Source organism: Diabrotica virgifera, chromosome 3 (assembly GCF_917563875.1).
Source record: "Diabrotica virgifera virgifera chromosome 3, PGI_DIABVI_V3a".
NCBI classification, from domain to species: domain Eukaryota; kingdom Metazoa; phylum Arthropoda; class Insecta; order Coleoptera; family Chrysomelidae; genus Diabrotica; species Diabrotica virgifera.
The window spans coordinates 146,347,383-146,475,064 of record NC_065445.1 but is presented as its reverse complement, the minus strand read 5'-3'; the positions used below and the strand labels follow the sequence as shown (position 1 = coordinate 146,475,064).

Sequence of the window (127,682 nt, the reverse complement as noted above, 5' to 3'; positions counted from 1 at the left end):
ATTTATGAAAATAAAAATTTACTCTTATGGAGAACAACGTAATTTTTGTTGAAACGGTTAACTTTAGGAAAAAATGTTACAACACCTTTTTGTTCTAAATTGTGTATTATATCCACACCTTAAAGGAACGCACTATTTTCGGAGACACCCTGTATAAACAATACATTTATCTAAAGTAACGTGTGAAGCGGTAACAATTAATTTTCATGACTTTCTTTTGCCAAAAAAAAGGGAACGATTTTATTTTCAGCGTAACTTGCTTACTTTTCACGCTAGAAACTGTTTTAAAAACACCAAAAAAAATTTTTTTTAAACACTTTAAAAGAGTTATGATGAGTGTTTCCCGAAAAGTGCTTTATTTTTTTGGTTATTTTACGTTGAAATATTCGATTTGGTATTTGACGAATAAGAACCTATTTTTCATTAGCTGCAACCCTGCTTCTACTGGGTCTACAGACCTTATACTGACACCTCTTTTTCATAAGCTATATTATTGCTAGGAATATTTTCTTCGATAAAATATGTACATACTTACTTTTTGAGTTATTTGCGAAAATCCGTCCAAAACGTGTTTTTCTATGAAAAATAAACATATTCACTCGCACATACCTCGAAAAGTATTGACCTAAAACTTTTATAGAACAAAATTTGCTTAGAATTAGAATTAGTCAGTTTATCCACTTCCGGACTTATTTTGCACGTATGTTTTTTCACCTCCAAGAAGGGGTGAAAGTCACATCCAGGACAAGAGAACATATCGGCATAATCTCACTTTTTTCTTTGGCATCTTAGCTACGTGTGTGCCAAATTTTATGTCAATCCAAGCGGTTCTTTAAAATCTGGAGGTTTTGCGATATTTTATCGTGAGTGAATGGAATAATAATTATTACAACGGCAATTATTGCCGTTGTCACTTTTAGATAAGAAGTCATTATCACAATGATATAGTCAGGTTAACTGAATTGTATAATTATTGTTTTTATCATTAAATGTGAAAACCTAGAATTATCCATGTCTGTCCGTCAATAAACACAACTCGTCTATTAGTAGGACAGAAAGAATGACAAATAAGGTGTCAAATGAAAGCCTATAACCAAAATATGATATTACATGTGAGAAGTTTGACCTCGGACTGCCTGTTCCAGAGTTGCAACCGAAAGTACTGTTTTAAATTCGTCGAAATAGTACAAACTATTGGTCAACACGACTAAGAAAGACCAGAACAAATACATACTTCCGGTTTCATGCCTGTCTGTTCGTCCATATCTGTAGGTGAACAAAATTCATCCGTCATATCAGCTGACAAAAAGTTACACGAAGGGTTCAAATATCGACTGCCGGTTCAACTTCCGGTCACTTTTTGTGAAAAATTAGAACTTACGATGTCCAATTGCTTGTTACAATTTTTTTTATAAGTGTTCTACTCTATCTATTCTGACTTTTCATTAACTTACTTAGATCACATATAATTTAATACAGTTTTGATGTCAGGGTCTTCAAAATTTATGTGGTGAGTTCCGGTATGTGATGAATGAAAAACGACTCCATAAGCAGAAGAAAAAAGTGTTCTCAAGACCTAAGACAATACATCGACTCACAAGAGCGTTGTGACAGTAGCAAAAATTCGAGTTGGGGTTCTAATTACTTTCTCATGCGGCTTACTCTCCTGACTTGGCCCCCTCCGATTATTAAGTGTTCCCAAATCTGAAGAAATGATGGGCGAGTCACAAAGTTTCACAAAAAAGCGAATATTTCGCGAAATGAACGTCAGATCGAAAAACTAAAAAATGCGTGTTCAATATTTTTCAAAAGTCTATCGAATGATACCAAAAACGAACCCCCACGGAAAGGGGTGAGGAGTAAATTAAAATTTTAAATACGAACCCTGCGATATTTCGCGAAATGAACATCAGAGTGCCAGTGTGTGCTTTTTTTCTGGGGATGAGTACCACCCCCTTCTCGAGTGTGAAAAAATATAGGTCCAAATAAGTCCGTAAGTGGATAAACTATAAATTCCTTGTAACTTTTGTTTTTAGATGGTTTTTCGCAAATAAATCAAAAAGTAAGTATTTGATCGAAAAACTATTCCTAGCAAATATAAAGCTTATAAAACAGTAAAAAAAATGATGTATGTATGAAGTCTGGACACACAATAAAAACAGAGTTGGAGCTAATCAAAAGTTGGTTCTTATTCGTCAAATTCCAAATCGACTAGTTCAACGTAAAATGTCCAAAAAATAACGCACTTTTCGGGGAAAACCCGCCACAAATTTTTTAAAGAGTTTAAAAAAAGTTTTATTTTTGTTATATAAAAAGTATCTATTCTATCACCATCAGCATCAAAAGTAGACCGGGCAGTATCGTCGCCCCCGCTAGCGAAATTATTCCGATTCGATTTTTTTGCACAAACTTACTCAAAAAGAGGTCCTTATAACATATCCAAAGGGTGCCGGGCGGTGCATTGGTCGAAAAATTGTTTAAAAAATTTTTTTGAAACAAATTCACAAAAACAATTTTTTCATTTCGAACAATTTTTTTTAGATAACTTGTGTCATTCTGGGCAAAAAAGGTGTCTTGCCATTTTTGTTTAAAATTGATTGTTGTCGAGTTATATGCGATTAAAAATTTGAAAAATGCGAAAATGGCCATTTTTAAGTCTTAATAACTCGATTAAAAGTTATTATTATGAAATTAAAAAGTGAGCAGATCAAGTTTCAAACCCTTGCTTCAAGGTCCTTAAGAGATTTTTGTCATTATTTTATTACAAAGCTGTTATTTTTAATTATTAATAATTAGCGCTATAGTCCCGGATTTATCGTCGCCCCTGTTAGTGAAATTATTCCGATTCGATTTTTTTGCACAAACTTACTCAAAAAGAGGTCCTTATAACATATTCACAAGGTGCCGTGGTCGAAAAATTGTTTAAACAATTTTTTAAACAAATCCACAAAAATAATTTTTTCACTTTGAACAATTTTTTTTTAGATAATTTTGGACATTCTGAACAAAAAAGGTCTCTTGTCAATTTTCTCTAAAATTGATTGTTGTCGAGTTATACGCGATTTAAAACCTGAAAAATGCGAAAATGGCCATATAACTCGACAAAAATCAATTTTAGAGAAAAATCTCAAGATACCTTTTTTGCTCAGAATAACCCAACTTATCTAAAAAATCGTTCGTAATGAAAAAATTATTTTTGTGAATTTGTTTAAAAAATTGTTTAAGGTGATACAGTAGCGATCAACAGGTAGCCAAAACGCGTTCCAAGATTGCGGCTGTAATTTTGAATATTTTTTCAAAATATTTGGCACACGTATCCGTAATATAATAAAGAATGGCGGTACAGAGCCCAATTTGAAAAATATATTAGGTAATATTTGAAAATTATTCTGTAATTAAATACAATATTAAAAAAACGAGCCTGTACCGCCATTAAGAAGAACAAAAAAATACACTTTCTTCAAATAAACTTTTTTATCCGATGCCTAGATTTTGTGTCATTTTGGAACTACTAAAATGTTTTATTTCATTAGTCCAAAACAAAATTTAAATTTTTTAATTCGACAAAATATTTCCACGCACAGGCTGTGGTCTGTATTAATTCGAGAACCAAGAGAGACAGCTCATTAACCGCCTTTCATTTTTTCTTAGAAAATAAACGATCTCTACACAAAGTACTTATAGGATAATACGCCGCCGTTATCAAATGATTGTAGGATGTTAAAATGACGAAGGATGTTTTACCCGGAAATCCGAATTTTATATACTTTTGTTATATTTAATACCCTAATAGCACACGACGTCCTTTGGACGTCCAAAATAGGTCAATTTTTGGTCCTAACGTCCATGGACCATAAACGGACGTCCTTTGGACGTCCGACGCTGGACGTACTTCGGGTGTACTAAATATGTACGTCCTTTGGACGTCCGGCGTTGGACGTCCTTCAGGTGGACTAAATATGTACGTCCTTTGGACGTCCGGCGTTGGACGTCCTTCGGGTGGACTAAATATGTACGTCCTTCGGACGTCCGGTGTTGGACGTCCTTCGGGTGGAATAAATATGAACGTCCTTTGGACGTTAAACATAATCCAATTTGTTATATTTCATCAAATTCTTAAGTTTCTTGTTCAAATCTTCATTTTGTATGTCAAATTAGGCCTTGAATAACTTGTCAATTTCTTGTTCAATTTAATTGTTGATGTTAGAGTGGAACATAAGTATAATTTACCGATAAGATTTTCACACTTTAATAAAAAGTAAGCTACATGTTTTTGTTTTTATGTAAAGTGTGAAAATCTGATCGGTAAATTATTCGTTATGTCCACTCTACATCAACAATAAATTGAACAAGAAATTGACTAAGTTATTCAAGGCCAAATTTGACGAGTACAAAATGTATGATTTGTAAAAGAAAATGAAGGAATTTGATGAAATAGAACAATTGGATATGTTTTATTTTGTCAAATTTCTTTATTTTCTGTTTATTCACGGCAAAATTGGAAGTAGAATTGTGTTTTGTATAAGCCAAATTTGACCTTGAATAACTTGTCGTCAATTTCTTGTTCAATTATTGTTGATGTAAAGTGGACTTTATAATGTTTTATTATTCCCGTTACCAAGATGATAGAAGTTTGGTGGTTAATTCTAATAAGCAAAAATATAATTTTTATCAATGTATCCTTACTACAGATGAATATTGAGAGCATCTTTTTGAAGTTGAGCGTACGTGTGCCCAAAATAGGTCCAGTTTTAGTCCTAATGCGGATGGACTATAAATGAACGTCCTTTGGACGTCCGACGTTGGACGTACTTACGTGTTGAATAAATATGAACGTCCTTTGGACGTCCATTGGACGTCCGTGCTCGGACGTCCGTTGGACATTGACATCGATCCGTGAGCGTCATCTGCAAAGAATAAAATCGCAAGCCAGGACAACCAATCCAAATAGTGAGTGTTTCAAACTTTTGTGTTGTGTTGTCAAAAGTGTATTTAATTATTTATGTTTTTCCTTACATACTTACATATTTTTTCAAGCTTTTTGGTATATTTTTCATATTTTTTACTATATTTCGATAAAAAAATTCTTCGCAGTTTTATCCTAATCAACATCATCATCATTCTATCCAAAAAGGCAAATCGCCAAAATCGCAATTTTATCATAATATGATATGTATATTTGCATTTTACCACATTTTTTCGATGTTTTGAAACATTTTTGTATATCTTTTGTGTATCTATCTATATTTTGTATATCACCCCTCCTCGGGGTGAAACTCACCCCCCAAATTCACATACTAATTTGTAAGTACACATACTTTGTAAGTATGGAATAAAGGTTGCTTAATATTAATCAGTTTATCGAAGTCCGGACTTATTTTGAACGTTTTTCACCCCAGAGAAAGAGTGAAACTCACCCCAGGGCAATAGCACACATTGGCACAATATCACTTTTTTTCTTTGGCATGTTAGCTATGCGTATGCCAAATTTCATGTCAATCCTTTAAAATTTACAGCAAAAACCATCAAAGAATGTAGTAATACTTGTTTTCATGAAGTCGGTGATAGAGTTTGACAAATCTTTATGGTTGTTAAATATCTTTTAATTTGTGTATTCGATTTTTAAAGGTAGGTACTATATACGTCCATTTGGCACAATAAAAAATAACCTTCGACCGGTACATATTGCTTGTATCGATGCTCGGTGCATTGTTCAGTCATAAATTTTACCTGTCCCTATAGCGTCGGCCGTCGGCGTCGGGTCCTATTGTAAATTATTATAATAATAGTCCGTCTCGGTATTTTATTATTTCTGTCATAAGTATCTCTGTGGAAATGCAAATGCTGCTTGTAACATCCCAAAAACCAGCTCTACTATTAATTGTACTCGTATAAATAAGTGTATAATATGTACCTACCTACTTATTTATTGTATTCATTTATAGACCTGGATCCCGCGTAATAAAAAAAGTTGATTAACAGCAAGCTGAAAATTTGTTAATAGCTTCACGGTGTCTAGTCGGACAAACTTTGATGTACGGGAATACTGGAACCGGGGAAGTTTTAATTGTGGAACAGGTTAAAAACTTGGAACATCAGACTACCGAAAACGTTCCATGTATTTTGTCGGACAGAACTTCCAATTGATTTGTTACCATTTCATTAAACTCTTATGCAAAAATCAGACTGCGTACCAGTCTACTTTTATTCTCTTAATATTTTTACTTAAAAAAAGTGTACTACAATCATCTCGCTAAACTTAATATAACTGTTTTCGAGATAAACCCATTTTAAATTTGCGATATAACATAATTTTTTGCATAATATTGTAGTTAAATCCGAAAAATCAACTTAAAACCATAATAATAATTGTGCCAATTCTCATTTATGTCATTTATATTTTTGGAGATTTTTATGGTTTATAAGTTATTTTTCGAGTTTAGCGAGACGAATGTAGTATATATTTTTTAAGTAATAATATTAAGAGAATAAAAGTTTTGATTCGAAAAGTATATGTAATGTAGAGTTCCCTCAGCGATGTGATATAATATTATTACAGTATAGCTCCCCGTGCATGACAAGCTTATGGAGGTAGCCCATATAGCCTAGGCTATAATATTATTAAAAAAATCACTTAGATGGGACAATGGCTTTAGGAAATTCGAGACATCAAAAATGGCCCATTTTTAAGGTGGTGCGTTAATTTCTTGGAGAAATGTAATTATAATTTAATGTAAATAATCTAATATCCAATAATTGTAAATTAATATAAGATGTAATATAAGTTCCTTAAAAAATATATTTTTTATTTCCCACAATACATTCTCCACAGGTATAAATATCGTCTCTAGACGTCCACCGAACGTCCTCCCAGGACGTTAGATGGATGATCGGCAGCAATACATTGGACCAAACTGGGACGTCCTATGAAGGCCCAATTGACGTCCACCGAACGTCCCTTCGGACGTTAGGTGGACCTCCATTGGGCGTTTGGCAACGTGGAATTTGGACCAAAATTGGACGTCCTGTTAAGGTCCAATTCACGTCCCCTAAGACGTCCGATTAAGATCCAATTTACTCCGACTAAGGTCCAATTTACGTCCAATTAAGGTCCCATTTACGTCCGATTAAGGTCCAATTTACGTCCGATTAAGGTTCAATTTACGTCCGATTAAGGTCCAATTTACGTCCGATTAAGGTTCAATTTACGTCCGATTAAGGTCCAATTTACGTCCGATTAGGGTCCAATTTACGTCCCCTAGGACGTCCGATTAAGGTCCAATTTACGTCCGATTAAGATCCAATATATGTCCCCTCGGACATTAGATGGACGTCCAATGGACGTTCGGTAGCGCGACATTTGGACCAAAATAGGACGTATAAAGGACGTTCCTCGGACGAAAACGGACGTCCAATGGACGTCCCTAAAGTCCGTGAAGGACGTCCATTGGACGTCCTTGTGCTATTAGGGTAGGTACCTACCTATAATTCTGGTGATTTTTTAAATCCTCTATTGTTAAGAGAATTTACACCTTTAGCCAAAGTTTTACGATTTTCTAACGGAAATTAACAAGTTATTTTAAATACGCACCAATTATCGATGTTGAAAGGAGTTTTTCAAGTTATAAAAATATTTTGTCTGATCAAAGAATATGTTTCCTCGTAAAGAATTTGGAAAAACACATTGTAGTGAATTATAATCGAAGATATATTTATAGTGATATTGTTGTTTTATTTTAAATAGGTAACTATTGGTAGCAGTTTTTGTAAAAACTGTGAATAAATTGCATATATAAAAAATGATTTTATTTGAAAAATAATAAATAAGATTACTAAATAAGACAGAAAATTTGTGGTTTCCCGAAATGCGCATTTTTTGAATTTTTGTGCATATCTTGCGCATATTTCGTAATTTTTTACCGCATATATATGCGAATATTTCATCAAAATTGATCGCATATAAATCCGCTCCCTAGTCATTGTATTCTGTTGGCTGATTCCAATGATTTGAGCCTATCAAGAGGTTTACTCAAACTTCTTTTCTGTACTTATACCTACCACTCGGTATAAGTACAAAAAAGAAGTTTGTGTAAACCTTTGCACAACTGTGTAAATACTAAAGAAAAATCTAAAATATTAAAAAAAAATAGTGGAATCCGTTAATCTGTTCTCGAAAAAATTAGCTATGAAAATGAGCATAATTTTCTATATCCCTAACTTTTGACGAGCAGTTTAGCTTAAATGGGGAAAAGCGGTAAGCTTAGACCAAACACCAGTAGGAGGCATTCAATTAATTGAGGAAAAAAAATAAATGGATAACAATATTCATTTCAGTTATAGAAAAGGCATTGCCCCGCTAGAATGGTTGAAATCACAAGTAACAATTAATAGTCCTACAAAAAAGACAGGCGCTTGAAAGTGATAAGCCCATTGAACAATAAGCCTGCGAACTGCCTTTTAAACACATTCTTAAAAATAATCCATAACACAATTAAAAAAAGGTTTGTTAAGAAATTCTTTTATAGACTTCAGAAATTCAACAACTTCTCCTGATTATGTTTAAAAAACGTACGGAATGCACTAAATGAAAAAAAGAAGAAAAAGATTTATCATACCGTTATACTCTAATATATTCTTACGTTGAATATTTGATGCTTCCCTGTAGAGTATAAAACGGACAGTTGTGTTTTTCCCGTGAGCTGCCTTGTTTAGTCTTATTTGTCGTTCTATTCGTTAAATCCTATCCTCTCAAGTCACAGCGTCAGAAAGCGGTGGGTATATGCAGTGAACGGGAGGCCTATGTCGAGCAGTGAACGTTGGGGCCCTTTCGCGTTTATCATATGTAGAGAAGTCGCTTGTCAAAAACTGGACGTATGTAATCGTATTCTATTTGTTAAATACTCTCACCTAATATGTCATACCATGTGTGTTAATCCATTTTATTTCTACAATTTTAAAGTGTTATTACATGCCGTCATTTTCATTTGTCTACACCATCTTATTCTGCCAGTTAAATCCCATCATTTCAGACGCTGTACGTCACGATTGAACCAATAGAACCGTAGATACAAGACTAAGGCCCTTTTGACATGATGCTGTAATTGATTTTCATACGTCATTGTATTATATTAGTCAAATCCAGTTATTTTAGGTGCTGTACGCCACGATTGGACCAATAGGAGCGAAGATACGTAAATAAGGCCCTTTTGACATATTGCTGTATTTGATTTTTCTGTGTCATTGTATTCTGTTCATTAAACCCTACCATTTGAGCTGCTGTACGTCACAATTGGACCAATAGGACTAGATATACATAACTAGGGCCCTTTTGACTTGTTGCTGTATTTGATTTTTCTGTGTCATTGTATTTTATTTGTCAAGTCCTATTATTTGAGATGCCGTACGTCACGATTGGTCTTATAGGACCGAAGATACGCGACTAAGGCCCTTTTGACATGAGGTTGTATTTGATTTTTCTCTCATTGTATTCTGTTTGTCAAATCCTATCATTTGAAGTGCTATACATCACGATTGGACCAACAGGACCGAAGATACATAACTAAGGCCCTTTTGACATATTGCTTGTTTGATTTTTCTGTGTCATTGTCTTCTATGATGTCTAAGGCATATCTCTGATATGCCCTATTTTTAAATTGGACTTCGTAAGTCCTAGGTTTTCACCCACAAGCTTTTATTTGACACCTCATTTGTCATTCTACCCGGTATAATGGCGGAGGAGTTATATTGGCGGTCGTACGGACCGACAGAAAGAGTACCCAGCTCAAATATCTCACCTTTAGTACCATCCTTGGATTATAAGCTTTCATTTGACACCTCATTTATTATTATAGCTGGTATAATGATAGAGGAGTTACATTTGCGGTCGGACGGACCCACCGACAGACCGCCTAGGTCAAATATCTCACCTTTAGTACCATCCTTGTATTACCAGCTTACATTTGACACCTTATTTGTCGTTCTACCTGGTATAATGACGGAGAAGTTATATTCGCGGTCGTACGGACCGACAGAAAGATTGTCTAGGCCAAATATCTCATTTTAGTACCATCCTTGGATTATAAGCTTTCATTTGACACCTTATTTATCATTCTACTTGGTATAAAGACGCAGAAGTTATAGTCGCGGTCGTACGGACCGGCGGAAAGACAGCTTAAGTCAAATCGCTCACCTGTAGTACCATCATTGGATTATCAGCTTTCATTTGACACCTCATTTGTCATTCTACTTGGTATAAAGACGCAGAAGTTATAGTCGCGGTCGTACTGACCGGCGGAAAGACAGCCTAGGTCAAATCGCTCACCTGTAGTACTATCATTGGATTATCAGCTTTCATTTGACACCTCATTTGTCATTCTACCTGGTATAACGACGGAGGGGTTATATGCGCGGTCGTACGGACCGACGGAAAGACAGCCTGGGTCAAATATCTCACCTTTAGTACCATCCTTGGAATATAAGCTTTCATTTGACACCTCATTTGTCATTCTACCTGGTATAATGACGGAGAAGTTATATTCGCGGTCGTACGGACCGACAGAAAGATTGCCTAGGCCAAATATCTCACCTTTAGTACCATCCTTGGATTATAAGCTTTCATTTGACACCTCATTTATCATTCTACCTGGTATAATGATTGAGGAGTTATACTCGCGGTCGGACGGACCGACGGACAGACCATGTAGGTCAAATATCTCACCTTTAGTACCATCCTTGGAATATCAGCCTTCATTTGACACCTCATTTCTCATTCTACATGGTATAATGACGGAGGAGTTATATTCCCGGTCGTACGGACCGTCGGAAAGACAGCCTAGGTCAAATATCTCACCTTTATTACCATCCTTGGAATATAAGCTTTCATTTGACACCTCATTTGTCATTCTACCTGGTATAATGATGGAGGAGTTATATTGGCGGTCGGAGGGACCGGCGCACAGATCGCCTAAGTTAAATATCTCACCTTTAGTACCATCCTTGTATTATAAGCTTTCTTTTGACACCTCATTTGTCATTCTACCTGGTATAATGACGGAGGAGTTATATTCGCGGTCGGAGGGACCGACGGAAAGACAGCCTAGGTCAAATATCTCACCTTTAGTACCATCCTAGGATTATCAGCTTTCATTTGACACCTCATTTGTCATTCTACCTGGTATAATGACGGATAAGTTATATTCGCGGTCGGAGGGACCGAGTCACAGACCGCCTAAGTCAAATATCTCACCTTTAGTACCATCCTTGTATTATAAGCTTTCTTTTGACACCTCATTTGTCATTCTACCTGGTATAATGACGGAGGAGTTATATTTGCGGTCGGAGGGACCGACGGAAAGACAGCCTAGGTCAAATATCTCACCGTTAGTACCATCCTTGGATTATATGCTTTCATTTGACACCTCATTTGTCATTCTACCTGGTATAATGATGGAGGAGTTATATTCGCGGTCGTAAAGACCGACGGACAGACCGCCAAGGTCAAATATCTCACTTTTAGTACCATCCTTGGATTATCAGCTTTCATTTGATACCTCATTTGTCATTCTAGCTGGTATATTGACGGAGGAGTTGTGGTTACAGACAGACGGACAGACGGACGTGGATAATACAAAGTTTTCACATTTTTTCAAAATTGGGTGAAAACAATAAAACATGATGCCAGACTGATTTCTTTATGAAAATAATATATACATTCTCAAATTGTCTATTTTTCGTTGTGAATAATATTGTATTCAACAGTGATGCCAAATTTCTGATGCCAAAATGATTGATAATGAAAGTGGGATATACGTTTTCATGTATATAACGGCAGCGACAAAACGGTAAAACACTGAACTAAATGTATATAATATTTTCACTGTACGATCATTTTGGACTCAAACATTTTATGGAATAAACTTATATAACTTAGTAAGAGGTAAACAAGGAAAGCTGATATATTAAAGTAACATCAAGGAATCAAATCTCTAACTACCGAGCTGATTAGACTTCTGGTAGCAAGTACAGGAATAAAGTTATTAAGGTAGTGTAAAGTGGCATCGATATACAGATGCCACTTTGCAAGACGATGCCAAATCGATGGTAAATGCATAATGTATCGATGCCAAATTGATAGTAGGATGTATATATATATATATATATATATATATATATATATATATATATATATATATATATATATAAAAATATGTAGAAAAGCCTCCAGAGGGGAAACATGTTGTGATTTAAAAATTATTGTCAATAAAACACAAAAAACATCTGAACAACAAAAAACTGTAACAATACACATTTGAATAAATTAATTAAAACCAATAAAAATTTTTTTGAATATTAAAATCTAAACATTGGAAAACAGACATTGATATATATATATATATATATATATATATATATGTTCGGAAAGGTTTCCGCGGTTAATACAATGAAACTTAAAGCTAAAATCAATATCAACAAAAGAATTAATATTAAAATTAAACTCACCAGGCTTCCGGGTTGAACCGCGTCGTTGGTTTCTAGGCCGAGCTTTCGACGTCCTCTCTGACGTCATCTTCAGGGCTTCCGGGGTCTCAGTCTCCTGAGGCTCCAGACACTACACTCACTACTCACTACTTCACTACTCACTGCAATACTGTTGTTGCTGACGCTGGGGCGGTCATTTATACCGTGGACTGATGTGACTGACGTGGCTGTCGATGACGTGGCGGAGTGGGAATTAGCGCGAAGACTATTTGGAGTGGCGCGAAGATTTTTGACGGCTGGAATTGTATTTGTAGATGGAGCGGACGATGTTTTCTTTAGGAGGGGTCTCCAAGTCGAAGGTAAACGGATGCCGTCATCTCTTTTATTGAGACAACTTGGCCGTTTTTTCGATTTCTATGGCTTCTCGGATAATCCTTTGTTTATAGAAGCGGATGGGGGCTATGGTTCTGGAGTTTTCAAAGTCAATTTTGTGACCTGTATGAAGATGGTGTTGGCCTAGGGCTGAAACTGAATCGGAATTGCGAACAGATATGGAATGTTCATAAATCCTATTTTGGATTCTACGATTGGTTTGTCCTATGTAAGATCGGGGGCAGTCTGCACAAGGAATTTCATAAACTCCGTGTTGTTCATTTGGAATATTGTCTTTGACGGATCGGACAAGAGATGAAAGTTTTCCCCCAAGTTACCCCCCAACAAAAACTTTCATCTCTTGTCCGATCCGTCAAAGACAATATTCCAAATGAACAACACGGAGTTTATGAAATTCCTTGTGCAGACTGCCCCCGATCTTACATAGGACAAACCAATCGTAGAATCCAAAATAGGATTTATGAACATTCCATATCTGTTCGCAATTCCGATTCAGTTTCAGCCCTAGGCCAACACCATCTTCATACAGGTCACAAAATTGACTTTGAAAACTCCAGAACCATAGCCCCCATCCGCTTCTATAAACAAAGGATTATCCGAGAAGCCATAGAAATCGAAAAACGGCCAAGTTGTCTCAATAAAAGAGATGACGGCATCCGTTTACCTTCGACTTGGAGACCCCTCCTAAAGAAAACATCGTCCGCTCCATCTACAAATACAATTCCAGCCGTCAAAAATCTTCGCGCCACTCCAAATAGTCTTCGCGCTAATTCCCACTCCGCCACGTCATCGACAGCCACGTCAGTCACATCAGTCCACGGTATAAATGACCGCCCCAGCGTCAGCAACAACAGTATTGCAGTGAGTAGTGAAGTAGTGAGTAGTGAGTGTAGTGTCTGGAGCCTCAGGAGACTGAGACCCCGGAAGCCCTGAAGATGACGTCAGAGAGGACGTCGAAAGCTCGGCCTAGAAACCAACGACGCGGTTCAACCCGGAAGCCTGGTGAGTTTAATTTTAATATTAATTCTTTTGTTGATATTGATTTTAGCTTTAAGTTTCATATATATATATATATATATATATATATATATATATATATATATATATATATATATATATATATATATAATAGTGTCGCATGTAGGGGTGTTGTGCGCCACGGCAGAGAACTGCCGTTCTCTGGTAATTTTCAAAGTTAGATGTGCGTTGGAAAGGTAATGATCAGTACTATCAGAAGCTGCAAAGGTCGAACTTATATTTTTGAAATTTTTGGTAGTTTTGAGAACGAGAAAGAAACACAGACCCTAAATAGGAATAGACGTAAAATCCACACCCTATGACTAAAATGAAATGTTCACATATGGATGGGCGAGTCTTTTCCTAAACTTTAATTTTTTAATTCAGTCAGATTTAGAAAATCGAAAATTTCGTGTATATATAGTGTCGCATGTAGAGGGGTTGTGCGCCACTAGCGAGAATTGTCGTTTTCTGGGGTCGCCTTGCTCGCATTCTCTCCCGTTCATATCCCAGCCATCCTAATAATTACGTAATTATGGCCGGCAAATGAACTCGGATTGCCCAATCAAACTTAGCATCGTAACCACTACAAGTACATAAACCATGATTGATTAATAACATTAATTTTTTCAATATAAACTAAGTTTCGATAACCAATAAATCGAAAACTATTAATTTTATCAAAAAAATATAAAACATTTTTTGCTTTCAATTAATGTTTTTACCAACATTTGCGGTCAAAATATAATAAAAAATTTCCACCCTCGAGATGGGGTGGCAACCACCCCATGGTGAAAGCGTCTTTCGGCATCATATAGATTTTGATCCTTGGACCATCCACTACTTATTGTCAAATTTTCAAGCAAATCGATCCATTCTGTAAAAATTGCGAAGTGAAAAGTTTCAGTTCCTGGACTAATTATACTTTTGGAGCTCTATAACTTCTGAACGGCTGAACTGATGTTGATCACTAAACATGAGTTTAAAACGTATTGACAAGTAGTATCTGATGCATCCAAGATCAATTATGATAACTGAACGTATTACAGGAATTATTGAGCTTGAAAAACGGTTTTTCCCATAAGAAATAGATTTGATCATACTTATGAAGCCTATAATTAAAAAATTCGAATTTTCCCAGATATGATATATACACCGCTAGACACGTTCTGAGTCCTCCTACAAACGCTCAGTTATTGGCGCAATTCGTAGGTTGAAATTTTGAGTAATTGTAGAAAAACCAAAATTTTCAAAGTTTAATTTTTCAGTTTTTCGGCTATGGTGAGCAGTGTGTATGTCTCAGGTTGATCGCTTAAGCACCATTTAATGAAAGCTTAACTCAACCCTATTATTTGGTGTATTTGCGGTTTTCTTGTCTCTCCTTGGACCTAAGATATATACGCCCAAAAAATATGCTATTTTGTATCTACCTAGTCCTCTAGCTGGTTTACGGGTAATCAGAAGTCAAAAATTAGACCGGTTCTGAATCGGCCCTCACACCCTCTTGAAACACAGAAAAAAAATTCAGATCGGTGTAACTTTTATACACACATACATACATACATACATACATACAAACATTTTCCCTTTTTTAAATAAAAATCGAGTCATACTTCTGAGCTCGATAACTTTTGAATGGTATAACCGATTTTCAAAATTAAACATGCGTTGGAAAGATAATGATCTATGCTATCAGAAGCCGTAAAGGTCGGGCTTAAGTTTTTGAAATTTTTGGGAGTTTTGGGGACGAGAACGAAAAACGGACTCTAAATGGGAAGGGCCGTAAAACTCACACCCTTGGACCAAAATGGAGATGTAACATATGGATGGACGAGTCTTTTCCTATACTTTAAGATGGGATTTGGCCCAATTTTCAATTCAGTCAGGTTTAGAAAATCGAAAATTTTGTGTATATATAGTGTCGCTTGTAGGGGTGTTGTGCGCCACTGGTGAGAACTGCCGTTCTCTGTGGATACACCGTTAGATTCGTCTAGAGTCTTTATACAAACGCTCAGTTATTGGCATAATTCGTTGGTTGAAATTTTGAGTAATTGTCAAAAAACCAAAATTTTCAAAGTTTAGTTTTTTAGTTTTTCAGCTATACTGAGCCGTATGTAGGTCTGATCCTGACAGCTTAGACACAATTTGAAAGCTTAACTCAACGATATTGATTTGGTGTATTTATTGTTCTCCTGTCTCTTCTTGATCCGAAGATATATACCGCCAAAAAATATGCCGTTTTGTACCTACCAAGTCCTATAGCTGGCTTATGGGTAGTCAAAACTCACAAACTACACCGGTTTTGAATCGGCCCTCACCCCCTCTTCAAACACAGAAAAAAAATTCAGACCGGTTTAACTTTTCCACACACATACATACATACATACATACATACATACATACATACATACATACATACATACATACATACATACATACACATCCACAAACATTTTCCCTTTTTTAAATAAAAATTGACTCATATTTCTGAGCTCGGTAACTTTTGAACGGTATAACCGATTTTCAAAATTAGACATGTGTTGGAAAGGTAATGATCGCTTCTATTAGAAGCCACAAAGGTCGGAGTTACATTTTCGAGATTAACTCGACGCTGTTAATTTGGTGTATTTGCAGTTTTTCTGTCTCTCCTTGAACCTAAGATATATACCCCCAAAGAATATGCCATTTTGTACACACCCAGTCCTATAGCTGGCTTATGGGTGGTCGAAAGTCTCAAACTACACCGGTTCTGAATCGGTCCTGACCCCTTCTTGAAACACAGAAAAGAAATTCAGATCGGTGTAACTTTTCCACACACATACATACATACATACTTACCTACATACAAACATATTCCCCTTTTTAAATAGAAATTGAGTCATATTTCTGAGCTCGGTAACTTTTGAACGGTATAACCGATTTCCAAAATTAAACATGCGTTGGAAAGGTAATGATCACTTAAATCAGAAGCCGCAAAGGTCGGATAAATTTTCGAAATTTTTCAGAGTTTTGGGGACGAGAACGAAAAACAGACCCTAAATAGGAAGGGCCGTAAAATCCACACCCTTGGACCAAAATGGATGGTTGACATATGAATAGGTGAGTCATTTCCTGAACTTTAAGATGGGAGTTGACCCAATTTTCAATTCAGTCAGATTTAGAGAATCGAAAATTTCGTGTATATACAGGGTGTCCCAGACTAATTTACCCACGCTATATCTCTTAAACCAATAGAGATTTTCGAATGGGACAAAAAGTGATATATTCTACTTGTAATACACTCTAATTTGGCGTACAAACAAATCATCCTCTAAATATTCATCCCTTAGTTACAACCCCTAACTTTAATTTTTTTAATAGCACACTGTATATTTCTTTATAGTTTTGGATGTGGTCTTTTATCGTCTATTCAACACATTTTTTGAAAATAAAATCGGTTCGTAAATAACGAAGAAAATATCAGTTTAGTTTTGTTAATTATGTGTCCCAGACTAATTTATCCAGGCTATATTTCTTGAACGAATAGGCATTTTCGAATGGGACAAAAACTGATCTATTACATTTGTAATGCACATTAATATTGCGTAGAAAAAAATTATCCCCTAAATATTCATCCCTTAGTTACAATCCCTAACTTTATTTTTTTTAAATAGCACCCTGTAAGTTAGAGATGAATATTTAGGGGATAAATTTTTTCTAAGCGATATGAAAGTGTATTACAAATGGAATAGATCAGTTTTTGTCCCATTCGAAAATCTCTATTCGTTTAAGAAATATAGCCTGGATAAATTAGTCTGGGACACACAATTAACAAAAATAAACTGTTAGTTTCTGGGTTATTTACGAACCGATTTTATTTTTAAAAAATGTGTTGAATATACGATAAAAGACCACATCCAAAACTATAAAAAATATACAGAGTGCTATTAAAAAATTTAAAGTTAGGGGTTGTAACTAAGGGATGAATATTTAGGGGATGATTTTTTTGTACACCATATTAAAGTGTATTACAAGTAGAATATATAACTTTTTGACCCATTCGAAAATCTCTATTGGTTTAAGAGATATAGCGTGGGTAAATTAGTCTGGGACACCCTGTATAGTGTCGCGTGTAGGGGGTGTAGGTGTGCGCCACTGGCGAGAACTGCCGTTCTCTGGTAACGAACTTTTAATAAAAATAATTATTTTCTAAAAATACGTTTATTACTATTAAAATTTTACATGTACATACCTAAAATATTAAAAACTAATTTTTATGTTAATTTTTTTAAAATTTTTAAATTTAAATTACAGTTTGTCTGTAAAGGCCGCGTCTCACCATCAAATAATTTGATCAAACAGTTTGATCAAACTTCGGAAGTACGTCAAAGTGACGTCACAATTGCAGTTTTTTTGACATTCTAAAAATCTGTGCTCTCACTATCAGTCTAGTTTGATCAAATTTTTTGTATTGAGTTGTCTAACTTGTTTGTAATTTATTTAAAATTAAAATTTCTCATTATTATCCACAATGAACACTCAGGATGTGACGTCACTAACTGTCACTTTCAGTTTGCTCAAACCAGTTTGATCAAATTATTTGATGGTGGGACGCGGCCTTAAGGGGTTTTCGTCACTTTCCAGGTTTCACATCCGTAGAGTAGAACAGGCATGACGTTTGACTGGAATATTCCGATCTTTGTCCTTGTAGAATACTCGCCAGATCTCCAAACAGGGTTGAGCATGCTGAATGCTTGCTGAGCTTTTCGTATCCTCATACGAATATCGTCTTCTGTTCCTCCGTTTTCTGTTATGACACTTCCAAGATACGTAAAGTTTTCCACATTTTCAAGCTGCATGTTGTCGATAGTAAATAACGTTTCGTTCCTTGCATTTATTCTCATGGACTTGGTTTTACTAATATTAATTTTTAAACCTATTTTATTGGCTTCAGTGGAAAGTGTTTCCAATTGATCAGCCACATCTTGGAACCTTTGTCCTATTATGCAGATATCGTCGGCGTATTCTAGATCGCTTAGGCGTGACGTTGACGTCCATTGTATCCCTCTTGTGTCGGAATCTTGTTTGGAGAGAACATAGTCTATAGCTATGTTAAAAAGAAACGGAGAAAGCATGCATCCCTGCCTGACTCCAGTAAGTACGTCAAATTCGTCACTGTTGATCCCATTGTGTGTCACGCTGCATTTCGCCTCAGTGTACAGTGACCTTATAATGGAAATTATTTTATGCGGGATGTTTCTTAGCTCTAAGATTTTCCATATAGCAGCATGAGATAAGCGGTCAAAGGCACGTTCGAAATCAACAAAAACCATGTATAGAGGTGTGTTCCATTCAAACGATTGTTCCATTATTACCCTCACAGTATTAGTGTGGTCTACGCAGGAGGATTCTGGTCTAAAACCTGCTTGATTTGCACGAAATTCAACCTTGTTTGTTAATCTTTTAAGTATTAGCAAGATTATTCCTCTCCAATTTTTGCACAGTGTGAGGTTGCCCTTTTTAGGAAGCTTAATTAATGTTACCTTTTTCCAGCCCGCTGGAATGCGGTTTGTTTCCCACACCTCTCGGATTATGGGAAGCAATAAATTTCAGCAGTCAGATGCGGATCAGTTTTAAGTATTTCGGCAGCGATTTTATCGATTCCCGGGGACCTGTTATTTCTCAGAGATTTGATAGCTGTTATTATCTCCGGTTTGGAAGGGGCCTCGCAAGATATATGCAAGTCTAGATTCTGCGTGTTTTCAACAATTTCATCTACGTTGTCCCTGTGCGTGCCTAGCATCTCCTGAAAATGCTCTTTCCATCTCTCTACTTGGTCATCTGTTGTAGTAAGTAATTCGTCTGTCTTGGATCTTACAATTTTTGAACAGTTGGGTCCATTTTTTGTTAGTCGTCTAGTAATTTGGTATAGCTCTCTAGTTCTGTTGTGGTGTGCAGCTGTTTCTGCTTGTTTTGCCAGTTCTTCAGCCCACTTTCTTTTGTCTCTTCTTGTATTTCTTTTAACTGCTTTATTTAGTGTTTCGTATTCTTGTTGTCGGGCCGCTCTTCCTTCTACAGTTCTTGCTTGAAAGATATCTTTTTTTCGTTGCTTAAGGTAGGTTGATAGGTAGGTACTTTTTAATCATCGATTGATGAAATCCCGAAGAGTTTTTTTACAATGCAATTTCGAAAACCCCTTTGTTTTTTAATTGCTAATCAAGCGGGAGCTACAGTATTTTCAACCGTTGCATGTAGGTATATAAATATCGGGTGTCAATTTAAAAAGTTGCCACCCCTATAATTTGGTCCCTATAGAAAATCTAAAAATATACAAAAACACGTCAAATTTATTTGTGAGGGGGACATTTTATAGACCAGTTTTCAACTAAATTACACTAACACTCTAGCGGGGGCGGACACAACCCCCAAAATCTTTAATGGAAAGGGGGGTTGAGTGATACCTCATTTTAAAGGTCGTTCGATTACCTTTTCAAAAATACCACATACATTATATTCCTTTTCAGTAATTTTATTTTTTTTATAATTAATTTTAATAATTAAATATGTATCGAGTTCAGAACTCCAAAAATTTTTTGGGGTATTGAACTCCAAATTGAATTTTTTTTGGGTGTTGAAGTATTTAGAGTATTTTTTGGAAGTATTTTTGGAAAAATCAAGTAAAACCGTAAAGATATAAAGTATAGAGTTCAGAACTCCAAAATTTTTTAGAGTATTGAGTCCAAGATTTTTCCAAAAGTACTAAAAAGAAATATAGGGACCAAATTATAGGGGGTGGCAACTTTTTAAATTGACACACTGTATATATGTTACAGTTCAAGTTGATTATCCAGTTGGAGTTGACTCCAACTAGTTGGAGTCAACTCTAACGGCTGGTTTCAGTAAAAGTTGATTATAAATATAAAATGAAGATTTATATTCAACATTTACTAGTAAAAGTAGACTCCAACTAGGAAAAGTATACTCTTCCCAATGCCATTTAGTAAAAGTTGATTCTGATTCACACAAACAGCCGATTCTAGAAATTAAATGTTACTGATATGTTCAAATTAGTCTAGGTTGTATCGTCGCCCCCGTTAGGTAAATTATTACAGTTCGATTTTTTTGTGGTCGAAAAATTGTTTAAACAATTTTTTTAAACAAACTCACAAAAAAATTCATTTAGGACAATTTTCTTTACATCATTTGGGTTATTCGGAGCAAAAGAGGTCTTTTGTGATTTTTCTGTAAAATTTATTGTTCTCGAGTTATACGCGATTTAAAATTTGCAAAATACGAAAATGACCATTTTCAAGGCTTAATAACTCAGTTAAAAATTATTATTATGAAAGTCCGAAAGTCACCAAATAAAATTTTAACGACCCCCCTACAAGATACTGAAGAAATTTTTGTTATTATTTTATTACTAAGCGGTTATTTTTAACTATTAACAATGAGCGCTAGGAGCTTATTGACGCAGCTATCAATGTGAGTGCGAGTGAATGCACTATTGCACCATTTTGACATTTAAAAATTCAAACTACTGTCAAACCACAAAACTGACAAAACTTTTTTTTGTAATTTATTGCTCACATGTCATCACCATGACAAGGCGAAAGTTCTTCTTCTTGTGGTGCTTTCTCCTTTAGTGGAGGTTAGCGACTACACTTGCAAATCTGTCTCTGTCCAATGCGGCTCTAAACAAAGACGTTGAATCAAGGCCGGTCCAGTCTCTGATATTTCTAAGCCATGAAATCTGGCGCCTACCGGGACCCCGTTTTCCTTCAATCTTACCCTGGATGATCAGTTGCGTGAGGCGGTACTTTTCGTTTCTCATTATGTGTCCCAGGTAGCTAACTTTTCTGACTTTAATGATTTTTAGCAGTTCCCTATCTGTACCTATTCTCCTCAGAACATATTCGTTGGTGGTGTGGGTTGTCCAAGGTATTTTCAAGTCTCTTCTATAAAGCCAGAGTTGAAAGGCGTCCAACTTGTTCATCAGTGTTGTGTTGTGTCCAGGCCTCCGTTCCATACAAAAGTATTGACCACTCATAGCAATGCAGAAAACGACATCTAAGGCTGATATTAATGCTACTGTTACAAAATAAGCTTTTCATTTTGATAAACCCCTGTCGGGCTACCTCTATTCTGGCTCTTGACTTCTTGTTTTTAATCAAGTTGATTGTTGAACCAGCAACCAAGATATTTGTACTGGCTTACGTATTCAAGCTGGTGTTTCACATATTTATTGGAAGAGGTAAATTTTTGTTCCTTGATATTCTTATAACTTTGGTTTTCGCAGTATTGATCTTCATCCCCATTTTTTCACAACTCTCAGTAACCCTATCCAACAGTATCTGCAGACTATGGTCCGACTCGGTCATTAATACTGTGTCATCTGCATAGCGGATGTTATTTACTCTCTGACCGTTTATCCTGATTCCTTCTGAAGGGTGCGATAAAGAGTTCGCAAATATTACCTCAGAGTAGACGTTAAGAGTATGGGTGATAGCACACAACCCTGTCTAACACCTCGTTGTATTTCAATTGGCCTTGACGTATTACCATTGGTCTTTATGATTGCTGTCTGATTCCAATAAATAGCCTCTATAATTTTAGAATCTCTTTTGTCGACTCCGATGTCGTTCAATCTTTCTATCAAGGTCTTGTGCTTCACCCTATCGAACGCTTTCTTAAAATCTATGAAAGAGATAAAAAGGTCTGCTTGCTGATCTTTGTATCTTTGTGCCAGAGTTTGAAGACAGAATATTGCTTCTCGTGTCCCCATACCTTTCCTGAAGCCAAATTGTTCTTGACCGGTGACCTCATCACATTTTTTATAAAATATTCTGTTCTGTATGATACGCAAGAAAAGCTTCAGAATGTTATTTAATAGACTTATAAGGCGGAAGCCCTGGCATAATTTGGCGTTCTTCTTTTCAGTCAGTGGTATGAAGACTGATTCAAGCCATATTTTAGGGATAGTCCCTGTATTGTAAACATTATTATGCAGTTTGATCGAGACGCCTTATTCAAGGCGCCAAAATCAAGAAAGGTCAGAAATTATTTCAATGGGCCGGCCTTTACCAAATTTAACGATTTTATCCACAGATAAGACAAAAGACAATCGACCATTTTCGAGATCGTTTAAAACAATATGGTATGAAAATCATAAATGGCTAAGCGGAATGTTGCTCTCAAATTTGAAGCAAAATGTTTGGGTGAGTCAGGGATATTCAGATTTGAAAAATCTATCAGCTAGTGTAAAAAAACATGAATCTTCGAAAGAACATTTAAACAATTGCTTAGGTTTAAAACGGTTAGAAAAAAATAAACAAACTATTGACAGTGCTTTAGCTGGACAAATTTCTCTATCTAATAAGATATATAATGAAGAAGTTGAAAAAGATTGAAGAAGTTGAAGAAATTGATGTTACAATTCTGTTAGTAAAACAAGAACCTGCATTTCGCGGTCGTGATGAGAGCCATAATTCTTCAAACATGGGTAATTTTAAAGAAATTTTTAATTTAGTAGTTAAACGCGATCAGGAAATCCAGGATCATGTTAAAAAATAGAAGGGGTGTTCACGGGTTTGTCAAAAACAATACAAAATGATTTAATAGATTGCCTTGCCGATTACGTAAAAAATGAAATTTCAACAGAAATTAATGAAAGTCAATTTTATAGTACTAGCGGACGATACTACTGATATATCCGAAAAATCACAGTGTACTTTAACAATCCGTTTTGTTAAAAAAGTTGGTCAGGTAACAGAAAGATTTTTAGGGTTTTTTGATGTTAGCGAGAATAGATCTGCAGACGCTCTATATAGTTTAATTTCAAACGTGCTTGAGCCATATGATTACAAAAATAAATAAATTGCTCAATTTTACGATGGAACAAGTGTAATGGCTGGCTCTTTAAACGGATTACAATCAAAAATTAAAGTAGATGCTCCAAAAGCAATTTTTACACATTGTTGCGCTCATAGATTACATTTAGTATTGCAAGACGGCTCAAAATGTATTACAAATTGTAGGATATTTTTGTCGCCTACCCGAAGTATATGTGTAGCCTACCCGGTTACTGAGGTCGCGAGCCGCCACTGTTATTAAATAGTCCAAGAAGAAGGTCTAAGTTTTCCTCGTTGATTAACTTCAATAGCTCAGCTGGTATTTCATCTTTTCCTACAGATTTGTTGTTTTTTAGTTGACGTAGAGCATATTCCAGTTCGGACTTCAGTATTGGAAGACCTTCGTCGTTTTCGATATTTAATGTAGGAGGTTCTCTGATGTCATAGAAGAGTTCCTTTATATAGTCTTCCCACATGTGTATTTGTTCTTCAGGGCTTGAAATCAGTTTGCCTTCTGCGTTGATTAGATTATTTGGTCCTTGTGAGTATGTCGTGCCTGTGAATTCCTTGAGTTTCATATACAGATGGAAGTCATCATGTTTTTTATACCTATAAGTTTTCGATTTCTTCACATTGTTCTGTTATCCATTTTTCTTTTGCAATTTTTATTTTTTGTTTAATGGTTCTATTCAATGCTCTGTACATTGCTTTGTGCTGTTTGCATTTTCTTCTTTCATCCATTAAATCCAATATTTCCTCTGTCATCCATCTTTGCTTCCGTGGTCGCTGTTTTGTGAGCATTTCAGTTGCCGTTGCAAGGGCGTGTCTGATTTCCTCCCGAAGGCGAAAGTTAAGGATGTTTAATTATATGAAATTGTGCTAAAAAACAGTGCGAAAAAGTAAAACCCATTTAAAATACATTGTTACTTCAGACACACTTTAAACTCTTCATGTACTGCTATCTATATTTACAATTTTCACACAATAAAACCTTTTACATAATATGAGATAGATGAGTAGATAAAAATTATTTTTGTGAATTTGGTTACCAAAAATTGGTTAAACAATTTTTCGACCGCGGTACCGCGTGACACCCTGTGTATTTGTTATAAGGATTGTTATACGGATGTATTTCTTTGAGTAAGTTTGTGCAAAAAATCGAATCAGAATAATTTACCTAACGGGGGCGACGTTACAGACTATACTAATAAGTAGTTGAAACGGTCAAAACAAAGAAACGCACACTCATCAAAAATGCACTTGAGATTCTCGTATAATCAACATTTACTGAATCGATCCAGGAAGAGTCAACTCCAACTAGTCAAAGTTGATTTAAATTTTTAAAATCAACTTTTACTGCTCGTTTCAGTTGGAGTTGACTCCAACTACTTGGAGTCAACTCTAACTGAGAATCAACTTGAACTGTAACATATACATTGTATGTAATATGCGTAAATATATGCGCGGAAAAATATTTTAATTCAATTTCTTTTCACCATCTTGCTTGAAAAGGTTCCTTATTAACAAAATTGTATGTTGGGAGTGTCAAAACATTTTTTTAAAGAATTTTTTTTAAGCTTAAAATATTTTCTGAAATAGTGTCGCGCCCGCTTGATTAGCAATTAAAAACAAAGGATTTTCGATATTGTATTGGAAAAAGCTCTTTGGAATTTCTTCAATTGATGTTCATAGAATATCTACGTACCTTGGTAACATTGAAATTTTCGGTTTTTCCCATAGTTTTGAGGGTTGAAAATGGCCGATTTCGCAATTTTCAAATTTACAATCGCTTAGTATATCTCGAAAACTATCACATTTAGACAAAAGTCACTTTAAATATTTTCTATTTGGAATGATCCAAAAAACCTTTAAAAAATTTGTCCGATACAAAAAAATTAATTTTAGGAAAAACCAAAAAAAACTTAAAAAATTTTTTGACTGCTTTTTGATCCTGGCAACATGCAATAAATTTGTTAAAAGGGCACCTTTTCAAGCAAGATGGTGAAAAAAATTGAAACAGAATATTTTTCCGCACATATACTTACGCATATTACATTATACATGCAACAGTTGAAAATAGTGTACCGTGAAATGGGGTGAGATTGATCAAATTTAACTTTATTTGATTTATATTTTAAACGTTTTTGTGTATGTTCTATATTTAAACACTTCACGTGTTATATTAATATCTAAAGAGTAGTGATTTAACACTAGTTTTGTTTTAATTATTAAGAAAATGCACTTATCTCATAAAAAAAGGGTGATCAATCTTAGACCCGTGACTGGGGTGAGATTGATCAAGATGATTTTATAGCATGAAACAGTAGTGCTTTTAAATAGAATATGATCAATCTTAACCCCGACTAATTCGGTCAGATAGTTTTTCGAATTTTTACAAAGGGGTGAGATTGATCATGCGGGGTGAGAGTGATCACACTATTTTTATTGTACTATTCTTTATTTATACAAAAAAAACATATTTTAATAACTAAAAATGTAATTCAGAACAATTTATAGAAAAAAAAAATTTGATTTAACATTCTTTTACATTAATTTCTCCGCGAAAATGATATTTTTGTATCCTATCAGAAATCGTCTCAAGTGTCGGATCTGGTAGTAAAGCAATTACTTCCTTGAAGGGAACAGTGGATATGTCATTTTCAATTATTTTGAAAATCTTCCTCCATCCTGCTGATTTAAGGCCTTGAACTTCGATTTCTTCTCCTTCTAAAACTCCTTTTATCTGACAGACATAGCGAATTCCGTCATTTTCCGAGAACCAGACAAAAATCTTACTAACAGGAATTTTCCTTTCGTGATGTTTTCTAATGAAGAACAGAAATATTTAACCTCCTCTTCATCTTGGCTAATATCAACATCAATGTTGCTGTCATCTAATTCCAGGTTTTCATTTGAATCATCGTCACTGGACTCCTCTGATGGTTTAGGTGCTGTAACACTTTGACCAGGTTCAGGTGCTAACAGTTTTCCTTTACGTCTAGGTTTTTCAGAGCCGAAATTGTACCTCAAGTCTTTCAAAAAGTTAGTAAGAGAGCATCTAAGCTCGACTTGATCAATAGTGTCTTGTGGTAGCTTTTCCAAAACTCGATTGGGGTTGAATGGTGCAATACCACATGCTTCAAAACTAGAAAGTAAGTTCCTTTTTACAGCACTTTTCTCTCCGTCTGGATTTTTAGGTGGTACTTTATTCATGATTTCAAGTGTTTGCTTTAACAGCTTAGGAAATTAATTTTTCGGAATGCCAGAGGTTTTGGAATTTTGCATTTTCCATGATGTTAAAGTTTTCCTCCAGCTTTCTTGGAAGGGCCTGAAGAATGCGATATCCAACGGCTGGCAAATATTAGTAAAGTTGGCTGGTAAGCATGTAAATATTATATTATTTTCTTAAAATTTTAAATTAATTTCTGCAACGTACGTAAGGTGGGGTGAGATTGATAACTTGATCAATGTCACCCCATTCAATATTATCCGCCATCTTAAAAAAGCTGGCGTTAGCTAAAATGCTAGATACTTAAAATTATTATTACAGAACCATAAAAAATAATTTTATAACACTAGAACTAGCGAACTTACCTCCGTTCTTTCTCTACCATCAAAAGTACACAAACTATAAAAATAGGCCAAAACTATGGTTAATTTCAAAGCAACAGAACTTCTTCCCAATGCCAATTGCAAACTAACAACGACGTGAACTGATCATAGTCAAGATCCAAGAAATGAACAGTGCCACGTACAGAAACAATTTTACATTGTTACCGGTTGTATCTACATATATGTGATATAATGACAAATGATCAATGTCACCCCGGGAGATCAATCTCACCCCATTCTACGGTAGCGCCCGCTTGATTAGCAATTAAAGAATAAAGGTGTTTTAGATATTGTATTGCAAAAAACTCTTTGTGATTTCATCAATCGATTTTTAAGGAATATCTGTCTACTTTGGCAACATTGAAATTTTCAGTTTTTCACATAGTTTTTGAGGGTTAAAAATGGCCGATTTCGCAATTTTTAAATTTTTAATCGCTTATAATATGTCAAAAACTATCAATTTTAGAGAAAAGTTACCAAAGAGCTTTTCTGTTTGGAATGATCCAAAAAACCTAAAAAAAACTTTGTTCAATACAAAAAAATTATTTTAGGAAAAAAAATCGTTTAAAAATTTTTTTACCTACTTTTGGACCTGGCAACATGCAACATTTATATACAGTCGGAAAAATGAAAGAATACCCATGAACGAACATATAAAACACGCTGTATTTTCCTGTCACCGTGTCACAAAGAAAATTGCCCAGCGCAAGTACATGTAATAATAATTATTACATATACTTGCGCTGGACAATTTTTTATGTGACACGGTGACAGAAAAATACAGCGTGTTTTATATGTTCGTTCATGGGTATTCTTTCATTTTTCCTACTGTAATTTAAGGTATTATCAAAATATAAAGTAAACTAGTTAATTACTACAAATTTGAATCATATTTCATCACCATTTTGATATTTAGTTGTAATAGTTATTTCAGCAGTGGTAATAAAAGCTTTAAGCAGGGCCGGCGATAACGAGCCTGCAAGGGATGCACTGCAGGCGGGCGCCCCTGTTTGGGGGGCGCCAAATTGGGCTTTTTTCTGCTGGCGCTGTACAAAATACTAATTTAAAAGAAACCGAAGGGCGCCTATGCTAGTTTTGCAGGCGGGCGCCTTATATCCTAGCGCCGGTACTGGCTTTAAGAGCAGTATTGAAAACCTTAAGAAAGATCAATCAATTTATAAAAATATTTCAAATTAAAATATAATATAGTTATTTGATCATCATATTATAATGAATTTAAAGAAGGGAATATGGAAAATCCAGACCCTTTGAAAAGAGGATTCCCTTCCAATTACAGTCTAAATAAGAGAACTGGTCAAGTACCTAAGAGGTGGAGGCCATGAATATGAAACTATAAGAAGAAGAAGAAGAAGAAAACACATACCTAACCTTATTTATTCTTCTATGTATGTTGATAAATATTATTATTTATTAGAAATTATTAAGAAAAATTAACCATGAACGACAAAAGTGATGGTACAGTTAAAGAAGAAACGGATAACAAAAAGAAAAAATCTAGAGAATTCGATGAGGATAATGGATTTAAAGAGTGGGTAAGAGCCCAATCTTTATTTATATCTTGTGTTCTGAAGGTTTCTGATAACATTTGTATTCTGCATGTTACACCGTTCATAATTATTAACTTTACTCTGATACTTTATATTTTTCACTCTACATCCCTTCCTCTGCCCTGGCATGGTTTCCTATTAATCTTTAAATCATCATCATCAATGGCTTCACAACTTTTCGTGAGTCTTTGATGGTCTTTGAGCGTTTACTATTGACTTCCATGTTTGTCAGTCCTGTGAAACTATTTCCCATCGTCTCATTCTCATTTTCTCCAGATCTTCTCTGACTGCATTTTTCCACCTTTTTTTAGGCCATCATACATACCTTCTCCCGTCTGGCCTTTCCCAAAACACATTATTTATAAGACAATTTGTTATTACTGCGTAGCACATGCCCTGCCCATCTGAGTCTGTTGGCCTTTATATATTTGATTAGATTCTCCTTTCCAAAGGGAGACTCTAACTCGTTATTGTATCTGCGCCTCCATTTGTTTGTCACGCTGTCTCTGCAAGGGCCACATGTAATTCAAAGGATTTTATGTTCCCCCACCAGCAATTTGTTTATTTCCCTTGTTAGAGTCCATGTTTCACTTCCATATGTAACTGCTGGTCGTATAATGGTCTTATATATCTGGATTTTTTCATTGCAAAGAAATGCAAAATACAAAAAGATGTTGCATTGCAAAGAAATATTTGTTTCCTGATATTATTCGTGTGTCAACTTCTCGATCTATTTTGTTATAATAAATATCCCACTTGTCTCTCGTCTATCACATATATCTTTTTTTGCTACACATTATGTCTATTCAGCTATCTCTGAACTAGTAAAATATCAACAAATGGTCAAAACCTTTTGCTTCTCTTATGCTCCTAACATCCACATTTTTAACGTTTAATGTTATAACATTTTCAATATCAACATAACATGAATCTTGTTATTAACATTTTTCAAGATTAATATGCATTTAGGGTGGTTATATGGCAGCTAAAAGGGCCAAACTGCTAAACCAGTTTGAGGAATCCAACATTACAAAACTATCCAATATATTTGAAGGAGTATCTATCCATGTGAATGGTTTAACAAGACCTCCAATTGATGAATTAAAGAACTTAATGGCAGCACATGGTGGAGTTTTCCACATGTACCAAGTTTCCAGCACCACCCATATTATAGCTTCTAATTTACCAAATGTCAAAGTAGGTAGAGTATTTAGCAAGACTCTTAAATATATTTTTGTTTGTGTATATCTTACATTTTTTTCATATGTGACCCACTTATACAGTAAGTGCCACACCAGTAGCCACACGGGAACCTAATTGCTAGGGTTGGGTTAATCCGGCCCGTTCTCACCAGTGACTTTCACGTCTGTCGTCATCTGACTCTCATAAAACTATTCAAAATAATTGTTTTTCCATAGTCAAACCCCAAAGTTCCGGCAGTCAGTGGTTTGACTAGTCATTCCTCAGGTTTGACTAATGGTCTTAGTCAAACCCTGAAATAAATTCCATATTTGGCCTTTGAGTAGTCAAACCTAGTAGTGACTAATTTGGTCAGGCAAACGTTGAAACTTAATTTCAGGCAATCGGGCTTTGGCCAGTCAAACTCCGATCAGGTATTAAAATATCACAATTTGTTAGATTGGGTTTAATAAAACATAATTTTTTAATTTTAATGTTTACTGTATTTATATTGTCGTAATTAAATTAAAAAATTAGTCTGTATTCTCACATGGTGAAACAAGATAACATTTAGCATGGCACAATATGTTGCACAATACTTTTTATATATACATAATTTTGAAGAACATTTTTTCACTGATTTCCCTTAGAGACAGCTGAACGTCAGGCACATCTTCGAAATTAAAAAATTCTTTTTGTATTCTTTTATTTGATTCATCAAAAAAGCTTGTTTATTGTTCCATGTTTCGTCCCTATGCTTTATTTCGTCCCTATACCTTATACAATAAGTGTTAGATCTTCAACTGTTTTATCTTGATAGTTGAAAGACTGATAAGTTTGTACACACTTAAATGAATAAAGAAAAAGAAAATGTAGTATGTCAAAGTGCGTAAATAATTTATTTCTTTAGCTGAGCGCTTTCGACATAAACGTCATCATCGGAGCTAATGGTCAAATAGTAAAAAAGTACCACCACTTGAGGTGTAATCATGTGCATTTTATGAATATAAATAATAATTTTGATTGCAAATGCTAACTGCTTTGTCCTCTAAACACCAAACACATGTAACACCAAACAGTAAAAAACAGAAAAAACAGCCACATACACGTTGCACAAACACATAAAAACTTTTTCATGGTATGGGTGTAGGTATCACCCATCCATTCGTGGCCTAGTAAAGGCTAGTCAGTCAGCTGTCTCTACTAGGCCAAGAATGGATGAGTGATACCTACCCCATACCATGAAAAAAGTTTTTATGTGTTTGTGCAACGTGTATGTGGCTGTTTTTTCTGTTTTTTACTGTTTGGTGTTGTACGGAGGACAAAGCAGTTAGCATTTGCAATCAAAATTCATATTTATATTCATAAGATGCACATGATTACACCTCAATGTGGCGGTACTTTTTTACTATTTGACCATTATTAGCTCTGATGATGACGTTTATGTCGAAAGCGCTCAGCTAAAGAAATAAATTATTTACACACTTTGACATACTACATTTTCTTTTCCTTTATGTTTTATCTTGTATCATACTCAAAACATTTCGAGTATCTCTTATAGATGTATCAAAGCTGTGAATAGGTATGGTTACTGTTTTTCCAATGGTAATTGGCCGAAAATTTTTATTCAGTTAATTGTTTTATAACAGTCTAACCATGAAGACTTTTAATCGCTTGTAATTTATTTATTTTTATATATTTTGTCTGCATAATGCATGTATGTAATTTTATTTTCAAAGCCTTCATAGTATGCACTAAGGGTGAGGTAAGCGTACACAATAATGTACAACCTGATTACAAACTTTGAACATACATACAGGGTGTGATTGATTAGTGGGGTAAAGCTCAATAGATCCGCTATAGTAATAGATAGCAATAAAAGTTAATAACAAAAATTGTAGACAACTTTGAGATTCATATTAAAAAATTAGTTAGAATGTTACAGGGTGTTCGATAACCTAGTGACAGACCAAACTTATGTTTTTTTAAATGGAACACCCTGTATTTTATTTTATATTCGAAATCTCCTTAACTGCCCCATCACAAAAATATAAAGGTTTGTTATGTTATACAGGGTATGTACCAAGTTATAACCAATTTTATATAAAAATCGTAACAAGTTCAACATCCTGTATAAATAAAAATAAGCACAACAGAAATGGTTTGTTGGTGCCATATTTTTTTATTGATTGTCAAAATTTTCAAAAATGATTGATGCTGCTATTTTTCTTTACATCAAATACAAGGTGAGTCAAAACGCAAGTACATCATTTTCTCAGTAATTTTAAATGGAACACCCTGTATTGTATATCACTATTGAAAAGTACCATTACCGTACTTTAAATTTTATATAATATTCCCTATGTCTAAATTTATTACTTTTCGAGAAATTTTGTTTCAATCTGTTGATTGATTTTTCTCTTCTCTGATTCTCTTTTCAAAATCTTCCTGAATTAATTCTTGGTGCATTTGAATGCGGTAAGGGTGCATTCTGTTTTTTGCAAGATTTTTTTGCACAGAGTAGTAAGTTTGTTTTTTTTCTTTGGAAATATTTCGAATACTTGTATGTAGAACTTTAGTAACTGCCAGCAACACATCTATTTCGTCTTCCTCTGTTACAGTACTTTTTGTTCGTTCGTGTTTTTCATACCTAACTGAACCAGTGCGGAAAGTATGGTAATGGTACATTTCAGTAGTGATATAAAATACAGGGTGTTCCATTTAAAATTACTGAGAAAATAATGTACTTGCGTTCTGACTCACCCTGTATTCGGTATAAAGAAAATTAGCAATATTAATCAGTTTCGAAGAATTTGACAATCAACAAAAAATATGGCACCAATAAACCATTTCTGTTGTGTTTATTTTTATTTATACAGGATGTTGAACTTGTTACGATTTTCATATAAAATTGGTTATAACTTTGTACATACCCTGTATAACATAACAAACCTTTATGGGTGTTCCATTTAAAAAAAACATAAGTTTGGTCTGCCACTCGGTTATCGAACACCCTGTAACATTTATACTAATTTTGTAATATGAATCCCAAAGTTGTCTATAATTTTTGTTATTAACTTTTATTGCTATCTATTATAGCCGATCTATTGAGCTTTACCCCACTAATCAATCACCCTGTATGTATAATATACATATGGCTGAGATTTCTTTTTGTCAAACACAACAAACCACATCTGAAGAAATAATCTCAGTTATTAAGCAATTTTCTTCTCTCTTAGTAATGACTGTTCAGAGAATTTTTCAGTATGATGATCCTCAGATTTTTCTCTTATTGAAGTATAATATGATTTTACAGTTGATGAGATTCCCATTGTATATGTTTGAGCTAAAATAAACTATTTATTTTAAGTTGAAAAGTTTTTTTATAAACTTTTTTAAGATTCTAGGCAAAGCAAGAGAAAGGCACATACACGGTGTAGTGCACTGTATAGTAAAACCGTGTAAAACAATTGATTTAGTCTGCAAGTTATCAAAGAAATATTATTGAACTGAATAGTTAGTAATACTATCATCAGTATTGTTTTGTTTCTTACCAGACGAATTAATAGCGTTTTTTAACTCTTCTTCTATCTGAAGAATCTTTTTTTATCAAGTCTGACAGTGTACAGTACAGAATATTTTTCATTCGATGTTTAAGTGAAAAGTTAGGCACTCCTAGGTTTGACTAAAAACACTTCAGACAAAGGCCGAAACTAGAATTTATTTTGGGGTTTGACTAAAACCATTAGTAGGACCTGAGGATTGACTAGTCAAACATGGGAGCGCCAGAACTTCGTGTTTTGACTATAGTTTATAGACTATACAGATACAAAAAATACATTACATAATTAATAGTATTGTTACTCTGCTTTAAAATAACTTTATTCAAACACCAACAATATTACAATACTTTATAATTTTTACAACTTAAACACAATGACAACTATAAACTTCAAATGCAACTGTTCTATAAGCTGTCAACTTTCTATGCTTATATTCAGTTTCCATACGTTTTCTGTATAGACGTCACTAGACACAAAAGTAAACAGTGCAATAGATGAAGGGTCCAGAACTGTACTAGCTGAATGTACCCGTGTGTCTAGTAGCATGGCGGTTACTGTATATGTTTTATTGTAGATTAAACATCTTGGTACTACTCCCATAGTGAAACCAGCATGGATAACAGATAGTATAGACTTTGGAAAATTGTTAGATTACCGTAGATATCTTTTGTATAACAATCAAAGCAAATCACAGCCGAAAATAGGTTTTCCTGTCATAGAAAAAGTGTCAGCATCTGCATCAATATCTGAAAACAATTCTGCAAATGTTGAAAGTGGTACAGTAGTTGCAGAAACTTCTGAATTAATACAGAATTCAATAGCTCAGATTAAATCTGACAAATTATCTTCAACCAATCAGATTAATAGATTCCCAACAAAAACAGCATCAGATCCTAACTTTCTTGAGGAGTTTTATAACAATTCCAGGCTACATTTGATATCAACTTTAGGTGCAGAATTCAAACATTTGGTTGGTCAAATGAGGGAATTGTCAGATGGAAAGTTTCCTGGTTTAGAAAAACTAATCTCATGTAAAGGTATTTTTCCCTTTTTTTCATAGAAATGTTATACTTATTTGTATGTAAGAAACAGCCATACTGCAGATGCCTGTTGAATTGAAAGTAAAGATGATTCAGATTTGATTACAGAACAGGGCCTCCACTATGTGCCTATACATATTTTGGCTTTAACTTAGCCTAATCGGAGCGCTTGTCTTTAGTTCCTGCCTCTTTTGACTACCTGTTGAGTTGGTTTATATTTACATATTCCTATCGCAAGTTGAAAAATCAATTCTCTCTTTAGTGTTTCAGGATTTTATACGGGGTGTTTCATTGGCAAGTCTTGAATGATAAATGAAGGTCACTGAGGTGGTTCTAGATGTACTACATTTATTGCCCCACCGATTTTTATAACTGAGTTACATAGTGTTTTATCGATTTTGCCCATTTTTTTCTGAACTCATAACTTTTAGAGCCACCTTATATATTTTTTGATATTTGGTACACATATTGTCACAACTCATTGTGACCTTGAAACAACACCTTATATACGTATTAAAATGTTTAACAGCCTAAGAGCTAGTGAACCCTCCGACTAACGGTCTTCCTGTAAGGCTAGAAATTTGTATAAGTAGTGATAATAAGATAAAACCATGACCTGGCAGGCATCAGCCCTGCACGTGTATCTACCAGGTGAATCGAAAAGTGCATAGTTTAGGGGAAAAATGAACTTTCTCCTGTAAAGTTTAAATTTAAGTATGTGTTTGAGTAAGTCATTTAGAAGAAATGTGTATAATGACAGGCGATTCTGAAGAGCATAAGACCTTGCCAGGCGAGGGGAAAGATTAGGGGTTTTTCCTAAAATTATTTTTTTTTGCATCGAACAAATTTTTTTTTAGATTTTTTGAATCATTCCAAACAGAAAAGGTCTTTAGTGATTTTTCTCTTTGGTTAATAGTTTTTGTTATATAAGCGATTAAAAATTTTGAAAATTGCGAAATCGGCCATTTTTAACCCTAAATCGGACATTTAACTAAAAATTTCAATATTACCAAGGTAGGTAGATATTCTTTAAACATTGATTGATGACATCCAAAGAGTTTTTTGCAATACAATATCGGAAACCCCTTTGTTTTTTAATTTCTAATCAAGCGGGCGCGACACTGTAGTATAAGTGAGGACGTTTGAGTTGGCATAAATTCATTATCTCGAGAATGGGCTAATTTGAAGAGAAATTCTCAGACAGGTCGATTTTTATTTTTAAATTAGGACATTTTGGCATATATATAATATTAGTGACGTCATCCATCCGGGCGTGATGACGTAATCGATGATTTTTTTTAAATGAGAGTAGGGGTTGTGTGATAGCTCATTTGAAAGGTTATTTAATTCTCTATTCAGTAATATTAACATTAATATAATTATTTATACAGGGTGTACAAAAAAATTTTTTTATTAAATTAGCCTTGATTAAATTTGACAAATAGAAGAAACATTTTTCTTGTACACCTTGTATAAATAATGATGTTATTGTTTATATTACTGAATAGAGAATTAAATAACCTTTCAAACGAGCTATCACATAACCCCTACTCTTATTTAAAAAAATCATCGATTACGTCATCACGCCCAGATGGATGACGTCACTAGTATTATATATATGCCAAAAAGTCCTAATTCAAAAATAAAAATCGACCTTTCTGAGGATTTCTCTTGAAATTTGCCCATTCTCGAGATAATGAATTTATGCAAACTCAAACGTCCTCACTTATACTACAGTGTCGCGCCCGCTTGATTAGCAATTAAAAAAACAAATGGGTTTTCGATATTTTATTGCAAAAATCTCTTCGGGATTTCATCAATGTTTAAAGAATATCTACGTACCTTGGCAACTTTGAAATTTTTAGATAAATGTCCGATTTAGGGTTAAAAATGGCCGATTTCGCAATTTTCAAAATTTTTAATCGCTTATATAACAAAAACTGTTAACCTAAGAGAAAAACCACGAAAGACCTTTTCTGTTTGGAATGAATGATTCAAAAAACCTAAAAAAAAATTTGTTCGATGCAAAAAAAATAATTTTAGGAAAACCCCCTAATCTTTCCCCTCGCCTGGCAAGGTCTTATGCTCTTCAGAATCGCCTGTCATTGTACACATTTCTACTAAATGACTTACTTAAACACATAGTTAAATTTAAACCTTACAAGAGAAAGTTTATTTTACCCCTAAACTATGCACTTTTCGATTCACCTGGTAGATACACGTGCAGGGCTGATGCCTGCCAGGTCATGGGTTTTAGCCTTGGTGTGCCATGAATTATCACTATACTTTCCAGCTTTACAGGATGACCGTTAGTCGGAGGATTCACTAGCTCTTAGGCTATAAGACCTCAGATTAAAAAGCAGGTAATTTAACTTTATATTAACGTCCGTAAGTCGCTATACTTTCTACTATGTTCTGGTTACTATGTTTGTTCCTTGTCTAATTTGTGTGTTCAAAAGCATGTTATTTAGTTGTTTTGTTGTTTACCTTGGTTAATTCGTTTCTTAATTTCGTTTTCACTGCTCACGAATTGTTTTAGTAATTTATTCAATCAATATAATTATTTCATATATTATAGAACTCTTCGATTTCTTGATCTGAAATAAAATTATTTAACAAAATATAATGTTTACAGTTCCAGAGGGCGCAATATTAGTTCCCTCCACAGTAATAATGCATATTGACATGGATTGTTTCTTCGTTTCTGTGTCACTTCGCAACCACCCAGAATTAAAAGGAAAACCCGTAGCTATCACCCATGCTCGAAATGGTCAGCTATCCAACGTGAGGCCAGATCAAAGATCTGCTCGAGAACAAGAATTTTCGTTGTACTCAGAAAGACTGCCAGTAGGTGTCACTTCACGGGTGGACCAAATAGATATCCAATCCAGTATGTCAGAGATAGCTAGTTGCAGTTATGAGGCCAGAAAGTTTGGCATTAAGAATGGTACGTTTTTGGGACAGGCTATTAAAATGTGTCCTGAATTAAAGACGTTGCCGTATGATTTTGAGGTAAGTGATATTTGTTATTACCAAAAGTAGATACAATACAATTTTCGACCAAGTATAGGTGACTAAATAAAGTGCTAAAATCGGCAACATTGCTTAGTCCAGGATTTAATCGCCGAATGACGACCAAGGACGGAGCGATGGAGTTAGAATCGGCGAGATTCAGGTGCATTAGCGTGGGAAGTAGGGACTATCTGCTACTCGACGGTGCGCTGTGTTGCCATTTATTGGCCGTATATCTAATTTATAACTAAAAATGCTGTATATTAATTTATTTATATTATAGCTAATTTATCCCTCTCTTGATCACGACATTCAGTTGTTTAAAATCACATATTTTTTATCACTAGAGGCAACAGTTGTACTTAAAAATAGCTTATAAATGAGAGGACAAAGGAAAACCCAAGAGTGCTGGCAAAATAGTGTAGGAGAATGGCAGTGGAAAGCAAATGGAAGATAGTAATGATGAGAGTGAATGGACGACCAATATCAGTAGAAGAAAAAAAAAGGAAATGAAGTGGATATAATGACATAGGAGAACGTCTACTTGATCGGAGAATTATCAGAAGAGCGATAAGATAAAGGTGGAAAATAAAAGGAGGTTACAGATCAACAAAAAGGCAAATAAGCGTGAAAGAAAACGTGTGTTAAAAGTGCTGCAAACAAATGTGGGAACGGCTAGGTTATCTCACGACATCACTGAGGTGGGCATTAGAAAATAGTTCATGGGTACATCGAGCGTCGTAGGAGTGCGAATACTGAACAGAAGACTAAGGAATGGTATTAATACGCATGAGGGATTTGGGGCTACGAGGACAGTGCTGATGGTGGCGCGGGACATGGAGGACCTTATCTTCGGTGCTCAACGTAAATGCTACTAAGTCGAGGAATGGATAAGAATGTATGGAATCGATCTGGCTGCATGAAAGACCAAGGCCATAGTTCTCAATGGACCAAGAAAAAGGAACGGAATGGCCTTGGAATGTGGAGGAAAGAGAGTGGTTCCAAAGAAATGCGTAAGATATTTAGCTATAACTCTGTCAGAATAGAAGTTGAGGGGAAGACGTGAAAGCGGCGACTACAGAGCTGCGGTGATATCCCCCGAGCGGGGGATCATGCCCAACATCGGAGAGCCCAAATCTGAGAGGGGAAGATTCTGTTATGCCATTGATCATCCTTTACGCGGTGCCTGTTTGGCGCAGGGGCGTCATTTGAAATTTTGATTGGGGGGGGGGGCAAGCATTATATATAAAATACATTATACAATACTATTTGCGGTGTGCAAGTACTTGGAGGGGATACGAGAAACGATCGTGCGCGAACAGCGGAGAAATATTGCAACTTTCTTAAATAATTCATATTGTCAATTGAAATTGTCAAATTGACGTATATTTCATACCTACTGTCATTGAAGAAGAAAAATTATATATTGCTCCACAATATTGATATGATATGCAATTATTATATAAAGGTAAATTTAATTAATTGTATTTTGCTTGCAGTACTGCATTTTAATAACTAATTTTATTTACTACATACAATTGTTTACGTTTTAATAACATAACCTGAATCTTATTTTTTCTTATTATTATTTTTTTACACTATGGCCTTGACAATTATCCAGTAACCAGGACTAATATAATTGGCCAATATAATAATTAAAAGTGCGAAAAATGTTGCTGAGCGTAGAAACCAGGTGTCGCTTTGCCAAACTTGCACGGTCCCAATAGTAATAAAATTGATGTAGTTTTTGTAAATTTCAATAATTTTAATGGTCAGGGGGGGGGGCAAATGCCCTCTGACCCTGTCAAATGACGCCTGGTTTGGCGCCGTGTCTGATGGGAGGATATATGTATAGGACGTCTTATGTAGACAGATTGATTTATTTAAACAATTTTTTATACTACTTTTTACTCACTCTTTACATATCGTGATGTTTTATAACCTTAAATGTTTTGCACTTGGTTTTTAATTTCTGATTTCTACTAAAGCTGCTTTTGGTGTTGTGTAACATCCTGATCATAACAAGACCAGGGCATTAAGCAACACCACACTGTTGGGAGAAACGATGGGAGGAATTCCTCGAACATCCCTTAGGATATTCAAAAGAAAAACGTCCACCGTTCCATCCATCAGAACGGTGCTCTGCCCGACTGCTCAGCCCTGGGTTCGTTCCCTGTTCATTCTTCCTTCACACCCATCCCAGAAAAGGTACAGGAAATAAAAAGTCTACCTAATCATTTTTAAATACGCTATTTATTGAAATATAAAAAAAACTTAACAAAAATCATTTTTATTGTATACTGATGACCAAGTTAATTTTCTAAGCCCGTGACCGAGACCCCGCTGGTAATCGGTACAAAAGTTATAAAGGTAAAAATTTACTCAGCTTTAAGTCCTTCCGTTACAGTTCCTAAAGGAGGTCCCCAATCCCTGTAGAATTTGTCGTGGCCGGTAGTTAAAGGAAGTCTAGGGCTACGTTGTTGGGCTGTCTTGTCTCTGTAGGGCTGTCTTGTTTAATTTATTCTACTGCATCAGGATACGGTCGTAAGCTAATTCGCTCTCCAAGGTAGCGGTAGAAGGTTTTCTTTTCCAGGTGCTTGATTAAAATCTTCTTCCCGAGGTAGGGGCCATTGTTTAACGGCCTACACACAAACACGATAATGTATGCCAATATTACGTGCCTGATTTACGTGGCAATGGCAAAAGGGCGCTAGTACAAATTTTTATCGCATTAAATAGCTTCGAAGAGATGTACTAATTGACTTGACGGTAGTAGGGTCGCTTCTAGAAATATATAGTCCGAGGGACAAATACCAAGCGGAGCTTGGTGTAGCGTTCAATTGGCTGATTGAAACGTTACACACCCCCCAAGGTACCGGAAAATTTTTTCACAGGGACTTGAAAAAATTTTTTTTCATAAAAGAAGAAGAATAGTTGTAAAAAAAAATGTGAATAAGAAGAAGGATGACAAGTAAGAATGGCAGAAAAGAAAAAAAATGTTGATAAAAACTCGAGACATGAAAAGAAGAAGAAGCAGAAGAAGAATGAATAAGTAGGGTAATTATATTTAAGATAATATTAAAAAGAAAACAAGAAGAAATAGTTTATTTGAAAGAGAGAAAGAGAGAGAGTCAATATTTAGCACAAATCAAGTTATTAAAGTTAAATATAAATATTTGGACCAGCAATAAAAAATTGTTGCTAATAGCTGTACTATAAAATTCAACTGTAAAAAGAAATGACGCTAACCAGCTAGTTAAGCCTTGTTCTCTGAACTTTTGCTGCAGATACCTTCATTCGAAGAAAAAGAATAAAGCATTGTATTAATAACTAAAAATAAGCTGAATTAATATTTAACAAATTCTGTAGGTATACCTAATTAATACTAAAAGCTAAAATTTAAACTTACAATTATAAATAAAATAAATAGTAAGGGATGCGCCTTTGGAGTAAAGTAAAGCACCCCTAGGTCAAAGCAAAAGTTAGGCAGTAAGCACAACATATTATTCAGCCTATCAATAAAAATGGAGGTACGGTAATATGAGATAAACAAAATTTTATTGATAGTAAAATAAAGATGTACTAGATAAACTGCCAGAAAAGTTTAGACAAGTCAAGGTTATAATCATAGATAAAAAATGAAACAATGAACTTAGAAAAGATAAAGAAGAATGATAACGAATGAACATAATTTAAAAGTCTGATATTAAGAGCCAATAACAAACAATGTCAATAAAACAAAAGAAGACTCTTGAAATATTTAAAGTATTCACAATATATAAAAAAATAAATCTCAGATGTTTTGGTGGGTGTTGAGATGAAAGTAGTTGAAGCTCAAATTCTAATGAGATATTTCAAGAGTGCCAGGGCGCCATGCAAGCAAAAAATCGAAGGTTCATAAAAAAGAAAATTGGTAAAAGGTGTCATAAAATTTTCCTATTGAAGCAGAAGACATGATTACGCAGAAGTTGAAAAAAAAAACTATATGTGCATAATGCACGCTTAACTTCAGGAAGTATTTACGACCTGAGGATAATAGTTTTCTAAAAACTATTAAAATTATTTCAAAACGCCATGGAATTACACAAAAGGTGTCACCTGGGACGGCTGCATAATAACATTTGTGTTTCGAAAAGAGAGTAGTAATAATTAATATACGCCAAGATAGTTCCAAACACGGAAAGGATAGAATCTGGTGGTGGCCCAAACTCAAGATAACGCGTATTCAGGAATCACAATCGTGAAAAATGCACGATAAAAAGATACAAATTATGAACCTCGAAAAATTGATTACAAAAAAAAATTGACAGAAATGTTGTTAAAATAAAGATGTGGAAAACGTCTCTTAAATATAAGAAAAGACAAAATCAATTATTATCGATGTCTGTATCGTTATCAACGTCAACATCATCAATGTCGTCACAATCTGTTTCATCAGGTTTTAAATCTCTGACGTGGAAATTCCCTAAGTCAACACCATTAAGATCCTTGACAGCATAAACAGTGGAAGAAATAACTTTGTCAATAATGCAAGGAACAAATTTCGGAGCAAGTTTTGAGGTAAAATTATCAACAGCTTTAGACAAGACAAAATTTCTTTTCCAGACTTTCATTCCAGGAGAATAAGTCGGAGAGGGCCTTCTACGTAAGTTATAACGATCCCTGTTGGTAGTGTAGGAATGACGAATTCGTTTTTGGACTTCATCGAAGATAGGGGTCAAGTTTTCGGGCGGCAAGGGAGAGAAAATACTGTTGTTAATATTTACCGAATTATTTGCCCTATCCTCAATGCTTCCGTAAAAGGAACCGTCAGTTGGAATATTCCTGGCAAAAGTTAGGAAAGAGGGAGAAAATTTGGTAACATCATGTTTTGCGAGCCTGATTGCCTGGGCTATCTTAAATATGTCTTTATCCCAGTCTTTATGGTTGTCTTGAATAAAAGAACGAATAGCTGTTACGATAGTTTTGTTTACCCTCTCAGTTGGATTAATCTGGGGAAAATATCTGGCATTGTACCAGATTTTCTGTACATTGTATCGTTTCATAAGGTCCTTAAATTCCTTAGAAATGAACTGAGGGCCATTGTCAGCAGCAAAAATCTGCGGGACACCGAAGATTAGGAAGCCCTGATTTTCAATAAATTTCACGATGCCAGCAGACGTCGCTGAGGACATGGGGTGTACTAAGATAAACTTGGTGAACCAATCTACAACGACCAAAAGATATCGATTACCCTTCTTAGATCGAGTATAAGGACCTAGAAGGTCAGCTGAGAGGAACTGAAAGGGGTAGTTGATGTCCCTGTATTTACCCATTCGGCCTGCTGGGGGTAAATTTGATGATTTACACGAAGCGCAAACTTTGCATTTAGAGACATATTTTGAAACATATTGCCTCATTTAAGGCCAATAGTACAATTCGGAAATTCTGCCAAGGGTTTTGGATACACCTAAATGACCTGCTGTAGGTTCGTTGTGGTACATATGGAGGATAGATTTTCTGTGTGGGGAGGGAACAAAAATTTTCCAATCCGGAGAGGAATCGCAGAATTTGGAACGAGAGAAGACATGCTTGTATAAGATATTATTTTCAACTTTAAGAGAAGGATACTTATGTGAGTCATTGGTAACCTTCTTTATTAAGGTGTTATACCAATTGTCTCTAGTGAGATTAGACAGATTGAGAACTGAAACTTCTGTGGCATTTTCTGGAATTCTGGAAAGGGAATCAGCAACGACATTAAGAGAACCGCTACGATGCACTATGTCAAACTTATAAGAAGATAACTTCATTATCCATCTAGCTAGACGAGGAGAAGGGTTTTTCATAGTGAAAAGCCACTGAAGTGAAGCGTGGTCAGAAATTACGCAAAAAACTGTGCCTTCGATATAACCTCTAAATTTTTCGACTGACAGGAGGATGGCCAAAAGTTCTTTCTCGGTCGTGCTGTACTTGCGTTGGCATTTGTTGAGAGTTTTGCTAAAATAAGCGATGGGGTGCTCAAAACCATCCTCTTTTTGAAACAGGACTGACCCAATTCCAGAGTCACATGCATCGCAGGCAATATAAAATTTCTTTGAGAAATCAGGACTAGCAAGAACAGGAGCACGAGTGAGAAGGTTTCTTATCTCATGAAAAGCTGAATCAGCCTCTTTAGTCCATGATATGGGCTGTCCTTTCTTTTTTCCTTTTAACAAATCCGAAATTGGAGAACAAACAGAGCTAAAGTTAGGGAGAAATTTACGGTAATACCCGATCAAACCGATAAGGCGTCTGATCTGTGTGGTATTCTGAGGTAAAGGGTATTCTAAAATAGAATCGATCTTCTCAGGATCTGTTCTAAGACCTTTTTCATCGACAATGAATCCTAGGAACTTAAGAGATGGTCTACAAAATTTACATTTATCAAAATTGATGGTCAAATTGGCAAGTTTCAGTTGTCTAAACAGCGAGGAGAGTACTTTAAGGTGAGTCTCAAAATCTGGAGTCACCACAATAATGTCATCAACGTAGTAAAAGACATAGGGGTCAAGTTTGGGACCGATTACCATGTCGATTAATCTGCACATTGCTTGTGCGGAATTATTTAGACCAAAGGGAAGAACATTAAAGCAAAATACTCCACGATTTGGAATAGAAAAAGCGGTTTTGATCTTAGACTCCTCGTCGAGAGGAATTTGATAGAAAGCATGTCGTAAATCAATGGATGTTATATACCTAGCATCACGAACTTTAGAGATAATAGAGTCGATAAGGGGCATTGGGTAACTGTCCGGAAGAGTTATAGAATTCAGATTCCTACCATCAAAACAGACGCGATGTGTGCCGTTCTTCTTTTTAACGAGCCATAGAGGACTCATCCAAGGAGTTGGAGTGTGTAAGGGTTGAATAACCTTTAGTTTCAGCATTTCGTCAACACCTTCATTGAGGATTTTCTGCATTGCAGGCGATAGAGGGTATTGCCTTTGTTTTACTGGCTTTGCATTTCCGGTGTCGATGTGGTGAGTATAAAGGGTTGTTCGACCAATAGAGTCCTCTGGAGCTATTTCTTTGAATAGAGAAATGATCGAATCTAATTGAGCGAGTTGAGAAGGAGATAATGTGCATCTATCAGAAATCGTATTAATAACGCAAGTGGAAAAATTATTGGAGCTATACGAAAAATCAGAAAAATTAAAAGATAAACCAAAAAGACGAATAAAATCCATACCTAAGATGATTTTATGTGATATGGAGGGAACAACTAAAAATTTTAAGGAATGTGTGGTGTTCTGTAAAGTAACGGGAACGTGAACAAAGCCAATGGCATCTTGTAGGCTACCGTCAGCTGTCGTTAAGTGTATTGCAACGTCATAACTAATCTGCAATTTAAATTTTTTTAATAGATAAAGGGCTTTAGAACCAAAAATTGACACGTTAGAACCAGAGTCAATAAGAGCAGAAATAGAGTCGTCTAAAATACTGACTGAAAGATAAGGACGGTTGTCATGTTCACGAACATTTAAAAGAGGATTTGTAGACAAAGTTCGACTGATTTGAGACGTATGTGCTAAAGATACTGGAGTAACGGTAGAGACAGGTGGATTGACAATGAGGGAAGAGGGAACAAGATATGGTGAAGATATGTTTGAATTTAAGTTATTTGGGTAAAAAGTTAGGTCGTCAGAGATAACAGGTGAAGAGAGAGTTGTAAGTGAAGGTAGAGATTCATCGGTTAATGACGGGGTGCGCTGAGTTGGTCCGCGGGTCTTCCTTGTTGTGGGGTGGAAGATAGTGCTGGCGGGTTGATGGTGACGCCAGTATGGTCGTTTTTTTGAACGTTATAACATTTCGGACACCTCGCCTTTGTAACACGCTGTCTTCCACAGCCGTAACAGAAAATAGTAGCTTCGGATTGGCAATCCTGATAGACGTGTCCTTTAGTTCGGAAATTCCAGCAAATTACGTTCAAAAAACATGTTTCTCTGAATCTTTGAGGTAAGGAAGTGGACTGCTTAGAACGGGAAGAACAAATTGCACGAGAAGATTCTATGCACTTACACGCATTAATGAGATCAGCAACAGTGGGGGTTTTGACCATAGCAAGACCCATAACAAAATCAGGAAGAAGGCCTAACCTAATTTCTTCCACTCGCTCCGCTTCTGAAACATTTTTTTCAAGACGATTGAAAAGTGCCTCACAATCGGCTATAAAAGATAAAAAAGGCTCATCAGGACCTTGCTGTTTAGTACGAATGTGTTCCCATAAGGCTCTATCGTAGTTGTCAGGTAGATAGGTTTGTTTCAAAGCTGAAACTAACTCATCCCAAGAAGCAAATGACTTTTTTAAATAGTGGTTATGCCACCAAGTGAAGGCAGAGCCTTCGAAAAGATCTCCGGCGGAGAGAAAAAGGTCAGAATCCTTGCATCCTCTAGACTGTTTTAAGACATTAAGTTGTTCAAGAAAAGGGATGAGGTTTGTACCCCCAGAAAATTTTCTTATTCCCCATTTGTGCACGGGAATAGGTTTTGACGCACTAAGAAAGGAAGGAGAGGCAATAGGTGTAGAAGAGAAGTGTTGATGCTCCTCTTCATCTTGAGGATTTCCCAGTTTTTCCTCCAACTCGCCAAAAAGGATGGAGACGTCCATTTTAAATTTTTGCTTGGTCTCCTCTTCCTTTTCATCTGAAGCGGCCATGCGACGTGCTCTTCCGGATAGATGGTGAAAACGATCGGAAATAGTCCGATAGCTAGGAGTTGCACTAGTACCAGTAAAACCCTCGACCAAAGTTTTTAACTCCTGGTACGTTTTCTTAGCGTCTTTGACATCCTGCGTAAAAGCCGGAGTCAACTTATATTCTGGGGCCGTCTTCTTTTCTTCAGTAAGCAACCCTCTCAGTGATTTCCTACGCTCCGCAACATTTTCGGGCCTCGAACCTCTAATGGTGAGTTCGTAGGCCAATTCCTCCGTTTTTAGGTGGTTGGGATTGAAAGGGAGAGGCATGATTAACAACGAGAAGATAGTTGAAAAATCTGAGAGGATAGTTGTAAAAGAAAAAAGACAGAAATTCACAGCGGGCGAAGAATAAAGAATACAACGATAGTAACTACAATTCAAAATTAATTAAAGAGAGTAAAATTTAAAAATAGTAAAGATAGTTTTAAAGATAGTTAAATAAAATTAATTCAGCATAAGAAAATGTAAGTCCTGAAAATTTAGTATTTTTGGGACAAACGGTATATATTATAATACATTACCACATTAAAAATGTATCGCAATAATAAATATTAGCGACAAAATATTTTATAGATATCATTAAATATAGATTGCTAATACCGGCAAAAGGCAATTAAGCAAAACGAACATTTATCAAAGAAAAATAAAATGTAAAAACTAGTATTTTAAGCTAAGCCATTAATGTTGAAAATAGACAAAAACAGCAGAGTGAATATTAATATCTACTAACGATTTAAAGTGGAATTGTAAAATTAAGATATTTTTAAATTTATAGCGATAAAATTCTGCAATATAGTTTAAAAGTAAATTTCTATTTCCTGCATCCTGACTAGGATAAGCGCGAGAAAGAATAAACAGGTTTTATTACTTAATTAATTAGGTGAAAAATAATTCTAGGGCATCAAAGAAGTATCTCATACTTTGTACAGAACCGTAGCTTCTTATACTTTGGACATAGAAGCAGTAAGTTGCGACGAAATGTACGTGGATGTAACTAAAATTCTAAGGAAAACAGGACTGACAGTTGACGAATGGGCATCGCACATCAGAAATGAAATTAGAACTATTACAGGCTGCCCTTGTTCAACAGGTAAAGTAATGTATAAGTCTTATAGTGTTGATTGAGGGCTGATTTTTCCAGTTTGCAAAAATGGAATTTAATTTATGACTTGCTATAGACCTCTTCTAATATTCTCTCTTGAGATAATATTGTCACTTTTAAATCATATTGTATCTCATATGTCCCTTGACAAGATTCTCGTTTTCTACTTCGTTTTTGTTAATAAAAAATATTTGTAATTTTTTATGAACAGCAGCACGTACTTCCAACATATGTGACGTGGACGTCATAAAATAGAAAGTTTAAACAGAGAATATGAACACTATTAGCCGTGTGCAAGTACTTGGAGGGGATACGAGAAACGATCGTGCGCGAATAGCGGAGAAAACTTTCTCAATTCATTGTCAATTGAAATTGTCAAATTGACGTATACAGTGGAACCCCGTTAACTCGGATTAATCGGGACCCCGGCCGATCCGGGTTAGCCGGAGAAATAGTAAAAATTAATAAAATATGGTATGCTTACAGATAAACTCCGTTATAATTGGCACACAGACACTGGTAAACCACGTTCGCGCTTCGCACAAAACCACACATACAAAGCGTCGCGTCGTCGAGAGTCTAATTTTTAGCTTTATTAGCTTTGCACCGATTGTCCAAACTGTCTTTTGATATCATTTTGAAACAAAAATAACATTTTTACGTTTTATTGCCATTACGTAGACAAAATCTGAATATATTTACGAACGATTACAGAACGGAAGCGAACAATGCGACTTTACTACACACAATACGGTCTCAATCGCAACGATGTTATGTTATTTAATAACAGTGAAGACTAAGACCATTTTTTAAAAAAGAATTTCTAAAATAGTCTTTTAGTCTTTTTTAAACAATGCTAAGACATTTTCAAATAAATAAAGGATACTTACAAGTGCCTGTTGTTTTGGATAACACGACAATGAACGTTGTGTGCCATGAGTCATTTTTACTATTACATTATTACTATATCAAATTACACAAATACGTATTATCTCTCAAATATTATATTACATACATTTTAATTGTTGGCATGTTTGTCTGAAAATTTTTTGCTCAATTAGAAATCCAATGAAATCAATTAATTTGTGGTCATCTGATTGAATACAACCAATAAAACCAACATTATACTGAAAACAGATCCCATTGGCTGTTTTCACTCAATCATGTAGCTATGGATACCTACATTTCGTTTCATTTCGATTTTGACATTTCAAATATTCAATATTTCAAAATGTCACGATTTTGTTGTAATACTGATGAGAATATTAATGAAATTATCGAATCAAATATACCAAAGAATACTGTTTACAGTAAAAAATTTGTATGGAAAGCGTTTATGGACTTTTGCAATGATAGAAAATATGAATTAGATGGAAATCGGACGGTGGAAGAATTGTTAATTGCACATTTAAATAAATTGTTTCTGCTCTGTATTTTTTTTCATAACCAGCAAAAAATTTTCTATCCGAATAACCCTCGAACATTGATAAATGCTCAAAAATTTTTTAACAACTTTCTCAAGCTTGTTGCTTACAGGCAACAGACCTCCGCCTACGGCGTCGGTCTGTTTCCAAGCAACAAGCTTTCGAAATCTGTTATAAAATTTTTTCGAACAATTATCAATGTCCTTGGGTTATTACTACTGATAATTAACTATGTATTTTGATGGGAAATAAGCCACAATTAAATTGAAAAATAATTTTATTAACATTTCGACGCCCAGATCGGCTGTCGTTGTCAAAATACAAAATATGTACTGAAAATCAAAATGTTTATCTGATGAAAATCGGTCCGCGTTAGCCGGAGTTCCGGGTTATCGGGGGCCGACTTATCGGGGTTCCACTGTATTTCAAATCTACTGTCAATGAAGAAGAAAAATTATATGTTGCTCCACAATATTGATATGATATGCAATTATTATATAAAAGTAAATTTAATTAATTTTATTTTGCTTGTAGTAGTGCATTTTAATAATTAATTTTATTTACAACATACAATTGTTTATAATAACATAACCTTAATATTACTTTTTCTTCTTATAATTTTTTTGGGCTATGGCCTTGACAATTGTCCAGTAACCAGGACCAATATGATTGGTCAATATAATTAAAAGTGCGAAAAATGTTGCCGAGCTATGAAACCAGGTGTCGCTTTTCAGGACTTGCACGGTCCCAATAGTTCTACAACAGTTTCTACAAAAGTGTACAAACACCAAAAGAAAGTTTTTAAGTCACTATTAAACCAGGTTAAGACACATAATGCAGCTTATTTGAACGATAGAGCAGCAGTACTAAAAAGGTGACAAGAACTTTTAGTACAGTGTACTTTTAGTACACTACTTAATGAGAAAATAGATGTAAAGATACAAAACCATACATACACTTGAGTCCATGATTCGTTACGCGTGCGTCATCATCTGAAAAATTAAAGCATGCCTAAGAAATAAGTCGGAAATCTATTCCACGCAACGGCAAGTGACAGAAAGTGACTATTACTCCGATCACGTATTATATTATAAAATTTGGCGTTATAAAATAAATATAATTTAAAATTTTGGTGCCGAATTACAGCTACATTTGAAGTAGCTTAATAAATTATTTTAATATCATTAGTGATATTAAATATTTGTTATAATATAAATATTTAAAAATAAAATATTTTCTTTTTGTTATTTATTTCACTTTTACGGAAATTTAAACAAAACCCTCCCTTAACAACGTGAATGAGGTTAACTTTGTAAATTAATATCAAAATAAAATACACTCATCATAAAATTTCAAACTCTAGTATAAAATTAGTTGTGCAATCAACTGTTGGTTTAATATAAATGACTTTTAAATGCAAAAACAGGACAAAAAACAGCAAAAAATCCAACAAACTGACAGTGACTAGTAAACAAACCAGAAACGACACAAATTGTACTTAATGTCCGAAAACGTCAACAAGCGTCTTTTTTGTACCTATCTCTTTTCGATGTACTGACTCTAGAGCGTTTATAAAAATAACATGTGTCTTTACTTAATAACAGGCGGTATCTGGTTTGTCTTTAGTTTCATGCGTGGAAGACAATGATGCTAGATAAAAACTATGTGTTTTATCTCGCCAGGTATTAATGACCCACGGGTAAAGAACCCTGGACTCAAGTGTATTTCTAAAGAGAGTAAACTGAACTTCTAACGATGGAACGAATAAATAAAGCAATCTACTCTATACTCAGAAACAAATTAGGTACATGGATCATAGAGGTAAATATTAACATAGAGTGAGTCTACCCTCCGCGCTTCCTGACGACAATATCTCTTGGACTGGTTTGCGGTACCTCTTTCTAGCACATTGTATCGAGAAATTAAAATGACATTAACTGTGAGTATAGGCACGTAAGGGGAGGACTACTGTCGCAGCTTTACTATGCGTAAGAGTGAAACAGCACTAAGCCAAATAAAAAAGATGGTGTCGTCACTTCGCTCTGAATGACACTCTGTCTATGATAATATATAAGTCTATGACATGGATCAGATAACCTAACATTCCTGTCCCGAGCCATAATCCTGTTTCTATAAGCTGTATGATAAAGTATTTTTAATGGGAAATAAGCCACAATTTTACCAAAAAAATGAATTTATTAACGTTTCGAAGCCCAAATCGGGTTTCGTTGTCAAAATACAAAATACACAAGGAAATAGCTTCAGAATAACAATAAGCTGTATGGTTTTAAAGTCTATCAGTAGGGTGCTAACTTGGCTGTAGACCAGGTAGCATTTGACAGAGTAAGATTCAAAGATGTAATCCATTTTCCGTATACGTAATAAAAACTATTGAAAACATCTACAGTAGGAAAAAAGAATGTGTGTGTACTATGTACGCACGTAAGAAGATATTCTTCTATTATATAATAGGTAATTTAAACAAAGTAAATATACTGAAAAGGTTATTTGTATTTTATTTAAAAATCAAACTAACTTTCTTATCTACCACTTTAAAAAATTTTTATTAAAACAACCAAAAATAAAAAAAAAATATGAATCGCCCGGGAATTGAACCCGCAACCTTCCAATCTCAGTGCTAACGCATTTCTAACTACTCCATCGAGGCACTAGAAATAGATATGTGAGTTTCGGATATAATTACACAACACGGCGACATATAGTATAAAAATGTTATGCTTACATAAATTTTATTAATCCAAAAACACAAGAATTATAATAAATAATACATTTCCTAAAACCACTGATATATTCTTTTAATGACTTATTTGCACGGTTACAGATACATACATACCTATCTTGAAAGATTAGCAATGAACTACAATACTGTCAGTGTGCGCAGGCGCGCGGTAAATGTACAATTTTACCCTCAATCGATTCGCCGCTAAAGAAGAATATCTTCAAAAATGAAAGAGTACCCATGCGTCATCGATGATATGCATACGAATCAGATCAAAAATTTCTAGTCAAAACAACGTCTAAACTAAGTTAATACTGTAAAAAAACGGATGTGACTACTACCCCACCGTACGATTTTTCACTACGTAAATGTGTCGAACATTTTTTGTGATGTTATTCTTTTTCTGATTATACCTATATATTTATTGGTAATAAATATTACTTTTACTACCGTAATTAATTATTTGATATAGATTAATAATACAAAAATAATGAGTAAGCAAATATATAGTTTTATGAATTTCTCTATGTTAAAGTTGCCGGACGTAAATAGTAACAGGAATTCAAAAATGTCGTTTATGTCGGCTGCATTAAGTGACTTAAATGAAAGTAAACTTAATGAATTCAGATCATTTTGGTATCCAGATCATTTTCCAGGCATTATCTGCAAATAAATGTACATTCGTAAAAATATACTAATCTGTAATTTTATACACTATGATTGAAAAGTCAGAGTAATATGTACACGTTTGGCAAACTCATAGACAGAAGTTAACCATATTGACAGATGATTACTTAGAAATTTTATTGATAAAAAAGGGTTCAAGGCAGGTTTTGTTTATATTCGATTCAGAGTTGGGCTACCATCTCCATATAGTAACTATTTCAGCATCCTTATGCATCATCAGTGAAGATTATGCAGTCACAACTCTGAAGGGAATACAAACATTCTGCCTCTTTTAAAGCAAACCATCGCGATGCGATGAACCCGCCTTTTGAGACGCAATACAGCGACATCTCTCGTATTACGAGGAAAACGAAAAGCCCTAGATACAAAGTTTACTACTTTTTAAACAATTAGAATAATTGAAATAAAAATATAATAAACAATATTTTAAATCCAAGACTTTTCGTTAATAAACTGCTTTCTGGCTGCATCCCATATCTCCGGATTTTACAATATATAATCACATAGAGACGACGAAATAGGAGAAAGCAAATAGAGGACACTTAGGCCACGCATTTACCTTCTCTTCGTCTAGGAAAAGGACCGAAAGACAGTTTCTAAATACTCACAAATTGAGTAAAAATGAAAAAGATAAAAAAGGGTTCAAGGCAGGTTTTGTTTATATTCGATTCAGAGTTGGACTACCATCTCCATATAGTAACTATTTCAGCATCCTTATGCATCATCAGTGAAGATTATGCAGTCACAACTCTGAAGGGAATACAAACATTCTGCCTCTTTTAAAGCAAACCATCGCGATGCGATGAACCCGCCTTTTGAGACGCAATACAGCGACATCTCTCGTATTACGAGGAAAACGAAAAGCCCTAGATACAAAGTTTACTACTTTTTAAACAATTAGAATAATTGAAATAAAAATATAATAAACAATATTTTAAATCCAAGACTTTTCGTTAATAAACTGCTTTCTGGCTGCATCCCATATCTCCGGATTTTACAATATATAATCACATAGAGACGACGAAATAGGAGAAAGCAAATAGAGGACACTTAGGCCACGCATTTACCTTCTCTTCGTCTAGGAAAAGGACCGAAAGACAGTTTCTAAATACTCACAAATTGAGTAAAAATGAAAAAGATAAAAAAGGGTTCAAGGCAGGTTTTGTTTATATTCGATTCAGAGTTGGACTACCATCTCCATATAGTAACTATTTCAGCATCCTTATGCATCATCAGTGAAGATTATGCAGTCACAACTCTGAAGGGAATACAAACATTCTGCCTCTTTTAAAGCAAACCATCGCGATGCGATGAACCCGCCTTTTGAGACGCAATACAGCGACATCTCTCGTATTACGAGGAAAACGAAAAGCCCTAGATACAAAGTTTACTACTTTTTAAACAATTAGAATAATTGAAATAAAAATATAATAAACAATATTTTAAATCCAAGACTTTTCGTTAATAAACTGCTTTCTGGCTGCATCCCATATCTCCGGATTTTACAATATATAATCACATAGAGACGACGAAATAGGAGAAAGCAAATAGAGGACACTTAGGCCACGCATTTACCTTCTCTTCGTCTAGGAAAAGGACCGAAAGACAGTTTCTAAATACTCACAAATTGAGTAAAAATGAAAAAGATAAAAAAGGGTTCAAGGCAGGTTTTGTTTATATTCGATTCAGAGTTGGACTACCATCTCCATATAGTAACTATTTCAGCATCCTTATGCATCATCAGTGAAGATTATGCAGTCACAACTCTGAAGGGAATACAAACATTCTGCCTCTTTTAAAGCAAACCATCGCGATGCGATGAACCCGCCTTTTGAGACGCAATACAGCGACATCTCTCGTATTACGAGGAAAACGAAAAGCCCTAGATACAAAGTTTACTACTTTTTAAACAATTAGAATAATTGAAATAAAAATATAATAAACAATATTTTAAATCCAAGACTTTTCGTTCTATTCGAAACTGTCTTTCGGTCCTTTTCCTAGACGAAGAGAAGGTAAATTCGTGGCCTAAGTGTCCTCTATTTGCTTTCTCCTATTTCGTCGTCTCTATGTGATTATATATTGTAAAATCCGGAGATATGGGATGCAGCCAGAAAGCAGTTTATTAACGAAAAGTCTTGGATTTAAAATATTGTTTATTATATTTTTATTTCAATTATTCTAATTGTTTAAAAAGTAGTAAACTTTGTATCTAGGGCTTTTCGTTTTCCTCGTAATACGAGAGATGTCGCTGTATTGCGTCTCAAAAGGCGGGTTCATCGCATCGCGATGGTTTGCTTTAAAAGAGGCAGAATGTTTGTATTCCCTTCAGAGTTGTGACTGCATAATCATAATCTTCACTGATGATGCATAAGGATGCTGAAATAGTTACTATATGGAGATGGTAGTCCAACTCTGAATCGAATATAAACAAAACCTGCCTTGAACCCTTTTTTATCTTTTTCATTTTTACTCAATTTGTGAGTATTTAGAAACTGTCTTTCGGTCCTTTTCCTAGACGAAGAGAAGGTAAATGCGTGGCCTAAGTGTCCTCTATTTGCTTTCTCCTATTTCGTCGTCTCTATGTGATTATATATTGTAAAATCCGGAGATATGGGATGCAGCCAGAAAGCAGTTTATTAACGAAAAGTCTTGGATTTAAAATATTGTTTATTATATTTTTATTTCAATTATTCTAATTGTTTAAAAAGTAGTAAACTTTGTATCTAGGGCTTTTCGTTTTCCTCGTAAATTTTATTGACTTATTTTAATTAAATAAATACTTACCAAACCAAAAATACAATATAATATCAAAATAGCTTTTAAAAGAACTGAGTTTATTTAAGTAAATACGACTGATTATTAAAATTTATAAACTCTACCGAACCTAACCCAGTTTCACTGTCAAAGTGACAGAAATTGAATCTGTCAGATTATAGTTGACCAGCACGATTACTCGAATAGTAGTTTATACAATTATTATTTCTACTGATGTTGAATGTTTTTCTAAGAATGACATTAGAAGTACAGAAATAGTCAAGTGTGAGTTTAAATTTTCTACTAAATTAATATACAGTCGGAAAAATGAAAGAATACCCATGAATGATCACATAAATCACTTATTTCGTATTTGCTGTCTTTTTCTATAAATAATAAACGTTTGTTTGTTCAACTACGTTGAACAATTGTATCGCCGTCTCACTCTATCGATTATAAATATGTAACTGCGTATGTCTTGGATAACGTTTTTGCTTAGTAGGCAACACTTAATAATCTATCTCTCTCGTTTGTTATTTATAGAAAAAGGCAGTAAATCCAAAATATGTGCTTGATATGATCGTTCATGGGTATTCTTTTATTTTTCCGACTGTACCAAAATAACAAAACGGAAGCCAGAATAGATGAACACCTTATACATAGAACACAGAATATATAATATGTAACACAGAACCTATATACATAGGCAGCGGAATAAGAAAAGGAGACTCATTGAGTCCTATGCTCTTCAATTTAATCATGGATGACATCATCAAAAGCGTCAACAAAGAAGAGAATACAGAATGGGAAACAAAGAAGTAAAAATACTCTGCAACGCAGACGACGCAATATTGACAGCCGAAGATGAAGATAGTCTGCAAATATAAGTCCACAGATTTAACATACGAGCAAAGAATTAGGTAAGTATGCCAATTTCATCTCAGAAAACTAAAACAATAGTAATCAGTCAAGAACCAATCAGTATCGAACAAGTAATGGAAATAAAATACCTTGGAATTACAGTGTCAAGCTACGGAGACCTGGACAAAGAAGTGAGAAATCAAGTATAAAAAGCAAATAGATTGGCAGTATTTCTTAATAACACTGTATGGCGAAACCGACATATTAACACTGAGATGAAGTCAAGAATTTATAAAGCCAGTGCTAGACCAATAGTGACATATGCATCAGAAACAAGATCCTATGCAGCCACAACACAAAGACGATTGGAAACTTCAGAGATGAAGATACTGAGAAGAATTACAGCGATTGAGAGATCGAAAGAGGAGTGAAGACATTAGAAAACAATGTAACGTACAATGTATAAACGAATGGACACTAAATAGAAAAAAGCATGAAATAACTATATAAGCAGAACGCTGGAGACACGTGTGGTCAAAATAGCAAAGGATAACTAATCACCAATCGGTAGAAGAAGTATCGGCCGACGGATCAAAAGACAACCTTCCATAGAGGTACCAATCCGCCAATCAACAAGCATAATTGTTTTTAAAGAGGAGGAGGAGGAAGAAGATAACCTACCAGAAGAAATATTTAAATTCTATTATCAAACATTTGTAGCCCCCTTTCATAAACAACTTGCACATGTAGTATGGCAAAAACGTAATTTACCTAAAGAGTGGCATGCAAAAATTATATGTCCTATATTATACAGTGATGAGCGCGCTAATAACCGGCAAAATAACGCAAGAGATGGAAAACATAATACATTGCGAAACAAAAAGAGATGAAACTAGTGGAGATGGAAATGATCGTTATAAACGTATAAATTAACATTACATTACTAGTGTTGGAAAATTCTCGAGAATGAAACATCAGAGAATATTCTCGGGAATATTCTCGATATGGAGAATTTTCTGAGAATGAACTCTATGACGCACTTAGGGATATTGTTGAAGATGAAATAGGGTATTAAAAATCATGAAATTATATACAAAATTATGAGACTAAACAACAGTGTTCTTTATACAGGGTGAGTCATAACTATAGGGACATAGACTAAGGACAGATTATTTGGACCAAAATATGGCTATTGGGCCAAATATGCCTTAACAAAATGTTGCTGAGAAAAAAGATACAGGGTGTTAAAGTTAATTTTTGTTTTTCGTTTTTTGCTAATAGTTTCCCTGTATATTTATAAATTGCTATCAAAATTGGCACAGAGGCATAATCTTAGACAAGAAATAGTATTTTATCTACAATTTTACGTTTTGTCATAGAGGGCGCCACGTGGATCATTCCTGATGATCAAATTGAGTCTAAACTTTTTCTGATGAAACTTTTTAGTAATTTTTATTAGAAAATATGACGTAAACGTCATTTTTACGTAAAATTGGTACTCTTGTTTAAACATGATAATTTCAACCGTTTTCGATAAAAACGCAATTGAAGATTTCAGGAACTCAGAAGGGGATATCAAATACCAAACTAATAAACAAAGTTGCAACTGAAATGATTGTGACGAGGCATTTCAATCAAAAAAGTAATGATTACTTTTAAAAAATGCAACACTACACTACACTGTCACATCAAAAATAATTTACTCTGAACAAATGACATTTACCAACAACAATTATCTGACAGTCCAAAGCATACTTTTCATAAATGAAATAATAATTGAAATCCTTTTTTAAGACTCTAAGCAGTTCGACTGCGTTTTTATCGAAAACGGTTGAAATTATCATGTTTAAACAAGAGTGCCAATTTTACGTAAAAATGATGTTTACATCATATTTTCTAATAAAAATTACTAAAAAGTTTCATCAGAAAAAGCTTAGACTCAATTTGATCATCAGAAATGATCCACGTGGCGCCCTCTATGACAAAACGTAAAATTGTAGATAAAATACTATTTCTTGTCTAAGATTATGCCTCTGTGCCAATTTTGATAGCAATTTATAAATATACAGGTAAACTATTAGCAAAAAACGAAAAACAAAAATTAACTTTAACACCCTGTATCTTTTTTCTCGGCAACATTTTATTAAGGCATATTTGGCCCAATAGCCATATTTTGGTCCAAATAACCTGTCCTTAGTCTATGTCCGTATAGTTATGACTCACCCTGTATATAAACAAAATACAAAAACAACAGAGAACACAAAATTTATTTGATAAAAAAATGAAAGTTTCCTCTTAACAACAAGTAATGCAAGTAATGGATGTGGTGATTTAATCAGAAAAACATGAGGCCTCAGGTTCAGAATCTATTTCTATCATTAGCTTATCCTGGTCATCTACATTCTGCATTTCAATGTACTGATGAGAAGTTGTGGGATTTTATTTTTCACGAGTCGCCAGCTCAGTCATGGATTGGTCTACGTCTAAAGGGGCATTTAGACGGGCTAGTTTTTGAAGCAATATGTTGCCGAAAATATATATTTGGTATGTTTCTGGCAACATTACAGCCATCAGCCATCTAATGAAAATATCTCCGTTTGGCTGAGCCATGTGGCCGAAATCTTACTGGTATTTGAACACTATTGCAGTGCCTGATGCGTTGCCGATAAAGTCGAACTGCTGTGGAAAATTTTGCATGTTGCTCTGTATTTCTTCTTTATTTCCTGTACTCTGTTGAAATTTAAATTGGTTTTGTCAAAACATACAAAGAAAAGATGAACACGTGGTCAAATGAAATCACAATAAGGTTTATTAATGCAGTACATCCATAGTTGTGGAACTTGGCATACTTCTGGAACTATGAGACAAATGGAAGAGTAGTGCACCCTGAATAAATACATTAAACTAAAACTTTTAGAATATATAAATAACAATTGCTAATCTTGTTGAGATTGGTATTGCGTTTCTCATGTTTGATCTTTCTTCTGCAACTGGTGCAGGAAACTAAAGGTGGGAAACTATGTAATGTAATGTTAATTTATACGTTTATATCGATCATTTCCACCTCCACTAGTTTCATCTCTTTTTGTTTCGCAATGTATTATGTTTTCCGTCTTTTGCGCTATTTTGCCGGTTATTAGCGCGCTCATCACTGTATATACAAGATAAAAACAGAACCACCATTATATACTCAAGAGTTTCTAAAAATGGAGTACACGTTTAATAAAATAAAATTGCGGAGGTAAAAGAATTCTATGTATTCTATATTCTATATTATATATTCTATGTATTCTATACCTGTACGCTTAATAACTTTAAAATATGAAGCTATACTATCCAGTAAGCGTCACGCTAGTAGACACACGGGTGCAATTGCTAGGCTTGGGCTAATCCGGCCCGTTCTCACTGTGACTTTCATACTTTCATGTCTGTCATGTTATCTGTCATGTCATTATGTGACTCTCATGAAAGTATTCAAAATAATTGTTTTTCCATACAAAAAATCCATTAATTAATAATATTGTTACTCTACTTTAAAATAACTTTATTCAAACACCAACAATATTGCAATACTTTATAACTTTTACAACTTTAACACAATGACAACTATAAACTTCAAATACAACTGGTCTATAAACTGTCAACTTTCTATGTTTATACTCGGTTTCTATACATTTTATGAGGTTCTAGACGTCACTAGGCAAAAAAGTAAACAGTGAAACAAGTGAAGGCTCCAGGAATGTATTAGCTCAATGTACGCTTTGTCTATTTAGTAGTAAACTTATCACTTATCACTGATTTTTCTATATAACTTAATTATTTAATTCTAAATAATTTCCGTATCTCCTATAAGTTTCAAAAATATAATGCCTTATTTAAAGGATTCGGAGCAAATCGACTGCAAGCTAGACTAGCGACTAGGAAAGCCAAACCTGAGGGACAGTTTTATTTGAAACCAGAAGAGGTAGAAAACCATATGGTCGAGTTGACCTTGTCCGATCTACCGGGAGTAGGTAGAGCTACACTAGCGAAGCTACAAAAACTAGGACTATTTACATGTGGCGATGTGCAGGTACGTACGAAGAACGTTTTGCTTATATTACTTTGTTTAGTCTCGTATTGCATGCCACTTATAGTTCTTGCGATGAAACATTCTAAAGATTAATACACAAAGAGAGCAAGGCAAGCATGCTTGCTTTAAATATTATTTTAAACGACGGAGGTCATTATCACAAGAGTTTACTATCCTCTAGTCTAGTACTCTAGTCTCTAATACATTCTTGTAGACGGCTAGTCTCAAAATTTTAGCTGAATGGGACTGCAGTTTTGATTTGACTGCGTGTAGAAGCGTGTGTGTCAGCGGATTTTAGAAAAATGGAAAAATAATATCAGACGATAATTCGATTCTGGTTTTTGGAAGGGAAATTGCGCAGTGAAGTAAAAGAACGGGGTACTGCATACGGTAACTTTTCCTTCGATGGCAACCGTCAAAAATGGGTTTAACGAGTTTTAACGTGGTCGCACGTTTTGATGAGCCACGACCTGATGCCTCGAAAATGATTACCACGGAGGATAACGTGACAAAAGTTCACTATCTCGTATTGACAGACTATCGACTGAAGATGCGTGAGATATTTGAGAGAATAGGCATCTCAAAAGTCCGCGTGGGTCATATTCTGCATGAAATTTTGGACATGCAAAAGCTCCGTTTTGCACGGAGGAGACTTTTGGACACGCATTTGCTCACTCCGGATAACAAGCGCAACCATGAGACCACTTCAGAGTTCAGTTTAAGCGTAATCCGAAGAAGTTTCTACGTTGTTTTGTAATATTTGATGCAACATATATCCACTGGTACACACCAGAGATCAAGAAACAGTCGAAACAGTGGACTTGACCCGGCGAAGTGCTCCGAAGAAGGCGAAACTGTCATATCGACCGGAAAGGTGATGACCACCGGCTTCTGGGATTCGTAAGGTGTAATCTACATCGACTACCCGAATAAGGTCAAAACTGTCACACGGTTCTATTATGCGTAGTGTGACCAACTAGTCCGAAAAATCCGGGACATGGCCCGAATTACGAAGTCGTGTCCCGGCGTCCCGGACAAGGCTTCCGGGCCATCCGAATTTTCAACGTTTTAGTTAAATTCTGTTTTGACATTTTGAATACGTTATTCTTCTAAGAATTCACATCAAATTGAATTAGTGGGACGAAAAAAAGTCGACAATTTCTAGAGTGTAATACTAATTCATCGCAAGACAGATATGATTTTAAGAATCAAGCAATGTAACCAATGAATATATTTTGTTGAGATCAATTTAAATTATGAATGGATGGCTTTTTAAAGGTGTTCTTCTCACTTTTAAACAAATTTAATTGTTCGACAAATATGATAGTAAGAAGTAATCAACAAAAATGATCTGAAGCAATTTTCTGGTGGCATGTTAGACAATTATATCTTTGATGGGATTAAGCCACAATTGGTTGTAATGATAATTACATGTTTATATGGTTATATTTAACTTAAGGTTATATTTACATGAAAATCCAACATCAATTGATTTTTATATTTTTCCTTTTTTGAGAATGATTTCCGGATTAGAAACGACCAACATTAAAACCAATTATGGCTTAATTCTATCAAAAATATCACTTTCGACATAAAAATGTTATATAATCAATAAAATGATATTAAATTTCTATATTTAAAAAAAATGGCCCGATTTTCATTGAAAAGTCCCGGATTTCAGGTATTTTTTTTCAGCATTGTCCCGAATTCGACTGTATTGGAGTTGGTCACACTATGCGGGATTATTGGGCCGATTCGACGCTTAATTGCAGAAAATAACGGCCCCATTTGGCAAAGAAAAGTGCTCTACCACCGGCTCAAACCTCCGGTAAAGTTGCTCAAATTTTGCTACGAACCGCTGTCTCATCCTCGACATTCTCCAGATTTGGCACCGTGCGACTTTTCGTGTCCAAACTTCCAAAGGCATTCGCCGCCCGGGCAGACATTTGTCTAATGGAGAGTTATAAGCCCAGAAACCTTACAAAAACATTACAATATACACTCCTTCCACAATATACACTCCTGCCACCCTGAAATGGAACTGGGTCGGACACGTCGCCCGAATCAGTGATGGGAGGTGGACGAAGAGATTACTTGAGTGGAGGCCGAGATTAGACAAAAGAAGTAGAGGAAGACCACCTTGAAATTGGATGCAAAGTGCTCAAAATAGAGCACAATGGACAAAAATGAGGGAGGCCTATGTCCAGCAGTGGACGCAAAGGGCTGGATGATGATAATGATACATTCCTTCATGAAGATTGAAAGTCTACACTTCTTCATAAAACCATAGTAAGGCTAGAAAATTGATTATAGCGATAATTGTTTGGTCTTACATTGATTTTTATTGTATTTATTTTTTTATTCGAAGCGAGTGTGAAGTTTCATGACATGTGCATGCGTACTAAAAAATCTACGTCGCTACATTTAAACATTTAAATATTTGAGGAAGACGAAAAGCACTAGATACAAAGTTTGCTACTTTTATACAATTAGAATAATTGAAATAAAAATAATATTTAAATATTATATTAAAATAATAAATATTAAAAATTCAAATCCACGACTTTTCGTTCAGAAACTGCTTTCTGGCTGCATCCTGTATCTCCGGCTTTTACAATATATAAGCACAAGAGACGACGAATATAGAAGAAAGCAAATAAAGGACATTTTGGCCACGTATTTACCTTCTTTTCGTCTAGGAAAGGGACCGAAAGACAGTTTCAGGTACTCAAATCTGAGTAAAGATGAAACAGATAAAGGCAGTTTTTGTTTTTATTTGATTCAGAGTTGGACCACCATCTCCATACAGCTATTTCAGCATCTATGCATCCTCAGTGAAGCTATGCAGTCACAACTCTGAAACAAATATCAACAATCCTGTCTATTTAAGGGAAAACATCGCGATGCAATGTTTCCACCTTTTGAGATGCAAAACAGCGACATCTCTCGTAATACGAGGAAGACGAAAAGCCCTAGATACAGAGTTTGCTACTTTTATACAATTAGAATAATTGAAATAAAAATAATAAACAATATTTTAAATCCAACACATTTCATTAAGAAACTGCTTTCTGGCTGCATCCTGTATCTCCGGCTTTTACAATATACAGGGTGTCCAGAAACTCTACCGACAAACGAAGACAGGAGATTCCTCAGATAATTTTAAGATATTTTAACCCAATTCACCTAGTCCGAAAATGCTTCCTAAGGGAGCTAGAGCTCTTTGAAGATGGCGTCTTGGAACTAGTTTTTCTTAAATACCTCCACAACGCTTTAATTTAAAAAAACGAAAATCGGTACTTATATTTATCTTCCAGAGATAAATCGATTCCATCTATTGCCAATTTCTAGTACCGATCATAGGCATCCGTTTTGGGTAGGGCAACGGCTATTTTATCACATAACTTTTTTGTCTTTAACTTTTAAGCATTTTTTACACTGGATTATTAAATTGTGAGGTATTCTAGTACTAAAATGTACTCTTGGTTTAAGTCGTTAGGACACACGGTTTTCTAGAAAAATCGATTTGAAAATTTTTCGTTTTTTGAATTTGAATAAAAATTGAAACAGAATTTCAAAAAAAAAGGCTGTATTTTACCAATTTAAAGCAAGAGTAACTTTTAGTACAAGAATACCTCATAACTTAATAATCTCGAGTCAAAAATGCTTAAAAATTAAAGACAAAAATGTTATGCGATAAAATAACCGTTAACCTACCCAAAACGGACGTATGTGACCCGTACTAGAAATTCGCAATTAATGAAATCGATTCATCTATGAAATATAAATAAACGTACCAGTTTTCGGATTTCTAAATAGTTTTTTTTTAATTTTTTTTTGGAAATTAAAAAAAGGAAAAATTTTCAAATCGATTTTTCTATAAAACGGTGTATCCTATCGACCTAAAACAAGAGTACCATTTAGTTGGAGAATACCTCACAATTTAATAATCCAAAAACAAAAATGCTTAAAAATTAAAGATAAAAAAGTTATGCGACAAAATAACTGTTAGAATAGAATAGAAATATGCTTTATTGTCACTGAAAATACAAATTTTATGGACAAAGCTTAATTAAAATCAGAAAAAATAAATAAATAATATCTAACAATAACAATAACAAATACAATTTTCTGAAATTTGATAAATCGTCAATATAAAAAAAAATATACATAAATACAAAATATAAGTTAATAAAGTAAAGAAAAAAAAAACAAAATCGATATATTTGCAAAAATTTATAGAAATTGCAAAGTGAATATACAACAAAGTAAACTATTTATAGACATAGGAACTAATAAGTTTAAGCTGCTGCATGTGACACCCAAATATAGATAAGTTTGGTTACTTGTACATTACTGTAATTTCTTAGTTAGTCATTAAGAAACTCTTCTACTGAATAATATGGTCTTTTAGATAGATGAGCTTTTGTCATTTTACGGAACTTGGGGAAAGATGTTGCAGATTTGAGTTGTAAAGGAAGATGGTTGTATAGTTTTTTTGCGGAATATAATATAGATTTCTTTACTAACTCAGAGGACGGGATCGGTAAATAGACATCAAAATTTGAATTTCTGGTGGAGTAGTCATGACGAGGCCTTGCTGGAAAGACATGCATGTGTTTACGAATTAAGCAAACAGTTTCTAAAATATATAAAGATGTAAGGGTTAAAATGCCGTGATCTTTGAAGTAACTTCTGCAATGTGTTGTTCTTCTGAGGCCAAACAGATACCTTATTGATCTTTTTTGTAATTTAAAAATAACATCTAACTGGGCAGCTGTACTAGAACCCCAAAAAGGAAGACCATATCGAAGATGAGACTCGAACAAAGAAAAATATGTTAGCTTAGAAGATGCTAAATTGAGTTCTTTCGAAACAGATCTTATAGCATAGCAGGCTGAGGCGAGTTTCTTACTTAACACATCGATATGAAGGGACCATTTGAGGTTGCTGTCTAAAAAAACACCAAGAAATTTTACAGAATCAACGGTAGAGATCTGGCTGTTATTAACAAGCAGGGGTTGAAGAGCACTTTTATAGGATAATGCTACCGTCTTATCCACGTTAAAAGAGAGTAAATTAGAGTCAGACCAGGTTTTTATCGTAAGCAAATCAGAAGTTATAGTTGCATGAAGAGATGCAATAGTTGAGTTGCTCCAAGTGATACTGGTATCATCAGCAAAAAGAAAAATTTTTCCATCGATTTTTAAGTTAGTGATGTCATTTATAAAGATAAGGAACAGTAGAGGACCCAATACTGAACCTTGTGGTACTCCACATACAATGTTTTTGAGACTAGAGTCAGTATCATTTGCTCTAACTATTTGTTTCCTATTATTCAAGTAAGATTGGAACCAATTCAAAGAAATACCTCGAATCCCATAGAAATTTAGTTTTTTAATCAAAATGTCGTGATTTACACGATCAAAAGCTTTGGCATAGTCACAGAAAACAGTGGCAGTATAAAGATTATTGTTTAGTGCTTGGTAAACCTCATGAAACACAGAAAACAAGGCATCAGTGGTACATTTATTAGTTAAAAAGCCGAACTGATTTTGGGATAAGATGTTGTTATCAATGAGAAAGGACATGAGACGGGTTTTTATGAGTCTCTCAATAATTTTTGAAAGTACCGGTAGTAAGGCAATAGGTCTATAGTTGCAAGCATTAGATTTTTCACCACCCTTATGAAGGGGAATAATAATGGCTATCTTTAGGCACTCTGGGAATTTGCCTCTTTCAAAGGAATCATTAATTAGTGAGACGAGGTTTTCCAACACATTTTCTGTGAGATTTGAGAAGATTTTTATGGATAGTCCATCAGTACTACAGGATGATTTGCTTTTGATACTATTGATAGTTTGGATCAGTTCAGTTATATCGATTGGTCTTAAAAAGAATGAATTCGAGAACACTCCTGAATTGGGGAGATAGGAAATGGGATCTTTTTGTGGCAAAATAGTAGAAGTTATATTTTTACTCACATTAACGAAATATTCGTTTAGATTTTCCGGGTCTGGAAGGGCAAATGTTTGAACTGCGTGAGTTCTATTTCGAAGATCGTTTATTATGAACCAAGTTTCTTTTGCAACACTTTTAGAGCTTTCCATACGATTTTGATAGTAGGCTTTTTTAGCTGATTTGATGAGTTTTAGATAGGTTACCCTGTACTTGGTGATATATTGAGTGACAGAGACGTTGGTAGCAAATTTCTTGATATACAGTAGTGAGCGCATATTTTTGGCTGATATGCGAATACCTTTTGTAGCCCAGGGTTTGTGATGTTTTGGCTTAATTGAAATTAAAGGAAATGCCTTATTGAAGATAGAGACAAGCTTTTCTATAAAATCGTTGAAATTATAGTCCACGTCCGCAGAAGGAAAATGCCACTCAGAAGTTAAGCATAAATTTTGAAATTTATGAAAATTCCCAGCGGAAAAAAATCCTACCTAAACGTCGGGTTTTCGAGGAGGGTTTGCTGAAGATGTTAAACTTCGTAAATACTGCTTCATGATCTGATAATCCCGCATTAATAATTGTAGAGCAGACATCAAGGGGTGAGAAATCTGAGACAATATAGTCAATTATGGTAGATGAAGTTTTTGTAATCCTTGTAGGAGAATTAACGTGCATTGAGAGACCATATGATTCAAATATGTTGACCAAGGACATTTGGGTAGCACAAGCAGCATCATAATTAATGTTGAAGTCCCCGCATAGAATTTTTCTGCTTCTATGAGGCAAGTCATCTAACAAATTTAGCAGGTTCTGAAAAAATAGTTCCACAGGGGAGTCAGGTGATCTATAGATGCAAATAATGTAAAGATTAAGATTTTTATTATAAACTAGGGAAAACTCAAAGAAGGCTTCATTTAACAGAAAGTCATATTTTGTAATCAGAGAAAAATCATTATTTCTAGAAAGAATTAGGGTGCCTCCATGAGCTGAACTTGGACGATCATACCTAGCAATTGTGGTATATTTTTCTACAACAAAAGGCTCGTTGACTTCAAGCCAGTGCTCTGTAACCGCAACTATCGGGGGAAATCCTAATTCTTCCAGAAACAAAAATAATTCGTCAGTTTTATTTCTTATAGAACGAATATTAAGCAGAACCATACTAAAGTTGTCATCACTAAAATTATTCGAGGTTTCTAGTTCCTCAGAACACGTCGTGTTATTTAAAAATTTCGTCTTGGAGAGCTAGTAGAATAATAATTTCGGTGACATTCCCTTGATTTTTGTAGATGTATGATTCTTTCTGAACTTAGAAAGGACCTATAAGCAACAAGATCAGCTTCCACCTCAGCTGGACCAATTCCATAGGCATCGTTAAATTCTAGAAGAATTTTTCTTAGTTCCTCAGTCTTGGTAGGTAGTCCTTCGGAAGCCAAAAATAGTTTCACACTGGTGTTGGTATATCCATCACAAAATACTGAGGCAGGCTGGTCGTGTAGGAAAGCAAGATGTAGCTTAATTGCTTTTAATATATCCGGTTCCCTTAATCTTGCTAGAAGATATCGACTGTTTGAGTTATTGGTTAATCTAACTCTTGGTGGTGTTAAAGGATCCAAATTTATCGATGGTTCCAAAGTATCTTTCTTAATGAAATTAATTTGGGAACGGAACGGATCTTTAGATTTGCAAATTTCGATGGCCTGCTTGTCAGTAAGTATATTTGTGTTTTGAACTTCTGGGGTCCGGTCCTGGAAATCGAAAGTGAACAACGTGAAAAATTTAGCTCTCATAAAAATCAAAAATTAAGTGGTATAAACAAATAATAAAATATTAAAAGTAAGATTAATAGTTAAAGGAAAGTGCAGTGTACGACACAACGCAAAAGCCTTCAGAAAAACTGTAAGTTAATGCATGCTTAGATTAATATTCATAAAATCAAAAATCCAGTAACTAATATTTAAGCATATTATAATCAAAAACTAAATAAAATAAACCAGGAACAAAAAACTTGTCGAGAATAGATTAAGACCAGCCGTTTAGCAAAATTAAATATAAAAGTCAGGGACGGCTTTGGAAAATTTAATCAGGTGGAAGATAAATTAAATTAAAGTAGGTAGGTAGTGTTTTTCTCTGAACGGATAGGGTGGAAGACACTGCCTGACGCCAACTTTAAACAAAATAAGGTTACGGGTATAATCCCACTCGAATGAACAATAAAAGGAGCAAACCGGAGCATGATAATTCGTTTGACAAAGAGGAAGCATTTAAGAAAAGTAAGTCAACAATAAGAACACCACCCCAAAAAGACGATAAGGAAAAGCAAGAAATGGATGAAATAAAGAACATATTAGCAGAACTGAAGCAGGAGATTAAAACAGAAATAAATAACTTAAAAACAGAAATGAAGGAAGAAAATAAGAAGACCAGAAGTGATATAAAAGAACTAAAAGAAGAAATAAAACAAAATAATGAAGAAATAAATATTATAAAACTAGAAATCCAAAAAATGAAAAATGAATGGACTAAGAAAAGACAAGATTTGATAGAAGAAAATGAATTGTTTAAAAAAGAAAATAAAAAGATAACAGAAGATATAAAAGAACTCCAACGAACAATAGAAATAATGGACAAAGACAAAAGGAAAAATAATTTAATTATTAGTGGGTTAGAAATTGATACTGACGATTCAGCAACACTGAAAGAAAGAGCAACAAATATGATTGGAAAACATTTAGGTGTAAATATTAATATTAAAAGAGCATGTAAGATTGGAATAAGAACATGCTTAATAGAACTAGGAAACGAAACAGAAAAAACAGCCATTCTACGAAATAGGAACAAACTAAAGAATGTTGAACCCAAGAAAATATGGATAACAGAGGACCTTACAAAAAAAGAGAGAGAAAAAATGAAATCTCTAAGAGACAAAGCAAGGGAAATGAGAGATAAAGGAAAAACAGTGAAAATTGGGTACAACAAAATTACAGTGGATGGTAAGGAATGGAGATGGAACTACAATGAGGAAAAGGTAGTGGAGGTAGCGAGTCCAAAAAACTAGCAGAGCGACAGAGAAGAGACGAAGTAGATGCCAGACAAGGATCAGAAAACAAGGAAATTACGAATACACTGGACAATGAAAATAAAAGTACAGACTCGATTAGTGATAAGATTAGGTTTAGGAGTTCAAATGTTAAACATAATAATAGAAATAGGATGGGTGGTGGAAATATTGGTAGTATAGGTAGTATAAATAGTAGTAGTAGTAGTAATAACAATAATGGAAAATCAAATACTAGTATTGTAGATGAAGAATCAGAACAAATAGGAATAGCAACATGGAACGTGACCTCTCTAAATGGAAAGGAAATAGAAATAACTGAAGAAATGGAAAAAATGGGTATCCAAATAATGGGAATAAGTGAAACAAAAAAGGTAGGAGGAGGGCATATAAATCTAAATGAGGAATATAGTCTTTATTATTCAGGAGTACCGCAGGGACAAAGAGCAAAGGAAGGAGTTGGTATAATAGTAAATAAGAGACTAGAACCAAGAATAACACACTATGAAACATTATCATCTAGAATTATAACAATCCAAATGGACCTAAAAGACAAAATAGGATTCATACAATTATATGGACCAACTGAAGGCAGAGATGAAGAAACGATGACAGAATTCTACAATGAACTCCAAAGAGCCCTAGACAAATTAAGAGAATCGAGAGAGAAAATCATAATTTTAGGAGATTGGAATTCAAGAGTGGGCAAGGATGTCAACAAAGGATTAGGATGCATTGGAAAATACGGAGAGGAATGTTTGAACAGGAATGGTGTCAAAATGCTAGATTTCTGCCAAGCAAATGACCTACTAATAGGAAACACATTTACAAACCAAAACATCGAAGACAAATATACGTTCGTGGCGGAAGAGAGAAGAGCGAAAAGTTTGATAGATTACATAGTTTATACGATAAACCTAGAAGATAAAATACATAACGTCTTAACTGAAAAGGAACCGGAACTAGCTACAGAGCACAGGATGGTTACTGCAAAACTCGAGGATGAAAAAATAAAGGAGGTGGAAAGAAAAGATTACCAAAGAGTAAAAGTAAATAAGCTCAAATTAGAACAGGTGCGAGAACATTACAAAAAAGAAACAAATAGAAGATTAAGACAACTAGAAAACCAAAAAGAGGCATGGACACTGGAAGAAAGATGGAACGCCTTAAAAGTAGTCATAAAGTCTACAGCAACAGAAATATGTGGAATCAGAAAACATAACAAACTCCATAAAAGAACGAGATGGTGGAACAATGAAGTTAAAACAGCAGTGAAGAAAAAGAAAATAGCATGGAAAAAATACATTGAGACCGAACTGGAAGAAGATAAAGAAGAATACGAAAGGCTGAGACGATTAGCGAAAAACACCATAAAATAAGTAAAAACAAAAACGTGGGAAGAGTTTTGAGAAGAATTACAACAAAACTATGTAACAAATAATAGAAGCTTCTGGACAACAATCAGACATATGAAGAAAGGAAAACATAAAGAAATAACAGCCGTAAGGGATACAACAAACCAAATCCAAACAACTCCAGAACAAATAGCTAAAGTATGGAAAGAATACTATGAAAACAAATTTAGAAATGCAATAATAGATGATAGAAATGAAACATATCAAGATAACGAGAACAAAGAATTAGAGCAAATAAATAGAGAAGAAGTAATATTGGAAGTATCAAACGTAAAAATAGGTAAAGCTGGAGGGGATGATGACATAGACCCGGAAATGGTCAAGTACATGGGAGAAGAAGGGATAAACTGGTTGTTGAAAATATACAAAGAGGCATGGGAAAAGCAGCAAATCCCAAAAGACTGGCAAAGTAACCTTATAGTGCCAATATACAAAAAGGGAGAACACGTCAACTGCGAAAATTATAGAGCAATATGTTTATCATCGGTATGTTTTAAAATATACACGAAAATAGTAGAGAAGAGGCTAAGACAAGAGGTAGAAAAAGAACTGGGAGAAGAACAAGCAGCGTTTAGACCAGAAAGACAGACAAACGATAACATTTACATCATTAGAAATATAATAGAAAGAAGTATTGACTCGGGGGGAAAGCTCATTCTAGCATTCATAGATCTAAGGGCAGCATTCGACTCTATAGAAAGACAAATTATATGGAAATGCTTGCAGAACATGAAAGTACCAAGTACACTGATAAAAATAATTGAAAATATATACGGAGTAGTAAAAGGACGTGTACAGATAGCAGGAGAAAGATCTGAAGAATTCAATTGGGAAAGAGGTATCAAGCAAGGAGACAGTCTTAGTCCGCTACTATTCATAATAGTCATGAATGAATTGACTAGAAATACTGGAGAAATAACGAACCAAATACAGACAACAATAGGATACCAAAGATTACAGCCAATAAAAATAGAAGCCCTATTGTATGCGGATGACATAGTCCTTATAGCAGATTCCGTGACAAAAATGCAAAAACTCATAAATATATGGACAGAAGAAATAGAGAAATTAAAAATGGAAATAAACATCGAGAAAAGTAAAATAATGGTCATCGGCGAAAAGGAAGAAAATGAACTAATTATAAAATGCAAAAATACTCAACTGGAAATAGTTACAGCATATGATTATCTTGGAAGTATTATTACCAATGATGGGAAAATAGACCTCGAAATAACAAACAGAACTAAAAAATCAAATAAACTGTACTACGCACTAGCGCCAATTCTGAGGAAAAAAGAATTGTCCCACGAAACAAAAATTAAAATATATAATACGATTGTGATACCGACGATACTGTATACAAGCGAAAATTGGACTTTACAGAAAAAGCATAATAGTAGGATAAATGCAATTGAGATGAGACATTTACGTGCTATAGCCGGAAAGACCAAATGGGATAGAATAAGAAATGAGACAATAAGAGGGATAACTAAACAGGAACCAATAATGAATAAAATAATAAAGAGGCAATTAAACTGGTATGGACATCTGATGAGAATGAAACCTAGTAGACTAGCAAGGAAAATTCACGAAACAAGGAATATTACAAAAAAGAAAAAAGGCAGGCCGAACAAAAAATGGATACAGCAAATAGTAGAAGCAGGAAAAATCAAACAGAAAACGCTAGAAGAAATGAAACTAATAGCACAGGACCGAAAAGAATGGAAGAGATGGGTGAATATGTAGCTAAATTAAACCCAAATCCGACACCTGAAAAGGTATAAGGAAGGGGAGAAAGAAAGAAAGAACTTCATTTTTGTTTTTACTTGGAATGGTAATTGGATTTTCCAAGTTAACTGGGCTTCTGATATGCTTCGGTTTCATATTTGCCTCAGATGAAGTTGTTGGTTCGGAGCATGAGGATTCTGTAGATCATTTAATGTTTACACCAGGTGGCCAAATTTCCTTATTAAATAATAAGTCAATAGATGTTTTAGACTTAATACCTATTTTGAATGAGGACCCTGTTGTTGTGTTGGCATCTTTAAGAAGGGCATAACATCTTATATATTCCTTGATACCTAGCTTCTCTTTAATGTAGTGAACTACTTGAATAGGAGTGTAAATTGGGGTTAAGTTGCTAATAACGACAAAGTGGCATTTATCTTCTGCACTTTTTGATTTTGTGACTGGACTAGCTTCGAAATGTTGAGTGTCTTCGGTTTGAGTACTTGAAGTGGCATACACAATGTCTCTCTTCGATACATCTTTCTTCGTTGGTATAGCAGGTAGTTTATTTGAAAGATTACTCATTTGATTAGATATTTCACTTACGTTTGAAGAGAGCCTATCTAGTCCCAATTTTATCTCAGATGAATTTGAATCTTGGACTTGCACCTTAATCGTGTCATTGGAACAGCCGAAAAAAACTGACGATATATTGAAGATATCTTGTTCCATCTGCCTTATCGATTTTAAAAGATATTCAGGATTTAGCAGGTTATTTAATTTATGTATCTCGTCAATTTTTTTCGTAATATAGTCTAATTTGCCGTCATTTTTGGTTAATAAATCATATGTCTCGATGAAAATTGGCAAATTATCAGTGAGTTTTTTTGTAACTTGAATTAAGGCGTCAAAATTCTCTTGTGGTATTTGATTTTTTGAAAGATTGTTAATTTTTTCATTTAGATATCTGAGACTAGGCGAATCACATAAAGTACAGAAAAATCTTAAATGAGAATTTTTTGGGTCCAGTAGAGTTTTTGCCGTTGTTTTATTGAGACCAGAACATTTGATGCAAAAATACCGTTTACAATCTCCATGGCAACGTATCTGATATTTTTCGTTTTCAGAAAATTCAGCTAAGCAAATTTCACAATTTTTGGACGTCATGGTGTCAAAGGTTAAATATTATACAAATATTTAACTAGGTCGTTTAAACTTGGTGATGTGATGATATTAATAAAAAAATAAAACACTTACAGCTAGTATTCACAACACATCAAATCAAAACAAATAACAAAATGTGTAAACACAAGAACAAAACAAAACATACAACCGTACGCTTCCAGTGCTGGTAAACGACTGTTGCTCTACCCAAAACGGACGCCTATAACCGGTACTTGAAATTTGCAATGAATGGAGTCGATTTATCTCTAGAAGATAAATATGTGTACCAATTTTCGTTTTTCTTAATAGAAGTGTTCTGGAGTTATTTAAGAAAAACTAATTGCAAGACGCCATCTTCAAAGAGTTCTAGCTCCCTTAGGAAGCAATTTCGGACTAGGTGAATTGAGTTAAAATATATTAAAATTATCCGAGGAATCTCCTGTCTTCGTTTGTCGGTAGAGTTTCTGGACACCCTGTATAAGCACAAGAGACGACGAATATAGAAGAAAGCAAATAATGGCTATATGGAGATGGTGGCCCAACTCTGAATCAAATAAAAAGAAAAACTGCCTTTATCTTTTTCATTTTTACTCAGATTTGAGTACCTGAAACTGTCTTTCGGTCCTTTTCCTAGACGAAAAGAAGGTAAATACGTGGCCAAAGTGTCCTTTATTATTATTATTTACTTTATTTGCTTTCTTTTATATTCGTCGTCTCTTGTGCTTATATATTGTAAAGCCGGAGATACAGGATGCAGCCAGAAATCAGTTTCTTTACGAAAAGTCCTGGATTTAAAATACTGTTTATTATTGTTATTTCAATTATTCAAATTGTATAAAAGTATCAAACTTTGTAACTAGGGCTTTTCGTCTTCCTCGTATTACGAGAGATGTCGCTGTTTTGCGTCTCAAAAGGTGTGGAAACATTGCATCGCGATGTTTTCCCTTAAATAGGCAGGATTGTTGATATTTGTTTCAGAGTTGTGACTGCATAACTTCACTGAGGATGCATAGATGCTGAAATAGCCATATGGAGATGGTGGTCCAACTCTGAATCAAATAAAAACAAAAACTGCCTTTATCTTTTTTATCTTTACTCAGATTTGAGTACCTGAAACTGTCTTTCGGTCCTTTTCCTAGACGAAAAGAAGATAAATACGTGGCCAAAGTGCCCTTTATTTGCTTTCTTCTATATTCGTCGGCTCTTGTGCTTATATATTGTAAAAGCCGGAGATACAGGATGCAGCCAGAAAGCAGTTTCTTAACGAAAAGTGTTGGATTTAAAATATTGTTTATTATTTTTATTTCAATTATTCTAATTGTAGAAAAGTAGCAAACTTTGTATCTAGGGCTTTTCGTCTTCCTCGTATTACGAGAGATGTCGCTGTTTTGCATCTCAAAAGGTGGAAACATTGCATCGCGATGTTTTCCCTTAAATAGACAGGATTGTTGATATTTGTTTCAGAGTTGTGACTGCATAGCTTCACTGATGATGCATAGATGCTGAAATAGCTGTATGGAGATGGTGGTCCAACTCTGAATCAAATAAAAACAAAAACTGCCTTATCTCTATGTATTTAAATATATATTTATATTTTCTCTTACACATTGTAAGTTTATTACAGTATTGTTATACTGTAAAATAAGGATTTCAATGTGATCCTAATATTTTATGATATTTCTAGCTTACTTCACTAAAAGTTCTCCAGAACGAAATAGGCCAAAAAGCAGGCGAAACCGTAAAAGAACAGTCAGTAGGAGTTGACAGCAAACCGTTGAACTTTTACCACGAGAGGAAATCGGTATCTGCAGATGTAAATTATGGAATTAGGTTCAAAACATTACAAGAGTGTCACACGTTTCTCGAAAATCTCTCTGCCGAAGTGTACAATAGAATGAATGAGATTAATATGCGAGCCAGATGTTTGACTTTAAAATTGTTGGTGAGAGCTCCAGAAGCCCCGGTGGTAAGTAGTGCTGAGCGCGTTCTTCATCACATTACTCGAAATAGAAAAATATAGTGTAAGTAATAGATATACTAGAACGCTTTAAGAAACGGTTCGTTTGAACCCTTTTGTTACACTGACGCAACCGGTTCGCCCAGAAATTTAGAAGTTTTGGGCAAAACGTTTAGTTCGGTAGCAGTCTTACTGGAGTGTAGGTGTGTGATTTACAGTTCATTGGTAGAGTGTAAAGTGTTGATTACTGTAATTTAAATATTTTGAATAGTGATAAGGCATCCGTGGAATAATATGGTAAATATTGCGTAGGAAACACTGATTTTGTGGAAAGTGCCAGTGTGAATCTAATTCCCAAAAAAGGGACCGTAAAGAAGATTCGAATGCATTTAAATTCTGAAACATAGCAAGTATGTTTCAATGTGTACAACAATCTACATAAGAAATTCCGCTTTTACCGTATACAAAATAGTTAAAAATGAATCCTATCATCTCAAGAAGTGATGTGATTACAAATTTTCAAGACCTATACAGTGTGTTTGGTAAAGAATGGGCCATAGCTTAACCTTAGATTCCTGAGCTTAAAATAGGTCGATTTAACCTAACTTACCTTATAGTACGAAAGTTGATAATAACTGAAATACAGGGTGTCAAAGTTAAACTTTTATTTTATTTATTCTTGAATATTTCCTGACAGGCATGAGCTAACAACACGAAATTTGGTAAGCGGGGATTTTTTGGGACGAGAAATCTAAATTCGAAACCAAAAATGATGTATTACCCATAGGGCGTCCCATACATCTTTCAGCACTCATTTAATACGTGACAATTTTCTTTGTGACACGGTGACAGGAAAATACAGCGTGTTTTATTTGTTCGTTCATGGGTATTCTTTCATTTTTCCGACTGTACATTACCAAATACCTCAGGAACAAGCGGGGTTTGTAAAGGGTAAAGGTACAAGGGAACAAATCCTGAACCTGAGACAACTCATTGAAAAGACTAGAGAATTTCAAGTACCTATGATTATATGCTTCGTTGACTACCAAAAGGCATTTGATTGTGTAAGCTGGATAAATCTGTGGTCAATTTTAATAGAAATGGGCGCACCAATGCACCTGGTGACACTTATTAAAAATCTGTACCAGTCTAATATAGCGACAGTACGACTAGATCAGAAGTTCTCAAACCAATTCAAGACCGAGAGAGGTGTTAGACTAGGATGCGTGTTGTCACCTGACTTATTTAACATTTATGGTGAACATGTCATGAGGATGGTTTTAGAAGGATGGGCCGGTGGAGTAACAGTAGCTGGTAGAAAAATCTCCAATTTAAGATTTGCTGATGACACTACACTTATAGCAGCAAATGAGCAAGAAATGTTTGATCTTCTGCGAAGAGTTGAGTACGAAAGCAATAAAGTTGGTCTGAAAATCAATAAAGCGAAGACAAAAATAATGGTGGTCGACAGATTTGACATTATTCAACTGACTAACATATTACATAGTGGCAACAACGCATTGTGCGAAATAAAAGTGTTAAACATTTTCACCAGAGTTTATTCCGATTTTTGAGGTAATAGTGCGAAATAAAATATTAACTATATGCGAACATTTGTATAAGGTCATAAACTATCTAAAGTGCAAAAAATAGTGGCAAAAATCGGCCTATAAGTAACTTATAGAACATTTTATGTTAATCAAAACAAACGACATTTTATAAATTCCAGTTCTTTTGACAACAGATAAGAGAACAAGTCTTGATCAAATTAAAAGCGACGTTGCCGGTTTTCCAAAAAGTTTTAAAAATCCAAGAAAGGAAATCAATCAATTAATAATAAACTAAGTAAACAAGATTTCGAAGTAAAAAGAATTTTAATATATTTAAAGTCATACTCAATTATTGCTTGAGAAGTTCTAGAGCCTTCGCCGGGTCGACTGGGGAACTAGAGCTTATCGCTTGCTTTAATATAGAGTACAAATACATAAAAAATGGTGGATAGTGATAATGATTACACCTCAGAAGACAGTAAAAAGAGAAGTCTAGAGATAGATGCAGACAATATTTTTAACAAGAGCAAGAAACTATCCAGAACACCAACCAAACAACAGAAAGATGAAAACAAAATTGATCAGCTTTTAAAAATGATGCAAAATTTAACAGATCAAACACAAAGTTTAACATCGGAGGTAAAAGGAATAAAAGAAGAACAACGAGAATATAGAAATGACCTCCGAGAATTAAGAAAAGAAATAAATGAATTCAAACAAAGTAACCAACAACTACAAAAAGAAAATGATGAAATGAAACAGGAACTAAAGATAGTGAAAATGAAGGTAGAAAAGTTCGAGAAAGAGAGAAAAGCTAACAATGTTATTGTCCAGGGTCTACCGATGGATACAAATAACCCAAATGTAGTCAATGAGGTTATGGCAGATTTCGTGGAAAGAGAATTAGGTATTAAAGTAGAAATAGAAGAAGCTTATAAAATAGGGGACAAAACATGTCTTGTAAAACTAAAAAACAAAAATGAAAAAATAAAAATTATGAAGAACAAAAACAAACTAAGGAATTCAAAGCCGGAAATATATATCAATAACGATCTAACGCAAGAAGAGATGAAAATACAACAAGAAATACGGAGAATTGCAAAATTTCAAAAAGAAAACGGTAAGAACACTAGAGTAGGTTATCAAAAATTAATTATTGACGGGACTGAATGGAAATGGAACAAAGAGAAGAATGAACTGGAAAGGGCAAAGCAGGACACGCCAAAAAACTGATAAAAAAACAAATATTGGATACAACACAAAAAACGGACACGAAAATGGCAAAGGAAAAGGACCTGAACAGATTAGATAAAATAAAACATACGAACACAAAAAAATATAATAAAAAACCGAAAAAATGTGATCAACTAAAAATAAGTACGTGGAACATCAGAACAATGCTTGAACCAGGAAAAATGCAGGATATCGTCTCAGAACTAGAAAGATACCAAATTGATATTGCAGTGATTCAAGAAATCAGATGGGCAGGTCAAGGAGAAATAAATAGAAAAAACTACACACTACAGTACTCGGGACATGAAAAACAAGGTCAATATGGAGTTGCTTTCATAATTATGGGAAAAATAAAAAATAACATTATGCAATTTAAACCAATAAATGAACGTATGGCTTACCTGAGAATTAACGCCAAACCATTTAATATATCAATCATAAACGTATATGCCCCAACTGAAAGTGCAACTGCGGAGGAAAAAGACAAATTGTATGAGGAACTCGAACGAGAAATGGAGAAGTTACCTAGAGAAGACACAATACTGGTAATGGGAGATTTTAATGCCCAAATAGGTAAGGAAGACTACATTAACCAAGTAGCAGGTAAGCACACAATACACGAAAAAACTAACAACAATGGCCAACGATTATGTAATCTAGCATCTAGTACCAATATGATTATCGTTAGTACAAAATTCGAACATCCCAAATACCATAAAGTGACGTGGATTTCCCCAGACCAAAAAACATGGTCATAAATAGACCATATTCTGATTACAAGAAGGAAGCAAACATCGGTAACAGACGTGAGGTCCTACAGAGGTGCACATGCAGACACAGACCATTTTATGGTGACTGCAAAAGTAAGACAAAAAGTCAAAAGAACACTAAAAAACACGACAACAAAAAATAAATGGCACGTAGAAAAACTGAATACTCCAGACATAAGGATTAAATATGCTGATGACATGAACAAAAAACTGAAGGAACAATCTAAACCTACAAAGGATATAGAAACAGAATGGAGAAATATAAAAAAATGTATAAATGAAACAGCGGAAGTACACGTAGGGATAAAAAGAAACAAAAAAAGACAAGAATGGTATAATGAAGAATGCCATAAAATGTTAAAAAAGAAGGTAGAAATGAGACAAATGTGGATAAGAACAAATAGACAGGATTATAGGGAAGAATACAATAGAATAAGGCATGCATGTAAGAAAAAAATAAGGAAAATTAGACGTGAGTGGTTGGATGATAAGATAAAAGAAATAGAAAAAGAGAGTAAGAACAGAAACACAAAAGAATTCTATAAGAAAATTAGTGAGCAGAACAAAACGTTTAAAGGAAAGATAAAAAGCATAAAAGATAAAAATGGAAAAGTATCAGAAAACGATGAAGAGTATAAAGAAATTTGGACTAACTATTTTAAAGAATTATTAACAGAACAACAAGATCAAGACCTAAATGAAAACAGAGGAGAAGAGACAATGATGTTAGGAAACCAGCTACAAATACCAACAAAAGAGGAAGTTGAGGAAATTATTAATAGCAGCCGTAATGGTAAAGCCTCAGGATCGGACTGTATCAATATGGAGCTTATAAAATATGGTGGTGAAGAATTAAAAGATAGATTATACAATTTAATAAAAGACATATGGGACGAAGAAAAAATGCCGGAAGAATGGTACAAAGGACAAATTATCACGATTCATAAAAAAGGAGATCAACAGATGTGTAAAAACTACAGAGGACTGACGCTATTAAACACAGCATATAAAATCATGTCCGCCTTAATACAACGAAGACTGACCGAAGCTACCACGAATATCATCGGACACTATCAATGCGGATTTGTTAAGGGAAAGTCTACAACAGATGCCATACATACAGTTAAACAAATTATGGAAAAAGCTCATGGATATAAAATAGAAATTGAACTGCTTTTTATAGATTTTCGACAAGCATTTGATACAATAAATAGATCAAAACTAATGGTAGCTCTGAAAGAAATGGGAATACAACATAAATTAAGAAGATTAATACAAATGACAATGAGTAGAACTGTAGTTAGTATAAAAACTCAAGTAGGCGACACAGAAAATTTGTCATCAATAAAGGGGTGAGACAAGGAGATTCATTATCAGCAACTCTGTTTAATCTTGCCCTAGAATACGTCGTCAGGAAGATCAACAAAGGCACCCTCCGAACGAGAGAAGGACAAATAATAGCATACGCTGATGATATTGTGCTAATAACAAAAAATAGAAAAACAATGGAACGAATGTTAAACGAAATGGTAACAGAAGGAAAAGTAATGGGATTAAAAATAAACCAAGAGAAAACCAAAATAATGAGATTTGAAAAAAACTTTGAAAACAGAAAGGTTAGAGTAGGAGAATACACTTTTGAAGAAGTCGAAAAATTTAAATATTTAGGAATATTAATAACAAACAATGGAGAAAGAGAAACCGAAATCAAAGAAAGGATTATTACAGCAAATAAGAGCTTCCATGCAAATAAAAAATTACTTAAAAATAAGTTATTGAGTAAGAAATCAAAAATGAAAGTATACAAAACAATAATTCGACCGACGATGATGTATGCAGCCGAAACTCTTAGCATGACAAAAAACAAGAGGAAAACCTTAGAATACAAGAAAGAAAAATACTAAGAGCAATATTAGGACCAATAAAAATAAATGACAATGAATTTAGACAAAGAACGAACCTTGAGTTACTGGAAGAAATTGAGGAGGATATAGTATGTAAAATAAAACAGCAAAGAGCAAAATGGCTAGGACACATATGGAGATCCGGATCAACTACGACGATATACTCAATATTGGAATGGACACCAGCTGGCAAAAGAAGACGTGGAAGACCAAGATCTACATGGTTACAAGAAGTAGTAAGTGATCTCAACAATGCGGGCATACGACATTGGAAAGGGAAAACCAGAGACAGGAAAGAGTGGAGAAAAATAACAGAGAAAATTAAATAACGAACATGAGGACTGATCTACCTCAAAACATAGATCTAGAGAGCGTAAGCGGCGTAACCCCTAAAGGGGTGTTTAGCCACTATATATATATAACATATTACAGGAATACCAGATAGTAAACACCTTTGTCTATCTCGGGTCTAGTATAACTAACGATGGTAACTGTGAAGCAGAAGTTCGGAGACGTATTGGTATGGCAAAAAATGAGTCGCCTAACTAAACTTTGGAAAGACAGATCTCTCTCTCAAAATATCAAGATGAGACTGGTGAATGCCCTTGTATTCTCAATATTTCTATACGGAGCAGAGACTTGGACTCTTCGCGCATGCGAGCGTCAAAAAATTGATGCCTTTGAGATGTGTTGCTGGAGAAGAATGCTGCGCATACCTTGGACAGCTCATAGGACAAACGTTTCCATTCTAAACCAACTCAATATTAAAAAAAGGCTGTCCACAATATGTCTGCAACGAATTATGTAATTCTTTTAGTGAAGAGTTGAGTACGAAAGCAATAAAGTTGGTCTGAAAATCAATAAAGCTAAGACAAAAATAACGGTGGTCGACAGATTTGACATTATTCAACTGACTAACATATTACAGGAATACCAGATAGTAAACACCTTTGTCTATCTCGGGTCTAGTATAACTAACGATGGTAACTGTGAAGCAGAAGTTCGGAGACGTATTGGTATGGCAAAAAATGAGTCGCCTAACTAAACTTTGGAAGATCTCTCTCTCAAAATATCAAGATGAGACTGGTGAATGCCCTTGTATTCTCAATATTTCTATACGGAGCAGAGACTTGGACTCTTCGCGCATGCGAGCGTCAAAAAATTGATGCCTTTGAGATGTGGTGCTGGAGAAGAATGCTGCGCATACCTTGGACAGCTCATAGGACAAACGTTTCCATTCTAAACCAACTCAATATTAAAAAAAGGCTGTCCACAATATGTCTGCAACGAATTATGTAATTCTTTGGTCACGTGGTTCGCAGAGGTGACGACAGTTTGGAGAGATTAATTGTTTCTGGAAACGTTCCGGGGAGAAGATCAAGAGGACGATCACCAACTAGATGGTCTGACCAAATAAAGCATTCAGCTGGAAACTCATTCTGCGAAGCTCTTAGAGCAGCTGAAGATAGAGACCAATGGAGAAACATTGTTAGGAATATTGGAAGAAATCACGATCCTCAGTAATGGGGAAACGACAGGAGAGAGAGATATTGTTTATATTCTATACTCCATCTAATTTATTTACCGTTGCACGTCATCCGCGTCAAAGCTCGAGACGTCACATGATACCAACAAGAAATATTTAGGCGATAGGTGTGATCTTTTTTAGAATCACTTTGCCGAGTACACTGGCGTTACAGCCACTAGTCATATTTTATTATATACGCGTAGAAATAATATTTAAAAATTTCTATTAATGTTAAGTTAAAGAAATACACAATAATATGTTTCATTTAATTTGTATAAATGGATTATAAGCGTTTTTATGAAGCACATTTGTTCGGAATACACTGTAACTATAATCGAACGAAGGTGATATTTTGGCATAAATTGGTAACATTTATTTGACAGTTGCGGTGATGACACTTCATATTTGTTTATATTCTTTACTATAAGTATTTGTTTCATTATATTTACTGTTTTTATTATGTACTTTACATAATAAAAAACACTCTACAGATAAATATTAATGTAAAAACAGCTCATAAAATAGGAAGAAAAGTATGCTTAATTGAAATAAATAATGAAGACGAAAAAGAAAAAATCATGAAAAACAAATACAAATTAAAAGAACTGCAGCAGGAAAAGGTATACATAAATCATGACATGACAACAAAGGAGCGTGAGAAGAACAAGCAAATAAGAAAAATGGCAAAAGAAGAAGAATTAAAAGGAAATAAGGTGAAAATTGGATACAATAAAATAACTATAAATGGCGAGATATGGAAATGGAATAAGACTATGAAAAAACTAGAAGTAATAAATCCAAAAAACGAATAGCAGAAATTGAAAGCGACATGAAAACAAACACAACGAACCTGGCAAATAAAATGGACACGAATAAAAATATATATGAAGCTACAAATATAGCGAGGAACAAAAATGGTGAGATATATAAAAATACGGAACATAAGGAAAATGAAAAGGAAATCATAAAAATGGCTACATGGAACGTGCGAGGTATTAACGGTAAAGAAGAGGAAATAATTGAAGAGATGAAACTACAAAATATAGACTACTTGGGAGTAACTGAAATAAAAAAGAAAGGTAGAGGAATAGTATATCTAAATGATGATTACCGCTTATATTGGTCAGGAGTTGACTTAAAAGAATGGGACGCGGGAGGTGTAGGCCTAATAGTAAAAACAGAAAAGACAAATAACATAATAGGTGAAAGATATATAAACGAAAGATTATTGGTAGTGGAAGTAAAACTAGATAATACAAATATAACCAGCATAATCGTAGCATATGGGCCAAATGATAATGCCAAAAAAGAGGAAAAAGATGAATTCTTTGAAATATTACAAGCAGAGATGGACAACGAAGGAGAAAACATTATATTAATGGGAGACCTAAATGGTAGGGTGGGAAGAGACAATAAAGGGATTGAACGATACTTAGGGCAACATGGAGAAGAAATGAAAAATGATAACGGAAACAGAATCATAGATCTATGTATAGCAAATGATATGGTTATAACGAATTCAAAATTTATGCACAAAGACATACACAAATATACTAGAGAAATCTCATCGAGAAAAGAAAAATCCATAATAGACTATTTCCTAATAAAAAGAAAAGACCTAAAGATGATAAAAGACGTAAAGATAAAAAGAGAGGCTAAAATAAGCAGTGACCATTACTTGCTTATAATGGAACTAAGGGTGTACACACATAACACAACAGAAAAAAGAAAGAAGATAACTAAAGAAAAAATAAGAAGCTACAAATTAAGAGAAATAGATAGTAAAGAGGAATACCAGAAGAAGTTAACCAAACAGTTCGAGACTATAAAGGCAATTAACACAGGAATAGAAAATAAATGGAAGCAATTTAAGGAAATCATATTGAAAACAGCAAAAGAAGTATGCGGAACAACTAAAATCACAAACATATATTCGAAGAAAAGTAAATGGTGGACAGCGGAAATACAACGTAAAGTGAAAGAAAAGAAAAAAGTATGGAAAATGTATCTAAGAACCAAATCGGAGGACGATTTCGAAAAATATAAAATGGCCAGAAACGACATTAAACAAGAAATTAAAACGGCAAAAAAGAAGTCTTGGGAAGATTTTGGACACAAAATGAATGAAAACTATTTTAATAACCAAAAATTGTTCTATGGTACATTGAAACAGCTAAGAAAAAAGAAAACACATAGATTAAGAAACATAAGAGATAAAGAAGGAAATATATTAACTACAGAAAGAGAAATAATGCAAAGATGGAAGCAGTACTTTGAAGAACTAACAGAATGGAAACAATATCAACATGAAAGAGAGGAAGACATGATCGAAAATACAGAGGAAATGCAGCAAATAACAAAAGAGGAAATTGCAGAAGCCATTGACAAATTAAAATTGGGAAAATCTCCAGGCCAAGATGAAATCACAGCTGAAATGTTAAAGTACATGAGTGAAAATTCAAAAGAAAAATTCCGAGAACTACTAAATGAAATAATCACAGCAAAGGAAATACCATCTGATTGGAAAACAGATATAATAGTACCACTGTTTAAGAAAGGAGACGCAAGAAATTGCGAAAATTATAGGGGTATTACATTGACAAGCGTTCCTGCCAAAATATTCAATAGAATAATTGAAAAAAGGCTAAGGGAAAAACTAGAAATAAAACTAGAAGAATCCCAGCATGGCTTCAGAAAAGGAAGGAGTACCGAAGATCTGATATTCATATTGAGACAAATAGGAGAAATAAGGGAAACTGAATCAGTCTTTCAACTATTTTTTTTTAAAATAGGAGAAAAACTATTGATGAAAGGCAAAGAGATACACATATGCTTTATTGATCTGAAAAAAGCTTTTGATAGAATAAGAAGGGAAGATATATGGAAATGTTTAAAGAAAAATGGAGTAGAAAAGGATATGATAGAAATAATTAAAGCCTTATATAAAAATAATAAAATAAAAATAAGGACTCACAATCAAGAATCTGATGAATTCCAGGCAAAGATAGGACTAAAACAAGGCTGTGTACTAAGTCCATTACTTTTCTCAATGGTACTAGATGACGCAATAAAGCAATGCAAGGAGAAATCTAAAGACATGATATTGGGAAAATGGAAAATGAACAATGTACAAATACAAGAATTACTATTTGCAGATGATATGGTATTGTTAGCTGACACGGAAGAGAAACTGCAACAAATAATAAACACTTATATAAAAGAACTAAGAAAAATGAACATGGAAATAAACACAGATAAAAGTAAAACAATGGTTATGGCAACTACAAAAAAAGTGATAAAAATTAAGGTAGAAGGACAAGTTTTGGAACAAGTAAACAGCTACAACTACTTAGGTACAATTATTGAAGAAGATGGTAAAATAGACAAAGAAATAAACAATAAAATAGGAAAAGCAGGGACAATTTATAATACATTAAGAAATACGTTCTTTGGAAAGAAAGAGGTACCCAAAGAAGTCAAAACACAAGTGTACCAAAAAGTGGTTCGACCATCAATCGTCTATGGGAGTGAGTCGTGGACGCTAACAAAGAACAACAAAAGAAAAATCAAAGCTACAGAGATGAGATTCTTGAGAAAAATAGAAGGGGTCACACGAAGAGACACAATAAGAAACGACACAATAACTCAAGCTCTACAGATAAAACCCATAGAGACAATTATAGGGGAACGACAGTTAGGATGGTTGGGCCACATCCACAGACTAAACGACACAAGAATAACGAAAAAAGTATATGAAGTCAGAGTACAAGGGAAAAATAAAGTAGGTCGCCCAAGAATGAGATGGGAAGAACAATTTAGACAAGAAGCAGAGAAGAGAGGACTGCAATGGAGTACGGCAAAACAATTGGCTCAAAATAGAACAGCATGGAAAAGAAGTATCAAAGAGGCACCACAAGATTAAAACATATGGACAGAAAAATGGGTCAAATAAGTAATTTATATTTATTAAAATTGTATTGTTAAAATAAAAGTTTTGTATAATTATTAAAATGTATTGAAATGTAGATATTGAACTAGTTGTAAACAGCCCAACACCGAAAGGTACGAATGGGCTTAACTGATTAAATAAAATAAAAATATTATGTACTTTAACGTAAGATTATAACTTAATTCTTGTTTTCTATTTCTAAAGATTTTATTTATTTACATTGAATATTAATTTGTTTTGCTGTATAATCCACTTCCGCAAAAATTGTGTGATGTATTTGATTTAAAATGAATGCAAGAATTTTTTGTAATTGGGCAACAATGTCAATTTAGATCTCTAACGTAAATAATGACGTGCAACGGTAAGTAAATTAGACGGACTGTATGTGACTGTTTTTGTTTTATTTTGATTTATCTATCTTTCCTTTATTTCTATTTTTTGTATAATTTTGGGTTCTCTTTAGGTAACCAGTGGCGCCCAATATTTTATTTTTTTAATTTGACATCCTTATTTTGATTTTTCTAATTTTATTAGAATATTAATTTTATATTTTCTAAGTTAATAAGAGTATACTATTAACATCCCTTAAAGATCCACCCCCACATCTCTTCCGATTCTGAGCTTACCGTGGACATGTCCTTTATTGTATCCCCTTATATGACATTCAACATCTTGTCAAAATTCTATTCCCCTTTTCATGATACACAAATGTCACCCTCATTTGGGTCATGTTATAAAATTAAACTTAAAGCAATAATAATTTCCAAAAATTTATTGCAAATTTCTTCTAATGGAATTTGCAATGCAATAACATAAATATCAGAACTTGCACAATTATTATGGTTTTAAGTTTATTTTTCGGGTGTAACTACAATGATATTATGCAAAAAATGATGTTGCATCCCAGATTTAAAATGCGTTTATTTCGAAAAAGGTTAAGTTTAGCGAGATGAATGTAGCATATCTTTTTTAAGTAAAATTATTGAGAAAATAAAAATTTTGATTCAAAAAGTATGTAGAGTTTGGGGTTAAAAAAATTGAACGTGTTAAATGAGCGCTGAAAGACGTGTGTGGCGCCCTCTGGGTAATACATCATTTTTGGTGGCGAATTTAGTTTTCTCGTCCCAAAAAATCCCTGTTTACCAAATTTCATGTTGTTACCTCATGCCTATCAGGAAATATTCAAGAATAAATAAAATAAAAGTTTAACTTTGACACCCTGTATTTCAGTTATTATCAACTTTCGTACTAAGGTAAGTTAGCTTAAATCTAAGGTTAAGCTATGTCCTATTCTTTACCAAACACCTTGTCACTTACAAAACTATTGAAAAACAAAATATACGATTGTTGCAATGAAATACCTACAATAGAAATAATAAGAAAGAAGATAAAGATAAAGGCAGTTTTTTGGATAAGAAAGACATTGGAAACAACCGGTCGAAATATGAACTGCTGTGAGAAAACTCTTCAAAATTGGATAAAGAAAATAGGCTTTAAATTTAAAACGATAAATAAACGCCAATGTACGCAGATGATGTAACCTTGATGGGAATAACCGCAAAAGATGTCACAGAACTATATGTGGAGCTTGAAAAAATGCGAAAGAAATCCGTCAAAGGCCGTCAACGTAGATAAAACTAAATCTCTAATTCAAGCAAGGAACCAACGAAACTTGCAGAATTTAACAATAGACAATACAAAGATTGCGCTGGGCAGGTCACCTTATAAGAATGGATAACGACAGAATACCTAGTAGAACGCTTAGCGAATTTATGGTGGGACGTCAGCCAGCAGGAAGACCAAGAAAGAGGTGGATAGACGAAGTGAGAACCGATGCCAAAGAGATATTGAGAGTGGACAACTGGAGGAGAGCAGCCAGAGACAGAGATACTTGGAGGCGGAGGCGGATGCTGGAGGAGGCCAGGGCCCGACTTGGGCTGTAGCGCCATAGGAGAGAGAAATAAACGTCAAGCAGTTATGGAAAGCCAAAGAATGGTCAACAGACGCAATACTGATATGTACCGGGTGTCCCAATAAGAATGGCTCTCGGCCATATCTCAGGAACCGTTTATAGTACAGCTTTGAGAAAAAAATATTTATAACAAAAGTTGCCTCGGAAATAGCCTGGAAATTATTTTCATATTGTAAGTCCACCGCTAAAGGGCGTAATTTAATATCAAAAGTTAAAAAATCAAAATTTTACAAAATTTATCTAATGAAAGGACACTGGAAATCCAATCATCGTATTCTTTATAAAATTCTGCGCATATTTGATTTCACAAGTTTAAGTCTACCTTTGCAAATAAGAGGTGGGGGTGAGTGGGAACCTTTTTATGAAATAATGGCTGTAAGTCCTGTTCTGCTAAATCGAATTTTGCATAATTGGTCTTGTTGAAAACAGCTCTTTTTGGTCAATGTAAGTATCTTATTTTCAAAATAGCCTAATAAGTAATATGGAAGCTAGGAGGCATTATTTAATTATTTTCAGAAATCTAGTTTTCTTTAGAAAATATTAAATACAAGTATGCATTTTTAATCATGTATTACAAAATTAGACCAAATTAGCAACATAATTCCGAAAACCGCATGTCGATACTTTTTTTCTATCTTGAGATATCTTAAGTAATGTGTAAATTTTAAAAATAACTGTTACTGTCACCGGTAAACGAGGTTAAGGAAAAGTAGTGTGGTATGGAAAAATCAAATAAACATTTTCCAGATGTAAACGTATATAATTAATTAAAACAACAATAAGACAAACAACACTATAAAATATAACAAAGAAATAAAAGCAACTACTTACTTAGTCTTAGTGACTGCCTAAATGTTCAAATTGTTGCCCATCATTTTCGATGCAAGCATTTACTCTTTCAAGAGTAGATTGAATAGCAACAGATTTAACTGTTTTAGACTTTTATTTATGGGGACGGATTAAAGACCTCGTTTTTGCCGCTAGGCCCACTATTCGAGAACACATTATCTAGAATCTAGAGAATACGAAACGCCATTCAAAGCATTGTGAAAGCAGAAATTGAGACTATTGTTCAATCTACTCTTGAAAGAGTAAAAGCTTGCATCGAAAATGATGGGCAACAATTTGAACATTTAAGTCGTCATTTAAGTAGTTGCATTTATTTCTTTTTTATATTTTATAGTGTAGTTTGTCTTATTGTTGTTTAATTAATTATATACATTTACATCTGGAAAATGTTTCTTTGTTTTTTCCATAGCACACTACTTTTCCTTAACTTCGTTTACCGGTGACATTAACAGATGTTTAAAATTTACACGTTTCTTAAGATATCTCGAGATAGAAAAAAGGTATCGGCATGCGGTTTTCGGTATTATGTTGCTAATTTGGTCTAATTTTGTAATACGGGATTAAAAATGCATACTTGTATTCAGTGCTGTTTTTGTAACAATATAAGGTTCCGGTACGCAATGGTTCCGGTACGCAATGTTCCTGGGGGTCTGGGGATTGTTCATAAGGGGGGTCCACCCCCGGGAAAACTTTTTAAATTTATCCTCAATAATGGCGTTTTAAAGCTATTTGGGAGCAAGGGAAAAATTCAGGTATTTGTCTATAATTTTGTTGATTTTTTTATTTTTTGTCCCAAGAGGTGCCGGTACGGCGTACCGGCGCGTACCGTCACAAAAACAGCACTGCTTGTATTTAATATTCTCCAAAGAAAACTAGATTTCCGAAAATAATTAAATACCGCCTACTAGCGGGCATATTACTTATTAGGCTATTTCGAAAATAAGACTCTTACATTGACGAAAAAGAGCTGTTTTCAACAAGACCAAATCAGCAAAATTCTATTTAGCAGAACCGGACTTACAGCCATTTTTTCATAAGAAGGTTAGTTGTCCCCTCTTATTTGCAAAGGTAGACTTAAACTTGTGAAATCAAATATGTGCAGAATTTTATGAAGAATACGATGATTGGATTTCCAGTGCCCTTTCATTGGGTAAATTTTGTAAAATTTTGATTTTTTAATTTTTGGTATTCAATTACGCCCTCTAGCGGTGGATCTACAATTATGAAAATAATTTCCAGGCTTTTCCCGAGGCAACTTTTGTTATAAATATTTTTTTCTAAAAGCTGTACTATAAACGGTTCCTGAGATGTGGCCGAGAGCGATTCTTATTGGGACACCCGGTACAGCTGTGGTAATTGAACAGTTTACACCCTTTAATATCCAATACTTTTTTTTTTATTTTTACCTCGATTAAACGCACCTTTTACGCCAGGGTGACGTTAAAATTAAAAAATCAAAATAAAATAAAACTATTTTACAAAATGTAACAAAATGGACATTATAGAAAGAATTTTTTTTTTGAATAAAATTAAGTTAAAATTACTGAGTTTGGCAATTGCTCTTGGTTTTGCACGTCATTCAAATGACTATAGGCATTTTGGAGGCGTTTAATAGCTTTTTATTTTATTTTTCAATACGCGCGAAATTTTTGACAAGCAATTTGACATTTAGTAAATCCGTACGACACTGCGATTTTATAGTATTACAATATAAAAATGAAGGTGTAAACTATTCAGTGACCGCTACTGTACCCAAAACAAATTACTAAATATCGGCAAGAAAATACTAGAATTTACTACCTAGATGAAACTTGGTATGATACCCACAATATAGTAAAGAAAAGATGGACTGATGGTTCAAACTTGTGCATATAAAAAATGCCTGCAAATACAGGATCGCGGCTAATGATTGTATATTGCAGAGGAAGAGAGGGATGATACCAAAAAAACCAGCCGCCGCACTATAGCTTAAAGCAGAACAACCAAAACCTACAAATCTACTTCTACTATATAAAATACACTATAAACAGATGTGTATTAATTTTTGTTTGGCGAAAGATGTATAAAAAATTTGAAAAAAGATTTGACAAATAATATTGTTTATTCCCGTTAAAAAATTTTATCGGTTGATGCGGCTATTTTGTTAAAATAAAAAAAATACTTTTAATTTCAGGAAACAGCCAAGTTCCTTGGCCACGGAATCTGTGACAGTCTGACTAAGAGTACCACCTCAAATTCACTTTTAAACAACCCACAGATAATTTTTAAGGAAGCCAAAATCTTGTACGAAAAGCTAGGAGCTGATTTTGCTGATTTAAGAGGTGTAGGACTTCAGCTAACAAAATTAGAAAAGAACGCCCCAATTAATAAAGCCCTGACTAACTTTTTAAAGCAGCACAACCAAAATAAAGTAACGGAAAAAGCTACGACTGCTAACAAAGATGTAAAACAGGGTACGGTGTTACTCTTAGAGCAGAAAGAGAAAACCCCAAAGATTGTTTCGGCTACTACTGTGAAGCAGAAAGAAACTCAAAACTCATCTATAAGTTCTAGAAGGGGTAGACCAAGAGGAAGTAAAAATAACACTACCAGAAAGTCCGTGCCGAAGTCTTCAAATGTAATGACTGTAAATCAGTATTTTGGGCACTCTAAAAGTTCCGAGAGCAAATCTAAATTAAATCAGGTAACACTTTTCTTTTTTTTATTGTTGTTGGTTTATATTTGTAGAGCTAGTGCATATACACCAAGTATTTATCATCCTTCCAAAATTGTCTCTTAACTCTCTAGTTCAGAGAAATAAGGAAAAAAATATCCTGTTGTTGACACAACCCACCCCAGGCCGACACCAAATTTTTTTAGTAGTATGGCCATCTATAATAATACCCTATATGTTTCCTGCAGCCAATTTTATGATATACATAGTTATAAACAGATGAAGATCAAAAAACGGTAAATTTTCGCTTTTTCGTGTATTACCAAAAAGTTAAGCATTTTAAACAAATTTGAGAGTAAGAATCTCATAAATCGTACAAAAAACTTCAATATGGCGTTCGCAGAATATGTCTATCCTTATTGGTTGCTTAGAAAATTGCAAAATAAATAATAAATTTTGAAAAAAAAACTAAGTTTTCAATCTAATAGCACATAAAACAACATCAAAAGATTTTACTCTACATCCTACCAGATTAAAAACAATGGGAACCTTTTCTGGTAACACCTCCGAGGCTTCTACAATTTGCAAGCCATAACGGATGCTGAGACTAAGGAAGATGAGGGAATTTTACAATTTATAATTCACGTCCCATCTGCTCAGCGTGGTAAAGTTCCAACGAGAATGGTTCCCTTCATACTTCATTCGTACTTCATACCTTCATCAGAGTAAATATGTAAATCAAAAATTAATAACCATTTTCAATTGCGTTGCAACACGAAACTACAGCCGCATCATTATTCTAGTCCAATCAGAGAATGCAGCAAGCACCTCTACCGGTTTCGAAACTTATTAGTCTCTCATCAGGAGGCACATATGCTGCTCTCTCTGACCCAACTAGGACAAACCCCGGCGTGCAGTCACGGATTGCAACGAACGAAATGGCAGGGATGCCCTAGCGGCAACTGCTAACAAAAACTAAGTTTTCAATCTAATAGTGCATAAAACAACATCCAAAGATGTTACTCTACATCCTACCAGATTGAATACAATGGGAACCTTCTCTGGTAACACCTCCGAGGCTTCTACAATTTGCAAGCCATAACGGATGCTGAGACTAAGGAAGATGAGGGAATTTTACAATTTATAATTCACGTCCCATCTGCTCAGCGCTGTAAAGTTCCAACGAGAATGGTTCCTTTCGTACTCCAATCAGAGTAAATATGTAAATCAAAAGAATAACCATTTTCAATTGCGTTGCAACACGAAACTACAGCCGCATCATTATTTTAGTCCAATCAGAGAGTGCAGCAAGTACCTCTACCGGTTTCGAAACGTATTAGTCTCTCATCAGGAGGCACATAGCATAGCACATTCCTTAGTCTCAGCATCCGTTATGGTTTGCAAATTGTAGAAGCCTCGGAGGTGTTACCAGAGAAGGTTCCCATTGTTTTGAATCTGCTAGGATGTAGAGTAACATCTTTTGATGTTGTTTTATGTGCTATTAGATTGCAAACTTAGTTTTTGTTAACAGTTGCCGCTAGGGCATCCCTGCCATTTTGTTCGTTGCAATCCGTGACTGCACGCCAGGAGTTGTCCTAGTTGGGTCAGAGAGAGCAGCATATGTGCCTCCTGATGAGAGACTAATAAGTTTCGAAACCGGTAGAGGTGCTTGCTGCACTCTCTGATTGGACTAGAATAATGATGCGACTGTAGTTTCGTGTTGCAACGCAATTGAAAATGGTTATTCATTTTTGAAATAAATTTTGAGTTTTTATAAATATTCATAACTTATGTAAAAAATAACTTAGAACCTTCTTATTACACGGAATGCTGATACTTCTTGTGCTTAAATTATACCCTAAATTTCAGAGCAATTGGTCAAATATTTTAAAAGTTATTTAATTTGTTAATCCCAAATTATTTTTTTTGCAACACTATAAGTCAGAAAATGATGAAGTTACAGTAATACTTTGGATAGTTTATAAAAGAAGAAGATTTCCACTATTAACTTAATTTAAAAAAAATGACAAAAAATAATTCTAAATATTGCAAAATTATTTTGCAAGAACATGTGAATTAAAAAAGGGGGCTAGCTTCGTCCCTAATTGTCCTAGTGTGGTATTATAATATCACCCTGTACAAAAGATGTGTTATTCAAAGAAAAACATATATCATTCATCGTTCGCCCTTGACCAAGGCCGAGCGTGAGGTTGCGAGAGTTCATCATGTATATAAGTGAACACCCGATGATACGGGTCATCGTTATCGTTATAATTATTTATAGTAGTTATAGTAATTGAGCAATGTGACGGTAGGTCGGTACTGTGATATGTAAACCCATTGTTATGGTTAATCGTAGACGGAGTTAAAAGTAAATAATATAATGTATTTGAACTAAGAGAGTTTTAATTAATTACGGCCTAGAAGGCAGTAACATCACACTATTTAATACATGGCTGATCCTGCAGACTAGAGGAGGTCTTCTGAAAGGAGCAGGGATGGCGGCACCAGCGTGGAAACGGAGACGGCGAAGATGGACCAGGACGAAGATGCAGAGAACCCAGGGAACAAAGACAAAGTGATAAAATGTAAGTAAGAATGTCTATCTTTATTAAAAATGCTTCCCTCGTTTTTATATTATTATTGAACATTGAATATTTATCTTTGCTGATTTTTGAATAATTTATGAAGTATCGATTTTTTTTATATATGAATTTTGAAACATGAAGTGATTTTTTGAATTGAATATTTTTATCGAAGTTTATTATATATGCTATTCTTGAATTTTTATTGAATTTTGAATCTTTATTGAATTTATTTGAAAAATCTCTATCCGATTTCGATTTTTAGTACGGTTATTTTTGAATATTTTATGGAATATCGAATTTTTTTCAAAAATTTCTATCGAATTTTGAGATATGAACTGATTTTGAATATTTTTATCTAACTTTTGCATATGCTATTATTAAATTTTTATTGAATTTTTGTCGAATATGTATACCATTATTGAATTCTTATTAGCCAGTTGTTTTATTATTGATATTTATTGAGTATATTTAGTACATTTTCATCGATTTTGTGTTAAATTTTGTATGATATGAACCTGAATTAATAATTTTTGTGTGATAAATGATATATAAATGATTTTTTTTAATGAATAATGATTAGTGATGACATACGTTGATAAACATTGCTATAAGCAAGAGATTTATTTTTAACGAACCGACCTGATGCGTCGAGATAAGGAATTTGGAGAAGAACTATATAGATAAGAAGAAGAACTAACAATAGTATTAGCTAAATATTATGAGACAACTTGAGACAATAAGAAACCCACTGCTCTTGTCAAATTGGGAAGGTACTAAGTGATTTATAGAAGCTTGAAAACTTATTAGAGACCCACTCTGTGTTTTGAGAGTACCTATTTTATTCATGATTATTCGTGAATAAACAACGGCCTCAAAGCAAGGGATTGAGGTTGTGATATTTTTAGAAGAATTTGAACCGCATAAAATACCTATTTCGTGTTTTGTGCCTACCTATTTCGTGCGTACAGATCAGGGCGAAAATTCGGGTTAATATTGGCGGAGAACTAAGACATCCGAGTGAAACCTCTTTTATTAAGGTAAAACGAAGGTATCGGAGCTAGTATATGAAGTGATGATTATGATGTTATATGAAATGATATATGAGATAAATGATATATGATTGTTATATGAAAGATGTATATGAAGATGAATTATGTACACTGTAGAAGTGTTATTATGTGGAGAAAAATGAAGAAATATATAGTTGTAGTACCAGACAAGAAGAAGAATAGAAAAAAAAAGAGAATTTTTAGTAAAATATGTGGGAAAAATGAAAGAAGACACATAAAAATTGCAAGAAAAGAAGCAAAATTAAGAAGATACTAAGCAAATAAGTAGCTAATCATTGAAATATGTCTAAGAATTAAAGCTGTAAATTTTTTTTCTCTAAAGTAATTTTAATTATAAATAACTTATTTTTAAATGTAGATAACGAATTCAGGTTAAATTTTCGTGGAAAATGGAAGTGTTTGAATTAAGGATAGACAATATCTTACAATAGTGTTAGTAGATAGTAAGCAAAGGGACACAAAAAGTGAAGTTTTTAGAGAGATTAAATATTTATTATAGGTACAAGAGAGTTATTAGAAGTTTTTTAGAGACATATTAGAAGTTTTTAGAGAGATTACATTTTTATTATAGGTACAATATTTTAAAGTTAGTAAGGCGTATATAAATAAATCAAAATAAGACTGAAATAATAAGATGAAATAGTAAAGTAACGTTAAATTCTTTTTTTTTATATACTATTTAATAGAGGTTTAGGTAATATTTAGCTTAGCTTAGGAAGTATTAAATTCGAGATTTTATTACAATTAGATTAATTACGGCTTATAGGCACTAAAAGACTGTTTAAAAGTAAGGATCAATTTCATTCACTGTGGACACTGTTTTAATGAAGTGAATTAGTGAACGAAAAAAAAAAGGACGAAAAGACACGACGTGAAAGTACGTGAACTAGTAATAGGTTATAAAATACCAGTTTAGTATAGGGAAAATATGAACTTTTGTGTAAAATAGGAAAAAGAATATACATGTTTAGGGAAAATTGATTGATCTGAAATGTACCATGTTACAGTTAGTTAGCATAGTTAGAAAATTTAATTTTTCAAAATAGTATTAGGTAACCATAAACATTTTTGTAAAAGGGAAAGAGGAGCATCACATTTTAAAAATATGTAATTTTAACAAAACGGGGAGGTGTGGTATTATAATATCACCCTGTACAAAAGATGTGTTATTCAAAGAAAAACATATATCATTCATCGTTCGCCCTTGACCAAGGCCGAGCGTGAGGTTGCGAGAGTTCATCATGTATATAAGTGAACACCCGATGATACGGGTCATCGTTATCGTTATAATTATTTATAGTAGTTATAGTAATTGAGCAATGTGACGGTAGGTCGGTACTGTGATATGTAAACCCATTGTTATGGTTAATCGTAGACGGAGTTAAAAGTAAATAATATAATGTATTTGAACTAAGAGAGTTTTAATTAATTACGGCCTAGAAGGCAGTAACATCACACTATTTAATACACTAGTACAATTGTTTTTTTTTCTAAATGTGTATAAAAATTTAGTCTTTCTAAATATGAAAAATATTTTTTCTACGTGTAACGGTTAAAAAATTATTATATTATTATATAACTGTTTATAAGTAAGCAAAAAATCGAAATGTTTTTGCAAAATAATTTTACTGTTTAAAATTACTTTTTGTCATTTATTATTTAATTATTTAATTAAGTTAATAGTATAAATGTTCTTCTTTCATACTCTCCGAAGTATTACTGCTACCTCATAATTTTCTGACTTATAGTGTTGCAAAAAAATAAATTTGGGATAAATAAATTAAATAACTTTTAAAATATTTGACCAATTGCTTTGAAATTAAAAATATACTTTAAGCACAAGAAGTCTCAGCATTCCGTGTAATAAGAAGGTTCTAACTTAATTTTTACATAAGTTATGAACATCTATAAAATCTCAAAATTTATGACTTATTTTGCAATTTTCTAAGCAACAAATACGGATAGACATATTCAACGAACGCCATATTGAAGGTTTTTATATGATTTATGAGTTTCTTATTCTCAAATTTGTTTAGAATGCTTCACTTTAGAAAATTTACCGTTTTTTGATCTTCATTTGTTTATAACTATGTATATCATCAAAATCGGCTACAGGAAACATATCGATTATTAATATAGATATCCCATGTCCATACTACTCAAAAAAATTTGTTTTTGACCTGGAGGGGAATGTGTCACGAGAAAAATCTTATTTGTCTGGACTACTCGCATCAGCTGTGTCACTGTCATCAGGATTGCTCTATTGTCCGGTGCCTGTAACATTCCATTTTGTAAATTGGTTACTTTTTCATATGCTTCATCTTACCATTATTCAATATTTTCTCCAATATTTCAATGGTATGGTACGGTATATTGGGGCAGGGTCCACTTGTGAGCCTTTCAGACTTAGACCTCCTAAGGCGACTCCATTGTATCACCCCTATCTTACGGACCAGGACCATCTGAGCCCCGTCTTGCCAGGGCGTCAGCCCGTTCGTTGCCATACCTATGTGTCCCGGTACCCATACCAACCTAACCCTGTTGGTCAGAGCAACATCATCCAGTGCTCTCTTGAACGCAAGAACCAGCTTAGAGCTGATCTTTGGCGCTTCTAAAGCCCTTAGCGCTGCCTGGCTCTCAGAGCAGATAGAGATGGTCCTGTCTGAGCAAGCCCTGTCTGTAATCTCTTGAGCACATACCAGGATCGCAAAGATCTCAGCCTGAAAAACTGATGCATGAGAGCCGAGAGCCTGGCTAGACTCAAATCCGACTCCACTACCATACACTCCAGCACCTGCCCGCTCGTCCATTCTGGACCCATCTGTGAACCAAGTGAGCCCATTCCGACAGATTAGTGTGGGTTCTCGTTCTATCCACTCATACCGGTCAGGAAATTGAAACAAGAAGGAGGATAAGAACTCAAATTGAGGGGCCATGCTGTCCTGTACCATAGAAAGCACAGAACAACACTCTGTAGCCTGTCTCCAAATGTCACAATGACCCATCCGCCCCCTTCATTCCCAACCAGTATATAGGGCATTTGAGACGATAGGCTGCCATCATGGCTTCGTGCTGTACAATGAGATGTCGAGGAGGTAAATCCAGCAGAACCTCAAGAGCTGCTGTGGGAGTGGTCCTCATGGCTCCTGAGATGCCAACGCATGCCAACCGCTGTAGGTGCGCCAACTGGACCTCGACTGAAGACAATCTAGCCCAGGAAAACAACACGATGGCCGCATACGTCATTATAGGCTTTATCATGGATTGGTGTATCCAATGTAGAATTTTCGGCTGCAGACCCATTTGGCTCTGAAATCTCTTCTGCAACGCCCAGTAACCTGCAGCGGCCTTCTTCAACTTGGCGTCCAGATGTTCCTTCCATGTCAGTTTAGAATCCAGGATCATGTAACAAAAAAGAAAATTTCTGTTGGAGTGAAAGTAAAGGAATGATAAACTCCTAACAGAAGTAAGAAAAAGAAAGAAACTAATGTGTAACTAAATGGGAACAAAAATGAAAATAAAAAGAAAAAGCTGAAGTAGAAAGTGGGATAAACCCAATGTAACAAACTACTACTTTTGCAGTAGTATTAGTAGAGAAAGATGCAAAGATGAAGAAATATATGGACTGATAAAATTAGAAATAGATAGATGTAAATTGAATGACTATCTAGATATGCAAGAGAACGACAACTGCGGGTTGCTAAGATGGAATTGACCAATCTCCCAGGTATCTTACACTGCTGTCAAATATTAAATATATTAAATCAGTAAATGTGAACATAAAGGAATAATAAGAATAAATGATGTACAGAATAAGTAAATATTTATTAAATATAACTACTACATGTTTGACAATCTCTGAGTTAAACCAAATTGAATTATTAAGTGACTCTAACATGGCAAGAGTTATAGTTGAATAAGTTATATCCAAATAACAACAATAATGTTATCTGTTACAAAACTTAAGTACCTCTTACGTATATACGAGTATAGGGTACAACTCACATGAGACTACCTGTACCAAATGGTTATAGTACGCTTGCTACGTACAACTAAATTAAATACCGACAAATATAAATGATAATATAAATGAGCAGGCACAAGCCTTACTAAGGAAAATACAAGAAAATGAGTTAAGCAAAATTAATGAATGAAAGTTAAAGAAATGAAGTTAAGATAAATACCTATACAAACGACTTGAATTGACCGAACAAATGAAGAAAAGCTAATGAGCAACAAAATATCTGGGAAACAAGCAATTAAAATTACAAACTAATTTACACAAATAACCGAAACCAATTAAAGCAATAATAAAGTACAAAACCCTAATTTTCTGGGTTTATTCCTTGTGCACAAGTAATTTACCGTAGATCATAAATAAGTTTGGGAACCTAATACATTAATATACAAATATGTTATATAAAAAAACAAAGGTAAGCTAAATCTGAAAAAAAAATTAATAACAGTACATCAACCAAAATGTCTGTGATATAACACGCCATATTTACTCAATGTCCTTACTAACTAACTGTTCCCAAAACGACACATTCCTTGGCCTACTCCCAAAAGGTTCGCTACTGCGTCCCAGAAAATGAACACCAGAGGAGGTGCCGAACCATGTTTCCTGTAGGTACAGGTGTAGAAGAAATCAGGAGCTGAAAAGCTCAATAGCTTGTTCCCAAATGACTTGACTGTGTCTGTGGCTGGAATCGGCTCCTTCCAGGTGGTTGAAGGATCTACATGGTAGGTTTTAATATTTCTCCCAAATGGCGGAATCTCCCTTATTAGTTATTGTTTTTCTTCAAGAATACGCTGGATGGATTTAGCAAACCCACGGGACACCATTTCCACTTCCAATAGAACTGTATTTCCCAATAAATGACTTAAAAAAATGAGACCTTCCGCCATTATGGAACCAGAGGTCCGTCGACCTACTTCCAGCGCACTTCACAGTCAAGTAAAGTCCGACCGCCTTGTCAAATTTTCAGAACATGAACCAAACGTCAAGGATAAAATAGTAGTTATAATTGGGAATTATGAGCAAATTAGAGAAATTTAATTAAGAGATCAAAGGAGAATAAATATAAAAATACACACACCGGCAAAATTAGCCGAACACGTTAAAAATGGGACATGTTTGATGTCTCGTATTTCATAAACCAGTGGTCCGATTTAAGTGATTCTTTTAGTATGTTATAGCCTTATTACTTAAGAATATCGTTGTAATAATATTGTTGCTAGACAGTTAAATACCATTTTATACCGGGTGTACCAATCATACTGTGTTTTTTTCTTAAAGTTTGGAACACCCTGTGGAATATTCTAGCATATGTAAAATATTAGAATTAATACTCGATTGTAGACTTAGGCTTTCTTAAAATTTTCCTTTTCGATTCATTTACTTATGTGAGATAATAAAAAAGTTATGTGCGTTAACAGCTATCCATGTTTTTCATCAATAATCCTCATAGTAGGGGAGGAAAGTATACTAAATTTGCAGTTACTCGAGCGTTATGGGGACCTATTGGATTGTGAAGAGTATGTGCTAAAATCAGAAAAAGGTTAGGTTAAGTTTTCCATAAAGTGGGGGACTTTTCATTTTTTAATTTAATTTTCCATTTGAAATAATCATTTTTCTCCGATTATAGCGCTATCTATCCATAATTCGAAAAAATATGTCGAATAAAAGTTGCTTATTTTTACGTAAAGGATCCAAATCTGCAATAAAAATTGGGGGGTTCCTATTTAAGATTTGAAATTAAATCCCCACCCCACCTCCGTAAGGGGTCGTGACACCCCACGGAGAGGGGTGGGGGGTAAATTAAAAATTATAAATACGAACCCTGCGATATTTTGCGAAATGAACATCAGATCGTAAAACTGCAAAATGCACCTATTCAATATTTTTCAAATATCTACCGAATGGCACCAAACACGACCTCCACGGAGGTGGGGTGGGGGGTTACATTAAAATATTAAATAGGAACCCCCAATTTTTATTGCAGATTTGGATCCTTGACGTAAAAATAGGCAACTTTTATTCGCAACATTTTTTCCTATTATGGATAAATGGCGCTATAATCGGAAAAAACCGTTGGTGGAAATGGAAAATTAAATTTAAAAATGGAGAGTCCCACACTTTATGGAAAACTTAACTTAACTTTTTTTGGTTGTACCACCCATTCTTTACAATCCACTCCAGGTCCCAAGAACGCTCGAGTAATTGCAAATTTAGCATACTTTTCTCCCCTACTATGAGGATTTATTGATAAAAAACATGGCTAGTTGTTAAAGCACATAACTTTTTTATTTTCCAACATAAGCAAATGAATCAAAAAAGAAAATGTTAAGAAAGCATAATTCTACAATCGAGTTTTAATTTTAATATTTTATATTTGCTGGAATATTCCACAGGGCGTTCCGAACTTTAAGAAAAAAACACAGTATGCTTGTTACACCCGGTATAAAATGACATTTACCTGTCTAGCAACAATATTATTACACCGATATTCTTAAATAATAAGGCTATAACATACTAAAAGAATGACTCAAATCGGACCACTGGTTTATGAAGTACGAGACATCAAACATGTCCCATTTTTAACGTGTTCGGCTAATTTTGCCGGTGTGTGTAATTAAAAAGTTCAACGAAACGTGTCAAACCGTTACAATCACTCCTAGGTACTTAACGGACTTGGAAATCGATCGTGCTTTGCCATAGGAGCTAAGTTCTCTAGTAAATCCGATGACTCTTCTTGGAGTAAACGGAACCATAGCAGTCTTCTCAGGATTAACCTCGAGTGACTGCCCCCGGCACCATTCCTCAACGAGCCCGAGAGCCACTTGAGCGACCTCGTGCACTGTCAAGAGAGTCCTTAGGGCCTCCTCGTCAGTTGAAGATAGGCGTCCACTAGGCATACGGTCCTGACCTACCCCCGGAGTTGGATCTTTGGAGAGAGCATGATGGAGCCTAGCTGCAGCGGGCATGTGTTCCACGCTGTCACAGTAGGCTCTCTAAGAGCTGCTCTTTGACCTCTTGATCAGAGACTTGTATTCCCTCTGTCTGAGCCTCCTTAAGACTGGGACTCCTTGGAGTCCCAGTGAGCAGGCTTACCAGTCTTCGCCCTATTGAAGAGAGCCCGAGTGAGTTTACGTTGTCTCTCTAGCCGAGCTGTGGAATAGCGGAACCAGCCGTCTTCTGTCGAAGGGGACAGCTAGCTCTATATGCCGAGGTTAGGGCTCCGAATAAGTGATCCAAAGAGATCTCTATCTCCTCAGCTCCGCCTCGACATGGGGGAGACCCACGAGATTACGGCTGAGTTCCTCTCGAAAGAGTTTCCAGTCTGTAGCTCTTGGATTCCTATATGAAATATTCTAGAGCTTGAGCCTCCAGCTTAATGAGAATGTGTCTGTGATCTGACAATGAGACTTCCTCGGGCACGATCAACTCCGAGACCAGTCACACTAACGCTCTAGACTCTAGAGCATAAAGTGAGGTCGATAACCTGTCTTCTTCTAGACGTCATAAACGTAGGTACCGAGCTACGATTTAGAATTTCAAGTCGGTTCCCGAGAGACACTGCAGCAGAGCCGCACCCCGGGGATTGATATATGTACTCCCCCACACTATATGGTGGGAGTTGAAATCGCACCCCACTAGGAGCGTAATTCGCAGGTCCTCACAGTATCTGACCAACTCCATCAGTTCCAGTGTTGGAGGGGGTTCTGGTGAATATTTCAATCACTTCCTCGGTGTTTTGGAATTTGGTGTTCTGCCAATTGCTTGTTTATGTAGTTCTTTACAGAAGTCTATCTGTCAAAAATCATTGATTTCACATAAAAATCTTATACAGATATTTGAAGGTTCTAAAACGTAAATGAGGAAAAATTCGTGAAGACGTACAGCTGATTTTGCTTTGTTTTTTAACAATCTTAAAAATTAAGAAAAATATATTTTTTGCCTATAAACAGGTCGACCATAAGTTATTTAATTTGTTTCTCCTGAGAGCGATTTTAAGCAACTGTACTTGCCCAAACAGTCACTCTAGACTTTGTATTTTGTAGTCACTATTTTGTATATCGCAATCGATTCGTTGAGGTTTCATTTTAAGGCATGTTAAAAAAACTTCAACATTTAATTAAATTTGTTATTAAAAACAGTTTGAAAAGGGGCTGACTTTTTAGCTTATAAACATTTAAAACACTTTTAACATTGTTAATGTCGCACACTTGTAACTAGGCTCAATGAAAAGCTAGTAAAAACACACTTTCCAAAAAAACCTATGACACAACAACAATAAACAAACCGAGATATTGCAGTGGACAGTTCTCCTCTCCACCTTTCCGTGGCGTTATTTTACGAATACCATCACTTCATTATAACTTTTATAACTTTTTTACTCCTTCATTCCATATGCCCACTACAAGTTGGATCATAACATTTATTTTCGTTTGCTTTCTAGTTTTTTCACTCCGTTTCTTACACCCTCTCAGTTTCCTCTATATGTATTAATTATTTATAGTGGCTTTTAAATTAAAGTAATTTTAGGAATAAAATCACTGTTTTTGGTGCTACACAATGAAAATGCTGATTATCAACTGGTATTATGCGTTGCTTGGCCAACTAATAACATTGGTTGAGTTAAATTATTCAACTTTCATTGCATTACTAATACTTCGTACGTTATTTTTGTGTTACAGAATCCACACAATATAGATATGCAAGTTTTTAATCAACTTCCAGAAAATCTAAAACAAGAGATTATTAGAGAATATCATCTCGAGGATCAAGTGACGCTTTCACAAGAAAATTCAGTTCCGAATTGTCAGAAAAACACTCCAATTCAAGATACCAAGCCGGAGACACCAGAGAGAAAGATAAAAAGTTCATCTCAAGAGTCTGTTTCACAAGGTAAACTCTCATAACATTGTATTCATCAATTAGCCTATATTTGCCCACAACTTAACGTAGGCTTCCCGTAAAATGTTATTATTTCTATCTTGAGCTTCTTGCATACAATTTGTGATGAGATTACGCTGAGAGCTTTGTGATGAGAGTACTCTTTATATCATCCGTCCATCTAGTCGGTGGTCCTCATCTGCTTCGATGTACCTCCTGTATTGGTCGCCATTCAAGAATATTTCTGGTTTATCTATCATCCGTCAATCTGGCAACATGTCCGGACCAAGCCCATTTAGCCATGGCTATTCTTTCAACTGTATCCGTGACTCCTGTTCTTATTGTGTAACTTTTACACAACTGTTAGATAATTGTGTTACACTCCTGTGTAACACTTATTTTATTTATTGTTCCTTTTATCAGACTTAGTGTTTCTGCACCATTATATAAGAACCGGTTAAACACATTAGTTAAAAACCTTTCTTTGTAAACCAACTGGAATATTAGAAATAAAATAAAAATTCCATTTTTATTCAGTTGCAATGCAAAGGCAAAACAATCTTATTTTTCAATTAGAATACGGAGCGCAGTCCAGCCCTCTGAATCGACGATTTTCGACTCTTGTTGGAGTCTCATTGGAGAGAACGTAGGCCTGCTACTCCATACTCCAATTGACCAACGCCGAGAGTTTATCCCCCACACCGCAACTGACGTGAATGGACTAGGTGACTAGCGTCATCTGGCAATTGAAAGATGAAGAAGTTTTCAATCCTAATAGCAATATTAATAATATTTAAAAATATTAAAATATTACTAAAAGATTTTTAAATTTAAAACTTATTGGTCCATTTTCTTGGTAACACCTCCAAGGCTTCTAAAATTTGCAAGCCAGATGGATGTTGAAGCGAAGAAGACAAGAGGGAATTCAAAAACTTACAATTCACGACCCCGTCTGTTCAGCTGGTAAATTCCAACAGAAAATGGACCTAGTTACTCAAAGAAGTAACGACCAATATAAAAATAAAATAAAAATTCCATTTTTATTCAGTTGCAATGCGAAGGCAAAACAATCTTATTTTTCAATTAGAATACGGAGCGCAGTCCAGCCCTCTGAATCGACGATTTTCGACTCTTGTTGGAGTCTCATTGGAGAGAACGTAGGCCTGCTACTCCATACTCCAATTGACCAACGCCGAGAGTTTATCCCCCACACCGCAACTGACGTGAATGGACTAGGTGACTAGCGTCATCTGGCAATTGAAAGATGAAGAAGTTTTCAATCCTAATAGCAATATTAATAATATTTAAAAATATTAAAATATTACTAAAAGATTTTTAAATTTAAAACTTATTGGTCCATTTTCTTGGTAACACCTCCAAGGCTTCTAAAATTTGCAAGCCAGATGGATGTTGAAGCGAAGAAGACAAGAGGGAATTCAAAAACTTACAATTCACGACCCCGTCTGTTCAGCTGGTAAATTCCAACAGAAAATGGACCTAGTTACTCAAAGAAGTAACGACCAATATAAAAATAAAATAAAAATTCCATTTTTATTCAGTTGCAATGCGAAGGCAAAACAATCTTATTTTTCAATTAGAATACGGAGCGCAGTCCAGCCCTCTGAATCGACGATTTTCGACTCTTGTTGGAGTCTCATCGGAGAGAACGTAGGCCTGCTACTCCATACTCCAATTGACCAACACCGAGAGTTTATCCCCCACACCGCAACTGACGTGAATGGACTAGGTGACTAGCGTCATCAGGCAATTGAAAGATGAAGTAGTTTTCAATCCTAATAGCAATATTAATTTTTTTTTATTACATATTTTTATTTACAATCTGCTTCATCGAAGCTATAAGCAAATAGTTTGATTGTTAAATACATGAGGGAGAAGCTGCCCTGTGGCAACCCTCCTATTATAATTTTTACATTTGATCACAATATGTATATTTAATTTATTAAATCTGTTGGCCATAGTTTCTTCAGTCGTCTTGCGAATTCGGGAGGAGTGTTCAGCAGTCTTGCTTCATCATTTGGATGACTTCTCAGTCCATCAAGGTAGCTCTTTGTGATCCTTGGAATTTCTTCCTCTACCAAGGGTGTAGCTGAGTCCTCGTGTAGGGTTTTATTGCTTGCATACCAGGGTGCGTTGAATATCATCCTCAATATTTTTGATTGGACTCTTTGTATTATCTTGATATTTGATGGCTTTGAGCAACCCCAGAGCTGAACCCCATAGGTCCAAATTGGTTTTATCATAGTTTTATATAGGAGCAGTTTATTTTCAATATTGAGTTTTGATTTTCGACCAATAAGCCAGCTCATTTGTCGTATTTTGATGTTGATCTGGGTTTTCTTGGCTTGAATGTGCGGCTTCCATGTTAATCTTTTGTCAAGGGTTAGTCCCAAATATTTGACTTGTGTGCTGACTGGTAATTGTGTATCATTTAGTGTTATTGTTGGACATACATCCCTTCGGTTTGTAAATGTAACTTGGGTTGACTTCGTTTCATTTACTTTCACCTTCCATTTGTTGAGCCATGTTCCCAATTGGTCAAGGTGGTTTTGCAGTTGTGCAGACGCGATAATAGGGTCCTCATAGGGACAGCGATTATGGTGGTGTCATCAGCGAATGTTGAGATTTGGGTTGTTTCAGTGGTTGGGATATAGCAATATTAATAATATTTAAAAATATTAAAATATTACTAAAAGATTTTTAAATTGAAAACTTATTGGTCCATTTTCTTGGTAACACCTCCAAGGCTTCTAAAATTTGCAAGCCAGATTTGTCTTCTTCGCTTCAGCATCCATCTGGCTTGCAAATTTTAGAAGCCTTGGAGGTGTTACCAAGAAAATGGACCAATAAGTTTTCAATTTAAAAATCTTTTAGTAATATTTTAATATTTTTAAATATTATTAATATTGCTATTAGGATTGAAAACTACTTCATCTTGGAATATTAGACTTGAACATGTTGTTCAATCTATCAAAGGCAGCCCATGTGAGATCTATCCTTCTTTGTATGTCAGTTATCTGATTATTTCGACCCAAGCGAATCTCATGCTCTTGATATTTGTAAGCTCTTACTATGCTGTCTATGGCTTTCAATCTGAATTTTCTCGCTGACTACAAGGTTGGTCATTTTTGTCTGAGGTGTTAATTTTAAGACCAACTGTTTTTGACTTTTCATACAGCGTTTCCAGCATTTTAGTAGCTTTATCAACTCATTTAGATATATATTAAAACGATGTCATCGGCAAATCTGGGGTGGTTCAGTTCCTCTTCAGGTCTACAATTATTTGTCTAACTCTTCCAGTTAGATTTACAAGAATGTATTATTTATTACGAAATGATCTTTATCTTTAATAAATTTATCTTTTGTAGAATCTTCAAAGAAATCCCCATTCAGAAATTTATCTTGGGATCAAATAAAACCTATAATAAAAAAATGGACGGTATCCGAAGCGAGTCCGTGTGACTTTGACACTGAAATGCTGGCTGAGCACTTCAAACAATTAGCCATTAACAGGAAAATAGAAGTGTTGATGAGTGTATTCAATTTTTTACATAGGTAAGTAAATTAGCCACCAACTCATCTTAAAAAAATTCATCACGCAATATAGGCGAGAGGGAGATACCCCTAAAATGACCAGGTACTGACCACGGAGAGATGAATGGCTAATTTTATTCATACTTTATATTGTTGAAGGTGCTGAAAACGAAAATGAGGTTTATTTTGAATTTTATGGGTAACATTGTCAAAATCACAATTTTAACCTAAAAATAAAAAAAAGAAATCACGTTTTCTTGCGTTTACCTCGCTACAACTCTGTTCCCTTTTAATATTTTTTTCCGAAATTTTTACAGTATATATTTCTCACATTTCTTAAGAAAATGGTACTTACTTCAAGCTTTCAGTCTTATTCTAATAAAAGTTATGAATTTTTAAAGTGAAAGGTGCAGATTTCTGAATTGCAAAGTTTAATCGCAAAAGTTGAGCGAACAAGTTTGAAATTTAGCTTTTTAATCACGTGTATGTTAAAGTATAGAGTACAAAGAAGTTTTTTGGAAAGTTTTAGATCAAAATGTTTTATAGAACAAAAAATAGTGCAATTTCTATTATCGGCATTAGAAATCCCCAATATAACGGTTATTTTTCGAGATACTGGTGAATGGGTGTACCATGGGTGGTGAATGGCTAATTTTGGTCTTAGATTATGTTTCTGACGGCGCTGAAATCGAAAATGAAATTTATTTTAAATTTTAGGTGGGGGAATATTGTCAAAATTCCAATTTTAGCATAAAAATAGAAAAAAGTGAAATCACGATTTTTTGCGTTTAACTCGCTACAACTAGGGTCGATTTTAATATTTTTTTCTAAGGTTTGTACACTATATGTTGCTCACTTTTTTGAAGACAACGGTATCTGTTTTAAGATTTTAGTCTTATTCTAGTAAAAGTTATGAATTTTTTAAAGTACAAGGTGCAGATTCGTGAATTGTAAAGTTTCATCGCAAAAGTTGAGAGGCAAAATTAAAAATTTATCTTATTAATTACGTTTATGTTAAAACATAGAGTACAAAGAAGTTTTCTGGAAAGTTTTAGTTACAAATGTTTATTAAAAAAAAATGGCGTAACTTTTAATATAGACGTTATACATTCCCAAAATAACACTTATTTTTCGAGATACTGACCATGTGTAGGGGTTATGCTCCTGACCCTTTAAATTAATCACATCATTTACTGCCCCTTTCCGAATTTTATTTTAGATTCCGCCACTTAGTTACGTGATCACATAATCACTTAGTCATTTAGTCACGTAATGTAACTTTACGTGTTACTGACATACCTAAATATGTACCAGATAGATAGATACCACTCTGTGATGATTTATCCCTAAAGTGATCTGTTTTTGTTGGAGAACAGACAATACCTGATTTGACAACATTCAGGATTTTCCAATAGGACTTACCCTCCACAGCAGCCCACTAGCTTTGTTGTGCCAAGAGGATTTTTTCCTAAGGACTGTCACCTTTAACAATCGGCTGTTGTACAAGCTAAGTTCTTATTTACTTTTATTATATACTTTTGGGGTAATCTATATTTGCTACAGTGTAAACTTATTGTATGCACACGATAAGGGAAATCAGGTACATATTTTTCTTGATAAATAGGGTATAGGTCGTTGTTTTTTTTTATTCAATATAAGTAGTAGTTGTTCAAATAAATAAAATTAGGTCTTGTTTAATAATAATCATTATAAATACTTGAATAGTAAATTTGATAGGGAATCGAGTAGCTAGAGTTTTTGTCGAGGTTTTAAATAGGGAATATGTCTAGGAGGGTTTTTGTATAGGATATTAAGAGTCACTAACCAACTCATTATAGGATTACTTATTAGTGTTTTGCTAGCTGAGATACTTATTTTTTTTGCAACCGTAGCTGTTCTTGTCGTGTACCTATCTCACTCTAGGCTAGTTCAATTTAGGGAATAATTACTAACTTTTAGTTGTAAGGACTTTGTGCTATTCTAACGGACTTTTGATTTTGACTTTGTGATTAATACCTTTGCTTAGCGCAGTGTGTAGGGGATATTTGCTTGGTAGCGGCTTTTTGGTCCTGTTTGACCTTTACTTCACCCCCTACCACTGTTATTGTGTTTAGAGAGTTATATGTAACTTGTAATATATTATAACATATTTACTATTAATATATTTGTATGTATTAAGGTTGGTGTTTTATTTCAGTCTGTATTACCAGTATATAACATAGCAAGACAAGATTAGTATTTAGTATTTTGTATTTCAGGTGGTCGTAACCAGTGTCATTTAGTTCCTGTTGTTCGTTACTTCAAAAATCTCGAGCTGTTCAAATTCTGGGCCCAAAACTTAGTTTTTTCATTTTTGCTATAGTTAAGTAGAGTGAGCTTTCAAATATTGTGTCCCAGAAGTTGAGCTGTCCGAGTTGGCGCCCATTTTCTTCTCTCTTTATCGTCCCTTTTATCTCGATCTCTCTCCAGTGGTCTTACCTAGTTGGATTAAGTTTTTGTATTAGCAGGTCTCATTTTCTTCCTAGTTACTATCATTTCATTATCAAATTTTTTTAGATCTCTAAAGCCAATATTCGGTGTATTGAAGCTAGCCCGAACACTCACTTGAGATTTAGTGACTCTCTGCCCTTTTGATTTTTTTTTTCTTCTGAGCTAAGCCCCTCTTCTTTTGTCTTAAATCTCTTCTCTCCTATTTTCCCTTATTTCGTCATTCTTTTCTTCAAAAATCTCTATACCCAGAGTATAGAGGTTTCACATGGAAGGTGAATGGCTAATTTTGGTCTTATTTTATGTTTTCGATGGTGCTGACAATGAAAAAGTGGTTTATTTTGAATTTTATGTGAAGAAACATTGTCAAAATCGCAATTTTAACCTAAAAATGAAAAAAAAGTGAAGTCATGAATTTTTACGTTTAACTCACTACAACTCTGTTCCATTTTAATATTTTTTTCTAAAATTTCTACAGCATATATTTCTCACCTTTGTAAAGACTATGAAAGTAACTGTAGTCTTTCAGTCTTTTTTTATAAAAGTTATGAATTTTTAAAAATAAAAGGTACAGATTCGTGAATTGCAGAGTTAAATCGCAAAAATTAAGTGACAAAATTAAAAATTTATCTATTTGATTTCGTTCATGTTAAACCAGAGTTCAAAGAAGTTTTATGGGGAGTTTTAGGTCTAGATGTGCTATAGAAAAATTATGGTGCAACTTTTAATTTTAAGAAAAACGTGGTTTAATTTTTTTATTTTTAGAGCAAAATTGCGATTTTGACAATGTTCTCCCACCTAAAATTCAAAATAAACTTGATTTTCGTTTTCAGCACCATCAAAAACATAAAGTAAGACCAAAATTAGCCATTCACCACCAATGATCAGTATCTCGAAAAATTTGCGTTATTTTGGGGATTTATAATGTAAATGTTAAACGCTGCACCATTTGTTTTCTATAAAACATTTTGATTCAAAACTTTCCAGAAAACTTCTTTGTACTCATGTTTTATTTTTGAATTTGATTTAAAATCTATATTTCAAATTTTGTCAGTCAAATTTTGCGATTAAACTTTGCAATTCACGAATCTGCACCTTGTACTTTAAAATATTCATAACTTTTACTAGAATAAGACTAAAAGCTTAAAGCAGAAACCATTGTCTTCAGAAATGTGAGCGATATACAGGGTGTTCAGAAACTCTACCGACAAACGAAGACAGGAGATTTCTCAGATAATTTTAAGATATTTTAACCCAATTCACCTAGTCCGAAAATGCTTCCTAAGGGAGCTAGAGCTCTTTGAAGATGGCGTCTTGTAATTAGTTTTTCTTAAATACCTCCAGAACGCTTCAATTTAGAAAAACGAAAATCAGTACGTATATTTATCTTCCAGAGATAAATCGATTCCATCCATTGCCAATTTCTAGTACCGATCATAGGCGTCCGTTTTGGGTAGGGCAACGGCTATTTTATCACATAACTTATTTGTCTTTAATTTTTAAGCATTTTTGACACTGGATTATTAAATTGTGAGGTATTCTAGTACTAAAAGGTACTCTTGGATTAAGTCGGTAGGACACACGGTTTTCTAGAAAAACCGATTTGAAAATTTTTCGTTTTTTGAATTTGAATAAAAATTGAAAAATTAAAAAAAAAACGGTGTATTTTACCATCTTAAATCAAGAGTAACTTTAAGTACTAGAATACCTCATATCTTAATAATCTAGAGTCAAAAACGCTTAAAATTTAAAGACAAAAATGTTATGCGATAAAATAACCGTTGACCTACCCAAAACGGACGCATATGACTCATACTAGAAATTCGCAATTAATGAAATCGATTCATCTCTGAAATATAAATAAACGTACCAGTTTTCGGATTTCTAAATAGTTTTTTTTTTTATTTTTTTTTTGGAAATTTAAACGAAGAAAAATTTTTAAATAGATTTTTCTAGAAAACGGTGGATCCTATCGACCTAAAACAAGAGTACCTTTCAGTTGTAGAATACTTCACAATTTAATAATCCAGAGTAAAATTTTTTTAAAATTAAAGATAAAAAAGTTATACGATAAAATAACTGTTGCCCTACCCAAAACGGACGCCTATGACCGGTACTAGAAATTCGCAATGCATGAGTCGATTTATCTCTGGAAAATAAATCTGTGTACCAATTTTCGTTTTTCTCAATAGAAGCGTTCTGGAGGTATTTAAGAAAAACTAATTACAAGACGCCATCTTCAAAGAGCTCTAGCTCCCTTAGGAAGCATTTTCGGACTAGGTGAATTGGGTTAAAATATCTTACAATTATCTGAGGAATCTCCTGTCTTCGTTTGTCGGTAGAGTTTCTGGACAACCTGTATAGTGTACAAAGTTTAGAAAACAATATTAAAACGGACCAGAGTTGTAACGAGCTAAACGCAAAAAACGGGATTTCATTTTTTTTTATTTTTAGGGTACAATTGCAATTTTGACAATATTCCCCCACCTAAAATTTAAAATAAATTTCATTTTCGTTTTTGTCACGGTCAAAAACATAATCTAAGACCAAAATTAGCCATTCACCACCCATGGTCAGTATCTCGAAAAATAAGCGTTATATTGGGGATTTCTAACGTCGACATGAAAAGTTGCACTATTTTTTTTTTTCTATAAAACATTTTGATCTAAAACTTACCAGAAAACTTCTTTGTACTCTCTACTTTAACATAAACGTGATTAGGAAGCTAAATTTTAAACTTCGTCACACAACTTTTGCGATTAAACTTTGCAATGCACAAATCCGCACATTTTCCTTTGAAAAATTCATAACCTTTATCAGGATAAGAATAAAAGCTTGAAACAGGTACCGTTGTCTTCAGAAATGTTAGAGCTACATACTGTAAAAATTTCAGAAAAAAATATTAAAATGGAACAGAGTTGTAGCGAAGCAAACGAAAAAAAGGTGATTTAATTTTTTTTATTTTTAGGTTAAAATTGCGATTTTGACAATGTTCCCCCACATAAAATTCAAAATAAACTTCATTTTCGTTTTCAGCACCCTCGAAAATATAAAGTATGAATAAAATTAGCCATTCACCCCTCCGTGGTCAGCATCTCGAAAACTAAGCGCTTTTTTGAGGGGGTCCCGCTCGTGTAATATAGTTCGGGGAAATAAGATTGTTATCGGGACTGTAATAAATCCAGATATCAGAAGATTATTTTAGTCATTATACGCCTATACAAAGAAAATATATACTTTTTTGAAGATATTTCGGCGAATGTTTTAATTATTAACAATTTGGTGTAAAAAATCCAATTTTTTCTGTTTTTTTGCTTACCATTAAATAGCTTAATACTAAACTTTATCTGTTGTAAAATTAATTGGTTGCTTCGAAAACTGCAAAATAAGCAAAATCGTTAATTAGTTATAACTGCTGTAAACATTACCCTTTTTAGATATTTTAAACTAGACTATAGACTAAACCAGTTGAAATATCTAGGTGTAGATTATTTATAATAAAGTCTGTTCGCTAAACTTAGACGCAACTTTCTAGATATTTTAGTCGGTAATTTTGCCAATTTTTGTAAAATTGGCAAAAAATAATTTTTAAATAGTTAATAATCACTAAATAGTTAGTAATTTTGCTAATTTTTGCAAAATTGGCAAAAAACCAAAAAATTATCGACTAAAATATCTAGCCAGTTGCGTCTGAGTTTAGCGAACCGACTATACCAATAAAACCAAAAGCATGCTACGAACAGCCGAAATGAAGACACTAAGAGCAATTGCAGGGAAGACAAGAAGGGATGGAATACTAAACAACATCATCAGGGAACAATGTGGCGTGCAAGATGTAGTAAGATGGGGTAGGCAAAGACGAAGAGAATGGTTCAGTCATGTAAAAAGAATGGAGGAGTACAGACTAACAAGAATTGCCCTAGAAGGAAAACCAGCAGGCAAGCGTCCACCGGGGAGACCACCAAAAAGATGGAAAGATAGCTGGCAGTCTACCTCTCAAGAAATACTTCAACGTCGGAATTAACAGATCGACAAATCTACAAGTATAAGAAGAATAATTAATATTAATAATTAATATTAATAATTAATATTAATAATTAATCATTAATATTAATTATTAACTATTAATAAACTGGTATATTTATCAATGAACAATACATTAAATAAATATAATATGGAATTAAAGTGCGCATGCGATTTTTGTCATGGACTAGTCCCTGACCACTCTGCGAACGCACTATAAGTCAATAACTTCATAATCGTGCTATCTCTTTATACGGCGCATGCGGTTTTGTATAAAGATCGGTTCAGTACCTACTAATTCAGCTAGCATTTTTTAAAATCATTGGAACCATAATTTTCAAGATATTTCGAACAAACTTGTAATAAATTAGCAGCATTATTTAAATCCATTGGATTGGGCCGTAAGGCTTTACTAAAAATGCTTACGTGGGAAAACAGATCATACCAAATAACTAATACTAGAACTTTTGATAACCTATGTGCACCAGGATCTTTAAAACCTTCGTGTACTTGTAAAAGTACATCTTGTATTTCAGTTATTGGGAATCTCGAAGGTTTAACACAATCAATTAGACTTTCCCAGCGAGTTTCGCATACATTTTTAAAGATAAACGTACATTGTCAGTTAAAATTTTGCATTGCCCTACGGAAGCCCAAAAAATATGTATAAACGTTGTAAAATACCAAAAAAAAAATGGTTATTGTGTGCAAAATACACTGATCAAAACGAAAAAGGAGCCACTAACTTAATTTAATGTACACTATTTATTACATTAGGTCTTCTTAAAATTCCATCTCCTAGCGGAGGTTGGATATCATAATGGCTATGGTCACTTTGTTGGCTGCTGCTCTGAACAGTTGTAATGAACTACAGTTAAACCATTCTCTAAGGTTCCTCAGCCAGGAGATGCGTCTTCTTCATATGCTTCTTCTTCCTTTTATCCTTCCTTGCATAATAATTCTCAGCAACTCATATTTTTCTCCTCTGGTAATATGACCCAATTATTCCAGTTTTCTTGTTTTTATACTGTTCATAATTTCTAACTCCTTATTTAAACGTCGTAGCACTTCAACATTGGTAATCCTTTGAACCCACTGAATTTTCAATATTCTTCTGTAACACCACTTTTCGAACGCTTCTATTTTTCTTATGTGTTGTCTCTTCAATGTCCAAGCTTCCATTCCGTATAGTAATATAGAAAATATGTAGCATCTTAGAGCCCTCAATCTAAGAGGCAATTGAAGGTCTTTGTTTGGAAGCAGTGTCTTCATTTTTATAAATGCTTGCCTTGCAGTTTCAATTCGGACTTTAATTTCTTTGCTTTGGTCATTGTTGTCATCAACCCAGGTTCCCAGATATTTGTATGTCTTTACTTTTTCTATTTGGGTTTGCTCTATCAGTAACCTTTCATTACCATGTTGTGTTTTTGAGACAATCATAAATTTAGTTTTTTTCTTGTTTATTTTTAGTCCATTCTTCTTCTTCTTCTTAACTCAGGCGAGACTCGTTAGTCTCTGCCACTTGGTCATAAGACCTTTGTACCAAACCCTGTTCTTCTCCTTAAACTTTAATAAGTCCTGTGGCCTCAACGAAGGCCAACAGTTGTCTTATTGGTAGTTTTAGGATCTCTTCTGGTTCAAACCTCATTTGACCAGTGAAGTCCTGCCTTACATCACCTAGCACACTGCAATGGCATAGTATGTGTATGGCAGTTTCTTCTTCCATTTCGCACTTTCTGCACCATGGTTCATTCACCTTACCTAGTTTGTATAGGTGATTTCTTAAACGGCAATGTCCAGTCACCATTTCATTGACAGTTTTGATCTCTCGTTTATTGAGGTTTATCAAACTGTTCGAGAGTTTTTTATCAATATTCTTGATTATTTTTTTAGTCTGGATTTGCCCTTGAGTGGTTCTCCATTTATTTTGATGATTCTTTATCAGCCATTTCTGAACCTCGTTTTTCATAGCATCTTTAGTGATGCCACAGAAAGGTTCTGGGCCTTCAAAAGTTTCTCTCGAGTCTTGTTTCGCCAACATATCTGCTCGTTCATTCCCATGCACCCCTTCATGACCCGGCACCCATATTAAAGACACTTTATTGTCTTTTGCCAGGTTATTGAGGAGATCTTTGCAGTTTCTCACCAGTTTTGATTTGGTGAGAGGGTTCTTTATAGCCAGAATAGCCGATTGGCTACCTGTGTAAATGTTGATTCTCTTAGCTTTAGGATCTTTATCAATGAGTTCATCAATGCAGGCCACCAAAGCAAAAACTTCAGCCTGGAACACCGTTGTATGTTTACCTAGGCTGTAAGATTTATTATAGTTACATGTTTGCCCAAAGACTCCTGATCCAGTACCATGGGCAGTTTTAGATCTATCAGTGAACCATATTAAGTCCCCATTAATGTTTGGGACTTTTTGTTCTCTAGATGGTATAATTGTGTTAATCTTCTCAGTGAAGATTAGTTCTGGTGTCATCATATCTGAGTTCATCATAAAGATGGATTCCTCAAACATTACTGGGACTATACTTTTTAGTCCATATCGAATGCAATAATCGTTAATTCTATTTAACAATTCTTGTAGCGATTCCAGGGTGTCTGGCATTATAACTGTCATTAACGAATCGTATGTTATTTACTATTGTTTATAGAGATTCCACCATTTAGTTCCTCGATCGCTTCCTGAAATATGCCTTCACTGTTCATGTTAAACAGTAGCGGTGACAGAACACAACCCTGTCTTACTCCTCTCTTTATATCAATATTCTTGTTCTTCTATCTTTATATTGGCCTTTTGATTCCAATTCAGATTGATGATAATTCGTAAAGGAATTAGGTAGGAACAATATGTACGTCCACCCAGTAAACATTTATAGTTTTTATAAATGATAGAGAAAAAAAAAACAAGTTTCTTATCTTCGTTTTTCTTGTATTCAATAAAAAATCTAAACTTGATAACATTTTGGAATCACCTTTATTCCGTTATTGACTTGCTGGCGATATTTACGTTAGAGTTATTAAGAATTACCGATGGATTTTGATGTGCTTGGAAGTGTATCTCACAGAAATTCAAATTGCTGTATTATTGCTGCTTCCTGCTGTATTATTTTCCCATCAATTTCGATTTTACATCGTAGTGGGTATTTAGATGTTGTCATACATTTGGTTTTTTTCTGCTGCTATTATCATATTGTATTTCTTGGCTGTTGTATTGAAGATGTGTGTTAATCTTTGGAGATCCTCTTCTGTCTCGGCGATTAATGCGGCGTCGTCTGCATAACATCCATGACCTTTACGTACTGCTTCTATTATTTCGTCCATTATTATATTAAAGAGCAGTGGGCTTAACGAGTCACCTTGTCTGACTCCGCTTTATACTGGTACAAACTGTGTTAGTTTTCCATTTATCTTTGCCTGTATTCGATTATGGAAGTAGATGTTTTCGATGGTTTGTATAGTATTTATTGGTATGTTCCTTCTATACAGTAAGTGTAAGACGTCTTCGACTAGAATGCGATCGAAAGCCTGTGTCAGGTCTATAAAACATAGATATGCTGGTTTATTGTACTTGATGGCCTTTTCTGTGATTTGTCTCGGTACAAATACGGCGTCTACGCAGGATCTTCCGGATCTGAATCCTTGTTGTTCACTGATAAAGTTGTTAGTTTATTGATTTTGTTGGTTAGAACTTTTGTGGTTAGCTTAAGTGCGGTGTTCAGTGGATTTATACCTCTATAATTGTTGGCGTCTTCTTTGTCTCCTTTCTTGAACCTTGGTATCACTATGCTGTTTCTCCATGCGTCTGGTATCTTGCAGTGCAATATTAGTTTTTGTATAAGTTTTGTCATCTCTAGGGTTATACTTTCTCCTACGTATTTTAGAAGCTCGTTGATTATTCCGTCTGGCCCTGGTGTTTTCTATTTTTGAGTGAATTTATGGCTACTTCTTTATCTCTACTTCATGAAAACTGATTTCTATTTCGTGTCATAATTCGGGTACGTTATTGTGTTGATTATTATTTTCTTTTCCTTTAAACAGTTGCGTCAAATATCTTTCCCATTCGTTTGCTGGTATGTTATTGTATTCCTTCAATTCTGCCATTTCTTTCCGTTGGTTTCTTATGAATCTCCATATTTGTTTTTGTGTACCGTAGAAGTCGCTTTCCATCCTTTCTGTAAACTGCTCCCAGTGTTCATTTTTTGTTCTTCTTACCAACTGCTTTGTTCATTTCGTAGTCTTCTATAGGTGTCTCTGGATTCTGGAGTATTTGATGTTTTATACTTCATATAAGCCTCTCGTTTCTCGTTACATTTCTGTTTTATTTCTGTTTTGAACCCTGGCGTATTCTTGTTGTTTCTTTTGTTCAATATGACTTTGCGTTTTCCTAGAGCTTCTGTTGCTACCTCTTCAATGTTGTTTTTAATTTTCTCCCAGCTCGCGTGTATATCTTCGATATCGTCTATTTGTTTCAGCTGTATCTTCTGTGCTGGCCTCCTTTGGTACATTTCTTTTATAGGGTGGTCCCGCAGTGATTCAAAACTCGTTCATTAATTATTTAATTATCTCATATAATGAGTGGCCTGTTAATTCTTCAATTTCTTGGTATGTAGCTATAATAAAATGCTAAATGATTTCTAAGTCGCTATCATTGATATCTACATAACAAAACGTAACTGAAATGATAATATCTGAAGTAAAATCTAAAATAATTCTAAAATATTTCTCTTTACGGTTACATTGACTGAAAAAAGTAAACTTACGTGCATAGAAATTTGGTTGTGCCCACTTAAAAATTTTTTATTTCCCATATTTCCTAAACCTGTTGCCCGATTTAAGTGATTTTTTGAACATGTTATAGCCTGATTCTTTAACAATACCACTGTGATAATATTGTTGCTAAACAGGTAAATTTTTATTGTATACCGGGTGTACCAATCAAACTGTGATTTTTTCTCAAAGTTCGCATCACCCTGTGGAATGTTCTAGCAGTTATAAAATACTGAAATTAAAACCCAACTACAGCCACAGGTTTTCTTAACATTCTGTTTTTTGATTTATTCGCTTATGTTGGATAATAAAAAAGTTAGGTACTTTAACAACTAGACATGTTCTTCATTAATACACGGTGTTTCTAAATAAGTGCTACAAACTTTAAGGGGTAATTCTGCATGAAAAAATAATGACAGTTGGCTTTATAAACGTATGTCCGCAAATGTTTCGTTTCCGAGATACGGGATGTTGCAATTTTTTCTTACAAACGGACGATTCATTTTGTTACTTTAAAACCGGTGGAGATATGCCAATGCAATTTGGTGGGTTTTAAGACGAACACTTATTGCACATTTTTTGACATGAAATTAAGGATTTAATATTCACCATTAGCGCGCATACGTGTAATATGACCGATCATATTACCCGTATGCACGCTAATGGTGAATATAAAATTCTTAATTTTATGTCAAAAAATCTGCAATAACTATCTCTTAAAACCTACCAAATTTCATTTGCATATCTCAACTGAATATCAAACTTGTTATAAAGCAATCAATAAATCGTCAGTTTGTAAGAAAAAAGTCAACGTCCCGTATCTCGGAAATGAAACATTTGCGGACATAAGTTTATCAAGCCAATTGTCATTATTTTTTCATGCAGAATAATTACCCCTTAAAGTTTGTCACACTTATTTAGAAACACCGTGTATTGATGAAGAACATGTCTAGTTGTTAAAGTACGTAACTTTTTTATTATCCAACATAATCGAATGAATCAAAAAGCAGAATGTTAAGAACACCTGTGGCTATAGTTATGTTTTAATTTCAGTATTTTATAAATTCTAGAATATTCCACAGGGTGATGCGAACTTTGAGAAAAAAACACAGTTTGATTGGTACACCCGGTATACAATAAAAATGTACGTGTTTAGCAACAATATTATTACAGTGGTATTGTTAAAGAATCAGGCTATAACATGTTCAAAATTTCACTTAAATCGGCCAACAGGTTTAGGAAATATGAGACATCCAAAATGACCAAATTTTTAAGTGGGCCGATTTCTATGCACGTAAGTTTATTTTAAAATTGGCATGTGTTGCTCAACTTTTGATAACACCATCTATTGATTAAGCGATGAAGCTCTTTAGTTGATAGAATAAGTAATTTATATCCATGCGTTTGTTTTTAGGTTTTTTTCAGAGTTGAATTGCAGCTGGCACGATGCTTACTTCAAGATGGTAAATACAACACAAGAAGGAATGGTTGCCCGATATGGCCGCACTCTATTAGTGCAAAGGAGATTTAATTGTTGTGGGATGTAAACGATCCGCTTCTTGAAATGGCGTATAAGGGAAAAAAGAAGAAATGTATTCTCCTAAAATAAACTGCGATATATGTATAGTACTTTTAAAATTTGATTATCATTTTTATTAATAAAATATGTTAACACGTTATATATATTACACGTTTATGACTTAATACTTCCCCCAGAAAATAATTTGATTTCAAAATACCAGATAGTTTAAAGTATATACAGTAAGCGCAATGCTAGTAGACACACGGGTACCTAATTGCTAGGCATGGGCTAATCCGACCCGTTCTCACCTTTCATGTCTAATGTCTCTCATGTCATGCGAGTGTCATGAAACGATTCAAAACAATTGTTTTTCCATACAAAAAATACAATATGTAAGTAATACTATTTTTACCTGCTTTAAAAAAACTTTATTCAAACACCAACAATAATACAATACTTTATTATAACTTTTACAACTTTAATACAATGACAACTATAAACTTCAAATACAACTGTTCTATGAACTGTTAACTTTCTATGTTTATGTTGGTTCCTATCCATTTTCTGACGTTCTATATATAAAAGTGAACAGTGCAACAAGTAAAGGGTCCAGGACTATATTACCCAGAGACATGTAAAGAGAATAGACTTGGCTAGGGATATGCCACTCAATGCATCGGGGTGTAACGTCGATATCAAGTACGGTGGTCTAGCTATCTTTGTCTGTCGTGCGAGTGTGAGCGTATCTACCAAGAGGTGGGAGTAACAGGCGGCGACCATCATATGCTAGAGAGAGAAAGTTAAGCGCCGGTAGAGAGAGATAGATACACCACCGACCAGAACTGCCCCGCGTTACGCTATTTTTCGGTGTGGCCAAATCTATGTGTATAAGATCTTTGATATTACCTCAATGTACCCGTGTGTCTAGTAGCGTGGCGGTTACTGTATATAAAAATAAAAGGTAATTTCCTGAAGCTTAAGAGAGGCGTATTCACATATAAACCAATCACAATTGGTTTTAGTATGTTCCAAAAAAAATTTAAAACCCTTTTAGAAAAGAACGGCTATATTAGAGAATGATTTTATTTAAAATTAACTAAGACAATAAATGAAAATACTTAATTATCCGCGGCCTTACACAGCATATTATTATTCTGTTTGCCGTACCAGTGAGGTCTCTTTTTCTCTTCCAGTGAAGTAATCTAGAACATCCTCTTTTCCTCCTTGTATCCTTTTCAAGTTCTTAGCGGTATTCTTGTCTCGTACATTTTTCGCATATGTCCATACCAGAGTAATTTTCGTTTTTCTATTATATCATTTAGTTCACAGTCATTAGTTCTCTAATACGTTATTCATTAGTGTTAATCTGTGGCTTGTTCTCTAAAACATAATTTCCATTGCATTTATTTGTCACCCACGTCTCTGAGCCATCAGTTTTTATCATTGTCTTAAAGATTTGTTATTTAGTTTAACTTATAACATCGCCCATTAAATCGAGAGTAATTGTCGGGTTATTCTTTCCTTTTTTTATTTTATTTATTATATCCGTTTCTTCTGATCCTATACATATTTGTTGAAGTTGCCCTTAAGTATTTATATTGTATTTGTTTCTTTTATGGAATTGTTATTTAGTTATTTATCTCCAGGTCTTCTGCAGTGTTTCCATTAACCATGTATTGCATTTTATCATAATTAATTTTCAAACCTCAGCTCCCAAATTCTTCTTGTCCAATGTCGTCTTTGCCTTCTGCTAAAATAATGTGATCATCGGCCAACAAAAGGTTATGGATACGGTTCTCGTCAATTTTTACTCCCAACCGTCCATATTCCTTGTTCCAGATTTTTAATGTTTCATCTATATAAAGTTTGAATATGGTTGGTGTGCCTTATGAGTTGTGCATTAATCCTATATAAACATGTCTAAGAGCTAGTGCACCCTCCGAGTAACGGTCTTCCTGTAAGGCTAGAAATTTGTATAGTGATAAGTCATAGCACAAAAAGGCAAAATCATGACCTGGCAGGCATCAGCCCTGCACGGGTATCTACCAGGTGAATCGAAAGGTGCATAGTTTAGGGGGTAAAACAAACTTTCTCCTGTAAGTCATTTAAAAGAAATGTGTACAATAACAGGCGGTTCTGAACAGCATAAGACCTTGCCAGGCGAGGGGAAAGATTAGGGTTTTTTGTTTTTTTTTTCGAAAATTATTTTTTTGCATCGAACAAAGTTTTTTTTAGGTTTTTTGAATCATTTTAAACAGAAATGGTCTTTAGTGACTTTTCTCTTAGGTTAATAGTTTTTGACATAAGCGATTAAAAATTGAGAAATTCGGCCATTTTTAACCCTCAAATACTATGTGAAAAACTGAAAATTTCAATGTTGCCAAGGTAGGTAGATATTCTTTAAATATCGATTGATGAAATCCCGAAGAGTTTTTTGCAATACAATATCGAAACCCCCCGTTTTCTAACTGCTAATCAAGCATTCGCGACACTAGTATATAAATTTTACATCAAATTAATGTAATATGCGTAAATACAGGGTGAGTTTTTAGTGATGGATCGGTCGATAATTCCATTAAGGTATAGAATATCGAAAAAAGTTATTTAGAAAATAATTACACTTTTATAAAAAAGAATTTTTTTATAATAAAACGTTTTTATTATTTATAGGTGAGAATATAAAATAATTTGACGATATAAAATAAAATTTCAAAAATCACACTATAATAAAAAAGTACTTTTTATAATAACACGGTTTTGTTATATACAGGACACAACATGTTTCGAAAGAATAAATTATAGTAAGATAAAATATGAATTTTTAATATGTGTATTAACTGTTAAAAATATAATTCCAAAAATTACACTAGTATAAAAAAGTACTTTTTATAATTCCATGGTTGTTTAAAATGGTATAATATATAATAATTAACTTATAAAATATGAATTTTAAGGATATCAAGTTTTAATTATTTATTAAAAAAATTAAAAAAAGATACGCAACAGCCGTATTAGGGAACTCTCGATCTGCAGTCTAATGTCACTGACCCACCATCAATTTGTAAATATCGATTTATTAACGTACTTTAAAATATCATTGCATTAGTCACATTTTTAAAATAGTTTGAAATAAAAAAAAGCGATTTATCCATACAGGGTGATTGATTAGTGGGGTAAAGCTCCGTAGATCCGTTATAGTAATAGATAGCAATAAAATGTTGTTCTGAAGCTATTTTCTTGAGTTGATTTTCTGACGGATATTCTTGAGTTGGGGTTGATTTCATGTAATCGAATGAACTATCTTTCAGTAAAGTCGTCCCAGGAACGCAACTCATAAATATTGGCAATATCATTTTAAAGTCTTCTACTTTAAAATGTATCATATTATGTATCTGAATTGCCGATATAAATGAGTCAAATTAAATAAATTATTAGAAGAATTTTTTTACTAAGCAACAATATTTTTGTTTATGTTAGTAGTATTTTGTATTTTGACAACGGCACCCGATTTGGGCGTCGAAACGTTAATAAAAATAATTTTTTAATAATATTGTGGCTTATTTCCCATTATAAATAGTTAAAATAGCAATAAAAGTTAATAACAAAAATTGTAACCAACTTTGATTACAAATTGATAATCAGTAATTAGGTTTGTTCGTAGTACGATCCAATCGATCAGCAACCGTTGCCAACCATCAGAAGCATGCGCAGTTAACAGTTAGCGCTGCGCAGTTAACAGTTCGAGTTCGTAGACTACGAACGCGCTTGCGTCTGACGGTTGGCAACGGTTGCTGATCGTTCTACGAACAAACCTATTGTAAATTGTCAGTTTTAGACAATTCAGTCATGGCTTGCCTAAAATTTGGATAGATTTAGACCCATAATTAATAATTTGCTCTGAAAATGAAAATATTTCGAAAACTAATAATTTTAGACATAAGAAATGTAATATAAAAATTAAAGTACGGTAATGGTACTTTTTGATAGTGATATAAAATACAGGGTGTTTCATTTAACCCGGGAGCAGTCGCACCGTGAGAAAAAATCTTACATTTTATCCTTTTCCGTGATAAATTGATGAAAAATTTTTCAACATTGGTTTCCACTCGTAACTGCCTCGAGGAAGATCGTAGTAATGCGTAGAAATTTTTTATTATTTTTTTTTGTGGATTTTATGGTTTTGGTGAGAACTAATTAGCTTTAAATTGTTGGAAATATATATTTTTAACATAACAATTAAATAAAAATATTATAAAATAGAAATTTGTTTTAAATTCGTATTTAAATCTATATTGTGAGACTTTTCTTTACGCGCGACTACTTACGTTACAGAAGGGAGAGCGACTGAAAGTTACTGAGAAAATAATGTACTTGCGTTTTGACTCACCCTGTATTCAATATAAAAAAAATTAGCAATATCGATTATTTATGAAAATTTTGACAATAAATAAAAAAAATGGCATTAATAAACCATTGCCGTTGTGCTTATTTTTATTTATACAGGGAGTTAAACTTGTTACGATTTTCATATCAAATTGGTTATAACTTTATAAATACCCTGTATAACATAGTAAACCTTTATATTGTTGTAATGGAGAAGTTAAGAATATTTTTAATATAAAATAAAATACAGGATGTTCCATTTAAAAAAACAACTTTGATCTGTCACTATGTTATCGAACACCCTGTAACATTCTAACTAATTTTGTAATGTATAGTTCAAAGTTGGCTACAATTTTTGTTATTAACTTTTATCGCTATCCATTACTATAACGGATCTACGGAGCTTTATCCCACTAATCAATCACCCTGTATAATAGCAGTTAAATATTGCATTGTTAGCTAGTTCTAAGCTATTCTGAAAATTTCAGGTACCTAGGTAGCCTAGAACTATTTTTAAAATGGATTTCAAAATTTGCGGAGACCGTGACAACAACCAAGCCAAGTAAAAAACGTTTTAAAATGTACATAGGCAATAATATTCTCCAGGCTTGGAAAATATGTCCATTTCTACAGGGTGATCAATAACTACGTGGTATATCAAACATGTAATTTTTTAAACCCTATATATTTTACCCTATATAATTTGTTTTATACAGTAAGATAAACAATATACTGTATGTAGTTTTTAAATTAAGTTTAATTGAAATCATTGACGAATATTTGTATACAGGGTGAACTACAAAACCAAATTACGATTTTCTCAATTTTTTTAAATATTTAGATAAAACTTTAAACATAATCAAAACGAAATTAGAGAATGATAATACATTGACAACTAGGACAAGGCTAAATGTATCAGCTATAATGGAGCTATTGACATTATGTACTAATAATACCTATTTTCAATTAAACAATGAATTCTGTAAACAACATTTTGGTCTAGCAATGGGCTCTTCTTTATCTCCATTATTGGCTAATATATTTATGGAGGATTTCGAAACTAATATTTCTAAACAAAATTTAATTCTCACAGTATGGTGGAGATATGTAGATGATGTGTTTTCAATATGGCCTCATTTATCAGAATTGTTGGATACATTCCTAAATATTATAAACGATCAAGAAGAGAGAATAAAATTTACAATGGAAAAGGAATATAATAACACCCTGCCTTTCCTCGATGTTTTATTCTCAAAGAAGGATACTGGATATGAGACTCAAGTGTATAGAAAACCAACACACACCAACAGATATTCAATTACAAACCAAATCACATCAACGTTAAAAAGGGAATTATTAAATCCTTATATGATAGAGCCAAAATTACTTGTTCTAACGAAAATTCATTTTTAGAAGAAAAAAAAATTGTTAACATCTGTTTTATTAAAAAATGATTATCCTTTATCGTTTATAAATAAGGAATTGTCAAGATTGGATCGAATAGAACAGAACAACTTAGAACGGGATCCTATAACATTCACAAGAAATAGTACGAGGAAAATATCAATACCATATATAAAAGGACTATCCGAGAAACTTAAACAATAGGAAATAAATTCAACATTTCAACACGTTCAACAAATTCAACAAACACATTGAGATCTATTTCTATCTAAAACTAAACCTAACAATGAACAAGAAAGAACAAAGAATTTTATTTATAAAATACCTTGTAAATGCGAACAATTTTATTTAGGTGAAACATCAAGATCATTAAACGTTAGAATAAGCGAACATCAGTCTTATATTAAAAATAGAGAATTTGATAGATCTCAAATCAGAGCTGGGCCGGGTACTGATAAATTGTACTCGGGTACAGAGTACTGGGTACTTTTCATATTTGAGTAACGAGTACAGAGTACTGAGTACATTCGAATATAGGACATGAAAAAAAGTAAGAAGGTAATAATTAGGGAGCGGATTTATATGCGATCAATTTTGATGAAAAATGCGCATACATATTCAGTAAAAAATTTCAAAATATGCGCATACATATTCAGTAATGAGCAAGATTTGCACAAAAATTCAAAGAATGCACATTTCTTGAAACCACATATTTTCTGTTCTATTCTAGTGGGTTTTATAAAAATATTATCTTTCAAATAAAAACATTACTTTTTATCAAAAATGATTAACCATTTTTAAATTTCGTTGCAACACGAAACTACAGCCGCATCATTATTCCAGTTCAATCAGAGAGTGCAGCAATCACCTCTACCGGTTTCGAAACTCATTAGTCTCTCATCAGGAGACACATATGTTGCTCTCTCTGACCCAACTAGGACAAACCCCGGCGTGCAGTCACGGATTGCAACGAACGAAATGGCAGGGATGCCCTAGCGGAAACTGCTAGGAAAAAACTAAGTTTTCAATCTAATAGCACATAAAACAACATCCAAAAATGTTACTCTACATCCTACCAGATTGAAAACAATGGAAACCTTCTCTGGTAACACCTCCGTGGCTTCTACAATTTGCAAGCCATAACGGATGCTGAGACTAAGGAAGATGAGGGAATTTTACAATTTATAATTCACGTCCCATCTGCTCTGCGCGGTAAAGTTCCCTTCGTACTCCAATCAGAGTA

The 127,682-nt window shown here is 34.2% G+C and overlaps 1 protein-coding gene across 2 annotated transcripts; it reads left to right on the top strand.

Annotated features, from left to right (window-relative positions):
* The first annotated feature begins 28,699 nt into the window (after positions 1-28,699).
* LOC114339635 (DNA repair protein REV1) lies at positions 28,700-120,809 on the top strand. Of its 2 annotated transcripts, XM_050646943.1 has the most exons (11): positions 28,700-28,882; positions 29,867-30,094; positions 34,214-34,676; positions 37,315-37,691; positions 47,305-47,497; positions 59,860-60,050; positions 75,058-75,339; positions 91,259-91,768; positions 104,097-104,307; positions 107,682-107,868; positions 120,545-120,809. In XM_050646943.1, the coding sequence occupies exons 1-11, from the start codon at positions 28,787-28,789 to the stop codon at positions 120,675-120,677; spliced, it is 2,871 nt and encodes a 956-aa protein (XP_050502900.1). In that variant the 5' UTR covers positions 28,700-28,786; the 3' UTR covers positions 120,678-120,809. The 2 variants fall into 2 exon arrangements, with proteins under 2 accessions (XP_050502900.1, XP_050502901.1); XM_050646944.1 differs by lacking the exon at positions 29,867-30,094 and having other exon boundaries at positions 28,713-28,882.
* Positions 120,810-127,682: the final 6,873 nt, after the last annotated feature.

Bases quoted from the DNA above. Each gene is read 5' to 3' on its own strand.
- LOC114339635 (XM_050646943.1), top strand. From the start codon at position 28,787: ATGAACGACAAAAGTGATGGTACAGTTAAAGAAGAAACGGATAACAAA. The intron at 75,340-91,258 runs GTAAGTAGTGCT...TTTTAATTTCAG, and splicing joins GAGCTCCAGAAGCCCCGGTG to GAAACAGCCAAGTTCCTTGG. The intron at 107,869-120,544 runs GTAAGTAAATTA...GTTTGTTTTTAG, and splicing joins GTATTCAATTTTTTACATAG to GTTTTTTTCAGAGTTGAATT.